Raw genomic sequence first — 102,278 nt, 5'->3', positions numbered from 1 at the left:
AATGTCAAGGTCAATTTTCATCCGATTCACTTGATATCTATTTATTATATTCTGTATATAAAACCGAAAACACGGGTGAACCCTCGTCAAGGCGAAGCCTCGGTCAACCCATGGGGGTATGTCTATTAATTACATACTGTTTTAACACGAGTTGGACCGTGAGTACATATTATATTAATTACTTATTATTGTGGCTTGTGGCTTGTGACTACGTCTATTAATTTCGAATTATTGAAACATACCTCTTAGACCCTTTGGACCCATTTTGGACATTTTAAGACCCTTAGTCTCCTGAAGAACTTTATTCCCTTTAGATTGTCATTTAGACTCCTTAACCCTTAGACCTTTCAGACCTTTCGAACCATTAGACCCTATTTAGATACTTTCGACCCCTTTAAACGTTTAGCCCATTAAGACCCATTTCGGCCTTTTTAGACCCCGAAGGCTCCTGTACACCCTTATACCCTTTAGACCACTTAGACCCTTTAGAACTTCAGGACCATTAGACCTCTTTGCACACTTTAGACTCATTAGTCCCTATAGACATGTAACTACTGTCGGAACATACAATGTAGACCTTTTAGACCCCCTAGATATTTTAGACCTTTTAGACCCCTCTCTTTTTTTACCTGTTTTGACGACTCTTTTTTAAAGACCTTTTATACCCCTCATGAGCCTGGTGTTGGCTTAACAGTTAAGGTGCCTAGATTAAGATTGCAAGGTCCTTAGTTCAAGCCCCTGTCAAGCCATTGAATTAACACCAGGTGTGTTGACTCAGTCTGGCATTCTTCCAAGGTCGGCAAAATGAGTACTAGCTTACTGGGATGAATGAGCCATTTGAGTATTCTGCGTTGGAGTGGCATCCCGTTCAGAATTGGGCCCAATAGCCAAGAAACTGCTTCGGCAGCCCTATATATATATATCTGAAGATGCAAAAAGAAGTGGTCATACCCCTTAGACTCCTGATGACATTCACTCCTTTTGTATCTCTTAGACCTTTTAAACCCTTTAGACCCCTATGGACTATTATAGACCCTTTGGACCACTTAGATCCTTTACACCCTTTAGACCTGTACATCCGTCAGACCCCTTTATCCGAACACCACACAAACATACATAATATATTTAGACGACAATCACCCCCCCCCCCTATTCCCACGCCTCCTCCCCCAAGCCCTCTCCCTCCCACAGATCTCCCGATGTCCCTGCTCTCAAATGCTGTGTTTGTGTGCTTCCCCTTCTCTCCCCATCTTGTCTACCGCTCCCCGTATTATATGTTTTATGTGTCTGTTTGATTTTTTGTGTGATAAATGTCCGCTCTTTCACGAGCCTCGATCTTGTATTCAAAAAACAAGAGAAAAATGACCACAGTATGGTCACCAGCTGCGACGTGTAGAATCATGAGGATATCCGTTGCAATATGCGCTACCAAATTCGACCAGTCATTAAATTATACGCATGCACTAGCGTCTTTTTGTCTTTCAGTTCTGGTATTGTCCTTTGTTTTGTGAGGCAACATGCTTCATCAACTGATTACATATAATGTATGGACGTGAATGTTATTTCTGTTCATGTTAATTCATTAATGTTATTTATTAATGTTAATTCTGGGTGGCAGAGGGATAATTTGAAACGGGCTTGGTCGGTAGGGGAAGTCCGAGTGTATGCGCATGCGCTATTCAATAATTACACCTAATATGTGTCAAGTTCTGTGAAACGAGATTGATATGAAAACATTCATGTTGTCTTTGTTGCTAAATTTATTCTGGTTTCTTCAAACAAATCGCGATTTTAGTCCGCGATGTTCTTACCTCATACCAACGCACGTCCGAGTGTATGCGCATGCGCTATTCAAAAAGGCACCCCAACAACAAGAACAACAACGCGGTCCTCTCATAGAGCTGCTCGTCACAGCTAATAAATAAATAAAAAAGAACCACAAATGATACAACGATACCCTTTGGTTTATATAATGCAGAAACTCATACAAATTTGTGCACACCATCAATACACTTCACTGTGAGCTCCACAGGACATCAAGGCAGTACACGAGTTCTTGCCATGTTCAGCTCAGCATGTTTGCGTCCACCAGTGCGCATGCAGCTGTGATCCGAGAACGAAGATCCTGCAGGTTTGCCACCTTGGTGTAGTAGACAACGTCTTTGACAAACCCCCACAGAAATAAATCAAGGGGGGTTATGCCTTGTATTTGGGTCCATCATTTTGTTTGAGTTCCTGCAGAATCTGCACCATATAGACAAAAAGCTTTAGTATTTTATGCAAATTCCTGTGTACAGTGGTGGTTGGTAGTCCAAGTTCTCTGTATGTGCGTCAGATTGATTTTCTGGACAACAGGTACTTTTCTGTTTCTGACAACTTCCAGTCTCCCCAAATCTCTTGTACCACTCTCTGATACTAGTCCGCGATGGCAGATTCCTTCCATACCTTGTATGGAAATTACGCTGAACTTCAGATCTTCCTTCGGATCTCGTCTCGATGAACCATTCGACTCACTAAGCTTTCTCCTGTGGAGTCGCCATTTTCTTTTAAATTAAACCACCAGACCTTTAAATAAAGAAAACCATATGAGTTACTGTATCATGCAAAAACAATGGGTATCGTTGTATCATTTGTGGTGCTAAATATATTAACAAGCAAATTTGTCCAGGTCTTTTTGGAACACCCTATATATGCCACTTTGACCCCTGCAACCTCCCTAAACCTAATTCAAGCCTTCCTTGCATCAAATAAATATAACGTCATCAGCTCAGTAAAGAGAACTACGATGACTGTAATCAGGTGAGGAATGAACCCAGGCTAAGACCACTTTAACGCTGAGACCACTCACCTAGTGCTGTTCCTATTCAAGTAGTCTATCAACGACTTAACATCTCATTATGGTATTGGTTAAATACTAGTATCAATGTGGTCCAACACTTTAATTGACCATTTTCATGACCTGCCACAACTTATAGTGGCAGTGATCATAAAAGGACGTACATGAAATCTTGGAATCGTTACATTTCCAGATGCCTTTATTTGAACACACAATAAAGGTTGTTTTCTCTCTCCAAAAAATGCAAACAAAGACTGAACCGAGGAGTAATTAACCAAACAGGACACGTCCATCCTCTGCCCACCACATCGCTGTCGGATTCGCAAATCATGTCCCGGTTCTGTGGCCATTTGTGATTCCGAGTGCGGTTCAGATGGTGTCGCCCCCCGCTCCATGCCCCCTTTCTACACACACCCCAAATCACCCCGACCCTATTCCCGTTCCCCAGGAGCATACAGGAAACGTCGTTCTCTTAAAATCCTGCCTGTTGAGCTGCCAATGGAGCCAATGGAGGGGAGGCCCAAGCTGTGGCAGGCGAACAAAACAAATTGCTTTGGAGGTCTCCACCACCGTGGCTCCAAAAGGGCCCATTGAATTGGAAGGAAAGGGTTAGCAGCACTGCCTCCCAGGGGCGTCACGGCGCTTTAGCACCCACGAGCGAGCGAAATGAAATGCAAGCAATCACATGGAGCGCGCACACAAACATCATACTGGCACCTTTTGCTGTCCGCGTGCGTGCCTTTGCTCACTGAAAAAGTCATTTGATTGGCTGGGCTGTGGCCAATTTTGGCTTGGTATTGAAATTGGCACACATGATGGATGGACAAAAAAAAAAAAGGAGCAAATAAACACGACTTAGCTCACTCGAAAAGTCATTCAATTGACTGTGGTCAATTTGGTTTAGTGTTAAAATTGGCGCACATGATGGATTGACAAAAAAAACAAAAAGAGAACAAGTAAAGATTCATTCAAGGTGCACCGCCCCAAAGCCAAATAAATAAAATGGTCCAGCGCAGCATTGCTGGGGCGCCTTTGGCAATACCGCAGTGCAGCTCATAGAAACAGCATTGGGAGGGAGAGGTGTACAATAAATGATTGATCAATTGCATAATTAAAATCAATAAATAAGCATCATAAAATATTTTATTAATCAATTGGCTAATAGCATACCTAAACCACCAGTGCTTCATCCAAAGCTGTACCTTTTTGGAAATTAATTAAATACGTCATTAATTGAAAAAAGTAATTGATTAATCAATAAATATAAAATATCCTTTATAGCCACATCACTTAGTCACTGTCATGTCCAAATATTAGCTTCCTAGCTCAAAAGGTGCCTGAGATATTGCCCAGATGAGAAACACAATAAATAAATGATTATTAATGAAAATAAAGAAATAGTAATTGTAAAATAATTAAATAATTAATCAATAATTGGTTAATAGAATACCTAAACCACCACCGTTTCATCCGCATCTGTAACTTAATTTTTTAAAATTAATTAACTAATTAATCGAATTGTTAAAAAATTAATTGATTAATTGATTAATCAATGAATCAAAAATATTCTTTAAAACCAAATACCTTGTTCATTGTCATGTCCAAATATCAGCTTCCTAGCTCAAAATGTGCCTGAGATAATGCCCAGAAGAGAAAGGAAATAAATAAGTACTTAATTAATCGATAATAATTAAGTAATTAATCAAGTAATTGATTTTTTTTTAAATACCGTTTTTTCCAAAGCACTTGCTCACTATTGTACTGAAATTTCAACTTCCTAGCTTCCTGCACGGACAAACAAACAGGAAAACAAGAAGACGTCATGCAGAGCACGATACTTGCAAAATCCACACTCCCCCTCCCACACCCCCCCCTTCCCGGAAAAAAGGTTGAAATTGATCCAGCAAATTGTCCATTTCATCAAGATCAAAATTGAAGATCTTGATCAAAGCTCGGGTCAATAGGATGGAAAGTGATGATTTTTCGATGAAAATTGATGATTTTAGAAGTTTGACCTGGAGTTGACCTTTGACCTTTTGACCTAAAAAATAGTTGGTTTCCCAAATTAGTAACTCAATGTGCAAATGCTGTTTAAATTCCAAGGCAATTGGATGAAAATTGATGATTTTTCAGATGAAAATTGATGATGTTGGAAGTTTGACCTTGAGTTGACCCTTGACCTCAAAAATAGTTGGTTTCCAAATTTATTGACTCAATATACAAATGCAATTTTCAAGTCAATCAGATTCAAAATGGCGATTTTAGAAATAGGACCTCCAGATGACCGTTGACCTTTGACCTCAAAATCAACAGGCTTCTCGTTTGTGATGACCTCTACAACTTCGTGAAGTTTCGTGAAGATCAGTTGAAAATTGTGACCTGTAAGCGAGTGACAAACAGACAGAAAAACAAATGAAAAATCGGTCAGAGACCGAGGACTTGCCGGAATGTACTTTTTTATCGGCCATTTTGGATCATTGAAAGTAAATAATGACCTCTGCCAAAGTTCAAACGATGTGGGTTTAATCTCTACATGAGAGAATTCCACATAGCTATTTGGGCGGTGTATAAGCCAACAGATCGCTGTCTCCATCGATCTTGCCAAGGCCGTAACACTTATCGGCTCAAAATCCTTTTAACTGTTGACTTGGTAGTTTTTATAATGAAGGAAACACATATCGGGAGTACATACGACATAGCGATTGTGAATGTGACAGCTCTGAGGCATCTTTTGCTTCGCAACGCAGTAACGGCGAGCACCAACATGGCGGCTGTAAGATTAAAATCTGGCTTCCAGCCCCTTCACCACCCAGAGCCTCCAACCAGATATATTAACACGCTCCTCTCCCTTCATTGTAAGCGAGTGACATTCCGATCAAGCGGTAAAAGTGATACATTCCGATCAAGCGGTAAAAATTGTTGTGTCGCCATTATATATTACTAGCAACGGTATCTGCCCTAAAGGCGGGGCTTCAATTGGAAGGCGCAAATGATTGGGTGACCATCATTTTGGGTGACCTTGAGCTTGACCTTGGGCCAAGAGAGTTAAAAATTGGGCACAGTCTATTCCAGGGCAAGGCAAATACTGTATGTGTGTAAAGTATGGCGATGCTATGTGCAACGATGTAGACGTAGTACTGCGCACAAACAGACAGACAATATATATGAATGATCGTTTTCAGGCCATTTTTCCCCGCTAGAGCGGGGCGGGGGTTAGCCTTGCGGGCCCCATGACAATCATGGTTCCCTGTTTGAGGCAATGTTTTTTTATGGCGGGATGCCCTTCCTGACGCCAACCCTTGGTCACGCTCTTACGATGCGCAGGGATACGGTGTACCTATTCTAAATCGGGGTACACACCGTGATCATTCATCCCAGCAAGCTGGTACTCAATTTGCCGACCTCGGAAGGATGACAGGCTGAGTCAACCCCCCTGGCGTTAATTCAGCGATAAACTGGGATTCGAACCCAGGATCCTCGGATCCCAAGCACAAACAGACAGACAGACAGACAGACTAGAAATCGGTCAGAGACCGAGGACTTGCCGGAATGTACTTTTTTATTGACCTTGAGTTTGACCTTTCAAGGTCACTGAAGGTCAAAGGTCATGGTGCCAAATGAAATGTCGTATGTGACTTCCTATATGTCAGTAACAGTAAGTGTATGCATATCTCTTGTACTTTTAGAGTTATTGTGGTTTGAAATATATTTTAAATGAAAACTCGACCCCCCTGATTTCACGTTTTGGGTGACCTTAAGCCTAGAGAGTCAAAAATTGGGCACAGTCTATTCCAGGGCAAGGCAAATATGTGTGTAAAGTATGGCGATGCTATGTGCAACGATGTAGACGTAGTACTGCGCACAGACAGACAGACAGACAGATGAAAAATCGGTCAGAGACCGAGGACTTGCCGGAATGTACCTTTTTATCGGCCATTTTGGACAAATATGGCGGCCGACCACGTGACTGATGACGTCATCACTATTTGTTTTCTAAACTAATTTATTCCTACATTATGCTCAAGAAATTTCATCTTTATCGGATGAAGTTTTGTATTTGTCGAATTATGACATCATAATGGAGGCAACTATGACATCATCATTAACATATTTTATTCCCCATGGAGAGTTCTTTACAATGAACCATGTCTCAATTTTTTCTATTCAGCACTTTCGGAGATATAGAGGTGCAAATTTTTTCGGTTTTTCCAAGATGGCAGCCAAACCACGTGACCGATGACGTCATCATTATTATTTTCTCCACCAGTTTATGCTGACATGGCGCTCAAGAAATTGCATCTGATTGGAGGAAGTTTTGTACTTGTCGAATTATCGAATTATGACGTCATAATGGAGGCCTTGGGCCTAGAGAGTTAAAGATTAGGCACAGTCTATTCCAGGGCAAGGCAAATATGTGTGTAAAATATGGTGATGCTATGTGCAACGATGTAGGCATAGTACTGCACACAAACAAACAGACAGACAGACAGACAGACAGACAGACAAACCAACCAACCAACATACTTGCCGGAATCTATTCCGGCAAGTAACAAATAGACAGAATGAAAAATCACTCATATTGCGACACTTGGCAAAACAGAACAAAGTGGAATGGCACTCAGTAGAGCATCCTTTTAACCTCAAAAATAGTTGGTGGTTGAATTCAGTTAGCTGATATGAAAATCCTATTCAAATTTCAAGTCAATCGGATGAAAATGGAGGCTTTTAGAAATTTGAAAAAAGCGGTTGACCTTGGACCTATGTTGACCTTTTGGCCTATGCTGATCTCAAAAATAGATGGTGGTTGAATTCAGTTCGCCGACATGTATATCCTATTCAAATTTCAAGTCAATCGGATTAAAATTGAGGATTTTAGAAATTTGAAAAAAAGTGGTTGACCTTTGGCCTATGTTGACCTTTTGGCCTATGCTGATCTCAAAAATAGTTGGTGGTTGAATTCAATTCGCAGACATGTATATCCTATTCAAATTTCAAGTCAATCGGATGAAATTTGAGGATTTTAGATATTTGAAATGGTTGTTGACCTTTGGCTTATGTTGACCTTTTGGTCTATGCTGATCTCCAAAATAGTTGGTGGTTGAATTCAGTGTGCCGATATGTATATCCTATTCAAATTTCAAGTCAATCGGATGAAAAATGAGGATTTTAGAAATTTGAAATGGTTGTTGACCTTTGGCTTATGTTGACCTTTTGGTCTATGCTGATCTCCAAAATAGTTGGTGGTTGAATTCAGTGTGCCGATATGTATATCCTATTCAAATTTCAAGTCAATCGGATGAAAAATGAGGATTTTAGAAATTTGAAAAAAAAGTGGTTGACCTTTGGCCTATGTTGACCTTTTGACCCCAAAAATATATACGATTTTGTCGGACCACGAACTCTAATATTTGGTAAAGTTTCGTGAAGATCGGTTCAAAATTGTAACCTGTAGGCAAGTATAAGTGAGCGGACAGACAAACAAACACACACACGAACAAACAAACACACACACACACACACACACACACACACACACACACACACACACACACACACACACACACACACACACACACACACACACACACAAACCGGAGTGATCAACATACTTGCAATTTTTTTTTTTTTTTTTTGCCAAGTAATACGTAACAAACGTAACCGACCAATATATTTGAAAAATCTTCGATTTTGCAAGTAACAAGAAACCGGAAGGAAAACTGAGTACAGTAATACCCCGGCCTACGTCATTAATTGGTTCCATAAGCCGTGAGGTAACTCGGTTTTTGACGCAAACCGGGCGTAATGTCTTAAAGATGCCTTAAAATGAAGACAAACACCGTAAAACTAGAGTAAACAAGCATTCTGAGTATTGCGCTGCAATACATGTCCCCTACCACAGTTAAAAGTGCCATAACTTTGTCAAAAATGATCGAATATGCAAATTTATGCACGGTTGATGCTGGTTTTCAAACTTGATCTGAGGTATGCTGAGACACGTGTGTCACGCCTCGTCTCGTTGATAACCCCGCAAGGTCGCTCCGTGGAGCGGCCTGCAGGTATTGCACTGTGTGAATTATATAAATTATTAACAACTCACAGTCTGAGGTACTAGCGATTCAAGAGATATCCATTTTTTTTAATTTAATATTTTCGTTTAATTAACGATATCTGCCAAACCACGTGCCCTATCGCAAATTCCAAAAGGACATTTTAGTAGACTGACATGCTGAACAGATTTGTGAAGTTTCCCCTCGATTGATCAAAAATGAGGGAGGGGCTCGGTTTTAAAGGTTCGTGCTTAAAAACGTCATAACTCTGAAACCATCAGTAATTTATCATATTTTCCGTTTCACGATCAATGATCGATGTGTATATATATGTTGATCGGCTTGGCTCCGCCCCTCCCGAAAGCGTGCGCTGTGTCGCACTGTTGACGTTCGCGAGACGAGGCTGAGGATCACTCAGTGCAGTGATCACGATCACTCAGTGCGGCTTGAGGAGAACTCGAGAATAAACAAGAGATATCCATTAAAAAATTTTTTTTTTGTTTAATTAACGATATCTGCCAAACCACGTGCCCTATCACAAATTCCAAAAGGACATTTTAGTGCTAAACAGATCTGGGAAGTTTCCCCTCGATTGGATCAAAAATGAGGGAGGAGCTCGGTTTTAAAGGTTCATGCTTAAAAACGTCATAACTCTGAAACCATGTGACGTATGACGTCATGCTCGCTGACTTTTTTGTTCGTCTTGGGTATGCGATTCTGCCTGCAAAGTTTGGCCTCGATCTGTTCAGCCGTTGCAGAAAAAAAGGGGTTTTCGTGTTTTCACGAAAAACAATATGACGACCGAACCACGTGACCTGTGACGTCATAATTACCATTAAAATATTGTAAAGACCGAGTCCATCATATGGTGAAAATTTTATCTCAATCGGTCCTATTATTGCAGAGAAATTGGTTTTTAAAGGAAATTAAAACTTAAAATGGCACTGACTTAAGGATCATCAGAATTATCAGAATTACCAATGTTCAAAGTGCCATAACTTTGTCAAAAATGATCGAAACGTCGTGAAGTTCGAACTTGATCTGTAACTTATCATGAGGAAACCATGTGCCAAGTTTGAAATCATTAGCATTAAGCGTTTAGAAAAAACGTCCGGAAAACTGTTCTTTGCGTGACGGACTGACAGACGGAGGGACGGCGTGCAAACCTATAGTCCCCTCCGGTGTACACCGGTAGGGGACTAATAACTGGAGGAGGCTGCGGCTTCGCAAAAAATTGCAAATTGCAAATTTGCAAATCCATGCACATGTGTCATGTTTCACCGTTGCCACGTTACGTTGGTTGTTTTACACAGTAAAGGAACCTTTACACAGTAAAGGAATAATCACAAAAATACCAGCAAAAGGCAAAGCAAGCACGCGACCGCAGCACAGGACAAAATGCATGTGGCGTCGCCTTTGTTTTGAATGAGAACCAGCAGCTACGCGTACGTACAGTATACTGTACGTACATTTTAAAATATTTTTAATGTGCTTTTTATTGTATTTTAAATTGTTTTTTAGCTTCTTTTATTGTTAATTTATGTACTATTTTATTTATTTTAAATATATTTTTAAGGAAAAATTTTGCACACGTCGATCGGTTCGTCGACACCGGATGCCGGCGAGGTGCCCGGCGAGGCACCCCGGCTCGAGCCATGACATGGTCGTTCATTTCACATGGGCCATGGGCCATGGGGCCTGACCTCATCACGGACATTGCACACTCTGCACGGTGACGTGACGTGACGTCTGCCATGGATGGTCGTCCGAGCCGGCATCGTCATGTTTCGCCGTTGCCACGTTACGTTGGTTGTTTTACACAGTAAAGGAATAATCACAAAAATACCAGCGAAAGGCAAAGCAAGCACGCGACCGCAGCACAGGACAAAATGCATATGGCGTCGCCTTTGTTTTGAATGAGAACCAGCAGCTATGCATCTGTACGTACATTTTAAAAATATTTTTAATGCGCTTTTTATTGTATTTTAAATTGTTTTTTAGCTTCTTTTATTGTTAATTTATGCACTATTTTATTTATTTTAAATATATTTTGAAAGAAAAATTTGATTTTTTTCACGTCCGTAGGAGTGACGTAATGTTGCACATAATGACGTTCGCTGAACTGAAATTTACTCTAGAAGAGTGGCGTATTCGGATTTGACGGATTTGACGTAGGTCGAAATGGCGTAAAACGGAGTATGAAGACTGTACTCCCTTTCAACGTGGGTGCCCGGCAATGACGTCATGCAGCACCTGGAGATGGAATAGGAAAGGAGCGGTGTACAAAAAAAATCATGGGAAAAATGATGCTCATGTTAACGTTCGTTCTCGTAGTCCGAACACAACATGAATGAAGAGAAAAAGGTGAATCGATAATTGATTTATTTATGATCGATGTTGCACTCTTGATGTTTGGTAAAATATATATGATTATATAAGTTTAGTTTTCAAAACACTTCACTGATCTTTACTTCCAATTATTATTGAACATTTTTGGCATAGTCAATTAAATATTGTTATTAAATATTGTTGCGGATATGAGGACTGTATTTTTTTGATTGTGTTGTATTGTGGTAAATTGGTGATGAATATTGCTTGAGTCTGCGCCTCCTGCCTCCGGAGCTGTGTAAAGGTCAAAAGGGCGTCCCATAATTAGTCCACAAGCATACACGTCAGTCAATCATAGAATACCCCTGTTCGATAGTTATATCTTATTCTGTGTTTTAGGGTAAGGCTGTGTCTCCCATTAATAGAAGTACTCCATTGCACCAAGTGAAAGAGATAGATTCCCTTCATTCCCATTCCCAAAACCTCCGTTCCCCCTTTTCGTCAATTGCCAACTGCATTTTGGGCGGTTTTCCCTTCATCCGCCATTGACCACGAGGCAGGGTTGGGGAAGAAAGGTGGGTCCCCACCTCGTCATAGAGGGGAGGAGTGAACCAGCCCTTGCCGACCAACCCAGAACGAGGGGTTGGCTTTAGAGGGCGGAGAGAGAACGTTTTGGGGAGGTTCGCAAAGGGTCAAGGGTGGGGCTTATATAACCCGAGGCAGAGGCCCCCGGAGAGAGTCGAGGAGGGAGGAGATCAGAAGACAGAAAGGCCTTGAGTTGGACTAAGCAAGAGAGGAAGTTGTTGGACTGGGTGGGACTAAGAAAGAGAGAGAAAGAGTCCTGAAGCTTGTGAGGGAAGGAGAGAGAACCCGTCACACCAACCCCCCACCAGCCGCGTTGGCTCCACCAAGCGTTCACCTCCAGCCATCCACCTCCTGCGATTCCTGTCATCATTCCCCGCATGAGTCTGTCTTTTGTTTGTTCTGTCCTGGGTTAATTAAGACTGTAGGTAAGCTAGTATTTGCACTGTGTCACCTGCGTCTTATGTGTTGTAAATAAACGTGACTGCTTTCTTTTTGCTTATGTGTGTAAATAGTAAATAAATTTAGTAGTATTTCCAAACCTTTCTTTGCCTTCGTCTTCCTCTTTGCATTCGTCGTTTTAGTCTTTTCCCTCATTGAGCAGCCGCGGTGCGATCCGGCCAACGTTTGGGTGGAATCGGGTTCTAATCGGGGAATAACTGTTCGGTCGCGGTAATACCAACCGCTCGGTAAAATAACATCTTTAACCGCGTCCGCAACAATTGGTAGTCAGGAGTTGGGATTCGAACCTGGGACTAAATTTATTTAGCCCAAATTTTGGACACCAATTGTGTTATTACCGCAACAATTGGTGTCTGGGAGTGGGATACGGACCCGAAGCACGCTTAACGCGCTCAAAATTACAAACGACTGGAAATTTGTGTTGTTGTAAAGGAAAACCCGAATTTTGAAATCGCGCCATGGCTGGTCAAGGCGATCGGATGCCGGTGGGTGAGCTAGAGGAGGGGTTAGGAGTAACCCAGGATCAAATGGAGGGGAGCAATGAGGAGGCGGTTGAGGGAGTATCAGACGCACAAAATGGCGTCCTCACGCACGTGGTTGTAGCGGCACCAAATTTTGCCGTGCCCGTGACCGTAGCAGCATCAAATTGCGCTGCGGACGTGGTCGCGGCAGCCGAGCCAGAGATGCCAGAGTACATGCGAGTCTTTATGATTCAAATGATGGCAAAAATGGATGCTCAGGGTGAGCGAATGGGACAAATGGGGAACCGGATGGAGGCTCAGAGTGAGCAATTGGGGGCAATGAGGGACGAAAGGAGGGCTAACAGTGAGTGATTGGGAAACCAAATTGAAGCAATAACCAACAGAATGGGTGACCGCATGCAAAAATGTGGGGAGACCATGGATCGCATGGTGGGCGAGAGGGTCCCAGGGGTGCACGAGGAGGTAACGCGGGTCGAGAAGCGCTGGTTGAGCGAAGCGGAGGAAAGCGCGGGTACAATGACGGGGGTAGAAATCGCGACACGGGGTTTGGAAAAGCCAGCGACCGATGAGGTAGAGGGAATTTTATTAAAGCCAGCGGTCGTCGAGGGGAACAAAGACAAAGCAGTGCTGGGAATTAAAATTGAAGAGATGACGGAGGTAGCCCGGGAATTGCAGGGAGAAATGGAAAATGTGCAAAGTCCCTGCTCAAATCATGATGATGTACGCACGAACCAAATAAAGAGTTTGCAGGTTTTGGTGCAGGGAGGAAGAAGAGCCCCGAAGGTGAGACGTGCTGTGTATTGTGCGGGGAGATTTTGTAAGAGGATGTTTAGCGACAAAAGAATTTTCGCGCGCTTGGGATCGATATGGCACCCGGGCGTTGGTAAAGGGTCCCGTGTGAGTGGAAATGGCACGCGTGTGAGGAAAAAGTGTGCGTCGGCGAGTGGGTGTGTTCTAAAGTGTGGGAGTGAAACCGAGTGCGAGCGAGAATGCACGTCGGGGTGTACGGAGTGTGACACGAGGAGTGAGTTGGTGGTGGAGCGGGTGCGAGAATGCACGCTTGGAATGGTCGAGGGTGTGTGAGGAAGCACACCTGAGTTAGTGGTAGCGCGGGTGTGGGAGAGCCCATGTGAGCGCGTTAGTGGGTGGATGCAAGAGTGCACGCCCATGGTGAGTGTTACGGAGGATGTAACGGAGGAGAGGTGTGGACCGAGGTGTGCGCGAGAGGTGTGGTGTGTAACAGGGAGTGCGTTGGTGGAATGTACGGACGGCGTTGGAACGCCGGGTTTTGTGAGGGTGAAAGGGGTAGTGTATGCGTGTGAGCATGCAAGTGAAGCATCGACGGTAACCGGGTTAGCGGTTAGGGCGACGGATAGCCGATGCGAGCACTCGGGGCGCGGTGTGGTTTGTTGGGTGCGAGGCCCGGCGCGGATCGATGCTGCATCGCTTCTCTTCGAAGCGTCGTTGCCGATTCGGGCTTGGCCCCGCCCCGCACGGTCGAGTCCGGGCCTTGTCGGGCCAGGCGACCGGTCCGGTTCAAGGGCGAGTGGGAGTAAGCGGAACGGTGCCCCCTCGCGGGGACGGGGTTCCGACCGGGGGAGATTGAGCCATCGGGCCCGGGACCGCAAGGTGCCGCGCCGAGATGGTGCGTGGAATCTCGGCCCAACCAAACCACCTCCCTTGAACCGAAAGCCGGATGGATTCAACCTGCAGGTGACCAAACCACCCGAATTCATTGCTCGGCCTTACGAACCGAGTTTAATGATGTCACGACGCACCGAGGCTAGGATATAGCGGACTGTGATGATGGTGATAGTGATAGTGATAGTGATTTGATACGAAATTTAGAAAAGTGAATAGAATTGCCAGTAATTGGAAAATTTTTGATTTGTTGAATTTGGACGAGCGAAATTGATAGTAGGACCTCCCCGATGTGGTGGGATGGGCAATCCACCATCCCTCACAGAGGGGGGCAAAGGAGCACTAGTTTATGGGGTTTATGGCAGTGAAAACTAGCCCGGGTGGGTTAGGATATATCATGTGTAAGGATCTAGCGAAGATGACATTAGGTAACGTTAAGGTTTAGTTAGTGACTGATACCTGTAGGGGGGACGCAGGTAGATTAGTGTGGATTATAATGACGTGGGAGCGCAATAGTTAAAGGGACGACTGGGAAGCGCAAGTTTCAGAGGGGAGTAGTTAGCTGAGAGGATGCCGTGTGTGAGGAACAGGTGTGATTGAACAGGTGAGGATTGCACAGGTGTGCAACTGAACAGGTGAATGGAGCAGTGTTTGAGTGATAGTAGTGGTGATGTGTATTGTGATGACCAAATGGTCCAGGAAGAGAAGGAGGGTGCAGGTGGCACCAGGTATGATTGCACAGGTGTGCAACAACAGGTATGAGGAACAGGTGTATGGAATAAATGGTAGTGTGGAATATCTGGAGTATTGGAATGGATGGTCATGGAGTGAGTATGGTGGAAGTTGTGGAGTGGAGTGGATGGTGCAAAGGTGTGAATGGGGGAAGAGTGGACCCCCATCACGAATACCCGGGGCGGGTAGTGTAAGTGTTAGGTAGAGGGTATAGGTAAATTGTGGTTGGATATTGGCATCTGTGGTGCGGGTGAAAGAATGGAATATGGATGGGTGCATTAGTGTTGTGGAAATGGCTGGGCGTGTAGCCTGTTAGTGTGTGTAGTTGGTTTGGGCACTCCACCACTGTGAGGATGTCGGCCAGGTGAGGCCGCAGGTGGGCTCTGGGAGCCGGTAGAGTTGTGTGGATGGGGCCCGAGGATCCGGAGGACGGACCCGGGTAGCCCAGTGCCAGAGGGCACCAAGGGGTGACAGAGCCAGGAGGGGCCTTCCCCAGTTAGTTAGGTTAGGGTGAGGAGCTAGGTAAGCTCGGGTGGCAACTGCAGTGGTGGAGGTGTGCAGGTGGGTAGACCTGCTGGGAGAGCTACACTTCACAGCCCAGAAATTGTGCAAGGGCACCGGGAGTTGAATCGGGGGAGTGAGACCCCAAATTGAGAAGCACCACAGTTTGGTCAATGGGAATTGGTTATTAGAACCCATAGTGTAAGTTGGCCAATGGATTGGCAGGGAAAGACCCCGGGTAGTGTAAAGTGTGTTAATGTCATTTAGAGGATAGTTAGGATTGGAGTCTCCTCGCACCATCTGCATCCACTCACCTGAGGTGACAGGTACTCCGCACCATGCCATGTTTAATTATTTTTGATGCAAATGTTTGGAATGTGAGACGCATCATGACGTGGGTGTGACATTGTGCTTTGTGTTCCATCTCTTCCTCCTTATGAGGATTGATGATGAATTGATGATGGCAAATTTTGAAGTAGAGGGATTGTGGAGACGAATTTGGTAGAAGGGAAATATGGGAAGACGTGACAGTAGTGACGAATTTGTAAATGTGTAGATTTTGTACATATGGGGTAAGGGCAAGGGTAGTGTAGGTGACAGGGGGGTGACGTACGGTAGGGACGAGCTTTCTCACTTCGCCCTCCGTACGCATTTCGCCTTGCATTGCCTTATTGATGTGTACCCTTGTGACCTTACCCCTCGCTCATTTGTCTCTTTTGTCTCCCACATGACCTGTGCGCCATTGGGCGCCGAGGGGAGCGTGCGTGAGTCGGCCATTGTGCGCCCGGCACTCTCAGAACCAGCTGTCTGCATCGATGCACCACATTATGGACCACATGCCTGTGGCCGAGCACCACTGATGGACCCCATGGGTTGGGGCATGGCCCCTCTGCTGGAACCGGCCATGAGGGCCCAAAATCTTGCTGGCGGACCTGGGCCACAGGGCACCGATGCCCCACAGGTGAACCACATGTAGTCGGCCCTGTGGGCCATAAATAAAATAAAATAAAAAGGACACATTGGGTGCAAGTTTTAATACAAATAGGCCGCCAGTAAGAAAATGAAAGAATGACAACAACTGGAAGACAATAATAATAACCAGCAGAGGGAGCCGAAGAGCAAGAGATCACCTGCAGGGTTAGGGGTTGTTGGTTTTATTTTCTTGAACAATGGTGACTGCACCGATTGGTGCTTGGGTGTGTATTGGTGCGTTTTTGGGTGCTTTAATGGTGCATTGATGCAGAGCAGACTGTCTCCCACCCAGAAAGAACAATTACAGGTCCTGGGTTAGTGTTGTAAATAAAAGCAGAGTCATTGTAAATAATGCTCCCCACCGTCAGTGTGTAGTTTGAAGACCATTCCGCAATTCGGTTAACTGTGGGCGTAAGTCTGTTAGGCAGGGTGAAATGGAGCAGCGGGACACATTTATTTATGTTTTAAAAACTGTTGCACTCAGGGTCAGGTTAAAAGTAGAGGGAACTACACCTACGTGTCACACTAAATAAAAAGTTGTAGGCCCGGGACGTGCCTAAGAGGAGGAGGGTGCAGTGTTGCGGATATGAGGACTGTATTTTTTTGATTGTGTTGTATTGTGGTAAATTGGTGATGAATATTGCTTGAGTCTGCGCCTCCTGCCTCCGGAGCTGTGTAAAGGTCAAAAGGGCATCCCATAATTAGTCCACAAGCATACACGTCAGCCAATCATAGAATACCCCTGTTCGATAGTTATATCTTATTCTGTGTTTTAGGGTAAGGCTGTGTCTCCCATTAATAGAAGTACTCCATTGCACCAAGTGAAAGAGATAGATTCCCTTCATTCCCATTCCCAAAACCTCCGTTCCCCCTTTTCGTCAATTGCCAACTGCATTTTGGGTGGTTTTCCCTTCATCCGCCATTGACCACAAGGCAGGGTTGGGGAAGAAAGGCGGGTCCCCACCTCGTCATAGAGGGGAGGAGTGAACCAGCCCTTGCCGACCAACCCAGAACGAGGGGTTGGCTTTAGAGGGCGGAGAGAGAACGTTTTGGGGAGGTTCGCAAAGGGTCAAGGGTGGGGCTTATATAACCCGAGGCAGAGGCCCCCGGAGAGAGTCGAGGAGGGAGGAGATCAGAAGACAGAAAGGCCTTGAGTTGGACTAAGCAAGAAAGGAAGTTGTTGGACTGGGTGGGACTAAGAAAGAGAGAGAAAGAGTCCTGAAACTTGTGAGGAAAGGAGAGAGAACCCGTCACACCAACCCCCCACCAGCCGCGTTGGCTCCACCAAGCGTTCACCTCCACCAAGGCTCCACCAAGCTCCGCGTTGGCTCCACCAAGCGTTCACCTCCACCAAGGCTCCACCAAGCTCCGCGTTGGCTCCACCAAGCTCCGCGTTGGCTCCACCAAGCGTTCACCTCCCCCAAGGCTCCACCAAGCTCCGCGTTGGCTCCACCAAGCGTTCACCTCCACCAAAGCTCCACCAAGCTCCGCGTTGGCTCCACCAAGCGTTCACCTCCAGCCATCCACCTCCTGCGATTCCTGTCATCCTTCCCCGCATGAGTCTGTCTTTTGTTTGTTCTGTCCTGGGTTAATTAAGACTGTAGGTAAGCTAGTATTTGCACTGTGTCACCTGCGTCTTATGTGTTGTAAATAAACGTGACTGCTTTCTTTTTGCTTATGTGTGTAAATAGTAAATAAATTTAGTAGTATTTCCAAACCTTTCTTTGCCTTCGTCTTCCTCTTTGCATTCGTCGTTTTAGTGTTTTCCCTCATTGAGCAGCCGCGGTGTGATCCGGCCAACGTTTGGGTGGAATCGGGTTCTAATCGGGGAATAACTGTTCGGTCGCGGTAATACCAACCGCTCGGTAAAATAACATCTTTAACCGCGTCCGCAACAATATATTGTTACGGATTCGGGGGTCGGCGCTCCCCTTACCAAGGGTGGGGGGGTTAATCCCCTTGTCCTTTAAGCTGGCCGTTCTCCCAACCCTAGAAGTTATAACGCTCCTTCCGGTCGGGAGCAGCCAGGGTGATTGGTCAATAAAGTCCCAAATAACTGAGTGCTACCCCTGGCCGTGAAGCAGGGAGATAACTCCTGCTCGGACCGCGGACAAGATGGAAATTACCGAGCGGTTTAGCAATCCGAAGCCCGAGCCGTTAGCAAAAGACTAACCCGATTCTGAGCGGTTCTGCCAAATCGTGCCACCGGTACTCAATGGGGAAAAGACAAAGACGATTGGATGAGAGAAAACCAAAAGGTAAGGAAAGAACAAATATGATTTTTTACTATACTACACAATAAAAGAGGAAACGAAAGAAAGGCATATACAATAAGAAGAGGCAGAAACAGACACAGGCAACCTTATACAGTCTTAAATATCATGCCCAGGACAATACAAACAGACTTACACGAAAGGGGAATAGCAGGAAGGAGGAGAAGGTCCAGGCAGATGGCAGGGGAGGAAGGTCCGGGCAGATGGTTCAGGCATTGAGGTCCGGCTCCAGGTTCACACTCCACTCCGGTCCATGCTTTGGTTCGCGGCGAAACCCGGCAGGCAGTGTGGTTCGTATTGTCGTGGTAGCGGACCGACTCTCTCACCGTCTCTGCTCTCGTCTCTGTGTCTCTCCCTCCCACTCATCTCAAGGCACCGCGCTTGCGCTTATATAGTGCCCCTTTGAAATCAAGCCGCCCGCTTTTAGACACAACCACCGGTGAGCTCGACTCGGCCCTGGTTGGTCGCGAGGTCTCACCGACTCCTCCCTTGGTGACACGTTGATGGGGCCACGCCTCGCCCCGACAACTCCTCCCACTTTTTCTCCAGCGTTACCGCGTGGGTAATGGCGTTTGATGCAGCGAACGCTGCTGGGCGAGCAGAGGCGCGTAATACAATTTGGAGGGAGGCAAGCCGCAAAATGAATGGGATTTTGAAAAGGGGCCTAGGTTATTTGATTAATGCAACACAGAGTCAAACTATTGGAAACAGAGCCTTACCTGAAACACATATTAATGAAATAACTGAAGAAGGTCCTATGGTGTCCTACGTGTTGCAAAATGGACTAACTAGGGTGCGACCTTTTTAAGTGAAGAGAATTATTTCCAAGAATTATTATTTACAAGTGAAGGTTCTAAAAACCGTAACACTGCACCCTTCTCTCCTCCAGGCACGGCCCGTGCCGACAAAACTTTAACTTAGTGTGACATTCAGGTGTGGTTACCATCTACTTTTAACCTCACCCTGAGTGCGACATTTTTTAAAACTATATATGTCGCACCTGCTGCATTGCATTCTACCTAACTGACTCACGCCCACAGATGAACCGAATTGCGGAATTAATTTTCAAACTAAACATTTACGGTGGGGAGCATTATTTACAAAGAACACTATTTTGATTATTTACACTAAAACCCAGGACCTGTCTTTTTGGGAAACAAAAGCAGCACTTTTGAGAAGAGGAAAGGTCATGCACTGCACTGTACCAATACACCATGCCCACATGCACAGAAATGCACAATTAAATAATAAGGTGCACTAAAAAAACACAAAAGCACCACCATGCACGAAAAGCACCAATAAGCACCACCATGCACGAAAAGCACAAATAAGCACCACCATAAGTACAGTCATACACATTTCAACAATAATCAAATGGCGTCTTCTCAGGGGGGCGGTGGCTGCTGCGTCGATGTTTCTGGGCGTTTTCCTTGCTTGCTGCCTATTTGGTCAATAAAAGGGCACAAACAGCGTCCACTTTTCTTTTAATTATGGCCAGCAGGGGCCAACTAAGGTGGTCCACCTGCTTGATGCTGGCAGCAAAGGCCCGCTTCCAGCAGAGGTGCCAGGCCCCAACATGTGGGGTCCATACATGGTGCTAGGCCACAAGAGTGTGGTCCATAAGGTGGGCTCGGCCACAGAACGTGTGGTCCATCAAGTGGTGTACCAGTCCAGGCAGGCAAGCAGTGAGGGTGCGGGCGCACAACTGCGACACCTGCACACTTTCCCCTCGGCACACAAAGACCATGCTCCATGAGTGGGGAAGGAAGACAAAGCAGGGTTAGCGGGGTGCAAGGGCGCAAGGATACACATCAATACAAGGTAATGCAAGGTGAGGTGCGCCAGAGAGCGAGCCGAGAAAGCTCGTCCCTACCGTACGTCCCCCCCCACCCCCCGTCCCCCCCCGTCACCTAATCTACATCCTGTCTTCCATATCTCCCCTATTACCAAATTCGTCATCAATCCCTCTAAACCAAATTTGCCACCAATCCCAATTCCTCATCAATCCCTCCTAAGGAGGAAGAGATGGAATAATAAACAATGTCCCACCGACGTCGACATGCGTGTTTTTTTTTCTTTCTTTTTTTCTTTTTTGTATACTGAATCGAGGCTCGTGATAGAGCTAACATTTACTTCACAAACAAATCAACCAGACAAACAAAATATATAAAAAGAGGGAGCACAAGACAAGATGGGGAGAGAAGGGGAAGCACGCAAGCACAACATTTGAGAGCAGGGAGATGTGTGGAAGGGAGAGGGCTTGAGGGGAGGAGGTGTGGGAAGGGGGGGGGGGGGGTGGGAGAAGTATAAAACACAAGGACATCAAGGACTTCCAGGAACGAAGTTGGTATTTCAAAAAAGTGGATTTGGGGTGAAATTAGCGGGGGTAGAAAAGATCAAGGTTTTGGATGGGGGAAGATAAGAGATGGTGGTGAACAGCTGTTTTAAAGACCTGGAGGGTGGAGTGGGATTGAAGAGAGTGAGGGAGTTTGTTCCAGAGGTGGGACAAAAGAGGAATGAAGGAGTGAAGGTGAGCAGAGAGTCTTGATTTTGGCAGTTTAACCATAAGAGGGTTGCAGGCAGATCTTGTGCGACCTGTAGGAATATTTGCGGGACATAGCCCAGAGAGAGCTGGGGGGGGGGGGGGGCAAGGCCAGAGAGGAGTCGGTAGAAGACGGAAAGACCACCAACCTGCCTGCGGTGAGTGAGTGAGAAGCCCTTGGAGTTAGCTTCATCGCGGGAGATTCCAATGATTCTGAATGCTTTGGTTTCAACAGCGTGAAGACGAGATAGGTGTGAGGCAGGAGCACCAGCCCAGGGGGAGAGCAGTATTCCATTGAGCTGCGGATGAAAGCCTTGTATGTGGTGAGGAGCTCAGGTGTGCCAAGGAAGGACTTCGCACGACGGAGGATGCCCAGTCGGCGACTGGCTTTGGAGGCCAGATTTGAAATGTGGTTTTCCCAGGAAAGATCATGGCAGATAGTGAGACCCAAAAGCTTGAGTGACAGAACTTCTTGGAGAGGATTATTCAGAAAGTGGATGGGAGGGTTGTCCAGTCGGTCTTTTCGGAGAGACATCATAAGAATGTGAGATTGTCAGGATTGAAAGACATGTTCCACTTGTTTGCCCAGTCTGTGATTTTGTCCAGGTCTGCAGAGAGCGAGGAGGCTGCAGACTGCTGATCTGAGGGATGAAGAATGGAGCGACAGAGAGTAGAGTCATCAGCAAAGAGATAGAGAGGATTTTCAAGAGAGTCAGAGAGATCATTGAGGAAGACCAGAAAAAGCACAGGGCCCAGAACACTGCCTTGGGGAACTCCAGCCTGAACAGAAAGAGGAGATGAGAGAAACCCATTCAGGGCCACACGTTGACTACGACTAGAGAGGAAGTCCGCCAGCCATGCGTGGACATTTCCATGGATACCAAAAGAGGAGAGTTTGGTGAGCAGAGCGGGGTGCCAGACCGTATTGAAGGCACATGATATGTCAAGGGAGACTTACATTATATGTCAAGATATGTCAAGGGAGTCTTAGATTCCAAATGTCTGCCAAATCGGTGTGGAGTCTTCTCACCTCAGGTGAGTGGATGCAGATGGTGCGAAGAGATTTTCTCCTATCTACCCTCTAAATGACAGTAACACTTTTACCCTACCCGGGGTCTTTCCCTGCCAAACCATTGGCCATCTTTACTCTATGCGGTTCTAAAAACCAATTCCCACTGACTATCTGTGGTGCTCACCAATTTGGGGGCTCACTCCCCCGATTCTACTGCCTGTGCCCTCGCACAATTTCAGGGCTGGGTCATGTGGCTCCCCTAGCAGGTCTACTTACCTGCGCACCTCCGCCACTGCAGTTCCCTCCCGAGCTTACCTGCTCCTCACCCTAACCTACCTGGGGAAGGCCATCTGGCTCTCTCACCCCCTCGGTGCCCTCTCTGGCATTGGGCTACCCGGGTCTGTCCTCCGGATCCTCAGGCCCCATTGAACACTAACTGGCTCCCAGAGCCTACCTGCGGCCTCACCTGGCCGACAGACTAACAGTGGCGGAGTGCCCAACCAATCACACACACCAACAGGCCACACGCCCAGCCAATTTCATCTCACTAATGCACCCCTCAAGCAGTACTCTGCTACTCTCGCACCACAGATGCCAATATCCAACCACAATTTACCTATACCCTCTACCTACTCTTAAACTACCCTCCCCAGGTATTCGTGAAGGGGGTCCATCCTTCCCCTACTCGCTCTTCCGCACCATACACTCCACTCCACGTATCCCACACTCCCACTCCACACCATACAATACAGACAGACTTACACGAAAGGGGAATAGCAGGAAGGAGGAGAAGGTCCAGGCAGATGGCAGGGGAGGAGGGTCCGGGCAGATGGTTCAGGTGTTGAGGTCCCGCTCCAGGTTCACGCTCCACTCCGGTCCACGCTTTGGTTCGCGGTGAAACCCGGCAGGCAGTGCGGTTTGTATTGTCGCGGTAGCGGACCGACTCTCTCACCGTCTCTGCTCTCGTCTCTGTGTCTCTCCCTCCCACTCATCTCAAGGCACCGCGCTTGCGCTTATATAGTGCCCCTTCGAAATCGAGCCGCCCGCTTTTAGACACACCCACCGGTGAGCTCGCCTCGGCCCTGGTTGGTCACGAGGGCTCACCGACTCCTCCCTTGGTGACACGATGTTGGGGCCACGCCTCGCTCCGACCACTCCTCCCCCTTTTTCTCCAGCGTGACCCCGTGGGTAATGGCGTTTGATGCAGCAAACGCTGCTGGGCGAGCAGAGGCGCGTAATACAATTTGGAGGGAGGCAAGCCGCAAAATGAATGGGATTTTGAAAAGGGGCCTAGGTTATTTGATTAATGCAACACAGAGTCAAACTATTGGAAACAGAGCCCTGACTAAAACACATACTAATGAAATAACTGAAGAGGTTCCTATGGTGTCCTACTTGTTGTTTGTGGACTAACTATGGGTGCAACCTTTTTAAGTGAAGAGAATTATTTACAAGAATTATTATTTACAAGTGAAGGTTCTAAAAACCGTAACACTATCAAGTTAAATTAAACTGTTTTATTTTTAAAGCATTCGGTGGTAATGCAAATTCCATTTGAACTCCATATTTAGATTTTTCTACTTAATATAAAAACATCAGAAGTAGGTGTGTTTCATTAGCGAGTGCTTGCGTACAGCTTGCCAAGTGGCTCACTTGATTCAGAGCACTCAAGCAAACACTCCAACGGAATGGAGTGCTCAGCACCGCTTAACATGGCCGTCTCCATACAAACAAAGCTATCATGGTGTTCGAGCAAATACTGTCCGGGCCGTCGTTTACAGTTTTACTTGAAACTCTCGTGACAACTTCCCCAAACAAATGTATTGTGTTAGCAGCGGCTACAGAGTACAAGGAAGAGGGGAAGACAAATTAAAATATATATATTTAAATCTTTAATCAAACCACCTGACCAATGACATCATTGTTATCAAATTACATTTCCTACATATAGTCGATCACATATGTAAAGTTTCGTATCAATCAGTTAAGTGGTTTCAGGGAAGGGGCTTGTAAAAAAAATTATTATGACCCAATATGGCTGCAATAACACGTGACTGATGACGTCATTGTTAACAGATAATGTTTCCCATGAGAAGTCGATCACAAATTTAAAGTTTCGCTTTGATCAGTTAAGCGGTTTCAGAGAGGAGGTTTTTAAAAGCTTTTCTTATGATCCAATTTGGCTGCCATACCATGAGACTGATGACGTCATTGTGAACAAACTATATTTCCCTTGGGTAGTTGATCACAAATTTAAAGTTTTGCATTGATTGATTAAGCGGTTTTAGAGAACATCATTGTTAAATGTTTTCCTATAATCCAAAATGGTGGCCAAACTAGATCAAAATTCAAGTCCTTTTGGGAGATTTAAACCTGACGATAACCTACGTATAGGTTGGAGGGGTTAGGATGCCATGAACAAACTGGAGTTCTACCACACGAAATATTTTCACCAAGTCTGGTCACAATCTCTTCAGCATTTTCAGTGAAGACATTGCAAGTATTTACACTTCCAGACGGATGCACTGACGACGTGCCATCCCATAAGCTCCCCTCATCTATGTTCCAGGTAAGCTAAAATGGGGGAGTCAGAAGGAGTAGCCCCCTGCCAAGTTTACCCATGGACCTACAACTGTGCATTTTGAGGAGAGGGGTCGAGGTTTGCAATTCATATGTTTGTAGATCTTGAAGAATTATGATGAAAAGTAGAACAATTAAAAATGCAAGTTTCAATAATATGAGTAGGTATACATAAGAAGGGATGCCTCTGAACATCTAATTGGTTGTAGTATCGTTTTGAATCCGACTATGGTGGCCATTTTTGCTAACATAACGAAGCACCTCTTAATCGCTTGCTCTGCTTGCCAAGATACGGAACGACTGGCTTGGAAAGCAACAGCAATCCACTTGCTAACATAACACACCCTGATCATGATGCATGCTGCACACAGAGCATCCATGCTCCGGAAGCAGTTTCTTTGACTAGGGTTACAAACCTGGACAGGCTAACACTCCAACTCAGGACAGGAATTTGGAATTTGTTCAAGGTGACCAACTTGCAAGTTCAAGGTGACCAATAGCTCACTAACTCTTCATGAAGGACACAGTAGGATCTTTAACGTACAGTACACCAACTGATGGCAGCGGACGGGATGCCCAGCTTCACGTACACCCTAGAGAGGGCACACACATTGATGAATCACCCTGCTCGTGAAACACCAGGATGACACTTTATAGCTGGGCCAGAATTCAAGCACAGGAATTCAAGATAGCTGAGAATTCAAGATAATTCAAGATAATTCAAGATAATTCAAGATAATTCAAGATAATTCAAGATATTTCAAGATAATTCAAGAATTCAAGATAGCTGAGAGGCAAGTGTGCCTACCTATAGTCTAGGCCACTCTCCCATCCCACTTAATAAAAGGTCAAAGTTTTTTTTTTAATTTAGAGGATTCTGAAAGTTGTCAAGTTGTTTTGTAACCATGGGTAGTGCTGTAGCGGCTACCGCTGGGTTTTCACAATCGCCTTGCACCTATCAAGGACGCGGAGCGATCACCATGCCGGGCTCGTCCAGGACGCCTGGGCAGGCTCGCCCTCAACTTGCCAGGCCGCAGCCAGGACGCTGGGCCACGCCCCCTCTCACCTTTCCTGGGCAAACGCTCCGGGATAATATGTATATATATTGCTGCCCGATAAACGGGCTTTTCAGAGTGCCTGAGTGTTTGGTTTGATTAAAGCAACTCGGATGAATTCCAGCTTTTTGTCACGTCCATTCATCCGATCGACGTGGGAGCCCCAGCTCCTTCAATCTACTGTTTATGTTGAATCTACTGTTTATGTTGAATCTACTGTTTATGTTGAATCCACTGTTTATGTTGAATCTACTGTTTATGTTGAATCCACTGTTTATGATGAATCCACTGTTTATGTTGAATCTACTGTTTATGTTGAATCTACTGCCCCAGCTCCTTCATTGGTGACCTACCGACATGGACACGGCAGTTGCCCTTAAACTGCCTACCTTCTGGGAGGCTCACGCGGCGGTTTGGTTCGCACAGGCGGATTCCCTGTTCGCCCTGCGAGGCATCACGGCCGACGACACCCGCTTCCACCATGTGGTAGCAGCGCTCGGTTCGGCCACCGTGGCCCGCGCCCTGAGCCTCCTCGAGAGCCCGCCAGCCGCTGACAAATACGGCGTGATTAAGAAGCTTCTCCTCGACGCTTTCGCCCTCCCATCGGCGGAACGCGCACGGCGCCTGCTCGACCTGCCCGAGCTCGGCGACACGCGCCCTTCCGAGCGAATGGACTACATGCTTTCACTGCTCGGCGAGCACTCTCCGGCATTCCTGTTCCGGGAGCTGTTCCTCCGTCAGCTGCCTAACCCAGTACGCCTCGCCCTGGCAAGCACGACGATCACAGATCCCCGGGCCCTTGCCAGAGAAGCCGACAAGATCTCCGCCGCAGGACAGCGCATCGCAGCGGCGACATGGGACCCACCGCCGTCCGACGCAACACCCATGGCGCCCGAGCACCCGGCACGGTCAACGACCGAACTGCCGACGCAATTGGCGGCCGCTACACTGAGCCGACCACCTCCAGCACGACGACCGGGGCCTCCACCTGACCAAGCGTGGTGTTACTATCATGCCAGGTTCGGACAGAAGGCCCGGACATGCCGACCCCCGTGCACCTTCGGCAGGCCGGGAAACGGCCGGGCCGGCGTTCATTACCAGCCATGAGCGCCGGCCACACGGGCAACTTACTGTTCATCATGGATAAAGCGTCCGGACGGCGCTTCTTGTGCGACACCGGCGCCCAACTGAGCGTCATACCCGCCTCTGACCAGGACAGGCAATCCGCGGTTTGCGGCCCCTCCTTGGTTGCGGCCAACGGATCGACCATCCGCACCTTCGGCCCGCGCAACGTCACCCTCTGCTTTGGCGGCCAACGCTTTGCTTGGACGTGTGTAACCGCAAACGTGCCCATGGCTCTGCTAGGCGCCGACTTCCTCTGCGCACACGGACTGCTGGTGGACGTCCAACGGCGTCGTTTAATCAACGCCGAAACCTTCAGCTCCCTGGTATGCACATTGAGCAGCTCCGTGCCGACCGAGCTGGCATGCGCCGTCCCGGCGGCAAACGAGTTTGCTCGCCTGCTCACGGAGTTCCCGGCCCTCACGCGGCCGACGTTTTCGGCCGTCGCAGTACGGCATGGGATCGAGCACCACATACCAACCACGGGCCCGCCGGTCTACGCCAGGGCCCGCCGCCTCGACCCAGCCAAGCTCGCCGTGGCGAAGGCCGAATTCGACGCATTGGAGCACCTCGGCATCGTGCGGCGCTCCGATAGCGCGTGGGCCTCGCCACTGCACATCGTGCCAAAGCCGGGGGGTGGATGGCGCCCGTGTGGCGACTACCGCCATCTCAATGACGCTACCACCCCCGACAGGTACCCGATCCCGCATATCCAAGACTTCTCCGCCCGTCTGGCGGGACGGGTCATTTTTTCGAAAATTGATCTCATACGGGGATATCACCAGGTACCTGTCAGGGCGGCCGACGTCCCTAAAACGGCAGTCATCACGCCGTTCGGCTTATTCGAATTCTTGCGGATGCCGTTTGGTCTCAAGAACGCGGCTCAGGCGTTCCAGCGCTTGATGGACGGCGTGCTGCGTGACCTGCCGTTCCTTTTCGTTTACCTGGACGACATCCTCGTCGCCAGCACGTCCCGGGCCGAGCACCTCCTCCACCTCCGAACACTGTTCGGGCGCCTCAGCGAGCACGGCCTCATCGTCAACCCGGCCAAATGCCACTTCGGCACGACGGCCGTTGATTTTTTGGGCCACCACATCACCAAGAACGGGGCCGTGCCGCTGCCAACCAAGGTCGAGGCCATCACCACGTTCCTGCGTCCCCGCACCATAAAGGCCCTGCAGGAATTCTTGGGAATGGTGAATTTTTTTCACCGCTTCGTGCCCCGCGCTGCTCAACTCATGCGGCCCCTCTACGAAGCCCTCCGGGGCAAGCCGGCCAAGCACCTGGTCCGCAGCAATGGATGCGGCCTTCCAAAGCTCAAAGCGTGCCCTCGCCAATGCAACACTGCTCGCTCACCCAGTGCTCAATGCTCCCATCGCCCTCACCACGGATGCCTCCGACTACGCGGTGGGCGCCGTACATGAGCAATGGGTGAACGGGGTTTGGCAGCCACTCGCTTTTTTCAGCCGGCAGCTCCGGCCGAACGAGCTCAAATACAGCACGTTTGACCGGGAGCTCCTCGGTCTACACCTGGCCGTCCGCCATTTCCGCCACCTCCTGGAGGGCCGACCTTTCACGGCGTTCGTCGACCACAAGCCGTTGGTTTACGCCATGGCCAAGGTCACGGAGCCGTGGTCGGCCCGCCAACAGCGCCACCTCTCCGCCGTGTCGGAGTTTACCACGGACTTCCGGCACGTTGCCGGCAAAAACAACGCCGTGGCCGACTGTCTTTCCCGGGCCAGCGCGAACGCGGTCCACCTGGGCGTGGACTTTGCGCTTATGGCGGCGGACCAAACCACCGACACCACGGTGCAAGCCCTCCGGGCGGCGGACACGGGCCTCCGCCTGGCCGACATCCCCTTCGCGGACACTGTCCTGCTCTGCGACGTCTCCCAAGGCCAGCCTCGCCCCATCGTGCCCGTCACCTGGCAACGCCGCATCTTCGCCTCCCTCCACGGCCTTTCCCACCCGGGCCGGAAAGCTTCCCAGAAGCTGGTGTCGGCGCGATTCGTCTGGCACGGCCTTCGTCGGGACGTCCGCGATTGGACCAGCACCTGCACGGCCTGCCAACGGGCCAAGGTCCACCGACACACCCAGGCCCCGCTGGCACCTTTCACCGTGCCCGAACGACGTTTCGACCACGTCAATGTGGATCTGGTGGGCCCCCTCCCCCCGTCACGGGGGTTCACACACCTGCTCACCATGGTGGACAGGACCACCAGGTGGCCGGAGGCCGTTCCCCTCGTCTCCACCACCACCGCCGACATGGCGCAGGCTTTCATCGCCACCTGGGTCGCCCGCTTCGGCGCACCGGCAGACATCTCGTCAGACCGCGGACCACAGTTCACCTCCGAGCTGTGGGGTGCGGTCGCCCGCAACCTGGGGGTCAAGCTCCACCGTACTACGGCCTACCACCCCCAAGCAAACGGGTTGTGCGAGCGATTCCACTGCTCCATGAAGGCCGCGCTCATGGCCGGCCTTCAAGACGGCGGTTGGGCCGACTGGCTGCCGTGGGTCCTTTTGGGCCTCCGCACGGCCCCCAAGGAGGACCTCCAGGCATCCACCGCCGAGCTTGTCTATGGCCAGGCGCTACGCGTCCCGGGCGAATTCGTGCCCGACGCTACCAGTCCCTGGTCCGCAGCTCACCAGCGCTCGGACCTCCAGGAGGCCGCCTGACGGTTTGTCCCCGTGCCAACATCCCACCACGGTGACCCCCAGTCCTACGTCCCCCCAGCACTTCGCACAGCGGAGTATGTTTTTGTGCGTCACGACGCACATCGGGGGCCACTCCGACCGCCGTACGACGGGCCCTTCCGGGTGCTGCGACAGGACGACAAGTCGTTCGTCATCGACATCGGCGGCAGGTCGGACCGGATTGCGGTGGACCGCCTCAAGCCGGCGCACGTGGACGTCGACCACCCACCACGGGTGGCCCTTCCGCCGCGGCGAGGCCGCCCCCCGTCCACGGTGCTCCCCACTCGACCGCCCACCACCACACCGGACCCCCTCCCACGACCCATCAGGGGTCGCTTCGGCCGGGTCATCAGGACCCCCCTCAAATTGACCCTGCCGGTGCAAGTCGATTCTGGGGGGACGTGTGTAGCGGCTACCGCTGGGTTTTCACAATCGCCTTGCACCTATCAAGGACGCGGAGCGATCACCATGCCGGGCTCGTCCAGGACGCCCGGGCAGGCCCGCGCTCAACTTGCCAGGCCTCGGTCGGTACGCCCGGGCATGCCCGGGCATGCCCGGGCAGGCTCGCCCTCAACTTGCCAGGCCGCAGCCAGGACGCTGGGCCACGCCCCCTCTCACCTTTCCTGGGCAAACGCTCCGGGATAATATGTATATATATTGCTGCCCGATAAACGGGCTTTTCAGAGTGCCTGAGTGTTGGGTTTGATTAAAGCAACTCGGATGAATTCCAGCTTTTTGTCGCGTCCATTCTTCCGATCGACGTGGGAGCCCCAGCTCCTTCAGTGCTCTGATTTTAACCCCGCCAATTCCTGGTTCGTGCTCTGAAGGACTGTCTAGAAGTTTGTTTGTAGCTTTAACTGTAGACAGTCTGTGTTCTTGTTTTTGCTTAGCAATGGCAATTTTCCCTTTCGAATTGATTGCCAATGGCGATGGCGACTCGGTCCTCGGGTCCCATAGTTGTACACGTGTTGTTGCACTGACTGTGGAAGAAGCGTCTCAGTCGTAACACTCGTACATGACTCCAGTGACTCTCACCAAGTCGCAGGTGACATGTTTAGGCCAGCGCAGGCTGGCCTACTCTTGCGAAAGACACTGTGGAATCTTCAACGTCCACCTGCGAATACCAGCAGATTGGGCCTAATTTCAAGCCCTTTACCTTTGAAACATTTGACCTTGACCTTTGACCTTTGACTTTTTAACCTTTGACCCTTTTGGCCTTTGACCTTTGACCTTTGAGACCTTTGAAAGAACCTTTCTCTTGAAGACTTAAAAGAGAGGAACTTGGCAGGTGACGAGAGATTTGAATGTGGAGAAGGAAGAGCTGCTAAAGGAAGACTTTTTAAACTTTACTGCTCAAAGAAACTTCTGAGGAGGCTGCTGCCTCATCTGTGAATTGGTTATTGCTCCGAGCTGACGCTGAATCTGTCACTGAGCCTGCATTTTGAACTGTGATTTCTCTGGACATTTATTTTATACTGAGCTGGTTCTTTTTGAGTATATTTAGTTAATGAACTACATTGTTTTATCAAACAGTGTATGCTAATATGCAGCATCGGCCCATTTCACGTTCTCCAGCTAAACTCTGGTGAATAATTGAACTACTTAATACAAAGCGGACAGATGCAAAGCAAAGCAAAGCAGGACTTAAGCATTTACACAAAGATGAAACATTCTACACCCATTTATCTTTGTACAACATATTCCTGCCATGCCTAGTGACAAAAATACCAAGAAGTGTTTCTCTTGCACCACCTGGAGGAAAAACATGAGAGTTGGACAAATGACATTAATTACCAAGGAAACTCTTCTGACACCCAAACTATATATCCGAGTTATGGCGTATCATTGTCGGGTGGTTAGACAAACACACCTCTACTCTTCTTTCTCCTCAACACCTCATCTACATCCCAAATAATCCTGCTTCAACATCGGTCACCAAGTGTTACAAGTTCATGTAGCCCAACCCCAGCCATCATCGGCTTACTAACTCCTTACGTCCACTCCTACCCATCGTCCATCTTTGCTCATCAATGCCTTACTCCCCATTTATGTCACCCATCACTGAGCTTAACCCTCACCTTAACTCACAGACCCACCTACTGACCCAACGACCAACCCACCGACCTATCGACGGAGAGAGCAACTGACCGACCGACCCAATGACCAACCCATTGACTGGAGCACCCGCAGACACACCGACCGACCCAATGACAGACCCATCGACTGGAGCACCCGCAGACCAATGATAGACCCATCGACTGGATCACCCGCAGACCCACCGACCGACCTAATGACCGACCCAGCGACTGGAGCACCCGCAGACCCACTGACCGATCCAATGACCGACCCATCGACTGGAGCACCCGCAGACCCACCGACCGACCCATCGACTGGAGCACCCGCAGACCCACCGACCGACACATCGACTGGAGCACCCGCAGACCCACCGACCGACACATCGACTGGAGCACCCGCAGACCCACCGACCGACCCATTGACTGGAGCACCCGCAGACCCACCGACCGACCAATCGACTGGAGCACCGCAGACCCACCGACCGACTCATCGACTGGAGCACCCGCAGACCCACCGACCGACCCACCGACAGACCCAATGACAGACCCAATGACAGACCCATCGACTGGAGCACCCGCAGACCCACCGACCGACCCACGGACAGACCCAATGACAGACCCATCGACAGACCCATTGACTGGAGCACCCGAGAACCCACCGACCGACCAACATACTGGCCGTACCACCAACCGAAGTTGTATACATTAAAAGTTTACATTATTCTTAATATATAATTATTCTATTTTATTAATCAACTGTCAGCTAATGCTGTGCGACCATTCAGATTGGGCTTCTTCAAGGCAACATCTGAACCATGTGCAGTTGAGCTAGTGTTTTAACGCATTGCTATTTAAACATAGGATCCAGTATTATGGTCCAAACAGCATGTAATTTCAAAATTGTGGCCAATTACAATGTGATTCTGTAATTAGGTACAAGTAACACAACGTGAATCACGCTGGGATAAGGAATGTCCTTTGCAAATAACATTAATTATTGCCAGGTGATTCACATTGTGTTGATTAAGACTGTGTGGATTTTGTGCACACACCACCACCTGGTGGCCAAGCAGGGGAATGTTTCGCCTTTGAAGGTTCGGCACATTGCTCCAGATTCATCCATAGGTTTGGTTGGCTCCATCATACCTCAACAGCCAGCTGTAATGGGTTATAGAGGCGTGGAGGGCCCAAACAATAATATTGTTGCGAGAATGGCCAGAGGGGGTAAAGGGAGTAAGATAGACTATAGTTATTTCATTTATAAACATCCTGCATAAGTGTTTGGTTTCAGTGTACAATGATAGGGCATCTGCAAAGTGTGTTCAGAACAGATTAAAAGTGCCCCTCCCTTCCAAAATGTGTCTCAGTCCCAATCATCCTTCCCGACTAATAATTAAATTGTCTCCCTTTGGAATCTGTCCATGTGTTTACTTTGAATTATGCAGCTCTGTGAACCAGCAACTCCCTTACCCTTCTAAGAAGGCAAACGTCCCACTTCAGCAATCGAGGTGCTATCTTGCATGAAGAAAAGGGATGGGCGCAGGAAATAGAAATGTCTTCAAGCCATAAAAAGTTGCAAGAAGCTTGATAGCGGACCAATGGGAGCACACGGCTACACACGGTCACAAGGCCAGATGAGTCTTGGGGTCTAAGAGAGTAAACAGTAGAGTTATAGTGTAGTAGGAGAGCGCGATAAGAGCTGGAGGAAAGCACAAGAGAGTTCAGGAATAGAGTTCGGGAAATAGTTAGGGAGTTCTGGAGAGACCAAGAAGATGGTCGAGAGAGTTGAGAGTTCACTGTTACAATTGCTGTGGAACCTGAAAGAGATTGGGACATCATCTGTCCATGAGGAGAATGAACCTCAGACCTCAGACAAGCCACACTCTGTCTATCTTTCTCCTTCCCGAACCATTGCCCCACTCCAGTACCACCCAGCGCAAGCATTACATGTAGGGAAGGTTTTATTTCTGCCTCGTCATCTATATCCTGTCTGAGTGCACGTGTCCATATGTAGGTGTGATCCGGCCATTAAGGTAACGTTCTAAGCCATCGAGATAATGTGGGCTTGTGGGAATATACTGTGGTTGCTTCGTGAATTAGCAGAATAAATCCTTGCTTCTTCCCTCCCCTTAAATAAAACCTGTTCTTCCATTACTGGAGTATCGGTGTGGTGCATAGTCCAGAATCGGGAACAAATAACTGTGACATGAGTGAAACCACAGCCATTGGAAATTGGTGCCAAAACTTCTCGTTCGTATGGTAGAAATGTGGTGGTTGGCTAATCGAGGGTCTTCGCTCGGCCCCCATCCTTTTCGAACTGACGAACGCATCGCAGGTGGCAGGCTCGTTGGAGGTTCTGTGCATCAAAAACTGAAGTAAAGATATTTTCAGCCTTCCTGGTGGGCAGCGGACAGCCCCAAGGACTATCCGTCGCTAAATTGGTCATCGTCCAGGTGGAAGAGTTGACCTCGTGTCCATCCATGGTCAACCGTAACGATATCAACCCTAACCTAATCTGCTGGGACGAGCTCAGCATTGAGGGTGATGTTTGCCATGCCCCTGGACTCTTAGATGTGGGGGTGGTGTGGGATGTGGCGAGTTGGGGATGGGTGATGGTGTGGTGAAGGCGGATGTGGTAAAGGTGAGTGGGGAATAGTGGGGGGGGAGGGGGGAATAAACCGGCGAAATGCTGGCGATACATACATACATAGATACATACATACACATACATACATACAGACAGACAAATGCTGTTTCAGGCGGCATTGCCCTTTGGTCTATGCCGCAATAAAAGACTGAGTGTGTGTGTGTGTGTGTGTGTGTGTGTGTGCGTGTGTGTGTGTGTGTGTGTGTGTGTGTGTGTGTGTGTGTGTGTGTGTGTGTGTGTGTGTATCCATAACATTAACAACAAGGGTAAGGCAAAATGTCTTTCAACCTTTGATTTTTCCACATTGTACACAAACATTCCACATGACAAGCTGGTAACCGCATTGGACAGAGCAATAGATAAAGCATTTGCAGGAGGTAATAGAGTATACATTAATGTATATCAAAACAGAGCACACTGGTCTGTAAAGGATAATCAATATTCATGTAGTTTTTCAAAAAGTAAACTCAAAGAAAGTATTCGATTTCTGCTAAACAACAGTTTCTTTACATTTGGCAACAAGATTCTCCAGCAGACAGTGGGCATACCCATGGGTTCAGATCCCGAGATACTCCAGCAGACAGTGGGCGTACCCATGGGTTCAGATCCCAAGATACCCCAGCAGACAGTGGGCATACCCATGGGTTCAGATCCCAAGATACTCCAGCAGACAGTGGGCATACCCATGGGTTCAGATCCCAAGATACCCCAGCAGACAGTGGGCATACCCATGGGTTCAGATCCCAAGATTCTCCAGCAGACAGTGGGCATACCCATGGGTTCAGATCCCAAGATACCCCAGCAGACAGTGGGCATACCCATGGGTTCAGATCCCAAGATTCTCCAGCAGACAGTGGGCATACCCATGGGTTCAGATCCCAAGATACCCCAGCAGACAGTGGGCATACCCATGGGTTCAGATCCCAAGATACTCCAGCAGACAGTGGGCATACCCATGGGTTCAGATCCCAAGATACTCCAGCAGACAGTGGGCATACCCATGGGTTCAGATCCGGCCCCTTTCTTTGCAAATTTGTTTCTGCACATGTACGAGTTTGATTGGGTCCAGAACATGTGCAGGAATAAATCAACAACTGCACGAAGATGCGGAAACATCTTCAGGTTCATTGATGATTTGTTGGCAATTAATGATGGATTTATATTTGAGCAGCTTCATGATGATATTTATCCAAAAGAACTTGAATTGAAAAAGGAAAACCAAACTTCCACTTCAGTTTCCTTTTTAGAATTACAAATCGATATCCATAATAATAAATTTCACACCAAGTTATTTGATAAACGAGATGCCTTTCCATTCCACATTGTCCGAATGCCTTTCTTAGACAGCAACATTCCCAAAAAGCTATTTTATGGTACGGTCGCAGGTGAAATAATTAGGACTGTGAGAGCAACCACACACAGCTCTGAACTCGTCAATAAATTACAACAACTAGTCACACGTATGTTAGCGCAGGGAGCTACAGTTGGTAGATTAAAACAAGTTTTCTTTAATATCACAAAACAACACCAAATCGAATTAGTAAAATACAATACGAATAGTAAAAATATTATTCATGAGATCTTTATGTAAATACAGTACAATATAATAATTAAATATACTACAAATCAATGTTGCTAAGAATCAGTGGTTGCTAGGATACGGCAGCATGCCAAAAACCGTTATAAATGACAGTTTGAACATTCTAAGTGCAGTTTGATCGAGAGGTAGGTGGTGTGGTCGTGCTAGTTAGTAGATTGATGTGTTTAAGGCAAGATGTGCATGATTTAATGATATTATCATATTATCGAGTGTGTAAGGAAAGTTATAAATATATGATAACAGTAGATATTGTTAATTACTTATATATGAGTAGATAGATATTACTTATTTACTTTCTCCGTTTTTGTGTGATTTGCCTTCATCATACGGCCCGCAACTTCCACATAAATATTCATATATGTGAAAATAACATCCATCAATCTCATGTTGGAGTTCTAGCATGTTGGTTTGAGCAGTGAATTTCAAACTCCACGAGAAACTTTTTATTCAAACTCGAGCAGATATTTCTTCTTCTTCAAACTCCCCTCTTCCCCACGTGCCTGTGTTGGTGCTACGTGCAGTGTTTATTCACACATGTATAGTTTACCACAACAAATTAACCAGCAGGAGCGAAGTGAAGGCTTCTGCAGCGAAGAAATCTCCGAGTTATAATTTCCGCGTTATGAAGGCGGGAGGATTACAATTGAGGATTACGATTGAGGTGATGCTGGTTTGGGTTTATTTAAGAGGTGAGTTAATAATAATAATAATCTATCTATAATTCCAGTAATCTCTGTACGTTTGTACGTTTGTACGTTTGTCTGTCTGTGACCGCTGTTTCTCGACAACCACGGGTCCGATATACTTTTAACTTGCCAGGTATATTGCTGGGGACCCGAGGATGTGCCTTTTCAAGGTTTCATATTAATCGGACAATTACTTACCGAGCTATGTCCAAAAAACGATTCAACCAATCAGAGAGCAGCGAACGATCGCGTGTGCCGGCGTTGCGAATGGACCAAACCATTCCATGTAAATAGAGGGGGGGGGGTTCTGTGGTCGTTGCGAATGGACGAAACCATTTCATGTAAATAGAGGGGGGGGATTGTCACTGTACTCGCAAGCCGTTCGCCGTTCGCTTTGGCGTTGCGAATGGACCAAACCATTTCATGTAAATAGAGGGGGGGGATATAATTTTAGATAGATATATAGTACGGGCATATATATAGTACGGGCATGCCCTAGTAATAATAATAATAATAATCATAATAATCTTTATTGTCCCATATTCAGGAAAATTCTTCTTTGGTGACACTGTAAGTTTCACCACCATAAAAAGACATAAAACATCAAAGGGAATAAGAAAACAGGGTAAAAAAAACATGGAAGATGGACTTAATCAGTAAAAGGGCTAGGAATTTGAATTTAGCATTTGAATTGCACATGGTACAAATGACTTTTTGAAAATGTTCTTCTTCATCTGCTTAACACGAGAGCATCACCCTGATGGCAGTTTTTCAAAGAGTCCGTTCAAGAAGTGATACATGATACATACATCGACTTCCTTTGCAATGCTCGCAAGTGTCGGTTTGGGAAGGGTCTTTGGGTAAAGTAAAGGGTCTTTGGGTCTTATGGGTCTTCCAGGTCTGAAGTAGTTTTGGGGTTTAAAGTGTCTTTCAAGTCTTAAGGGTCTTCAGGGTGTTAAGGGTATTTTTGGGCTTAAAGAGTATTCGGGATCTTAAGGGTCTTCGGGGTGTTAAAGGCATCAAAGGGTCATAGGTGTCTTCAAAAGTCTTACTCTTAGGGATCTTTGCGGTCCAAAGGGTCTTTGGGGATTCCAAAGGCTCCCCCCCTCCACCCCCCCTCATCTCACCTCTACCTCTCACTCCTCTCCTCTCATTTCCCCATTCCTCACTCTCATCTCCCTTCACTCCTCTCCTCCCCGTTACCGTTTCCCCCTTTCCTTTACATTTTCCTTCCCCCTTCTCCCTGTCATCCCTCTCCCCTTCCCCCTTGCCAAGAGGCGAGTAATAGTAATAATATATCCCTTGTCATTGAGACATTTGAGTATGATAATAAATAAAAGGGTATAGTTACAGCACAGGGGGATTAGCTCAAATGGTAGAGCGCTCGCTTAGCATGCGAGAGGTAGCGGGATCGATGCCCGCATCCTCCATTTATTTATTTTACCACGCTTGGTGGTGCAATGGTTCAAATGCTCACTCTATGGCTGAGAGGACAACGGTTCCTTCCCGGTGGAATCATAACAAAACCCCACAAAACGGATATATCCTCTCTTCCTTGTTAAATGCTGCTTCATCATGAAGAGAAAATTCGCACAGCAGTTGTGCGCATGCGTGGACTTAAAAACTAAAAAAAAAAAACATGCCTAACGTGATTTGTTACTTCCTTGGTTGACGTGCAGCATTAAAAAAAGAGAGCAAGGAGAAACACAACCAAGGCTTACATTTTGGTCGGTCTTATAGTGTCATACGATGAAGTACCTTGAGGTATAATATTAATTATACCATCAAAAACAACAAGCAACAGATGCAGATGGTTTTTCCATTTCCGGTATGAAGGGTTTGTGGGAAGAAAGGCGGAAGGAAGCGAGTTGAGGCTTCGTGTGTATTTTTATTCGTGGATATCTTCCGTAATTTCGTGATTAAAATCGGCATTTTGTCTTTTTGTGAGGTAAGTTTGGCGCATCAATCCAATGTAACACTAATAGTAATACAGCCATCGGTGCTTATGCTTTAGTTTAGCTGTCGTTCTGTTTTGTATCCTTGGTTTGTATATTTCCCAGGCTTTCTCTGAAGTCCGATAATGACCTGATGAGCTAATCATAATGACGTTCCACCTTTTAAAATTGTTGAAAAAGGGAAACCTGACGGTGTGTGTGTGTGTGTGTGTGTGTGCGTGCGTGCGCGCGCCGTAGTGTGTGTGTGCCGTAGTGTGTGTGTGCCGTAGTGTGTGTGTCGTAGAGTGTGTAAGCCGTAGAGTGTGTAAGCCGTAGAGTGTGTGTAAGCCGTAGAGTGTGTGTAAGCCGTAGTGTGTGTGTGTGTGTGTGTGTGTGTGTGTGTGTGTGTGTGTGTGTGTGTGTGTGTGTGTGTGTGTGTGTGTGTGTGTGTGTGTGTGTGTGTGTGTGTCGGTGTCGGTTATCTCCATTTGCGGGTTTCAGGAGGTGGAACGAAGTCCTCCCAGGACCCAAAGTATCCACCTCCTCTTTGGTAAGGGATCAGGGTTCATGGACCAAGCTGTTAAACCTTTTCGTAGTTTTTTTCCAAGGGCTCTTTTCAGGACCAAATGCCAAAACCCTGTGCAGCTTCAAACTGTAGTTTGTTTGTGGTAATGTTCCCAGGGAGGGTTTTCAAGATCTCTGTAAGGTTCTTCTTTATTATTCGCGTTGTCTCAATTATTTATCACTCGTACAATTTCGGCGCTCCTCCGCTTCCAGGATCTTTTCACTTCATTCTTAAGGTTTTGGTATTTGGTCATTTTCTTGATTTCTGCATTATTTAGGCCAAAATTGCAGGGTACTGATGTCTCAATCAGCAATGCTATATTTTCCTTTTGTATCTGAGTAATGTGTCCGGTCACAATGCTTTGTTTTCTATGTTCACGCTGGATGGGACCATCAGGTCATACGTGAGCATGATGTCCTTGTTTTCAATGATGGCTTTTGGTTCATGTTTTCTGCAGATGTGCCAGTGGATTACTCGACATATCTTGTGCCTTTGGTTGTTCAGCTGTTCTGACATGAGTTTTTTTACATCCCAATAAGAAATGACTCACGCTTTCTGTTTCTACCTTGCAGAGCGTGTGTGTGTGTGTGTGTGTGTGTGTGTGTGACACAAGTTGTTTTTGCCCGCTTTCCTTTCATGTTGGTGGGACTCGGAATGCGGAACTGAGATCTACTGGGTCTCAAAGTATTCACCTCCGTGTGTGTGTGTGTGATAGTTATAGAATTGTGAGGAACAGAAATGAAAAAATAAGAATGTGTGTGTGCCACCTGTGTCGTCGTCTCCACTCAGGAGACTTTAAGACAGAATAGAGCCTTCCCTGGTCCTGTAACACCTACCGTATCTCCAACTCAGCAAGGAACCACGACTCATAGACCAAGCCCTCTCCTCATTCGTGTCTGATTTACCCCTCCACCTCAGGGGTTCGCCCGATCCCACCAGGGGACATCCCGGTACACCATACCAGTCACCATCTCCACACACGGTCTCATCACAGCTCGGTCCCATCTGTCCACGATGGGAGGGAGTTGCCAAAAGGGAGTCGTCCTCGGTGGGAAGGCCAAAGCATACCAAGCTGAGGGAGTCGCACCGTGGGAGGGAGTCGCCAAAAGGGAGTGGTTCTCGGCGGGTAGGACTAAGAGCACCAAGCTGAGGCAGTTAACAAAGCACATACAGTCACGTGAAAAAGTAAGTACACCCCATGTAAAGTTTTGACTTTTTCAACATATTTCAACATACAGCTATTTGATCTTCATTTCAACAATATTGATAGATAAAGGTGATATAATATAACAAATATCATGAAACATTTACATTTTGTAGTCCATTGTATAATTTAAATAAACATAAATGCAAATTTCGCATGTGCAAAAAGTAAGTACACCCCAACATTTATCACTACTTCAAATACCTAAAATTAGAATCAGGTGCACCAGCTCAGGTGCAAATGATTAGAACATCGTTAGAGAGGATCTTGGAGGAACCTGTCTTATTTAAACCTCAGACATTTAGTTTGGTTTGCTCTTTGTTGTTGAAGTGTGCGGCGTCACCATGCCGAGATCAAAAGAGCTCTCTGATGCCTTCAGAAAGAAGGTTATAGATGCCTATGGGTCTGGGAAGGGACTTAAAAAGATCTCCAAACAATTTGAAATCAATCATTCGACTGTCTGGAAGATCATCTACAAGTGGAGAAGATTCCAAACAACTGCCAACTTGTTCAGGCCAGGCCGCCCCAGCAAGTTCAGCCCGAGAGCAGACCGCAAGATGCTGAAATAAGTCTCGAAGAACCCCAGAATGTCATCACGGGCCTACAGGTAGCTCTTGCCACTGTTGATGTCAAAGTGCACGAGTCTACCATTAGAAAGAGGCTGCACAAGTTTGATCTACATGGGAGGTGTGCCAGGAGGAAACCTTTGCTGTCCAGAAAGAACATCAGGGCAAGACTAAAGTTTGCCAATGAACACCTAGGCAAAGACCAGCACTTCTGGAACAATGTGCTCTGGACAGATGAGTCAAAGGTAGAACTATTTGGCCACAGTACCAGAAGACATGTTTGGCGAAAACCAAAGACAGCATTTCACCACAAGAACCTGATACCAACTTTAAAGCATGGTGGTGGAAATATTATGGTTTGGGGCAGCTTTGCTGCATCAGGGCCTGGGCAGCTCACCATCACAGAATCCACTATGAATTCTTCATTGTACCAGAGGGTGCTTGAGGATAATGTGAGGCCATCTGTCGGAAAGTTGAAGCTCAACCGAAGGTGGACCTTGCAACATGACAATGACCCTAAACATACCAGTAAATCCACCAAGGAATGGCTGAAAAGAAAGAAATGGAGGGTTCTGGAATGGCCATGTCAAAGCCCAGATCTAAATCCCATCGAGATGTTGTGGGGGGATTTGAAACGAGCTGTGCATGCAAGAAACCCCTCAAACATCGCACAGCTGAAAGAATTCTGCATGGAGGAGTGGGCAAAAATTTCTCCCAGTCGATGTCAGAGACTGGTAGACAGTTATAAGAAACGCCTACTTGGGGTTGTTTCTGCCAAAGGGGGCAATCCCACCTATTAGAGCCAAGGGTGTAATTACTTTTTCCACATGCGAAATTTGCATTTATGTTTATTTAAATTATACAATGGACTACAAAATGTAAATGTTTCATGATATTTGTTGTATTATATCACCTTTATCTATCAATATTGTTGAAATGAAGATCAAATAGCTGTATGTTGAAATATGTTGAAAAAGTCAAAACTTTACATGGGGTGTACTTACTTTTTCATGTGACTGTAGGTCTTGCATCCCAAACACTTCAGCCTCACAGAAGTTTTATATTCAGCACAGTCTTAGACCCATCGTCTCCTTCTGTCTGTCTGGCTGTGCAATGGCTGAATACAACCACAAAATATCTCCTTTCATTCTGTCGACCACTGTACTCAGACATAGGACGATGTGTGATGTTTACATTGATAATGGTTTTAGAAAAAAAAGTTGTTTTCTTGCATTTCTCTTGACAGTTGCTTCACCTGCCATTGAAGTGCTCTGGAAAAGATGTTCCACGGTGTGGCTGCTGGGAATGCTGGTGAGTGGTTGTCCAACTTCGACATTTAATTTGTTCATCTTAATATTGCTAGTAATAGTAATTATGACTGTCACTTTTTATTGTTCTTTCGACCGTATTGCATTGTGGATAACCTTTGACATGTCATATTTTTTGCAGCTCCAACCAATAATCAAGATCATCTTTATGAGGTAATACATTTTGATCTGTTGTTTGTTTTTGCAAAAGGTGATGGCTTAGCTCTGTGAAAGCACACATGACTTTTACTTCCGTAGACCACTGTGTACAACAGCCAAAACTAAATATCTGCCTTGGATCACAGATCCAATTAATTAAATTAATGTACTTGTCCAGGACAGATAGGTGTGCCCGATTTACTTTTGGTTTGGACAGAACATTTACCTGCTCATTAGAGTTCCGATTCTAGTTATGCTCGTCCTTGTACTCTTTTTATTTGCACAATTTGGATGTTTGATGAATGAAATGAATGAATGAATGAATGATCGTTTTAAGGCCATTTTCCCCGCTGGAGCGGGGGTTAGCCTTGCGGGTCCCATGACAATCATGGTTCCCTCTTTGAGGCAATGTTTTTATGGCCGGATGCCCTTCCTGACGCCAACCCTTGGTCGCCTCTTACGATGCGCAGGGATACGGTGTACCTATTCTAAACCGGGGTACACACATGTTTGATGTTATATAAAAAAAACATCTCTGGTTTTGCAGTGAGAAATAAGAGGTTGATAAGAAAGGAAAGAAACAAAGTCCTCGGGGGAGGACATCTGTAATTGACCAATCACCACTCAGACTGAATTGCAATTTTATTGCGAGCAGGCTGTCATGTGTAATTTTCTGTCATGTGTAATTTTCTGTCTTGTTGCTTCTTGTGGTATTTCTACTGTGGCGTGCCCTTGGGCCCGTTAAGATTTATTTCGAGAAGACCTTCCGGCTCCGGTATGATTCACTGACGGCACATATCTCAATTGTAATTCGAGATGTATAATATATTAATCTTTGTTTACCTTGTTTAAATACCCCCACCCCCCCCCCCCCCTCTCTTGTTTAAATACACTCATAAATTCACTGGGTCTTCTCTGAGGTTCCCACAATCCCAAAGCCGCCTTGGCTCTATTCAATCCTTTAAGAGTAGTGGTTCTTAAACCTTTTTCTCAACAGGGACCGGCAAAGTTGCCCCCCAAAATAGGTATTTGCCTTCTTCTCGGAAACTACACACGCCATTCCAATGAAATTTGACCACAACCTTCATCACGCGTATTGTACCAAAGTTTGTTCACGGCATAAAAAAGAAATTGGGGTTTATGGGGATGTGCGTGGGTTTAAGGGTTCAGGTTTGAGGGGTTTAAGAGGGGGAGCTTTGGAGGGGAGGGGTGAGGAGGGAGTTTAGGAAGGGAGGGGTGAGGAGGGAGTTTAGGAAGGGAGGGTTGAGTGGGGAGTTTAGGAGGGGAGGGTTGAAGGGGGAGTTTAGAAATTGGATGATTAATGAAAAACGAACATTTATTACAAACTGGGTTTATTGTGATTTTCAAGTCAGAGATCTGTTTGAAAACGATAGAGGAGGGGTGGAATGAAGGTGAGTTTAGAGAATGTAGAAAGGAATGATTGTAAGAGATTGAATTGTTTTTTGAAATGGATTGATTTGATGAGGAAATTGAAAAAAGCCTTTTAAATAGGAAGAAAAACGGCGTGTTCTAATAAACCACTGAATAAAACACTGCAGGGGAAAGTTTAAACATATTTAAACAAAACCGTGAAAAACAATCTGGGAAAAGTCCCTGAAGTGAGGACGTGGATCAGAGAAAGGAGAAAGGGTTAAATTAGTATGGAGGAAACTAGAATTGGAAAGGTGAGTATCGGCTGGAGATGGAAGGAAGAGGTGGAAGAAAAGGAGATAAAGGGGGCGGGGCGAGACAACAAGCACGTGTCTGCGAGGAGAGAAGGAAATAATAATAATTTTTTTTTTGTATTTAAAACGTTAGACGAAGGGTAGATGTTCGGTGAAGTTAGGGGGAGAAGAGAAAATCTAAGAAATAAGCAATACAGCGAAGGAAAGAACTTAAATTCACAAAACACCGACGGGGGAGGGAAGCCTCAAGTTACCAGTCCGCGCACGCGGTTCGAACAGAAAACGATGAATTATAAACAAGTTTGCACGAATTGCAAACCAACACTAACTAGAAACACACAGCAACACATACACAATAAAATAACGAGTGGAAATTTAGCAAAGACACGAATGGGAAAATACTTAAACTTTGCTGCCGTCAAAGAGGTCGAAGTCACTTCCTTGCTCGAGGAAGCGGAAGTGGACTCCAGGGACCGGAGATAATTGCCGAGTTTAGGAAATTGCCGAGTTTATCTGCCTCTGATGTCACCCACCTTTGAGTATACATGAAGTGCCTAATGGAATGACTTGAAAACGTGTCATTCTACTCATTGCCGATAAAAAGAAAAAAAACATTGCACTGCATTGCCGGTAAAAAGAAAAATTTAAATAATAAAATGTAAAAATATATGATTGAAAAAAAAAACAACCTCATTTTGAGCGGGTTTTGGTGTTTATTTCTGTCACATTTGAAAGTTCATTATGGCCATTATATATATCACTGGTGCATAATTTGTATACCATTATATGAGGAATTTGATATCATCATGCACAAGGGCATAGTCATCTTGCTGCAAACTGTTCCATTTGGAAATGTCTATTGCTCTGTTTTTTACCTTTTCAGAAAAAGATTAAGAATATTCTCTGTTACATTTATAATGCATATTCTCCGATGATGTTTTTTTTTATAGGAAGTGAAACTCTACAAAAATGCAAGAGAAAGAGAAAAGTAAGCTCTGTTTTGTACAGTTTTCTTTGTTCAGCATTGATTTTTATGTCATTGTGTACCTGTGTAGTTCATAATTGTGTTATTAATGATTATTTATTTATAATTTGCCCTTCATGTTCTGAGTTTACTCAAATGCAGCTTAAATTAACCCGCACACGCAAAGCAAAGAGAAGAGCGGGGTTAAGCAATTGGTTCATATCCGTCTATCCATTTTGTCAGTTTTTCATCTTCAGTTTGTGATTGAGGAATAACTTATTTAAATGAAATGTTATGTTTTGAATATGAATCGGAACATGAATAGGAAGACGAGTTTGCCGTTTTACAGTACTTTGGCTCTGAATTTGTCCCAATCGCACATGCGCAGAGATGAGTGAGATAATATTTTTACTCTGTCTGCTTGGCTGGCAGTTAAACAAAATTGGCAATCATATCAAACAGGAAACTTGCTGTTTTTAAGGATGTCATGAAAGACACAAACTACAGGCACAAACTAATGTAATGTTTTAGATATGGTGATGTAAATAGGCACTGGGCAAAACGGCGGTAAAACCTGGAATTAATTTAAACCTTGTGTTAAACCTCATGTAAACCGCTTTAAACATATATTTAAATTGAATTATATACTTGGAACACTGAAGAACACAAACCACCTTCACAATACTTCCACAAACTATGCCATATATCGATATATAGCATGAGAGGGCGTGGCATGTGAAAGGGTGCTGTATCGGGGTGAAGAAGAAGCCACCAATATGACTATGTATGATGCCAATTGACACTGCATTCTTAGATGTATTTTTTTTAAATGTTATTTTGAAAATAATAGTTGTAAATTCAAAAGGTAATACTTGGTGGAAGCACCTTTGACAGCAATTACAGCTGTGAGTCTGTTGGGATACGTCTCTACCAACTTTGCACACCTTGATTGGACAATATTTGCCCATTCTTCTGTACAAAACTGTTCAAGCTCAGTGAAGTTGCGTGGGGAGCATTCATGGACAGCAATCTTCAAGTCATGCCATAGATTTTCAATTGGATTTAGGTCGGAGCTCTGACTGGGCCACTCAAGGACATTTATCTTTTTGTTCCTTAGCCACTCCAGCGTAGCTGTAGCTGTGTGCTTTGGGGTGTTGTCATGCTAAAAGGTGAACTTCCGTCCCAATTTCAGCTTTCTTGCAGTGGGCAGCAGGTTTTCCTCTCAGATATTTCTGTATTTTGCTCCATCCATTTTCCCTTCTACTCTGGCAAGTGCCCCAGTCCCTGCTGATGAGAAGTATCCCCATAATATGATGCTGCCACCACCGTTATTCACAGTAGGGATGGTGTTCTTTGGGTGATGTGCTGTGTTGTATTTACGCCAAACATAACGTCTTGCATTTAGGCCAAAAAGTTCCAACTTGGTTTCATCAGACCACAAAACTTTTTGCTACATGGATTCAGAATCTCCATATTGTTTTTTTGCATACCTCAAACGGGAGTCAAGTTGGGACGTTTTGAGTAATAGCTTCCTTCTGGCCACCTGACCGTACAGGCTAGACTTGTGGAGTGCTTTTGCATATATTGTTGTCACATGCATACAATGACCAGTCTGCCATAAAGGCCTGTAGCTCTTTCAAAGTTGCCATTAGCGTCTTGGTGGCCTCTCTGATCAGTCTCATCCTTGCTTGGTCATACAGTTTGGAGGGATGGCCTGATCTAGGCAGGGTCTTGGTGGTACCATTCGACTTCCACTTCTTAATGATCGTCTTGACTGTGCTCCAAGAGGTATTCAAGGCTTTTGAAATATGGTATACCTATCGCCTGATTTGTGCCTTTCCACAATTTTTGTCCGAAGGTTTTTGAAACCTCCTTGGTGCTCATGGTTGAGTCTTTTCTGTGAAATGCACTACCCAGCAGAGGAAACCTACAGGAACAGCTGATTTTATTCTGAAATAATCAGAATCGCTACAATTTCACACAGATGGAGGCCAATTAACTTGGTGTGTGATTTTGAAGGTGATTGGTTACACATGAGGTAATTTACAATTGATAATATAAAGGGGGAGCGGAAGGGGTGGCCAATTATCTAACTAAGATATTCTAGTTTTGTATTTTTAATTAATTTTCTGAGATTTATAGAATTTGATTTTCACATGGAAGTTGTGGGTGCAAATAATGGGGGGGGAAAAGTCTGATTTAATTCCAGGCTATAAGGCAGCAAAAGGTGAAAAATTTGAAAGGTGGTGTACACTTTCTATAGACACTGTACGTACTTGAACCTTTATTTGTATATAGGTGTTTGTACTTAAGCAATACATTACTTCATGCTGTGTAGTGTGTAATCTCCTGAAATATGGACGTGTTGTTGAGTGGTGAACAGGATGGTAGTTCTGGAAGCCGTTGTTAATAATGATGCCGCTTTGCTGTTGCCATTGTGCTATGTAATGATTTGTTATTTTGCCTTTTCTATTTGATACCTGAACTACATATCCAGTGATTTCTTTGTTAATGCTGAACAGGTATGACAACATGGCTGAGCTATTTGCTGTTGTCAAGACTATGCAGGCACTTGAAAAAGCCTACATAAAGGATTGCGTCACTTCAAATGAGTGAGACTTACTGATTTATTTTTCTTTTTTTGTAACACACCAGTATTCGATTTGTGCAGTTATGCAGTTAAAAAAAATAATCTTTTTTTACCGAATTTTTCACAACTTTGTGGTGTTTGCTTGGTTTGGTGTGTTGTTATCGTGTGCAGGTACACGGCTGCTTGCTCACGCCTCCTCGTGCAGTACAAAGCTGCATTCAAACAAGTGCAAGGTTCAGAGTTTCAAAGTATCCAAGATTTCTGCAACAAGTTCAAGGTACACACAGATATCCACCTCCTCTGAGCAAGCGCTCCTCCGAAGAATACTCCTCGCCCAGCTGAGAGTTTAGTCTTTTCTCAGACCTACTTCCCTCTATGTGAAATTTTTTTTCTTCTGGAAAAGTTTGCTACATAAATCCATGAAAATCTAACACCAAAGCATAACAGAAAAATAATGTACAGTATGTTGAAACAGATTAAATGGAAGAATAATTCCTCTTTTCTACATTCCTGAAACTCTCCTGCACTCCACCCCTCCTTCAGCGTCCTCAAACGTATTTTTGACTCGAAGGTCTCAAGAAACTCATTTTGCAATAAATGTTCGTTTCCCATTAATCGTACACTTTTCAAAATCCAATCTCAACCCTCCCCTCCAAATCTTCCCCATCACCCCTTCCCTCCAAAACTTCCCCATCACCCCTCCCCTCCAAAACTTCCCCATCACCCCTCCCCTCCAAATCTACCCCCTTGCCCCTCCCCTCCAATTCTTCCCCATCACCCATCTCTTTCAAATCTTCCCCCTTGCCCCTCCCCTCCAAATCTTCCCCATCACCCATCCCTTTCAAATCTTCCCCCTTGCCCCTCCCCTCCAAATCTTCCCCATCAACCCTTCCCTCCAAAACTTCCCCATCACCCCTCCCCTCCAAAACTTCCCCATCACCCCTCCCCTCCAAATCTACCCCCTTGCCCCTCCCCTCCAAATCTTCCCCATCACCCATCTCTTTCAAATCTTCCCCCTTGCCCCTCACCTCCAAATCTTCCCCATCACCCATCCCTTTCAAATCTCCCCCCTTGCCCCTTCCCTCCTAAACTCCCCCCACACCCCTCCCCTCCGAGACTCTCCCTCGCTCCTCCCCTCCTAGACTCCCCTCTCACCCCTCCTCCTCAAAGCATCCTCCCCACTTCTTCCCCCTTCCAACTTTCACCTTCATCTCCCCCAACCTTCTGCCTCGCTCTTCCCCCTCCTCAAATAACCCCTCACTGTGCCTCACCCAATCACCATCAAACCTTTTGTCCGCCCCATTCTTCCCTTTCTCCAAGCTATTCTGAAATCTCTGACACACCTTCAACAGCTCTCCCTACCACTTCCTCCTCTTCCACATCTTACCCTACCCCTCCCCCCCCCCTGTTCTGTATCCGATGCTCCCCCTTCCTCTTCATTAACGGTATGGACCTCAAACATCCGGGGCCTTCGCTCAAACTTGACTGATCTCTCCATACAGGTTGCTTCTGACAAACCAGACGTGATCTGCTTAACAGAAACATTCCTCCTTCATGATGTCTCTGATTCCTTGGTATCTCTCCCAGGTTACTCCCTCCTCCGGTATGATAGACCTGAGCCTCGTCCTGGAGGTGGGGTTGCTATCTTTATAAAAAAAAACTCTCTTCCTCACTCGCCCTGCACTGCCCTCTCTCCACCTCACCCCCAGGAATACCTTTGGCTACGGCTTCCCCTTCGCTCCCACCTTTTGTTCATATGTTTGTTGTACCGTCCACCAAACAGTGATGACTCCATCTACATCTCGCTGTCTGATAATATGGACCAACTTCTATCTACCCATCCCAACTCTCTCTTCCTCATATGTGGTGATTTTAATTGTCACCATGCCAGTTGGCTGGGTGTGGGTACCGCTCTCACCAGCCATGGCTCTTCAGCAAAGGACTTCTGCGACTCACTGGGACTGACACAATCTGTCAATTTTCCGACCCGGATCTCAGTCAACGGAGCATCTTCTCTGCTGGACTTGGTTATGACGAACTTCCCTGAAAATGTCTGCTGCTCTTCTTCTGCTCCAATCGGCTCATCTGACCATGTGCTTGTTAAAGTGGACATCTCTCTGACAATTCTCAGAGAGCCCCCTCAGCATCGACGAGTCTGGCATTTCACTCAGCCAACTGGCACGGTCTTCAAGCAGCCATAAATCATCTGGACTGGTCTCCCATCTCTACCGCCTCTGACATCAACTCATCCTGGGAATTCTTCCAAAGTAAATTGCTCTCTCATGCACAGATTTATCCCATCTCGTCTTCAGTTGTCATACCCTTCCTCCCGTCCATGGTACACGGAATCTTGTGGTCAGGCTGTTGCCCAGAAACAACTTGCTTTCGTCTCCTGGAAAGCAAATCCAACGGAAGGAAATCTCATTTCCTTTCACAAAGGCCGAAACAAGTTTGTGTCCACCTTCAGGAGAGCCAGGAAATAATATCTCTCCGTTCTCAAGACCGAACTCTCTTATCTGTCTCCCTCTTCCAAATCCTGGTGGCGTCTGGTCAAATCTGTTTCTGGTGTTTGTTCCCCCTCCACCCCCTCCCTCACCTCAAACGGCTACACGGCTGACTCCGCACGTGAAAAAGCTGAATGCCTCAACTCTGTGGTTGCCTCTAAATCTTGTGTCCCAAACCCATCCCTCTCTGTACCCACCATACCCAGTCGTACCCAGCTGCTCCTGGACTCTGTGTCCTTTCCTCCTGACAAGGTGGAAAAGTTTCTGTCAACCCTCGACTCTGATTCTGCAACTGGACCTGACGGCATCAGCCCACGGGTCCTAAAATCCTGTTCTTCCGCTCTTTCACTCCCTCTCTCTGTTCTCTTCACCCTCTCTTTTGCTCAAGGTCATCTGCCATCTGCTTGGAAATCAGCCAACATCACCGCTTTGCACAAAAAAGGTGCAAAAACAGATCCTAGCAACTACAGACCAATTAGCCTTCTCCCAATTATCAGCAAAGTCATGGAATCCATCATTGCTTCGGATATGAAATATTTCCTCTTCTCCAATGGCTTGATCTCTGATCATCAATTTGGTTTCAGACCTGGTCACTCTACTCTGGACATGCTGCTTCTGCTTTCTCAACAATGGATGGAGGTCCTCAATGCCAAACAGGAAATTAGAGCTGTCTCCCTTGACATATCACGTGCCTTCGATACGGTCTGGCACCCCGCTCTGCTCACCAGACTCTGCTCCTTTGGTATCCATGGAAATCTCCATGCATGGCTGGCGGACTTCCTCTCTAGTCGTAGTCAATGTGTGGCCCTGAATGGGTTTCTCTCATCTCCTCTTCCTGTTCAGGCTGGAGTTCCCCAAGGCAGTGTTCTGGGCCCTGTGCTTTTTCTGGTCTTCATCAATGATCTCTCTGACTCTCTTGAAAATCCTCTCTATCTCTTTGCTGATGACTCTACTCCCTGTCGCTCCATTCCTCATCCCTCAGATCGGCAGTCTGCAGCCTCATCACTCTCTGCAGACCTGGACAAAATCACAGACTGCGCAAACAAGTGGAACATGTCTTTCAATCCTGACAAATCTCACACTCTTACTATGTCTCTCCGAAAAGATCGACTGGACAACCCCCCCATCTACTTTCTGAAGAATCCTCTCCAAGAAGTTCTGTCACTCAAGCTTTTGGGTCTCACTATCTGCCATGATCTTTCCTGGGAAAACCACATTTCAAATCTAGCCTCCAAAGCCAGTCGCCGACTGGGCATCCTCCGTCGTGCGAAGTCCTTCCTTGGCACACCTGAACTCCTCACCACATACAAGGCTTTCATCCGCAGCTCAATGGAATACTGCTGTCCCCTCTGGGCTGGTGCTCCTGCCTCACACCCCGCTCGTCTTCACGCTGTTGAAACCAAAGCGCTCAGAATCATTGGAATCTCCCGCGATGAAACTAACTCCAAGGGCATTTCACTCACTCACCGCAGGCAGGTTGGTGGTCTTTCCGTCTTCTACCGACTCCTCTCTGGCCTTGCCCCCCCCAGCTCTCTCTGGGCTCTGTCCCCCAAATATTCCTACAGGTCGCACAAGATCTGCCTGCAACCCTCTTATGGTTAAACTGCCAAAATCAAGACTCTCTGCTCACCTTCACTCCTCTTTTCTCCCACCTGTGGAACAAACTCCCTCACTCTCTTCAATCCCACTCCACCCTCCAGGTCTTTAAAACAGCTGTTTACCACCATCTCTTATCTTCCCCCATACAAAACCTTGATCTTTTCTACCCCCACTAATTTCACCCCAAATCCACTTTTTTGAAATACCAACTTCTGTCCTGGAAGTCCTTGGTGTCCTTGTGTTTTATACTTATCCCTCCCCCCCTTCCCACGCCTCCTCCCCCCAAGCCCTCTCCCTTCCACACATCTCCCTCCTCTCAAATGTTGTGTTTGTGTGCTTCCCCTTCTCTCCCCATCTTGTCTTCCGCTCCCTCATTTTATATATTTTGTTTGTCTGTTTGATTTGTTTGTGAAATAAATGTTAGCTCTTTCACGAGCCTCGATTCTGTATACAAAAAAAAACAAAAATAGGCAGTAAAGATGAGAAAAAGGGAATAGATGAGGGGGCAGGGGAGAGGAAGAAATAAGCCCAAGAGAAAAATTAGCCCATCAAGGATCTCAACATATTTACCTCCTCCACTGAAGGTGAACAGAGGTTGTGCTTTCACCCCTGTCTATTTGTCTGTCTGTGAGCATGATATCTCAAAACGTTATGGACAGATTTGGACAAAACTTGGTGGACATGTAGGGTGTGTAACAAGGACGACTTCATTTGATTTTGATGAAGATCTGGATTATATATATATATATATATATATATACACACACACACACACACACACACACACACACACACACACACACACACACACACACACACACACACACACACACACACACACACACACACACACACACAGTGAAACCTTGACTTACGAGTCCACCAACTTACGAGTTTTCCGAGATACGAGCCGTCGCTCGGGCGGTTTATTGCTTTGAGATGCGAGCCGAGATCTGAGTTACGAGCTTACGCCACCCGCCACCAAGTGGGTTCCGGTCACGTGGTTATCTTGCCGTGCAAGCATCTCTGCCGTATATCGCTGCTGCTTTGTTTTCGCATTTTGGTTATTTTGGAGCTTACGCCACCCGCCACCAGGTGGGTTCAGGTCACGTGGTTATCTTGCCATGCAAGCATCTCTGCCGTATATAGCTGCTGCTTTGTTTTCGCATTTTGGTTATTTTGGAAAATTTCTTAGTTTTAACCATGGGTCCTAAGAAATTGAGTGCCAAGGGCGGTACTGAGAAGAAGAAGAGGATGATGTGCTTGGATATAAAACACGCAATCGTCGAAAAACATGAGCGAGGTGTGCGTGTTGTCGACTTGGTGAGGCAGTACGATCGTAGTACTTCTACGATATGTACGATTTTGAAGCAGAAGGAGTCGATAAAGGCTATAACGCCAGCCAAGGGCGTTACGATTATTTCAAAATCAAAGCTCCGGACCTCTATCCATGAAGAGATGGAGAAGTTGTTGTTTGTGTGGTTGACGGAGAAGCAGCTCGCAGGATGCCGAGGAGGACGTATATAACGGCAGAGGAGAAGAGCATGCCAGGCCACAACTTGTTCAGAGTGCCGGCGATAGCTCGCCTTCTCTTTGTGGAAAACACGGTGAGATCCTTAACATCCAACAACTAATGGGACGCAAACGGGGCGCCCAGTTTAGCGGTACACACATTGATGAATCACCCTGCCTGTGATTCACCCATGACAGGTTATAGCTGGGTCGGGATTCAAACCCAGGCTGGACAGTTTAGAGTCAAGTGTGCGTACCTCCAGTCCAGGCCATCCTGCCAACTTGTATGCTGCATACAGGTGAAATATAAAGCGCGAGATATTTTTATATATACTGTATATTTAAAAAAAAATTGGTGTGGTTTTTGGCGGGCTGGAACGGATTAATAGCATTTCAATGCATTTTAATGGGGAAATTTAATTTGAGAAACGAGCAAATTGAGTTACGAGCTCGGTCACAGAACGAATTAAACTCGTAAGTCAAGGTTTCACTGTATATATATATTTTTTTTTTTTAAGTGATTCATTGAATGAATGAATGATCGTTTTAAGGCCATTTTTACCCGCTAGAGCAGGGGTTAGCCTTGAGGGCCCCATGACAATCATGGTTCCCTGTTTGAGGCAATGTTTTTATGGCCGGATGCCCTTCCTGACGCCAACCCTTAGTCGCCTCTTACGATGCGCACTGCGCAGGGATAAGGTGTACCTATTCTAAATCGGGGTGCACACCAGGATCATTCATCCTAGCAAGCTGGTACTCAATTTGCCGACCTCGGAAGGATGACAGGCTGATTCAACCCCCCCTGGTTTTAATTCAGCGATCGACCGGGATTCAAACTCAGGATCCTAGGATCCCAAGCCTGCATCCTAACCGCTAAGGCAACACCAGGCATCACCATCATGATTCATTGCCATTGAGAAATGGGCCCAAAGCGTATGTATATAATGATATCTCAAAAAGTTATGAACAGATTTGGACGAAACTTAATGGATAGGGTTTGGTGTGTGACAAGGAGGAAATGAGTCGATTTGGTGAGGACCCTGATACGAGAATCATCATCATTGAGAATTGCGTCCAAAAACGATATATATGGCATGATATTTCAAAACATTAGAGACGGATTTGGACAAAACTTGGTGGATGAGTTGGGTAGTTGACAAGAACAAGCCAATTGTTTTTTGGTTTTGGTTTGGATGCAGATCCGGCTTATCAGTGGGGTACAAAACGTAAACTGTCAGCCTGGCGGAGGTATGCTCTCTCCCGAGTGCTGTTCTCGTTCCTTTTTTCTCATTTCAGTTGGATTGCCCTTTGGCCATGGAGAGAATTAAGGAGGAGCGTCCAATTACAATCAGAGATGACAAAGGAAATCTGAACAGATGCATTGCTGATATTGTTTCGGTGAGTGATAACATAGATAGTTGACGGAATTTAAAAAAATACCTTTGGCAGTTTGAAAGTGATTCACTATGCTCATTAAAGGGTTTTTATTTTTTATTTTTTGACTCATCAGGCCATTGTGGAAATTATTTTAGTCAAAATGGAATGATCACCAGGCCCTTAATCAGATGGCAATATATTCTCTCTTCTTTAAAAAAAAAATTGTTTCATCATATTTGTGTTTCACTGTAAGTGACATTTAACCAATTGCACTTACAACTACTAGCACCCTTGAGATTTCCTGATATCTACAATGTGGAGTTTCCCACTATCTTAGGCTAATCTTTCTTGACACTGGTTTCTAAATTCAGAGACTGACTTCTGAATTCTTGTTTTAATCTCTGCTGTTTGCTGTTTTTGAACTGATATGAACTGATGAATGATGCAAGATTGTGGATTTTGTCCTTCATTATCATTAAAAAAAAATCTTTCCACAGCTTTTCATCACTGTCATGGACAAGCTTCGCTTGGAAATTCGAGCGATGGATGAGGTCTGTCTGTTTCGACTATTATTTAAATCCTCTTTTACAAAGTTTTTTTTTTTTTTTTGCACTTTTCTTATTCACATACATGTTGGTGAATTAACTTGTAATTGGACTTTAATGGTTGTCAGGGAGGGTAGAGACCACGTGTGTGCCACAGAGCATTACAATGTACCATGACTCAAAAGGGAATGGTAAAATGGTCACATGGCTTTTCACAAGCTTATTTCTACAGCAGTTCTATTTGGCGCTGTCTCTGCCTTAACGGCTTCATCAGTGTCTCTTAAACAAAACGTTGATATGATAGTTGTTAAAGGAAACCCTTACTGAGCTAAGGCCCCACCAAACCCTTATTGAGATTTTTGTGTTTTACGGGTAGGATATTTTATTTTTGGAGGATCGGAGAAGGAGATGCTTTTGGAGAAGGAGATGGAGATGCTTCACTCCTGCTGGATTTATCCATGATGTCAAAGGCTGAAACAGTTTTACGGTTCCACACCTGTCGGGTTGACATTGTAGAGCAGTTTAAACTTTATATACTCTATCCAAAGTCAAACGGAACATGCACTTTTACGTGACTTGACATTTTGACGTTCAGCCTTTCCGCTGAACTACGAACAATACTTCAAATTTAACGCTATCACCATGCACAACACAGGACTATTAGACGAGACCAAGCTACTGAATTTTGGGGGAAATGCAGTCACTTTCTGGGATACTCTTGGTACCAGCGATGCCACAACAATGGAATTGAGGAAATTTCCTCCTCCCCACCGATGCCAACCAATGGGGATTGTCCATGCTCTTATCCTTTTAAATTCTGAACATCAAGCATGGAAGCAGCACGTACCAATTTTTTTTTTGTCTATGGCGGTATGACTCTACCGGGATTCGAACCGCCAACTTCCCAGACTCAGAGCAGACGCTCTAACCATTACACCACCGAATCTGGTATTATGCGAGAACATCTGAAACATTTCCATGAATCTCTTCGAGTTAAATCTGCAGCCACTCACGTTTCATGCAGACATCCCAATCTTCAAATATTATTGAAAACAATGGGGTGTCCGGCATTGAAGGACCTGCCATTTCATGCTCATGTCTGTGTATATGCTGCATCTATGTGTGTTTTAGATGCTGGATTGCACAATAGCCTCGCCACGTGTAAATGCACATGTGCGCTGTGATGTGCTGTCTTGTGCTCGCCAGCTAAATGAGAATGGCGGTCCTCGCCCTGTCTGGAGAATCCTTGATCTGAGTAGAGTTATTTCTGTACATCCCAAAGATGAAAACAATCTCGGAGAAGAACATAATGCACATGTGCACCGATACTGAAATAGAGTACCCTGACAAAGCTCTTCATTAGAACAGCCAAGAATGTTCCCAATTTAGCAAAGATCGTTCTTTTTTCATACACCATACTCTTTACAGAGCGTTGGTGTTACTGAAACATCCCCTGCACAGTAATTAAACTTTCACCTGGTTTTATGTTTATTGCCTTCTCCGATCCTCCAAAAATAAAATATCATACCCGTAAAACACGACAAAAAGCTCAATAATGGTTTGGTGGGGCCTTAGCTCAGTAAGGGTTTCCTTTCACAACTTTCATATCAACGTTCACTTAATATGCGACATAAATATCGGAATGAGGTAGAACAGTTCAGAGCCTGGACTTTGCTTAACGGTTAAGGCGGATGGCTGAAGAATATCTTAGGGTCCTGATTTTGAGCCTCTGTTGTGCCATTAAATAATGCCAGATAGGTTTGTTGACTCAGCCTGTCATCCTTCCAAGGTCGGAAATGTATGTAGCAGCTTTAATACTTTAATACTAATACTTAATATTTGAGTATCCTGTGTCGGAATGGCGATCTGTCTGGGATTGGGCCGCCTATCCAATGGAAAATTGTCTCAGTAGCCGTATGGCTCTGAAGATGTTAAAGGAATAGCTCTTCTTCTTCATTATCAGTTCGAAATTGTTCGATCGATATCTCGTGGCACTTAGAAATCCTCGAATTATAGTTAATGGGTTCACTAAATAGGAGGAGACTAATACAACATATGAATCCATGACTCATTATGGCTAACTGGGCACTTTGGATGTTTTGTTTTTGTTGTTTCCAAATGATCTACAAAAATATTAAAATGCATTTTATTGGGAGGTTTGCCACTGCGTTCCCAGCAGTAGTTGAGGCAGGAATTTGGAGTTTGTTCATGGTACAGGCGATAGATCGCCTCCGCTTCGTTAAGGATACCGTGAGATCTTTAACGTCCACCAACTAATGCCGGCAGATGGGATGTCCAGTTCAACATCCATCCAAAGGACGGACAGCACAAACATTGATGAATCACCCTGCTTGTGAAACACCGGGATGACCGTTTATATTTTGTCCGATTCAAACCCAGGCTAGACCGTTGAGAGGAGAGTATGCGTACCTGTAGGCCATCCTGTCAGCCTTCATTTTGCACTGCATTAGCATTATTTATACTCTGCATAATGTTGTCTATTTACACTATTCGGTGGTGATGTAAGAGGATGATGATATTTCATATTTTGCTTTAGCTCTACAATCTTCATGGATGCCATTTTGTTCTGACTGAGGCACCAGCCTGTTGTTTTGTCAGTTGAAGAGAAACCATTGTACAAAACATTTGGTTTCACCATTTATTTATCGCTACAAGAGGGAGGCTCGTGGAATGGTAAGGTTAATTGTCAGTAGGGTTGTGGGGCAACAACTGGACACTACTAATAAACAAACAGGAAAGGAACAGAGAGACAGACAGACAACACTGAAATCAGCAAGAGTGTTGGGTTAGGAAATAGGAAGGGTTAGTGGGAGTAGTAATGATCATGCGTCGGGATAGGGAATGGCAAAAGATGGCGTTGCACTGAATGCTTGAAGTCCTGGAGGGAAGATTAAGACAGAACAGCCCCTGGAAGGTGTTCCATGGATGGTTGAAGTGAGGAATAAAAGTTGAGGTTTGCTGTCAGCCAATATTTTGGAAGTTTATCAAGAAGAGGGTTACCGGAAGAACGTGTGCATCTTGGAGTTGCTGAAGCGGGTCGAAGGACTGAGGGAGTAACGTTGAAACAAACAAAAAAAAAACAACCTTTAGAGGCCATTTTTCCCCGCAAAGCGGGGGTTGGCCTTTTTTTCGGGCACCGTGGTTGTTGTTGTTTTTGTTGGTCCCATTTTTGAAGCAATGTTTTACGGCTGGATGCCCTTCCTGCCGCCAACCCTTTTTGTCGCCTTTTACGACAAACAGGGAATTACCAGTGAACTGGTACTCAATTAGCCGACCTCGGAAGGATGACAGGCTGAGTCAACCCCCCTGGCGTTAATTCAGCGTAACGTTGGAGAATATATATTAGAAAACCAAGGTGACCGACCCGCCTGCCAAGTGAGAGCAAAATAACAAATGTGAGCAAATCAAACACATTGATAAAGCTAGAGATGAGCAGAAATCCACTTCACTTGCATCACACCTGCCCTGTTTTTATTTAATTTTTCCTTTATTTTTTGGCTTGTTTGATGTGATTTGTTCACACTCTACATACACTAATAACAGTATGCGATGTCTACCATCCTTTAAAAATTGAAAGTAGTAATGATTAAATGGGATTTGAGATGCTAATCTCTAAATGAGGAAGGGAGTGGTTGTTTACATGGGGTTAAGGTGTGCGTAAGCATCTTTTTTTTTTGATTCTACCCCAGATTCAACCGGATCTACGTGAGCTCATGGAAACTATGAGCCGCATGAGTTCCCTTCCTTCTGGTTTTGAAGGCAAAGAGAAGGTCAATTCCTGGTTAGTATTTCTTTCCTATTCATTTTACTTTTTTCCTTTTTTCTCTAATATTTCTTTTGGCGTTTGACTCTAGATTGTACAAAACATACTTTCCCATCACCACCTTCTGTTACCCAAACCCACTTTTGAATTTTTCTACACTCATGCTCCCTCTTTTTATATTTCGTCCCTGTCCACTCCACCTCACATACAGTCATGCGTCGGCATTTTTGTCCACCTGTTCCCCTCCACCCTTTTGGTTGCCTGCGATGAATGCTTTCTTGTTTAGCTTTGCTATTAGCCTCAAATTCTGCAGTATATATATATATATATAATATATATATATATATATATATATATATATATATATACACATACATACATACATACATTCAGAACCAATACATTCAGAACTTCGCTGCCCATCTACTCACCCATTCCCGGACCCGTGACCACATCACCCCCATCCTTTATAAGCTTCACTGGCTCCCCATCCCCCAGATAATCCAGTACAAAATCCTCCTCTTGACCTACAAAGCCCTCCATAACCTGGCCCCATCCTACCTGACTGACCTCCTCTCCAGACACACTCCCACCCGCAACCTCCGCCCTGCTGGTACCAACCTCCTGACCCCCCCCCCCCCCCCATCCGGACCAAATTCAGATCCTGGGGGGACAGGGCCTTCTCCATCGCTGCTCCCACCCTCTGGAACTCACTACCTCACACCATCCGAGACTCCTCCTCACTCACCACATTCAAAACATCACTCAAGACCCACCTGTTCAACACTGCATTCAACATTTAACCCACAGCATTTAACCCCTGACTATCTCTTCTCCTTCTCCTTCCTTTTGCTTTGATTAATTATTTACCGATTGATTTTTGTCTTTTTGCACTTGTTTTTTGTACTCTGTCAAAGCGCCTTTGGGCTTCTTGAAAAGCGCTGTATAAAATAAATGTATTATTATTATTATTATTATTATTGTTATATATATATATATATATATATATATATATATATATATATATATATATATATATATATATATATATATATATATATTGTTATGTCGGTGGGGTAGCAATATGTAGAGCCAGATAGATCTGTGTAGGTAACGTGCTTCGTCTGTCGCGGTAAGGAATCTACCTTGTAATTTTCATGTGTAGGCGTTTTGTCGGTTAAGAGTATACCTGTGAGCATATCAGGATGTTCGAGTGATAAGTAGCATAGGGATTAAAGAGTAGCGACCCTGTGTGTCACACCTGGTAGCTAAACCTTTGTCCCTTATGGCAATGCACACCAACATAGACATGTAGTTAGGTCCCTAGTGCAACACTAAATAATTCCCTTCCCTGACATGACTTTGAAAGACGAACAGGCAAGGAAACCAGGTCAGGGCACCGCCGATGATGGCCGCCACCAATTACACCTCCGACAGGCCTAGCCACATCGAGTGCCATGCGCTATGACCACGGAACAGGGAACGAGTGAAGGGGCAGCGCGGTAGGCACAGACCTCCAGCCGGCGAGTCGGTGGAGGGCACTGATTGGGTGGCGCGCCAGGGCTGACGTGACCACCGCGGGAAGGTTATTTAAGGGCGCGCCGAAGGTCATTTTCTCTCTTGCGTCTTTTGTGGCTCTTGCGGTTCGTGCTCTGGAGATTCCTGGCCCTGGCAGTCCCGGTGCGATCTTGAGTGGAGAGAGTCTTGTCCCTGGTTGAGTTGGCTTGAGAGTTGGCTTATCGATCGTGTGTGAAGATCGACCTCGTGGTGCTTGGAGTGGTGCTCGGTGCTGTGGTGCTGGAGCGAGGGACCTCGTGGGTGCATCGGGGCTGAACGGAGCTGTGTTGGACGGCGGACAAGACAAGACGAGAGACAGATAAGGCCGCACACACCATTTTACACACCATGACGAGACAATTCTTTTCGTAATTCAACTTTCTTTGTTCGTTTCTGAGTCCGGTGTGTGGGATCCCAATTTAGTTACATTATTTGATTAATTATCGTCGCGTTTCTCTGTCCCGATTCTTATTTCAATAAACCCTTGTATTATTTTTCCATTCCTTTAAAATCTTGTTTGCCGTTTGAGTTCGTTCGCCTTCCACAGGTACGCGCTTTTACCGCAGCTTCCATTTTCCTTCTTCCTCCCACGCGACCATAGTAAAATCCGTATTGGTTGTTGCCTCCGAAAAAATCAGTTTAGGCCTATCCACGGTCTCTGGTGTTAACCGGAGTCGCACGACAATATATATAGATATATATATATAGATAATAGATATATATAGATATGTATATATATATATGCTTTTCTTTAATGTTTTTATGTGGAAAGGGGTGGGATGTATAGCAAGATTGGTAATAATAGCATGGATCATGTGACTGTGCAGTTTAGATTACTCTTGCACCATGGAAAATGTCAGAGTAAGTTGTATTGTAAAACTTGCACTGAGGAGGCAGTGAGTATTGACTTTAAGACAGTATAGAGTAACTTTGTTGTGTAAAACCTCCTGTTTTTGAGCAAGGCTGGATGACGACTTAGGCACAAAGATGCAACTAGAAAGCAGTGTTTGACCAGTGCACTGCAAGCCATGGTGGCAAGGTTAGCTGGGAGCCTTGGAGAGGTGGGCGTAAGACCTTCTATCGGGGCCACCCCATGGGGCGGGACATCCCGGAAGATGGCACACCCACAGCCGCCGGTGGCCGATGCATGTCCACGTTAACGATGGGACCCGCCATTCATGAAGGCAGTACCCAAGTTTACGAGTGCCGTCACCATGCGGAGCACGTCGGTATTTAATTGAGTTGGAGTTTTGAAATTTCCCAGTTCACATTCCCAGATAGTTATCACAGTGTGCTATTTAGAGTTGGAATCCAGTAAGAATTGATGAGCTTTGGACACAGCAGCATATACATGTCTCTGCTTCGTCGCTGGGACCGGTGGACAACCTTGGAGACATGGACGCAGCCATCCCTCACCTTCTCCACTTAACTCCTGCCATCTTGCTCACCCTTAGCCTGTACATCACAATCGTGCCAGCTTTTGAGTACCGGTTCGGTTCTGATCCTACTTTAGCGTCTTGTCTCTCTCTTCCCATATACCTTTGACAAACCATTTTAACTAGCCGAAACCCGTGGAACATCCACGGAAGGGAGGATGTGGTGTATGGATAGAGTGTACCATTATGGATGGCATAGGGGATTTGCTTGTCCGAGTAAGAGTTAGGAAGAAAGATGAGAATGAAGAGTGCGTATATGCACAACGATCGCCGACACCGGCACAAATGCATGCTCTGGATTGTCCACTCAGTGGACGGCTTGCTTTCGCCTTCGCCTGTCCAATCAGCGGACGGCTTGCTTCGCCTTCGCCCAGCAGACGCCAATACGATGGCGTCGTAATATGGCGTCGTATCGGCAGTTAATCGGATGCTTTTGGGTCCCAACGTCGGCTAATTCAGATTTTTCGAGTATGTCTGTACGTGATAAACAAAGGGCGCAGTTCGTAGATCGTAAATCCATTAGTGCCATGGGCATCGGGTCACTGGGTGCGGCGTAAAAGGGATAACAAAGTCGAGTCCTTTCGCTATTATTATATAGATTATTATATAGATAGCTCTTAAAGGTCCACAGCCACGGAATCTCACTTAAAATGCATTTGATGTCATCTAAATGTCTTTTTATGGTGAATTCAAATATGGCATTGATTTTTTGTTATATTCACTCTGAAACATTAAAAATGAAAGAAAACTGAACCACTTGGGAACGCCCCTAAAAATTCTGCCCCATACCTCAAAGCCGATGACGTAATCCATGTGACGTCACCTCCAGAACGCAGCTCGCTCGCAAGCGTGCTCCACGTGCATTTGCTTGATACAAATCAAACACTTATTTTAACTCCGATGTACATTCCGTTTCCACTTTTAATGAGAAGTAGGGGTCTGTGCAACCATTCATGAACTTTATTTGGTGCAAATCGGATAATTTTTAGCCGAGTTACCTCAGACCGCGAGTTGTTATTTATATATTAATTCACACATAGTTGAGTACGTGCAGGCCGCTCCACGGAGCGACCTTGCGGGCTTGTTTTAACTCCGATTTACATTCTATTTCCACTTTTAGTGAGAAGTAGGGGTCTGTGCAACCATTCATGAACTTTATTTGGTGCAAATCGGATAATTTTTAGCCGAGTTACCTCAGACCGCGAGTTGTTATTTATATAATTCACACATAGTTGAGTACGTGCAGGCCGCTCCACGGAGCGACCTTGCGGGCTTGTTTTAACTCCGATTTACATTCTATTTCCACTTTTAGTGAGAAGTAGGGGTCTGTACAACCATTCATGAACTTTATTTGGTGCAAATCGGATAATTTTTAGCCGAGTTACCTCAAACCGTGAGTTGTTATTTATATAATTCACACATAGTTGAATACGACCCGAGAATCGCAACGTCACTCCATTTAACTTTATTAAAATGACGATAAAGACATTTCCTTATATATCCTAATTTAAAATGTTCAAGGGAATAAAAAGACCATTTGGTTCACATCACCCATGTTCACACCACTCGACTGTCCAATCAGCGGACGGCTCGCATCGCCTTCGCCCAGCAGACGCCAATACGATGGCGTCTTAAGATGGCGTCGTATCGGCCGTTAATCGGATGCTTTTGGGTCCCAAAGTCGGCGAATTCAGATTTTTCGAGTATGTCTGTACGTGATAAACAAAGAGCGCGGTTCGTAGATGGTAAATCCATTAGTGCCGTGGGCATCGGGTCACTGGGTGCGGCGTAAAAGGGATAACAAAGTCGAGTCCTTACGCTATTATTATATAGATTGTAATGGAACCTTTTACCATTTTCCTACCTTTCCACTCGACCACCGCCAGTTTTGACTACTTTGGGTGAACTTTTGGCGAACCCAGTAACTTTGAACACAGTTTTACCACTACTGCGAAATCTGCGGCGAAATTCATAAGACCTCCGGCTCAGAGCGACCATACTATCGACACCTCTGACGTGACAATATCATAATCTTGCTTATCTCATCAATCAAAGCGGACAGAATCTTCAGGAAATTATTTTTGAATGAATTGTAAATACTAGGGCGTGCCCGCACGTACGTGCTTGCCCGTACGTGCTTGCCCGTACGTGCGTGCAAAAAAACATGCGTGCAAACAACAACAACAAAAAAAAACTTTGAAACCACGTGGCAGTAACGACCACAGAACCCCCCCCCCCCCTCTATTTACATGAAATGGTTTGGTCCATTCGCAAAGCCAAAGCGAACGGCTTGTGAGTACGGTGACCATACCTTGGGAACCACTTGTCCGATTAATTTCAAACCTTGAAAAGGCACATCCTCGGGTCCCCAGCAATATACCTGGCAAGTTTCAAGTATATCGGACCGGTAGTTGTCGAGAAACAGCGGTCGCATACAGACAGACACACACACACACACACACACACACACACACACACACACACACACACACACACACACACAGAGATTGCTGGAATTATATAGAGATAGTATGAGGGGCATCTAAATATACATTTGGGACTTGTGTTTTCCTGGATCTTGGGCTGTGTTTTCCTGGATCGTAGCATTTACCAAGAAATATATTCAAAAACTTCCGTTTATCTCAGACTAGCTGAATGCACCTGGCGTTGCCTGGGTTCTTTTTGAATGAATTTAATCTTCTATACATAGGTCTTACTACTATAATTCAGCTTTTACTCGTGGCCGTAGAAGATTGACTACTATAATTCAGCTCAGCTTTTAATTGCGAAATGGGCCCAGCCCGGCCGAGGCGGCCTCGACCGGCCTCGCCACCTAGTCTATAACCTTCTCGGGGCCCATCCCAACATTTTTTGTTTGAGGTTTCCTCCTATCTTTCACCGTTCAGGAGATTAGCACGTGCAGACAAACAAACAAACAAAAACTTTCTTTTATATATACATATATATCTATATATACACAAAGAATTAAGTTAAGCACCCCTACACAAAGAATTAAGTTAAGCACCCCCTAATCCTGTCCTGAACCTGAACCCCCTCGAGCACGTTTGGGACATGTTGGGACGACAAATTGCGAAGATGGTCCCTCCAATAGCCAATCTGGATGAATTGGAACGTGCATTACATCGGGAATGGAACAACCTGCCACAGCAACGCATACGACGGCTTACAGGGTCTATGAGACGTAGGGTTGAGTCAGTGATCCGATCACGTGGGTCCTACACACGTTATTGACGCAAAGATCGCTAGAGGTCTTCTCAGAACAATGACTGTACGTTAGAAAACATAAACGTCATCCACACTGTCCGTGATGGACCTATAGCTCCATACTTAAATTGAGGTGAAAATATGCCTAAAATTCCCAAAAAATTTCACCTTAAATTATTCAGAATAAAATATTGAAAACGGCATGATTGTTATGTTTTTATGTGACCATAATATCACTTCTCCAGAAAATATAGCAATATCATGGGTATATTACACTGTTTTGACGACAACAAACTTGTAATGTGCGAGGTTGTAAAAAAACGGGGGGGGGTGCTTAACTTAATTCTTTGTGTATATATTATAGAAGACTCGCCGAAAGCACCCGGCGTTGCCTGGGTTCTTTTTGAATGAATTTACTACTATAATTCAACTTTTACTCGTGGCCGTAGAAGATTGACTACTATAATTCAGCTCAGCTTTTAATTGCGAAATGGGCCCAGCCCGGCCAAGGTGGCCTCGACCGGCCTCGCCACCTTGCCTATAACCTTCCCGGGGCCCGTCCCAACATTTTTAGTTCTTTTTGAATGAATTTACTACTATAATTCAGCTTTTACTCGTGGCCGTAGAAGATTGACTACTATAATTCAGCTCAGCTTTTAATTGCGAAATGGGCCCAGCCCGGCCAAGGAGGCCTCGACCGGCTTCGCTACCTAGCCTATAACCTTCCCGGGGCCCGTCCCGACATTTTTTGTTTCAGAGGTTTCCTCCTATCTTTCACCGTTCAGGAGATTAGCGCGTGCAGACAAACAAACAAACAAAAACTTTCTTTTATATATACAGATAGAAGATAGATAAAAGCACATATCATCACACTAAAATACGCAATTTGGTGTCTGTCTGTCTGATGATTTTTTGACCACGATACATTCCGTCGTTACTTATCCAATCTCAACCAAACTTGACAGGATGACTAAGGGTTACACAATGAAGGTTGTAGCACATTCATTTGCCCCCCTCCCCAAGGGGGTTTTCTCCCCCGAGCGGGTTTTCCCCGCCATTGTCGTCAATGGGGTTGCGTTTTGAGGTGTATATCAATGTTAAATTAGCTTTATCGTGGCATTTTTCCAAGGTCTCTTCTGTTAACAAATCGAATGATAATAGCATAATATTAATGTTATTACAAAACAATATTGATACTAATAATATCCCACCTCCCTAAGGGGTTTTTCCTCCTTGAACAAACATCGAGTCAATGTTTATAAATAGCTTTTCATGGGAGCAACGGCCTCTACCTGAAGTAAAAAAAATTATAAACCACAAACACGTATGATTAGTTTTTAACTCAACTGGACTACCGTCCAGTTGAGCTCATCACATACTGAACCCTCCGGCGTCTGTCGTCTGTCGTCTGTTAACTTTTCGACGTTAACACTCCAGCGTCCACAAATATCAACAGATTCTGATCACACTTGACATGCAGAATCCTTACCCCAAGGACGAAGTTGGTATTACATTTCAGCCCGATCCGTTGAAAAATGGCGGACGTAGGCGACCATTTTGTTTTTGGTCATGAAAACGACGTTAACACTCTAGCGTCCACAAATATTAACAGATTTTGATGAAACTTAGAATGTTTAACCCTTACCACACAAGGTAGGTTGCTATCGCATGTCAACCCGATCTGTCACAAAATGGCCACCATAGGCCGGCATATTTTTTCAGCTCTGAAACGACGTTAACAATCTAGCGTCCACATATATTGACGAATTTTCATCAAATTTGGCATGTGAGACCCGGCCTACTTTAAAGTTGTCCTGTCAGTTCAGTTGAGTTCTGCTTCCCTGGAAGCTCTAGTTTAAACAGTCGCTAATGCTGTTTATAACACTAAATTAAGAAATTTGGAGGAATCCCGACATCCGTGAGGTACGTTTTACTGACAGAACTGAGTGAAGATCTATGGTAATCTATATACTCTGCAAGGAATGGGTCATTAACATGGCCCTTCCTGGCGCTAACATAGCATTTTTCGTAGCGAACTTTTGAAACTCGCTCCTGCTGTTTAACACGAAACTGAAAGGGAGGAAGCCCGGGGTGTGCTCATTTATCAAGCAGCTAGCTTGTCGTTGCCAAGCCAGCCGTTCCTTAACGGTTTTGAATGGAGTGCTTGCTCGAATGCTTAAACCACTTTGTGATCTCTCCACAAGAAACTTGGTAAAAAAACACACACCCAATGTTATTGAGACCCGACCTTAGATCGAATGCAATCGATATACCCCAAAGAGGAATGATCCTTCCTGCCGCTCCCATTTTGAGCAGGTGTACTAGTTGGTAAAATATGCATGTTTAACAAATGGCTTTATACAAATTCAGAGATTTTTTCATCACAGAATGAGGATGTCTGTAACATGGAACTTTTTACACCAAAAACAATTTTAGAATAGAAGCTGCTAGCAACATAACTTGTGACAATTGACATCCACTAGTGTTACAACTGAATGAACTTCTCAAAATGTCAACAATGTGTGTAAGCACCATTAGAATGAATGGCTGTTGCAATCCTCCTTCCTCATCACCTGAAGAAACTACCGGAGAGAATCCCAATGGAGTTTCTGCCATTCCTTGTACAAAATAGCCTCCAACTGTGCAAGAGTCTGCACAGGAAGGTCAACTTTCTTAAATCTACACCCAAGAACGTCCCAAACGTGTTCTATTGGATTTAGATCAGGACTCCTCGCTGACCAAGGCAATGTTGTCATGATAAACGGGTGGTTTCGCAATAAGACGGTAACTGCAAGAGAATGGTGGGGTCTGGCATTCTCATCCATGAATATAGTAGATCTTGTGAGAAGTATGTGGTTGTCGAAAATATGGAACATCAGCACAATATAAAGTCTCGCTACAGTACTTTTTGCCGGTCAGGCGACCCTGCACAGTGATGAGGTTAAGTTTGCAATCGTGCGAGGCAGTACCCTATAAAGGATCCACCACCAAAAAGGATTGGCCCTACAATGTTGATAGGTGTATACAGGTTGTGGTATGTTGCTGCCAAACACTATTTCTACCATCGGTCGTGTGCAGGAGAAATCTGCTCTCATCAGACCATTGATCTTTCTCCAGGATGTGAAATTCCAGTGTTGATATTTCTGGTTCCATTTAAGGTGTCTGCTTTGTATTCTGGGGTGAGAAGAGTGTCTTACCAGTCTCCTGGCTTTGCAACCTATAGCATGCAGCTGGTTCCGGATAGTTATCACAGATAAACTGAGGGATATTCCATTCATGCTGTAACACTGTACTTGTGGCAAAAGGAATACATCTGACAAGCCTGATCAGAGCTTCCTTTTCTCTGTTAGAGGTCACGCTGTGTCATCCAAATTGAATCCCATCGCTGACATCATCGGTTTGTTGATGCTTGCGGACCAATCGACGTATAACAGCCCGATGGAAACCAAGTTGATGTGCAATTTCACCGTGGGACATCCCAGTATTGCTCATCTCAATAATTTGCCATATTTGGCCTTCACTAAGTCTTATTCAGGCCAAGCTTCACTTGGTAATACAGTCCGCCAATGGAAGTTTGCAATGATATTGTTACCCTCTCCGAACAGAGAGCAGGTGAAACTGTTTTTTACAGTGTAGCCTGTAGAACAGCATTTGGCTATCCATATGTATGCATGGCCCTCACAAACATTCACCAATCAGAGCTGAGGATCTGGTCACATGACAGAGGGGCAGCATTTAGTAACCATTACAGTTGCATATTTTACCAAAAGGAAATATAATAACCTGTGGAATGTTTTGGGATTCCAGCGGGTGTCGTAAGGTTGGTAGGAGGTTTCAGAAATTCCTCGATAAAATTATGATTTTGAAATGGATCGACATGGATCTTGCTCCCAAATCCGGAAGTGGACAGATGACGTCAAGCCCGGCTGTGTCGTTTTTGACGTTTTTTTGTTTTGTTTTGTTTTTCAAGTTTATACCCCTACCATTCTGTGCACGCTGGGTGTGCAAAATTGCATTGGTCTTATGATAAATCGAAAACACAGTCTGTGCATCGGGGGTTCTATCATGTCCGGTTGAAGGACGAGTTGAATTTGATTCAATTTATTTTTCGCAAACAGCACTATTTTGTCGACGTGCTTAACTTTTTTCACTTGTATGCATTCCATGTGCTGGGGAACATGGTAGTATTAGGGTCCTCCCCTTCACCCTAAACCTCCCAAATCCATTCCATGCATGGATGACACACAAACACACTCGCTCACTTACTCACTCTCAAATTATATTGTAACAGCTCATCGAACGATAACCGAAATGACCAAATGAGATCGTGACAATGAGCAGAATCCAACCCTGAGACCAGGTACATTTATTTAACAATTAAATTCCATGGGAGAAAGATTACATGGAGCAATAACAACCGGTATGCAATAAATAAATATACATCTCCCAGTAAATACACCCATTTATAACCATTACTGCCCTTGAAAAAAACAAAACGTCAAAGATGTCTTGACGGTTCTTATCCTGGGGCCCGTTCACTAACTCGACAAGAACACAGTACAAGGAGATACAAATAACAATCGATATCGAGAGGTTGTATCCAAACTGGGGACAAGCTGTGCACTCCGCACGCAGAGTTATCAGCAGCTGACTATTGCAAACAGCCCTACAGTCTCCTCGAGCTCCGTAATTGTGGCTTCCTTAAAGCCCTCGTTGCTTTTGGGGATTAAATGTTCATAGCTCCGATACATGGTGACCCTCCCTGCCGATCTCAGGTGCTCTCTTCCAGGGTTGTTATCCCGTCTTAGCTTTTACCTCTCTCTCAAACTCAGCTGCGTCCCAACTGCTCCTCTCCACATGAGCTGCCTCTCTTTCCAAGCAGCCGTTGACCAAAACCACACGTGTGACAACTGCCGATCTGGCCGGTGTCATGGTGAAGTTAACTGCAGACTTCCTCAAAGCAGATTTGCCACATCTGCACATTATCATGGCTTGAGCTGCAAAGTGCTGGTGTGTGCTTTGTAAAGACATGTAGACGGAGGAAAAGAACATTAAAAAAAAAAACATTGGGCCAGAGGTCAGAATAGGTGAGGACAAAACAGTAGGATAGGGAAAAATAAACATCTTGCAGTGAATACGCAACGCGTATCTATTGCACAAATAGTACGTCATGCTTATCTCAACATATGCTCAGAATATGGCTATCGCTCTACTCAACATTTTACTAACCCTAACAGATCACTCTCACAACGATATATTTAGCATGACATGCTATTAACGATCTATTGATGATGCAAATGCAAGACCGGTACCGCTATACCGGAAAGTCTCAAGGTTTGTTTGGCAAAACATTTCGTGCGTCATCTCCAAACAGCAGTAATGGGGGGGGGGGGGGCCTTCTTTTTTGATGGTCATATCAATGGGAGTGGCTACTTGGAAATGGTACAGATATATAGCTTCGTGGACTTTCGACGTCAACAGTTTCCGGCGAGTAGGCGAATGGTTTCACCAGGAAGGGCCTTGTTCACATTCCCAGGTTATTGTGTTTGGATAACCTCGATTCCAGACCGAGTTAGGGTCATTTCAGACAGTTGCCCTGCACAGTGTCATGAATCCAGATCTTGATCCATAAGACTTATTCTTATGGCGGTGAATGAGGAAGTTTACGACATGGCCTCAGGTCTATCGACGCCCTGAAAACTGCAATCCAAGATTGCACTGTATTCCCAATTATCCAAGACACTTTGAAATGCTGCAAATGCATTTATTCATTTATTGTTCCACACCCAAACCCAGGCTCACTCCTGCACTTGCATATGGCTTGGGGAACCTCCAGTTTAGCCACTTCCTCTTCCGTTCATCTAACTATCCTGTTTAGGCACCTGGAACATTCAGACGAGCTTGTACCTTTTTTTTCCCCCTGACCTCTAACTTGACTGTGGCCTACAAAGTTTGGTTAAATGATGAGCGTGATTGCATTTGCTTCTTCTCGTTCTGTGCCAAATGCGGCTTCCTCAGTTTGAACTTTGATGCTTGTTAAAATTATTTATGGTGGATGTTGTCATGACCTTGTAAACACTTGGCAGCACATGCATTGTTTGTAACCCCATTGAGAGCTGCCACCTTTGTTGATAGGCCTACCTGCCTTACAATACAGCATATTTGGAAGTCGACTCATGGTAGTTATTTTTTTTAATACCATCACCTTGCCTACATCATGATGTGTATGTGACGCAAATGTTTACCTGCCTGTACACTGTTATTTTAATGTGAAGTACATCTGTTAATTGAGGGCACTGAAAAGTTATGGAGGAGTCCACAAATTCTGGATGATTGGGTCGCATCATTTCTGGGGAAGATGCGAGTGCAATCTGCCAAAGAAAAAACAAAAGTAAAATATGTTTTTTCACCTCGAAATGACAAATTATGACCAGATAAATAGACCAATTTTTAGGCAATAGATTTCTTCCACACTCGCTGAATTACTTCCCATCTTGTTTCTCACCTGGATATTGTTACTCGTTTTTGTTATTAGTCAGGTTCACTATGTTAACAAATATAATTTTGTTCAAAAATTTTGGAGATGAGCAAAACTATACATTTTTGGAATATTCAGAGCATGAGGAATCCAAAAATTAATGTTGGCATTTGCACAGACACCTGCATGGCTGCCATTTTGGATTTCCAAAATGGCCGCCATAAAATACATATTTTGCGCTCGGCTTCTAGTCAACCGAGAAACTTAATGAAATATGCTAATCCTATGTTTTCTGGGTCAAGGAATCCAATAAAGGCCTCAAAATAGTGCTCAGGATTATAGAAAAGCAACAAACAAAGGTGATTGAAAACCATTGTCTTTATATTTGTGATATAACTGTATTACATAATACACGATATTGCAAATCCTTTGAAGTTATAGGTATGGGTTTATAAAGCAAAAAAGCAGCCTTGTTAGTATCAGATTGAACTATAAGTCCTATACACAGGATCTACTAGGTCTATACCGTTCAGGGATATGCTTTCACAGATCTTCATCACTGTCCTGAGTGTCATTGTTGCAAAGGTGTCTCCGCAAATGCCAACATTAATTTTTGGATTCCTCATGCTCTGAATATTCCAAAAATGTATAGTTTTGCTCATCTCCAAAATTTTTGAACGAAAAAACATAGTGAACCTGACTATATTTCACCTTTCCTTGTGCATGTCCATCCAACTTCCCCCCTACCTGCTTCCCCCATATCCTTTGGTAGTTTGTGAACCAACTTCCATTTATTGCTGTTGTTCGGTTCTTCCATGAGCCTCCACCCTTGGATAAAGATTTTATTTGAATTTTGACAAATTTGACAAATTCTTTCAATAGACCAATTTTTAGGCAATATATTTCTTCCACACTCGCTGAATTATTTCCTATCTTGTTTCTCACCTGGATATTGTTACTCGTTTTTGTTATTTCACCTTTCCTTGTGCATGTCCATCCAACCTCCCCCTACCTGCTTCCCCCATATCCTTTGGTAGTTTGTCAACCAACTTCCATTTGTTGCTGTTGTTTTGTTCTCCATGAGCCTCCACCCTTGGATAAAGATTTTCTTTGAAGCTGCTATCTCCCATGGCGGAGTCGGGTATTCAATCAAAGTATGTGGTTATATGATTGTTGTGATCTGTTGGCAAAAGGGGGTGGGGGGAGGTTGTGGAATTGCACAAAATTGCACCCAGGTTAGACATCTTAAAGACGAGCGTGCGTACTTCTTGGCCATCCTGCCTGCCCTGGATCATATTATTGCCTGTAAAGTTAAGCTGAACACGTGTTTTTTGTACCTCTTAGGATGAATTAGGATCGAGAGCTGTACTCGAGTCACAAGTGAGATTATATATGGGTTCCAAGCTGTTATGGTGTAATGTGTATGTTCACGTTTGTGCAGGTTGCAGCAGTTGAGTGGGATGTCCGCATCGGATGAGCTCGATGACTCGCAAGTTCGTCAGATGCTCTTCGATCTCGAATCGGCATACAATTCCTTCAACAGACATCTACACTCGGCCTGAATCTCCTTCAACTCCTTCCATCTCCCTCCGTGATATCTCGCCTCCCTTTCCTATGACTCCAGTCCTGTGCAAATCTCGACACTGAAAGTCTGCCCAAAACACAAGCTTAGGGGAACCTTTATACCCTGTGCTGTTTGACATTCTGCATTCCCATCTTTTTACACCACTGTTTACCACAGTGTTTAGCCTCGGGCAGCATTTGTCATCCCGACAGACTGTGGTAATGGGAGGGAGGAGGTGTTTGTCTGTTACAAGTTGCATTTAAGGAGCAGGTGCGGATGAACTTGTGGGCAGGGGTGGTTGGAGAGGGTGGGGGGAAGAAGAGAGGGAAATGCAGCTTTGCGTCATTTGCCAACCCTTTTAGCTGGCACAGCGGTGGGCATCCTGCCAAGTATAATTTTGGTGCTCGGATGGAGATGATTCGGTTGCGCTCATATAAAATTGAACACTGTGTTATCGTAAGCCGGTGCACGGATTATTTACTTATTCTCGATTATGTAAGTGTCATACGTCATATAACTGTCATATATACATAGTTTGGCAATTATACGTGGAAAATCACCTGTATAAAATCCGCACAATACTCACGTGGTTTCTTTGGATCGTCTCTCCATCACGCTCGACTCGCCATCTTGCGCAAGTCTTGCTGCTAATTGCGGCCGGAGTGGCATGGTGCCCACGCCATTATGGAGCAACTCAGGTGTTGGTATCGGTATTTTTATTTGCAAGTGCACGCATTACAGCAACTTGATCCGAAGGCAACGGTACATTAGATGAGGGACACCCCCCACCCCGCTCCCTCACTTGTAATGAGGCATTTTTGAAATGCCCGGAGCCAGCCATATTTCAGAGTACTAAAACCGGAACAGTCTCAGTGGCCAAAAGGTCTGTCTGGGTTTCATGTTCAAAGTTTTATGGCATCTCCTCCCCCCACCCTCCTTCCTCTCTCCAGCATTTCACTGCAAAGGCAAAACCTTGGTTGCATTTATTTAGTATATCTTTACGATGCACACACTTGATGCTTGGAATGTGCTGTCCACTATGTTTCCCAATTTGGAATGTGGCTCCTGCTTTAACTGCCCTTGGTTGCAAGTATGGTCGTGAGAGCCAAGGAAGTGAAGTCGCAAAATACAAACTTTATCAAGGACAAGTCCCCTTCTGACCGAGGGGATGCACTTGTACCAAGTTGTATCAAATATCTTGTACCCAGTTGTATCAAATATCTTGTATCAAGGACAAGTCCCCCTCTGATGCAGCCTTGCAGGGTTAATGATAGAAAAACATAAATAAGGAAAAGCGAATATGTTTTCCGCAACAGTCTTTGCAGCAATACTGAAGAAAATGAGTGGAATGACTTTAAATGCTTATATTTTAACTCGATTGTATTCTTTTATTTATTTATTTTTTTTTTTACCGAATTTTGGGTAGCTGTGGATACGCAACATGGTTCCTGTAAAGTGGTCGCTGGGTGCAGACCCGTGGCCGGTATGAGGTCAGCAGTACGAGGGGAATGCGGCGTACTGTGGGGAAGGTTGGAGACAAAACCGGGATGTTTGCTTCCTCGACCCCAGAGCGACGTGCTTCAGCCGACAGCAGACTCAGATAGCAAACGCCTCGTGCTACGGCCCTGCTCGGGTACGATGGTCTTCGTCCAGGAAAACCTCTTCTCCACTGCAAAGTGCCAACGCCCAGGTGAATCCGCGACGGCAGCAAGAGCAACATTTGGTTTTTTTTAAATGGTGACTTTCATCGGTACAATCTCCACAAATTATGATTCCAAGGATAAATGGAACGGCTCATCGTATAATTGTTGTCAATTATCCAGACATTTTCATCAAATGTACAATTTTATAAAGTTTGATTTGCGAAGCGTTACAATTTTGCAAGCTTCACGTGACTTTTGTGTCACAATTTGTACCTTTGACATGGCGTTAACAAGTATCGTATCAAAGTTTTGCTTAAGGGCGGACGATACTATTGTAGGGTCGACTCATGTGCGTTATTCATATCTGAAGGAAGCCATTCGCGTGAAATGTGTGAACCACCCGGTCAATTTGTTTTTATTGAAGAAGCTGCTGCCCAGACAGCAACCATACTGATGTAGAATGCGTCATAATCTGGTGTCGGGGAACTTACAAGAAGATCGGACAATTTGCCAGCCACATTCCTGGCCAGCATTTGGAATTTGATCAGGATGCCAGCGATAACTCGCCTACTATGACAACATGAAGGAGGTTGAATAGTATCCTCATTTTGCTCCAGGACTGCTACCGTTACTTTTTTCCTGGTATGGTTGTATAATGGGAGGAGGGCATAAAAAAATTAATATTTTTTATTTTTTGTGATTAATGTTATCTCTTACACGAGCCTCGATCTTGTATACAATATATATATATATATATATATATATATATATATGTATATATATATATATATATATATATATATATATGTATATATATTATAAACAGGAATTAAATTCCTATGTGGGGCCAAGTGTGAAAAACTCTGACTCAACACGGCCTCGAACTAAGAGCCTCCATCACTTTCGCGGTGACGGCCCATGCGCTATTGAGCCAACTGGAATCTCCTCAGAATTTTCCACACTTAACACTGCGAGCTTTATAATGGCCAATGTCTTACTTGCCTGCTAGGCAGACCCTGGATGTGAGCGTAGGTATATGTATGTGTATGCAAGTATGCCTCTTACAACCAACCCTCTTACACGAGCCTCGATCTTGTATACAAAAAAAAAAAAAAAAAAAGTATGTATATGCAGAAGTGCATTGGAGATTAACTCATCTACAATTTTTTATAAACGAATTAAATTCCTGCGTGGAGCCAAGTGTGAAAAACTCTGACTCAACACGGGACTCGAACCAAGGGCCTCCATCATTTTCACGGTGACAGCCCACTGCGCTGGATGTTGATGTCAGCTGATGTTGCTAGCCACACTCCAGGCCGGCATTTGGAATTTGATCAGGATGCCAGCGATTTCTCGCCACTATGATTACATGAAGGAGGTTAAATGGTGTCCTCATTTTGCTCCAGGACTGCTACCGTTAGTTTTTGCCTGGTTGTATAATGGGAGGAGGAGGGCATTTAATGAATGAAAAAATAAATAAATCTTTTTTGTGATTAATGTTTGCTCTTACACGAGCCTCGATGTTGTAAACAAAAAATATATATATATATATATATTATATACAGACTTGGCATTTAATATGGAATTTTTTTTTTTTCTTGACTTGGGTTTACTTTCTTAACTCAGTATATCAATCTGGTGAGTTTCTTTTACACTTTGGTGATTTATTTGTTAAAGAACCATGTCACTGATTGTCTGTCGCAGCAAGAAGTCAACAACAGGATTATATCACAGGTGGCGTGGCAAAATGTACGGACAGGTGCACTGGTGCATTTGATGATTGGCTTCACAGTCGGGTATACAAGGGTTGTTGCGTTCTGTATTAGTGGAAAACAACTGCTGCACGTCTCCAAAAGTTATTGCCGCTTCCTCTGGAGATGGTCCGTCAACTCGACAATGCTGTTTGTCATGGAGTGGTGGCTTTACGAAATTACAGCATGAAACAGCGTGCTATTGCTCGGCAGTATGGCATCACTCAAGGTCAGGTGTCAAAGATCCTGAAACGAAATGCTCAGAGGGGTGTCCCTACTCCAATACCGAGGCCAGGACGTCCACGCAGAACCACAGGGAGGGATGATCGCTAGCTGCACCGGTTAGTCCGCAATGGCAGTACCAAGTCAGCTAATCGGCTGAGGGCTGAGTGGCAGCAACTGACAAATGTGCCTGTATCCAGAAGGCTCGTCAACAAACGACTGGTTCAAGCAGGCTATCGTACCAGGCGTCCCCTGAGAAAGCCACGCCTGACCAGACAACACCGCCAGCGCTGATTGCAGTGGGCCAGAGAGCACTGTCAATGGCAGCCAGGACACTGGAATCACGTGACCTTCAATGACGAGTCTAGATTTCTGGTCTATCGTCAAGATGGCCGCGTCCGAGTGCGCAGACAAGTGCATGAAGCCTACAACAAAGATTGTATAGTGCCAAGAGTCCAAGCTGGAGGTGGTGGGGTGACCGTTTGGGCTGCTTTTCATGCAGGGGGAAAAACTGACCTGTTTGTTCTGAATGGAAACCTGAACCAGTTCAAGTACAGGGCCATTCTGGAAGAAACATTGCTTCCATTTGCTCGTGCAGCCTTTCGAGGAAACTGTCTTCCAAGATGACAATGCACGGCCTCATCGTGCTCGCATGATCCAACACTTTCTTGCTGACCGTGGTGTAGAGCATATGGAGTGGCCTGCCATGTCCCCGGATATGAATCCGATAGAGAACATGTGGGCAGAATTAACGCGTCAAATCGACCACTTGGACCAGCAGCCGACCTCTGTGCGTGAATTGCAGCAGGCTATTGTCACTGCATGGCAAGCGATTCCTGTCCAAACCTTGGCAAATCTTGTGAACAGCATGCCTCAACGTATACGTGCTCTCCTGAATGCTCGTGGGGGTTACACGAAGTACTGAACTGTAATTTTACTGTCCGTAATCCCAGTCGTAATTTAACTTTTGTTTTTGTTAAAAAAAAATTGGGCTAATGTGCAAAATAAAGAGATACTTCTGGAAAACGTACAGAAGTTTAACACTACTGTCCATGAATTGAGTTCGATATCAGTTTACATCACTTTCAAAGATCAATTTATTTGTTTCGAAATGTCAAATGTGGTTTTTGTTTCTTTTAAAGGTCACATTAACAAAATCTAGAATAATTTCAACATAATTCCAATGAACTTTTGGTTCTATGACATCTTGAAAAGTAAGTTCACCCCCACAAAAACAATATTCCATATTAAATGCCAAGTCTGTATATATATATCCTGATACAACATATTCCGTTCACTCCATTACAGGGTGTCTGTGCTTACAGGATGGTTTGCCATTACATTCCCAGTGGTAGTTAGAGCAGGAATTTGTAAATGTGTTAGCTTGCAGTGTTAGTGTGAGAAATTACTGAGGATATCCCGAAGGCCCAACAGCTCAGTGGGCTGTCACCGCGTAAGTGACGAGGTCCGTGTGGGTTGTCAGATTTTTTTTTGTCCCTCGTCGCACCGCGGAGCGAAAGGGGGACTATGGTTTTCCCCTCCGTCTGTGTGTGTCCGTCCGTGCGTGCGTAAGCGAAGGACCGAATTCTAATTTGGTGTGTGGGTGCAACCCACGTCAAAATCCAAGATGGCCACCGCCATGTATGTCTGAACCTTGTGAGCGGACTATCTTGAAAAATAAGCGAAGTACCAACTTCTAATCTGGTGTGGGTGTATCTCGGCATAAGGAAGAACGCTATTGAAAATTGGGTCGCCACGTCAAAATCCAAGATGGCCGCCACCATATATATGTCTGAACCTTGTGAGCGGACTATCTTGAAAAATAAGCGAAGTACCAACTTCTAATCTGGTGTGGGTGTATCTCGGCATAAGGAAGAACGCTATTGAAAATTGGGTCGCCACGTCAAAATCCAAGATGGCCGCCACCATATATATGTCTGAACCTTGTGAGCGAAATATCTTGAAAAATAAACGAACTACTAACTTATAATCTGGTGTGTGGGTGTATCTACGCATAAGGGAGAACGCTATTGAAAATTGGGTCGTGACATCAAAATCCAAGATGGCCGCCTTGCGTCTTCCACTTTGTCAACTCATCACTTCACCGACGGGGGACCTAGGCGTAACGCTTGTTCACAACAGCCCCACACAGGAATTTATTCCTGTTTGTTAAATATATATTTATACAGCACATGTCAGTCAATCACATTTTACCCGAATACAAACAAATTAACCAAATTTAAATTTTATGTTTTTATGCCTCCCCCGACAGTCGCCGGAGGCATTATGTTTTTGGGTTGTCCGTCCATCCCTTTGGGCTCAACCTCGTTTTTCACAGCAACCATATGTCCGATTGAGATGAAACTTTCAGGGTAGGAGTGACACCTGTGCAGAATATTTTAATGATAATTGTGACATCATAGGTCACGTGGTATGGCAGCCATCTTGGATTAAAAGCAAATAATTCAACAATTATTTCTCAGAAACCGCTGAATGGAAAAATTTGAAACTTGCCACATTGTCAAGTACTCCCAATGGGGAACAAAAGCATAATGATGACATCATAGATGAAGTGGTATACCAGCCAAATGTGTTTTAATCGAATTCCTTATCCTAAAAATCTGAAATTGCATGCACATGATCTACGACCCATTTGTATTGAAATATTAAATTTATGTCATCGTAGGTCACATGGTTTGGCAGCCATTTTGGATTGAAGGAAAATATTAAATAATTATATATCTGAAACAATGATGATCATCGGTCATGTGGTTGGCAGCCATCTTGGATAGAAAAACGAACCTTATCTGATCAACACAAAACTTCACAAACGTGATCCACTACCCATACATATGCAGAGTGATGGCATCTACCCGTTGTGGGACTATGCGGAGGCATATTGGCGACACAGTCGAATTGTTATAGTTTTTATTTAAATTTTAAATTTTAAACCGACATGCTTATATATGCACGCCCTTTCACTTCCTTCTTTCTCTTGCTGTGATTTACTTTGAGGAGTACAGCACGAAAAGTTTCGGTTATTCTTATTATGTCGTGTTTGTTTTCTTTTAATTTAGAATTAAAATGTGGTCACTTTTTGTGTAATTTGTAGCCCATTTGATGTCCGAACAATTGCAGCATCTTGCGTATACAATATGTGGATATGCCACTACTCACCCCCGCCCCCCCCCCCCCCCTTGTGGGTTTTCCTTCTGAATTCCAAAATGTTTGTTTAAAAAAAACTCCCTGTTAAAGTAAATTAACCGAGTATAGACATGCGGGAGTTTGAAGGTCAGCAAATACAGAAGGGATGCTTACGTCCCGTCCAAAGGACTGCGTGCTCCATGATGCAGCGCCGAAAGTACGTAGCCGTCAGGGAATTCAGCCGAGTAGAAATTGCAGGAGAATCGTTTTCATCCCTGAAAGATGATTCCAAACACCTGTACAGGCTCAGGTGTTCGGAGAGAATTGTTAGAAGGTGCAGGAAACGTACTTTCTACCCGTAAAGCCGATAAGCCTCGTAAACCCGTGAGTCGACCTTGCCCGAATAGTTGGTCTTAACACTGGTTCAAAACGGCCACCAGGAGACCTTGAATAGGTGATTCATTCCGTTTCAGCCAAAGTGGCAGCGCCCATACCTGACGTGGTTTTTAAGACTTCATCATGCATGGAGGAGAGGCCATGCGTAAAGACCAACAGGAAATACCTTTGATGAAGGAATGAGCGTGGGTCTTCGGGTCGTTGATAGATGGACCGATCCGAGGTGCACAGGAGATCCTTCATTCACCTGTGTGTCCAACCGGAGTGCGCCCAGTGAAGCCTCCAATCCATGGACGCCGTCCTTTGAACGCAGCGCGGGGCAAGACCTTTCTCTCTCTCTAGCTCTCAGAAAGGTGACTCCACACATCCTGGGAGAAGGAGCCACCATTGCGTCGGTCTTATTCACTCTGCGGAGTAGGCTCGCGCATTGGGTCCCAAGGTCTCCGTCGACCTTTCCGCAGCGGCTGTATCCGGTCAAAATGATGAGTCTTCGGGTATGTCCACCAAGCGCTACGTTGGACTCCGGATCGGATGGCGCTCGACGTAGACGGACGCGCAGCTGCGGTAAAGTGTACAATGCCCGCAGTCGCTCATACGAAGCACTCGATCCTTGAGGGGGTAACTCTGCGCTGCTCGGACTAGGTGGAGGGCTCTTATCCAGTGGTGCATAGTGGTAGATCTTAGTCCGTGTCAAATCGAAGACAACCCGGCATGAACGCGACTTCCGTGACCCTGCCTGCTTGAGAGCAGACTTGGCGGGCCGAACAATTGCGTCCATTGCGAGATGAGAAAAAAACAAAGATGAGATCGTGTGTCGGTAAAGCCTCGCTCACTACACCGGCGATGCACAGGCGAGCGGGTGTGTGGACTGTGGCTGTGGAGCAACAGCTGATCATGGGAGCGGGGCCTGGACAACGGGGGCGGGCCTGGATAACGGGGGTGGGGGCTGGATCACGGGGCGGGCCTGGATCACGGCAGTGGGCTTGGATCACGGGGGCGTGGCCTGTATCACGGGGGCGGGGCCTGGATAACGGGGGTGGGGTCTGGATAACGGGGGTGGGGCCTGGATAACGGGGGTGGGGCCTGGATCACGGGGCGGGCCTGGATCACGGCAGTGGGCTTGGATCACGGGGGCGTGGTCTGGATAACGGGGGCGGGGCCTGGATCATGGGGCGGGGCCTGGATCATGGGGCGGGCCTGGATCACGGCAGTGGGCCTGGACAACGGGGGCGGGCCTGGATAACGGGGGTGGGGCCTGGATCACGGGGCGGGCCTGGATCACGGGGCGGGCCTGGATCACGGCAGTGGGCTTGGATCACGGGGGCGTGGCCTGGATCACGGGGGCGGGGCCTGAATCACGGGGGTGGGTGTTGGATCACGGGGGAAGGACTTGGATCACGGGGCGGTGCCTGACTCACGGGGGCGGGGCCTGGATCACGGGGGCGGGGTCTGGATCATGGGGGCTTGGCCCTCATTGCTGCCCAGTCTATTGCACATCGGGCACTGTATATATATATTATATAGTACGTCCTCCAGCTTCGGGTGAAACAAATTTCGAGGGATAAATGTAAGTAGACAGCCAGGCATTGTTTATAGGACTAAATGTATTGCGACATTATCAGGTGTAGCTTGTAAGGACGTCAGGGCACAGGTGTAATCTGCGCTTATCATGTGTATAAGTGTAATCCCTAAATCTTGCCGTTTCTAAGTAGGCCTGCAGATAAACCTCTTCCATGCTGAATCCCACGACTCGATGGTGTATTGCGTCCACTCTGTGTCTAGGAGGTCGGTGGTTCAAACACCTGCTGAGTGTCATGGCAATGGCAAACCACCTATAGTGAAAACCTTGCCAAAACACGTTGGCAGCACCAGCGCTCTGTGAAGATAAGAGTGCAGCAAAAACGATTTAAAATTTGCTTTCTCCATCTGAAAACAAAAAGAATCAAGTTTTTCCTGCATGTTCTTACTTTCCTAAAGTAACTATTTGTGGTGAGTTTGGAAACAGCCTTCGGACTTCGATTAAACACTCCCGGGAATGTTGTCATCGCGCTTTGGACCTGCAGGGTCCAGGGTCATTTTTAGCCCCCATTGGACTTTGTCCAAAACGGAGGCTTATGGATTGGTTCTTGGCCGGCTGTCCGTGCGTGCGTCCGTCACCATATCCCGGAGATGTTTGGACCAATTTAGTTCATGCTAGGCACAAATATAATACATGATGGAATACATATGCACATCATTTTGTTTCGTGATGCGATCAAAAATGGCCGACTGGTGGCCATTTTAGTAAAAAAAACAACAACCTGATGTTGAACACTTCCTCAACCATTTCTCAGACATGCATTTACCAATCTTGTTCAAGCTTGGCTCACAGATAATGAATGATGGCTTACATATTCACGTCATCTTTTTTCGAGATCAGATCCAATATGGCCGACTGGTGGCTATTTTGTTTCTTAAACGTGCCCCCAACCATTTCCCGAACGTGCATGGACCGATTTTGTTCAACCTTGGCACAGACAATACATGAGTAAACATATGCAGGAGATTTTGTTTTGTAATCCGACCAAAGATGACCGACTGACGGCTTTTAACTCTGTACAGCAAAATTAACCAAAACCACAGGGGCTATGGCATTTTATGTATTTTTCTCCTTGTTTTTTGCAAAATAGTATGACCGTGTCTACCCAATGTGCAGGCATTTGGCACTTTATTGGCCAGGTATAATGGGCGTGGCCGTTGCAAGAACAATGGGTAAAAGAAATAGGCATGGCCGTGCTGTGCGGAGGTTTATAATAACTATCCGGAGGTTTATAATAACTATCCGGAGGTTTATAATAACTAACTGGAGGTTTATAATAACTATCCGGAGGTTTATAATAACTAATCGGAGGTTTATAATAACTAACCGGAGGTTTATAATAACTAGCCGGAGGTTTATAATAACTATCCGGAGGTTTATAATAATTATCCGGAGGTTTATAAAAACTATCCGGAGGTTTATAATAACTATACGGAGGTTTATAATAACTATCCGGAGGTTTATAATAATTATCCGGAGGTTTATAATAGCTATCAGGAGGTTTATAATAACTATCCGGAGGTTTATAATAACTATCCGGAGGTTTATAATAACTATCCGGAGGCTTATAATAACTATCCGGAGGTTTATAATAACTATCCGGAGGTTTATAAAAACTATCCGGAGGTTTATAATAAATATCCGGAGGTTTATAATAATTATCCGGAGGTTTATAATAACTATCAGGAGGTTTATAATAACTATCCGGAGGTTTATAATAACTATCCGGAGGTTTATAATAACTATCCGGAGGCTTATAATAACTATCCGGAGGTTTATAATAACTATCCGGAGGTTTATAATGACTATCCGGAGGTTTATAATAACTATCCGGAGGTTTATAATAATTATCCGGAGGTTTATAATAACTATCAGGAGGCTTATAATAACTATCCGGAGGTTTATAATAACTATCCGGAGGTTTATAATAACTATCCGGAGGCTTATAATAACTATCCGGAGGTTTATAATAACTATCCGGAGGTTTATAATAACTATCCGGAGGTTTATAATAATTATCCGGAGGTTTATAATAACTATCCGGAGGTTTTTAATAACTATCCGGAGGTTTATAATAACTATCCGGAGGTTTATAATAACTATCCGGAGGTTTATAATAACTATCCGGAGGTTTATAATAACTATCCGGCACATGTGTAATTGCTGCTGGATCGTAAATTTAGAGCATTTGGTCACCTGCAAGACCTGGATTGATCTGTTTGTCACCTATCATGGGGCCATTTTCGGTCTTGGCTCGGGTTCATGACTTTCCTCCAGATCCTTTTCTAACAGATGACACATTCAAGATGGCAACATATATATATATGAAGCAGTGATGTGTTGTTGACGGTGATTTAATCACATGGAAAAGATGAGACAATTTACCTGAATAATGAAGACATGAAGAGACGTCATTGAACTGTACACAATAATCACAAGGACGTGAGAATATAAACAAATAGGTACTGTGCAGTATAAAAAGGTACCAGTAGCATTATAGTGAACATCGACACACACAATAAAAAGGTGGGTCATTTGCATTTAACGGGAAAATAGTTTGGCTTGCCTTCAAAAATGAAATCTACTAAAAGGGTCCGATTAATTTAACATTTAGTATGATGTGGCAAACATCCAGGATGAAAGATATTTAAAGGTGACAAGTCCTATGTTCATGTTAACCAAGCTGTAATTAATAGGGCCATTTGAAACATTCCTTAAAAGAAGGGAAGTTGTGAGCTGGGTAGGGGAGAGGGTTTGCATAATGGAGCTTTTGGTGCACGAAATGCTGACTCACCTGAGAACGTGGTGGCAGAAAGAAGAAGGCAGTGCACTCACAGTGTGACAACAAATGGACATAGGGGTATAAATGAGGAGAGAGGAGCAGGAGGGAGAGGAACAAGGGATAGATAAGGATCCGTAGCAACATGCTAGTATATGGATAGAGAGAGGTAGGGGAGGGTTAACGAGGATCAAAATATCATTGGTAAGGATGGAGGATTACCTGAGGCCAACTTGGAGCACTGAACAGAAGTGGGATTGAACAGACCGATTGAGGAGGTTCAACAAGCCGGAGAAGAAAGAGACAAAGGAGTGGAGGTGATTAGTATAATCTTGGATTGAGGAATTTCACCTGGAGAAGGTTGCTAGAAGAATACATGTTAACTGGAGGAATTTGGAAAGGATGAAAGAGCAAAGGAGGGTGATTGAAACAGGACACCAACCCGTCTGCATCGATAGGGCAGCAGGCTCTCTGCCTCTGTTTTTTTTGCAGAGTATGGCAATAAGGTTGAGAGCTTTAGATTCCAGAGCATCTAAAATCTAGGAGACACGGGATTTGAAGCATTGGAACCATGCCATAGGGGAAAGTAGTTCTCCATTGCACGACAGACGAAATCCCTGTAGACAGAATTTTGGATTTAACATAGAAGGACTTGGCGTGACGGACAATGCTCAGTCTGTAGCCGGCGTTGGATGCCAGCTATAATGCATGCAGTTTTAAATGTATGTGTGTATATATATATATATATACAGTCACAGTCACGTGAAAAAGTAAGTACACCCCATGTAAAGTTTTGACATTTTCAACATATTTCAACATACAGCTATTTGATCTTCATTTCAACAATATTGATAGATAAAGGTGATATAATATAACAAATATCATGAAACATTTACATTTTGTAGTCCATTGTATAATTTAAATAAACATAAATGCAAATTTCGCGTGTGGAAAAAGTAAGTACACCCTTGGCTCTAATAGGTGGTATTGCCACCTTTGGCAGAAACAACCTCAAGTGGGTGTTTCTTATAACTGTCTACCAGTCTCTGACATCGACTGGGAGAAATTTTTGCCCACTCCCTCCATGCAGAATTATTTCAGCTGTGCGATGTTTGAGGGGTTTCTTGCATGCCCAGCTCGTTTCAAATCCCCCCACAACATCTCGATGGGATTTAGATCCGGGCTTTGACTTGGCCATTCCAGAACCCTCCATTTCTTTCTTTTCAGCCATTCCTTGGTGGATTGACTGGTATGTTTAGGGTCATTATCATGTTGCAAGGTCCACCTTCGGTTGAGCTTCAACTTTCCGACAGATGGCCTCACATTATCCTCAAGCACCCTATGGTACAATGAAGAATTCATAATTGATTCTATGATGGTGAGCTGCCCAGGCCCTCAGGCAGCAAAGCTGCCCCAAACCATAATAGTTCCACCACCATGCTTTGCAGTTGGTATCAGGTTCTTGTGGTCAAATGCTGTCTTTGGTTTTCGCCAAACATGCCTTCTAGTACTGTGGCCAAATAGCTCTACCTTTGACTCATCTGTCCAGAGCACATTGTTCCAGAAGTGCTGGACTTTGCGGAGGTGTTCATTGGCAAACTTTAGTCTTGCCCTGATGTTCTTTCTGGACAGCAAAGGTTTCCTCCTGGCACACCTCCCATGTAGATCAAATTTGTGCAGCCTCTTTCTCACGGTAGACTCGTGCACTTTGACATCAACAGTGGCAAGAGCTACCTGTAGGTCCCGTGATGACATTCTGGGGTTCTTAGAGACTTCTTTCAGCATCTTGCGGTCTGCTCTCGGGCTGAACTTGCTGGGGCGGCCTGGCCTGAACAAGTTGGCAGTTGTTTGGAATCTTCTCCACTTATAGATGATCTTCCGGACAGTCGAATGATTGATTTCAAATTGTTTGGAGATCTTTTTAAATGCCTTCCCAGACTCATAGGCATCTATAACCTTCTTTCTGAAAGCCTCAGAGAGCTCTTTTGATCTAGGCATGGTGACGCCGCACACTTCAACAACAAAGAGCAAACCAAAGTAAATGTTTGAGGTTTAAATAAGACAGGTTCCTCCAAGATCCTCTCTAACGATGTTCTAATCATTTGCACCTGAGCTGGTGCACCTGATTCTAATTTTAGGTATTTGAAGTAGTGATAAATGTAGGGGTGTACTTACTTTTTCCACATGCAAAATTTGCATTTATGTTTACTTAAATTATACAATGCACTACAAAATGTAAATGTTTCATGATATTTGTTATATTATATCTCCTTTATCTCTCAATATTGTTGAAATGAAGATCAAATAGCTGTATGTTGAAATATGTTGAAAAAGTCAAAACTTTACATGGGGTGTACTTACTTTTTCACGTGACTGTATATATATATGTAATTATGTATATATATATATATATATATGTATGTTATATATATATATATATATATATATATATATATATATATATATATATATATATATATATACATATATATATATATATATATATATATATATATATATATATATATTGTATATATTGTATATATATATATATATATATATATATATATATATATATATATATATATATATATATATATATATATATATATATATATATATATATATATGTCGGATTGGGACTTAGGACTTGGGACTCAGAAGAACTCAGAAGAAAGGAGCAACGGATATATTTATTGGAACTCGAGTACTCAAGCTTGAGGACAGCAAAGTTGCATTGAAACTCACAAGGAATGACCAACAGTACAACAAGATGCTCTGAAATAATTCAATTAACATTGCTTTATATAAAGGAAAGTCAGGGGTGGAGTTAGCTCACAAGACACAGAGACAGAATGGGCTCATTGGGTCCCCCACCATAGTCCCATCCTGTTGTTCAGTTAATTAAAGGAAGTTCATCCAAGGCCAGTCATGGGTTAGCTTCTGATAAGGAGATGGTCAGCATTATGTGACAACATGTTTACAACTTTCTGTATAGCAGCTGGCTTGGGAAAGTACAAAGGGGAGTGGACACTCGTAAAACTGTCAACTTGCAAGATAATGGCAAAATCAGGAAAAAGGCAAAGAGAGATAAGAGTTGCCTCCAAGGCCTGGAAAGGGGAACTAGAGATTGTGCCCACGCAGGCCAGAGCACACAGGCAGAGAACTCCTTATTAGGATATTACACATCCTCAATGCAGTAGAAAGAACTCAGTATCATAAAAGAGTACAGTAGCAAGTCAAAACAAAACATATAATTGGTTATACTTGGTAATTGGTAAAGCAGCAAGGATATACAAAGGGGGAGGGGCATTACAGCTCCCTACATACCGCCCTTTTGGATCTAAGATACAAAGTTATCTACGAGCCAATCAAAGGCCTTTATTTCAAACAAAACAGAAAAATCATTCAACATATCACGCGAAGGCAGCCCCGTAAGAATGTCCCGTACCAAAGCACCACACAAACTCAGTAGGATGATTCGCGTCTGTATGTGAGTATGCAATGTAAGGCCGTAAAAGCAGAGTGATCAAATGGCACACAAAATCCACCAAAAGAGGTGGGAGAGAGAGAGAGTGTAACTAAACGTAACGTACCACACGAATGCAGCCCAGTGAGCATGTCCCGTACCCAGTACCGCACAACGAACCCAGCAGGCTGATCCGCGGGTGTGTGGGTGCAAGTGGGTGTAAGTGGATGTATGATGTAAGTCGGGTGTAGATGGGTGTATGAGGTGAGACCGTAGAGACATGAAGATCGAATAGCGCGCCAAATCCACAACGAAGACCTCTGGTTCCACCGGGGTCCACACCCAGGAAGATCTCCGACCCACCCTTGGTCCACAGAGGTGCAGCCGGACTCCTCCCCAACTGGAGCTCGCCCAGGCTTCCCCAAGTGAAATCCTTGTCGATCTTCAGCGCTCAATCGATATTCATGTTCATGAGGTCTCTTACGTGCTGGTGATCTGGGGAAGACACAACATCGTCAGTATCAGGTGGCTCAAACCTATGGCCATGAAATAAAGCATAACGATCCAAAGGTGGGAGAGAAACTTCCTTTGGGTCAAAGTCGAGATCGTCCGAGGCGATGCTGCTTGCTTCGCTGTTATTCAAGGGCGAATCTCCAAAACAATCAGACTCGGAACTCAGAGTATTTTCACGATCGAGTTCCTCTCCATCCGGGCTTGGGTTCACAGCTGGGTCCAAATCCCGAACTGGGTCAGTGGCGTTTGACTCACTGTGGGCTTGTGAGACATAAAGGTGAGCTCGTGAAACATGGAGAGGCAGAGCCTGCATTGAAACATAAACATCAGCCGGGGACCCTCGCAAGTGGCCCACATCATCATTGGTAACATCATCAGTAACATTATTTTCAGGTGGCGTAGGCCTGCGGAGTGGACGGCCCATAGTCATAGCCACGGCATGGCATATCGTGAAGAAACGAGAGGAATCCTTCAGGAAATCGTCGATTTCTTCTTCCGACGTGTCGGGGCCCAGTTTAAACGGCCTCCTGGTAGCCTGAAATGCTTCGAGGTCCGCATAAGTGTACTCGACGTCATTATCGGTAATATCAACAATGGAAGAACAATCTTCGGAAGCGGAGATCTCATTGTCGCGGCCCAGTGGCTCGTCCGGGTCGTCGTTCCAGGATCCGCGGTCTGCAGTCACGTCGACGGCCAGTGTGTCCTCTGGACCCACGGTCAGCTTTTCAAGCATCACCATGGCCCTTTCTGTTGTCGTCTTCAGTGTCCATCCTGTGGAAAACTTCCTCACACACGCAAGGACTAAAGCCTTGATTATTACACAACAAACCACGATTCCAAGGACTATTGCCAAGGCGGTTAGTACCCACTTTACAATTGTGCCTGTCCACCCCTTGAACCAGTCGGTAAGCCACTGGTGGGAGGCTTCCCGATCCAATCGATCCCTTGTCAATGAGTGAGCGCTTTCCCTTAACGTTATAATAGCAGCACTGACACCCTGTGAGGGGTCAGGAATAAAAGTGCAACATTTACCCTCAATTATCCCACATACCCCTCCTCGTTCTGCCAATAGCATATCTAATGCAACCCTATTTTGCATAACCATTGTACGCAGATGGACAACTGTGTCCAACATTTCGTCGTGTGCTGTAGCGGTGGCGTTGGCCACAGTTTCTAAGATTAACGCAATTTTGTCAATGCGGTAACTGTTCATGACCGTCCCAGCCCATGGGAAGAAGAAGCTAACGGCTTTCTCCCAATCAGCGCCGTGTAAAGTAGTGGTGTCGTCGTCGTGCCAATAGGTGCTTCGTTGTGTCCTTATGAGTGCGGTGGTATTATGCAAGTGCTGTCGCATTTCCATCTCTGGGAAAACTGATCCTAAATAGCAAATTCCTCCCCAATTATCAGGTAAATACGGGTAAGCTTTATTCCCGCATACAAACATGGTCCCGTGCGGGGCCACTAAATGGGTGGTCATGCAAGTGAGAAGACCTGGGATAGTGTTTGTCCCGTTTTCCCCTTTCCATGCCAACTGGAGGTGTGTGAGGTTATGCAAGGGCGAGCTTGTAACGTTCACTAGGAGCGTGTGTTTCCCTTTTCTCGGGTCCGCGGGAAGGGTATCTCTACACACGGATTTGCCTACCATTACTTGGCCCTTTCCTTCTAAGCAGAGGGCCCCCCATGCCGGCTTGACCCAAACCGGCGCCGGACGTTCCTCAAAGTGTCGGGACAGGATGGGAGGGGAGTACTGGAAAACTCGTTTACACGCGGTTTCATCAGAACCTTGGCTTGTCAGAGTTGTACTAATGCATTTGGTATCTAGTGGCTTCGAGCACAAATCATTGAGTGATAGGGGTAACACTACCATTGGTATGCCTGCTGTGCTGGTGCGGGGAAGGTGCATACACATCCAACACTGTGTCCTATTCTGTACTGTGGCCATATGCCGTGCGACCTTCCAGTATGTGTTCTCCTCTGGCTTCCTTCTTACTTCCTGGGCAGGAGGGGGTTTAATGACGTAGGCGGCACAACTAGGCCGGAATTGGTGTTGGGTCTCTCCCCTCTTTTTGTTCCTTCTAATCAGCGTGCGCGGGGGCCATATTCCACATTCAAGTATTATCGTGGTGTGTGGGCCGACGAGGGCATGCGACAGTAGGAGAGTAGTATTGTCGATGCCCGTGCCCCATTGATATCCTGCGGCGGCGTGACTATTCACGGTCCCAGTAAACCTTCCATTTTCCACCTGTCTAACTTTAGTTAAGACTATGCGTGGGGTTGTCATGCGTGCCTGTGGTGTCCCATTGTGTACCACCATGGCTTCCATCCATCTTACAGATAACCACTTGAAATGTGTCTCCAACTCACAGCAATGTACTACTATCCCCTGTCCCCGGGGAGCCGTTATGTATTTGACGGAGTAAAGTTTAAATAACGTGTAGTTGTCGTGTCCTGGGTATTTGGGGAGATCCTCTCTCAGTGGGTTAAACTGCAGAAGCCTATCCTTGGCGGGGTTTGTTAGGCAGCTGCCCAGAATTCCCATCATCATGACCGTCATCGCCGCCCTTAGGAGACTGTGGTGCCCTAGACGGTGCATTGTCTTCAGCGGTGTGAGGTGTGGTGTCTGCAGCAATGTGAGGTGCGGTGTCTTGTGTGGCTTGTGGTGCGGGGAAGGACAACTTACAATGGGTGGCGTGGATCCACGAAGGTTTACCCTCGCAGAAGACTGCCGTCGGTGTGACCAGTAGCACCTGGAATGGTCCCTTCCACCGTGGCTCCAAAGCAGCCTTGCGGGTGAAGTGCTTCACGAGCACCCAGTCGCCGGCCTGAAAGTTGTGGATGGCGTGGCCTATTGGTTCAGGCAGCGCCTCTCGTACTCGAGCATGGATGCTGCGTGCCACATTCGACAAGCCTATGCAAAATCTCAAAAGCATGTCATCCATTACTGGCAAAGCAAGGGTGGACATGTCTGTTGGTGCTGAAACGGGCAAGCTCATAGGTCGTCCCATTAATATTTCGTGGGGGGAAAGGCCCGTAGTGCGACCCGGGGTGGAACGAATGCTCATCAATGCAAGCGGAAGAGCCTCTGGCCACCTCAAGCCTGTGTCTGCGCAAAGTTTCGCTAGTTTATTCTTTAAAGTCTTGTTCGTTCGTTCCACAAGTCCTGAGGACTGTGGGTGGTAGACGCAATGGAAGGATTGTTTAACGCCCAACGCCTTCAGGATGCCCTTAACCACCTGCGCCGTGAAATGGCCTCCTTGATCTGACGAAATTATCTGGGGAATGCCAAATCTGCACATAAAATCCCGCACGAGGCGCTTTACTACTGTCGGAGCATCGGATTTGACGCATGGGTATGCTTCGACCCATTTGGTGAACGTATCTACGATTACCAACACATAGCGAAACGACAAGCTTGGTTCCAATTCTGTAAAATCGAACTCAATAGTTGCGAACGGCCCACTTGGCGGGGGCCGTCCCCCATCATGTGCATGTCTCGGCGGCGCCCCTCTATTGTGTTGCTGGCAGACCACACACGATCGGCACACTTCGGATACAATCCGTGACAGTCCTGGCGCTGCCCAAGTGTAGTCTATCTGTCCCATCACCCCCCTCTGGCACACATGACCATTCTGATGAGCCATGCGTGCCAGCCAAGGCAGTAAAGCCTGGGGTGCTATAGGTTTTTCATCAAGGGTCCACATTTCCCCTGGCCCAGGGCGTATCGCTCCTCGTTTGAGCCAGACCTCGTGTTCGGCCGTCGGTGCAGCATTTTGCAAATTTATGATATCGTCCTTAGTTGGTGTGGCGGGTGGTCCCGCAGTCGGTATGTCAGCAATCCGTGCGGCTGTCTTCCGTGCTCGTGTCACCATCGGCATGTTGCGTTCTATCTGTTGGTTGGCGGCCTTTCCTGCCGCCTCGTCCGCCCTTGCGTTGCCCCGGGCAACGTCAGTGTCCGCCCTTTGGTGGCCACGACACTTAATTACCGCGATAGCGCGGGGAAGTAAAATGCTTCGGAGGAGCCCTTCTACCAGCGCGCCGTTCTTTATCACTGAACCGGCAGATGTGAGAAAACCTCTCATCTTCCAGATGGCTCCTTTATCGTGGACTACGCCGTGAGCGTAGGCCGAATCTGTGTAAATGTTGACGGCAAGGCCTTCCGCCAAGCTGCACGCTCTGGTCAAGGCGCACAGCTCCGCCTGCTGTGCGGAAAATGTAGGTGGAAGACGCCCGCTCTCTACCGTTTCGCTATCCGAGCACACGGCGTACCCGGACAACAGAGACCCGTCCCATGCGCGCCTAGCTGATCCATCGACATAATATATACAGTCGGGGTATTCTAAGGGATTGTCCTTTAAATCCGATCGCACCGTGGAGACTAGCTGCACAACGTCGGAGCACACATGAGGTTCGCCCTCCTCAGGAGTGGGCATCAGTGAGGCTGGGTTGAGCGTCGTGCAACGTTCGATCGTGATGTTGGCTGCAGTGATCAGTGCGGATTCGTATTGCATTAATCTAGTGTTAGACAAATGCTGTGTGCTTCGCTGTAACAACAGCGAAGTGACGCAATGCGGTACTCGTAGCGTTACTGGGTGTCCCATAACAATGTCCGCTGTTCTTTCTACTGCGTACCTGGCCGCTGCCACGGCTTGCAAGCACACCGGAAACCCTTGTTCGACCGGGTCTAACTTTTTACTAAAGTAGGCCACCGGCCGCTCCTTATCCCCATGGGTCTGTGTCAAAACTGACTGGGCGAAACCTCCCACGGCGTGAGTGTAAAGGGTAAATGGTTTCGCATAATCCGGGAGTCCTAATGACGGTGCCGTAACCAGCGCCTGTTTCAGCCCGTCAAAACATCGCCTCAATTCATCCGTCCATATCAATAGGTCCGGGGCATTTGATTTGGTCGCCTCGTACAGTGGTTTAGCCAGCAGCGCAAAATCAAGTATCCAAGTGCGGCAATATCCCGTCATACCTAGGAAGCGCAGCATTTGTCGTTGCCAGCGAGGGCGAGGCAGCTCCATGATAGCGGTCACCCGTCCAGCATCCAATTCTCGTTTTCCATGCGAAATGGCGTGTCCCAAGTAAGTTACAACCTGCCGCACAAACTGAAGTTTTGGTCTGCCTACTTTGTGGCCTTTGGCCGCCAAGGCCTTTAATAGGGCCAAAGAATCCATTTCGCACGCCTCCTTTGAAGGGGAGCAAATCAACAAATCGTCAACGTATTGCAGCAACACTGACCCTCCCTTCAATTCCACATCCGCCAGGTCGCGGTGCAGCGCCCGGGAAAACAGAGTGGGGCTATCTGAAAACCCCTGAGGTAGTACTGTCCAAGTATACTGGCGCCCCCTATGGGTGAAAGCGAATAAGTATTGTGACTCAGGCGCGATGGGCACAGAGAAAAACGCAGAACAAAGGTCGATGACCGTGAAGTATGTTGCGTCCGGTGGAATTGACATCATGAGGGTTTCTCCGTTTGGAACTAGTGGGTGTATGCCCTGTATCACCTTGTTCACCTCCCTTAAATCCTGTACAAACCTCCATTTGTCCTTTGACGGCTTTTTAACTGGCAAAATTGGTGTATTACATGGGCTGTTAGTTTCCACGATAATCTTCTGTTCCACTAGGGATTGAATCACTGGTGCTATGCCTACGTCGGCCTCAGGTCGTAGCTTATACTGTTTTACATTTGGCAAGCGCATCCCCGGCTGCACTGCTATCACTAGAGGTTCGGCGTCTCGCATCCGTCCAACCTCACCGTCGCTTTTGGGCCATAAATTGTCTGGCACCTCCGCTAGGAGGTAATCTGACTCACCCGGGTCCGTCAGCACTGCCCTCATGGCATAGGTGCCCTTAGGAGGCAACTCTGTTGCTTCGAACGTTCCATCCCTCCGTTGTGTCTTGAAGTCAATTGAGAACCCTTCGCCATTTTGGAGCCGTTTCAAAGTCCAACGGCCCTTCTTACTCCGATAACCTTGTAGGGGAACTTCACGTAACCTCCCTACCATCCAACCTACACTTTCCGGCGGCCACCCCTGGGCAGTAGTGAGGGTAACATGGGCGGCCGCTCCTTCGGGGTATCGGGTCAATGCACGCTGACTCGAGGTTAGGACTGCCTCGATTCCTATTCCCTCGCGGCCGATCCACATCCGTGACAAGTGTAGAGGCGTGCGCTCGCCCAGCTTTTCCTTAACCTTTTCTCGATAATTCTCGTCGTCGCCCGTTGCATCATAGTACGCAGTGCAATGGGGTGGACTATCCTTTAAGGTTTTTATCGAAATTTCGTGCAGTTGTAGCCAATCTCGCAGAACTGCGTTGTCCAAACACACATTATCTATGATATGCGTCCAGGTAGCCAGAGCCCCTTCATCCATGCGCCACCAATACACGGTGGGGCCGGGCCGAGACAATGCCGTCATTACCAAGTCGCGTTTAGATTCCGCGACGTCTACGAAAACTCCCTCCTCGGTACATGAGATCTGACAGCCCAAACGGCACAATAAATCCCGTCCCAGCAAATTCGTCGGGGCGGTAGTGGTCATCAAAAAAGCATGTTTAGCCTCCAGCGGGCCGCATGTTACTCGCACTTCCTCCGAAATAGGAAGCGCTTGGGGTAAACCCGAAACACCCAGTATTTGAACGTTCCTGGCCGTAGGGCGCAAAGAGGGCAATTGCCCCTTGTTAATTGTGCTGCGAGTCGCGCCCGTATCTACGAGAAATTCTAATTGTCTTCCCTCCACGTCCAACATCATGGTTGGTTCCTCTGCCGGTGTCATGGTCAAGAGAGGACACTCCTTGGGCGACTCGCCAGCGTCCCGTCAATAGGCCCCTCTATTGTATTGGGGCTGAAACCCCTTACGAGCCTTTGGGCAATCACGTATCCAGTGTCCCATCTGCTTGCAATAATGGCACGGTTCCTGCGGAACCGGTGGTGCGGAGGGCATAGGTCGTCCCTCTACAGCGCCCCTTCCGCCCTGCCGGCGTTCTGGCGGCCCCCAATGTGACTGGTTCACTGGTTGCCACTGCGGCGGACCCCGAGGCGGGGCCCAGTTCCCCCTTGGTCCGTTCTGCATCCCACTATTGGGGGGTGGTCCGGGGTTTTGGAGAAGGGGTCTTGGTGGATACCAATTTTGGGGAGGGGGCCCTTGCGCAGTCCAAGTTTGAGGGTTTTGAGGAGGAGGGGGAAGAGGGGGTGGTATTGTCCATTGTTGTTTCACCTCGTTCATATTAATTAGTCCAAAATCTTCCTCAGTACAACCGTCGCAGTTCTCATTTTCGTTGTGGATCCACTCTCCGTTGGGGAATTGGCCCTTATAGAAAAGAGGATAACAACTCCTCCTATGTTCCTCTGGACCTCGAACAGGTCCCCACTTCTGGCACTGTTCGTGTATGTAGTTCTGACTCTGATCCCCCTTTTTATTCTGATTAAATTGAGCCCGTTTCTCTTGGACAAACATTTGCAATATTTCCTCCTTAATATCCTTCTTCTCCTCTAGGGAGGAGCCCGGGCATTGTTCCAGTTTGTCGCATAATTCGTTGGTTGTCATTCCCTTCCAGCCGAAGAGGACGGTCTGTACCTGTTTCTTTAACACCGGCCGAAGCCCCTCGATTAGATATTGATTTACCAATGGTTGGGGTAGCCCTCCCAGCTGCATCGGACCCAGTCCTCCCCAGCGCGCAATGGCCTTTTCCAACCTTTCTCGGTACTCTCCAATTGGTTCTCCTGCCTTTTGTTTTATGGCCCCGATCTTTCCCCAATCCGGACCTCCTGCTGGCAACAGCGCCTGCTCAATAGAATCTAGCAGCAGGACCTTTAGAGCATCCCATTGCGCTTGTGTTAACGGGGGGTTTGCACCAGCCCTTGGGTCTGCCACCGGCCAGTGTGCTCTTTGTCTAGCCCTTTCCCATACCTTGGGTGGGAGCACGGACACTCCCATATGGGTTATGTCTCGATAGTCGCACTCGCCATCCAAAACCCAATTCGACATGGTCGGCACTATCTGCCGTGGATCCTCAATAAGCAAATGTTGAATCCTTGCCCGCATTACAGTTAAAGAGGATTCTTTCCATGGTACTCTTTCCCAAACCCCATGACCTGCTGCGTCAACCCCGATAACTTGTACAGGGCACAATGTTTTCCTTTCCTCTATTTCCTGACATTCCGATGGGGTAGTTTGTGAGGTCCTTTTCCCCTTACAACCTACCAGTGAGGGGTATAACCCATCCGGTCCTATCGGTGGCGGGAACCCTGCGATGTCGGTCCCGTCATCTATTCCGTTAGCCCCGAGTTGTGCAAACGGCCTTCCCTGGCTCGGGTGGTTCTGGGGTATCTGGGGCGCGATGGTAGCGGGGTTATAGGGAGGTGGTAGCGGGGGCGCAGAAAGGATAGGTGGTGCCTGAAACCCCGGGACAGAGCTTAGGACTGGGGCTGGGGAGGGTAGATTGGTCACTGCCTCCCCTCTCGCGGGGTCTGGGTTTTCAACGAGCGGCATCAGTCGCGCGTTGGCCTGCCTCTCTATTTCCTTAAGCGCTTCATCCTGCTCTTTATTCGCCTGTTTCCTCAGACCCTTGAGTTTTGTTACCTCACCGGCCAAGCTGGCCTGTTTCGACTTTGCGTGTCGCTTCATCGCTTCTTCCTTCCACCAGCCAAAGACTTTCCAATAGTCAGGCGGAAAGTGTTTCGTGGCCTGTTCGAACTTTTCTAATGTCTCATACAATACGTCCAATTTTTCCAGCGCAAAAGACCCTCCTTCGGGCCACGGTTCTCCTAAATCCTTCGTCAATGCAACCCATGACTTCCCTGGTCTCACAGCAGCATAGCCATACCTCTTAAACATAAAAAATGCTGGGGTATGTCTAAGCGGTTCACCTGCCTTTACTGTCTTATTACCCATACTGTTACCCATCCTAGGAAAATTTAGTTTACCGACGTAGCCTTGTACTCGTGAGGATCGCCCGCCTCGCGTTTACAGCCGTCTACCTAACTCTGAGAGGCTCGCAGTCTTGTACTCGTGAGGTTCGCCCGCCTCGCGTGGTACGGCCGCGCTACCTACTCTCCTGAGAGGCTCGCCCGCCTACACAGCCGTCTATCCTACCCTTACTGCACTTTCCTGGCGTCCTACGCCCGTATAATAGTTCTGATCTTACTTAAAATCCCAACGTCTCCCGGGTAGGCCTCGGATCGGGACGCCGCCCTTATCCTTACCCTTACAACCCAGAGATCTATTACCCCTTAACCTCAGGCGCCCAACGTGGGGCACTTCTCCTTACGTAACGTTACCCTAACGAGTCCATAAACAATCAGTTGCTCCAGGACCCAAGCGGTCCGTAATTAAATTTAGGTTCGTGGAACAGGTATGAGCAGGGAACGGAACGTACGGCGACCGAGCAAGAGAGAGTGGGTTACAATTTGGACTGACCCCCGGGCTAAAAAGGAAAAAACAAAAGAAAACCACAGCTCACCTGACCCGGATCAATTGCCAGCTGGTCTCTCACCACTCCCTTGCCTGGGACCGCGTCCCGGACTGCCCAGACTGATCCCACCGCTGCCACCAGTTGTCGGATTGGGACTTAGGACTTGGGACTCAGAAGAACTCAGAAGAAAGGAGCAACGGATATATTTATTGGAACTCGAGTACTCAAGCTTGAGGACAGCAAAGTTGCATTGAAACTCACAAGGAATGACCAACAGTACAACAAGATGCTCTGAAATAATTCAATTAACATTGCTTTATATAAAGGAAAGTCAGGGGTGGAGTTAGCTCACAAGACACAGAGACAGAATGGGCTCATTGGGTCCCCCACCATAGTCCCATCCTGTTGTTCAGTTAATTAAAGGAAGTTCATCCAAGGCCAGTCATGGGTTAGCTTCTGATAAGGAGATGGTCAGCATTATGTGACAACATGTTTACAACTTTCTGTATAGCAGCTGGCTTGGGAAAGTACAAAGGGGAGTGGACACTCGTAAAACTGTCAACTTGCAAGATAATGGCAAAATCAGGAAAAAGGCAAAGAGAGATAAGAGTTGCCTCCAAGGCCTGGAAAGGGGAACTAGAGATTGTGCCCACGCAGGCCAGAGCACACAGGCAGAGAACTCCTTATTAGGATATTACACATCCTCAATGCAGTAGAAAGAACTCAGTATCATAAAAGAGTACAGTAGCAAGTCAAAACAAAACATATAATTGGTTATACTTGGTAATTGGTAAAGCAGCAAGGATATACAAAGGGGGAGGGGCATTACAGCTCCCTACATATATATATATATACATAATATATATACATATATATATAATACATATATATATACATATATATATAGTACATATATATATATACATATATATATACATATATATAATTATATATATATAATTGTCACGCGATCCCTTCGGTTAACACCGTAGGACTGTGGAGGACCGAACGGCTTTAATGGAGGCGACGAGCAAATCGGATTCAGCTATAAAAGCACGGGAGGAAGAATGAAGAGGAAGAGCGGAAGCGTGTACCTGTAGATCCGACGGCAGCTCTCGATTCTGCAGGGAATTAACTCAAACGAAAATCCGGGTTAAAATGTACAAAAATAATGACTTATTAAACGGAACCCGATACAATGGAACGCGACGGAAGATAAATAATGTTCCTAGATCGGGATCCCGCACACCGACTTCAAATACGAGACACAGGAATGAATTAATAAAATAACTGTCCGTCGTGTACTTGTGAAATGTAATGCGAGCTTATCTGTCTATAGTGTGTCTGTCGTCCAACGCGGCCCCGTCCGACCCCAATGCTGGCGCGAAGGAACTTCAGTCCGCCTCGCCTGCGTGCTCCGCAAGGCCCCGAGTGACCCGCTCAGCTGCACGCCCCACTCCAAGCTCCTCGTTGGTCGCACACGAGGTCCCTTTCCCGCACAGCACCGAGCCTCGCTCCAAGCTCCGAGCACCGAGCACCCAAGCACCGCTCCAAGCACCACGAAGATGACGAACCAACGACCACCAGTCAAGAACGCAGGGAAGAGCGCGAATCAACCCAGGCAAGAGTCCAGCGCAGAGCTCGAGCTTTAAGCACGAGTGGAGAGAGAAAATGTCGTCCAGCCAGTCCTTTTGCCACCTGGCATGTGACGTCAATTCTTTCGCTGCCCCAACCAGAGCCTCGTATCTTAGTCTTCCAGAACGTTCTCACCGTGCTGGTGTCCTCCCATTGGCCGAGTGCTTCCCGCCCTCCATGTCATGCCATCCCCGTGGCCAACCACAAGTCCTTCTTTTCCCCCCAATCATGGGGCAGTTCTCTGTCCCTCCTATTGACCAATCAACAGTCCTCCTGGGCATGGCGATAACCTGTCTCACTCGATGTCTGACGCCCACGCAACCAGTTGAAAGCTGGGGAGTTGAAAGCTCCCCCGATGATGCGCAATCGCCCCCGCAACCAGTTGAAAGCTGTGTCCTGCTAACCTAACACTTTTTCTCACAGCCTCCAACACTTTGGTCGACACACACCTGGATCAATAATGGTGTCACTGCTGTCCGTGACCACCATGCATTTCAAAATTCACCCTTAAATTTGCATATAACCCTCAGATTACCCATGCCAAACATTTTTCACATTTTACTAAACTCGCCAAAGAAAGATGCTTTGCCATACACATGCCAGCCGAGCATGGCCCATATGCTCGGCACATTACACATTCCAAATTCAACACTCCCATGGCTCTCTTCCCAAACCGAGAGTCCACAAATCATAACGAGACATCTGTGGAAGATCATTCTCACCATCATGTTCCACAGATGCCCCAATGGTTGTCCAGTAGACTATGTCCATCCCTGTCCATGCAGTTCGACCCGCGTCCATAGACTAGCACAGCATGGCAGATCAACACATGCTAGCTGTCCCAGAGTCTCAGGGAGAGGGTGCCAGGCCGCATGCCTGGGTGATCACCACATCAGGCCCAAGTTGGCTGTCCGCGGTGCCACCACCAAAGCGCAACCCACAACACCTCCCCCTAGTGGTCCTCAATATATGCCATCCCAGGCCTGAGGAACCACCTCGGACCCCCCGGAGATCTTCACCCTCACCAGGGTCTGGTGATCCTGCTGGCCCGAGCCACACGCTCGGGCGGCGCCCCGACGGACAAGGGACACCACACCCCACCAGACCCCCCGTGGGGCCGAGGTCATACCATGACACCCATGGCTGGACCCCACGTCCAAATCTCGCCAGCACAGCTCCCCAGCTGGCTGGCATACCCAAATTTTGAAAGGGGCAAATTTTGCCTGAGGCCATCCCCGATGACCTCTCCTGATCCAAATCCCACAGCCCGGGGGCCAACTCCCTCCAAGGCTGCTCCAAATCACATTCCCATTTTAATTTTTTTTTAGATTTCCTTTTAACGATTTTTATCTCCTGTCCCAAACCGCAGCTGCAGGTAACAACTCCCTCAGGTTGTTCTGCCCCTTCCTGCAGCTAGACCACATTCCCTAAGGGGACCAAATCTTCAGAGGCTCTATCTCCCGATTCCTCTCTGTCCAAATCCAGCCTGGAGCCAAAACACTCCCCCAACTGGTCATGCAATTTCGGAGCCTCCGTTACCAAATTGGAGGGCATGGTGAGTGTCCCCTCGGCCACCTCAACCGCCTCCTCGGACCGACTCACCTCCTCCCCCAAACTCCTTTGGGCCCGGTCAATCTCCACCTCCATGGGACTGTCCCAGTTCCCCAGCCGCTGTGTCACATCATTTACATCATCCCCATCAATAATTTGCGGCCCCCACAGGCCTTCTTCCCCAATAAATACCCGGTCCGGCTCCATTACTCGGACCCCCAATACCTCTACCCCCTGTTGCACTGCACAACCGCCCTTGTGCTGCACCATTCCTAATTCATCCCCCTGTTGAAGTGTTGTGACATCCATCCGGCCACGATTAACCTCCAGGCCACCATGTGGGAAACATTCCCCAATTCAATTTAATTCTCCCCTATGCACCTGTTGACACTCCTCATCTACTTGTGGACACTCCCCATTTACCTCTTCACATGCCGCAATCAAATTTTCCCCATTTAAATTTCTACCTTCGCTTCCTTCCCACTGTGATTCCAATTTTTCACTACATCCCCTTATTATCCCCCTCATTTCCCGAATTTCATCCTTCAATTCATTCCTTTGGGAATCCATTTTTTTATTAAGTTCTCCCATCTCATTACTCATTCCCTCCATCAGTTCACTCTGAGCATCCATTTTGCTATTTAATCGCTCATTCTGAGCATCCATTTTATTTTCCAACCCATTTTTCATTTCCCGCATATTGTTATTCATTTACTCACTACTATCGTTTATTAATTCCCTCATCAATTTCATTAAGGCCT

At 46.0% G+C, this 102,278-nt stretch overlaps 1 protein-coding gene, 1 long non-coding RNA gene and 1 other non-coding gene across 4 annotated transcripts; 2 read left to right on the top strand and 1 right to left on the bottom strand.

Moving 5' to 3' along the window:
- The first annotated feature begins 38,226 nt into the window (after window positions 1–38,226).
- TRNAA-AGC (transfer RNA alanine (anticodon AGC)) lies at window positions 38,227–38,299 on the top strand. Its single transcript has one exon. It is a non-coding gene; the product is annotated as a tRNA-Ala (tRNA).
- Window positions 38,300–38,539: 240 nt separating this feature from the next.
- Window positions 38,540–74,009, top strand: VPS28 (VPS28 subunit of ESCRT-I). 2 transcript variants are annotated; one of them, XM_078786592.1, is made up of 10 exons: window positions 38,540–38,697; window positions 42,385–42,449; window positions 42,588–42,619; window positions 45,240–45,277; window positions 47,776–47,865; window positions 48,015–48,120; window positions 54,755–54,856; window positions 55,333–55,386; window positions 59,091–59,182; window positions 73,302–74,009. In XM_078786592.1, exons 2-10 carry the CDS (start codon window positions 42,419–42,421, stop codon window positions 73,420–73,422), a joined length of 666 nt encoding a protein of 221 aa, XP_078642718.1. In that variant the 5' UTR covers window positions 38,540–38,697; window positions 42,385–42,418; the 3' UTR covers window positions 73,423–74,009. The 2 variants fall into 2 exon arrangements, with proteins under 2 accessions (XP_078642718.1, XP_067986638.1); XM_068130537.2 differs by having other exon boundaries at window positions 38,682–38,817.
- A 116-nt stretch (window positions 74,010–74,125) lies between these two features.
- On the bottom strand, window positions 74,126–81,466 carry LOC137436596 (uncharacterized). The gene is made up of 2 exons (XR_010986315.2): window positions 80,747–81,466; window positions 74,126–75,093 (listed from the first exon to the last, which is right to left on the bottom strand). It is a non-coding gene; the product is annotated as an uncharacterized LOC137436596 (long non-coding RNA).
- Between the last annotated feature and the right edge of the window lie 20,812 nt (window positions 81,467–102,278).

This window comes from Myxine glutinosa, chromosome 11 (assembly GCF_964187855.1).
Source record: "Myxine glutinosa chromosome 11, kmMyxGlut1.1, whole genome shotgun sequence".
Lineage (NCBI taxonomy): Eukaryota > Metazoa > Chordata > Myxini > Myxiniformes > Myxinidae > Myxine > Myxine glutinosa.
The sequence above is the reverse complement of the archived record's forward strand: the minus strand, read 5'-3'. Positions and strand labels throughout refer to the sequence as shown.

Excerpts from the sequence above, each read along its gene's own strand:
- VPS28 (XM_078786592.1), top strand. The coding sequence starts at position 42,419 with ATGTTCCACGGTGTGGCTGCTGGGAATGCTG. Across the intron at positions 42,620-45,239 it reads ATCAAGATCATCTTTATGAG|GAAGTGAAACTCTACAAAAA; the intron begins GTAATACATTTT and ends TTTTTTTTATAG. Across the intron at positions 55,387-59,090 it reads AAATTCGAGCGATGGATGAG|ATTCAACCGGATCTACGTGA; the intron begins GTCTGTCTGTTT and ends ATTCTACCCCAG.